The 133,869-nt window shown below is 37.1% G+C and overlaps 2 protein-coding genes and 1 pseudogene across 2 annotated transcripts; 2 read left to right on the top strand and 1 right to left on the bottom strand.

The window, feature by feature from the left end:
* The first annotated feature begins 54,236 nt into the window (after positions 1–54,236).
* On the top strand, positions 54,237–68,090 carry FGF23 (fibroblast growth factor 23). Its single transcript, XM_074194618.1, has 3 exons — positions 54,237–54,565; positions 65,263–65,366; positions 67,530–68,090. The coding sequence occupies exons 1-3, from the start codon at positions 54,364–54,366 to the stop codon at positions 67,956–67,958; spliced, it is 735 nt and encodes a 244-aa protein (XP_074050719.1). The 5' UTR covers positions 54,237–54,363; the 3' UTR covers positions 67,959–68,090.
* A 19,094-nt stretch (positions 68,091–87,184) lies between these two features.
* TIGAR (TP53 induced glycolysis regulatory phosphatase) lies at positions 87,185–112,793 on the bottom strand. Its single transcript, XM_074194619.1, has 6 exons — positions 112,720–112,793; positions 101,934–101,971; positions 100,336–100,457; positions 99,343–99,420; positions 93,155–93,265; positions 87,185–89,425 (listed from the first exon to the last, which is right to left on the bottom strand). The coding sequence occupies exons 1-6, from the start codon at positions 112,749–112,751 to the stop codon at positions 88,991–88,993; spliced, it is 816 nt and encodes a 271-aa protein (XP_074050720.1). The 5' UTR covers positions 112,752–112,793; the 3' UTR covers positions 87,185–88,990.
* On the top strand, positions 97,299–97,744 carry LOC141493376 (large ribosomal subunit protein eL27-like; annotated as a pseudogene).
* Positions 112,794–133,869: the final 21,076 nt, after the last annotated feature.

Raw genomic sequence — 133,869 nt, forward strand, 5'->3', positions numbered from 1 at the left:
ATATACTTGTGATCCAGCCCCCCAACAAGCCCATGGGCCAGATCCTTTACTGGCTTCTATGTGCAGAATAAAAGTATTCAGTAATCCACTGGGAAAAAAAAATCTGCTTTTCCCAAAGCTAGGGCATATATGAAACTGCGCCCATTTCCTTTTCTTTAACATAAACTCTAGGACTGAATGGTCATTTCACCCTGGGATTTCCATCATTTATACCCCAGTAACCAATTTCTCACTGTTAGTTGGTCCCTCCACTATGACATTTAAGTCATAATTTAAGTCAAGAAATTATGAGTTGCTGTGCTTTTGATAAACTTCTAGCAGACATTTGGATAATTGATATCCCCATCACTCCATGCCTCTGTGACAGGCTTGTTATGTTTCTCATTTCTTCTTTCTGTTTGGGTGTTCTCTAGTAACAAAGCTACTTCTGTTATTCTCTTCTTCAACTTTCACTCAAATAGCCTCCATCTTGTCTTTCTACTCTTGTTCTTGAATTTCCTCTCACAAGCACATTTTGTTTATATAAAAGCTCCTTTCTTCCCTCTTTTTAATCTATTCTGTTTATTTTAAAAACTGTATACCCATCAAGAGCCCCACTCCAGTCATAAGTTTTATCTTGCCAAGTTTCAGTGATACCTATGTGGTCAGATTTGCCTTCTTGCATTAGGACAGCTAGTTCTTGTTTATTGCCTAAACTTGGGGTGAAATGGGTATTATTATTAACTCCTTTCTTGGGTTGTCTTCTATGAATTCCTGGGTATCTCAGCTATCTATTCTTTGTAACCTCTCTATAGTATCTAGCTATTTTGTTATACATTGTCCCTAATTCCTTGTAGTTTTAAATCTTTTTCCTAGATTTGCAAGTCACCTAGCAAACACATTCTTTACAATGTCTGATCTGGAAGTATTTGATTGACATCACAAATATCATCCAGTAGAGACTTTGACATCTTCCACTTGAACTCTTCATGACAGTAGTGAAAATCTTTGGTGAGTATGTTTCCTTGTTTTCTGTTTTAATGGATATTATTAATCAATGGATCATTATATTAATTAATCAATAAGCATTTATTTAGTATCTATGTTTGAGGCATTGTCCTAGACCCTAGGTATAAAAAGACAGAAATTAAACAGATCCTGTCCTCAAGAGCCTTACATTCCATCAGTAAGGCATCACGTAGACATATCATTACATACAAAATCTAAAGTAACTAGAAGATTTTGACACTAGTAGAAACACTAATAGATGAGGAAGTCAGGAAGTATTTAAATTGAGATTGAAAGGAAATTGGGTATTCTAAGAAAGAATATTCAAGCCATGAATATAGAAGAAAATAAGATCATAGATCTAGAATTGAAAGGAAGTTTAGAAGTCATCAAATCCAAAACTCCTCATTTTAAAGACAAGGGAACAGAGGCCCAGGAAAGTTAAGTGACTTTCCCAGAGTCCCACAGCTAAGAAGAACCTAACTCAGGATTTGAACCCTAGAATTCCTGATTTCAAGACCAACACTCTATCCATTGTAGTACCTAACTGGGAGATAGTATGTTTTCTATGGGGATGGAAGGAAGTTCAATTTGACTAGATAATGAGAAAATTAACTCTAGCTTCTTTCTTTGCCATCCCATTAGATGTCCTTTAGGGGCAGCTAGGTGGTACAGGGGTGGCTAGGTGGCACAGTGGATAAAGCACTGGCCCTGGAGTCAGGAGTACCTGAGTTCAAATCTGGTCTCAGACATTTAATAATTACCTAACTGTGTGGCCTTGGGCAAGCCACTTAACCCCATTGCCTTGCAAAAACAAAACAAAAAAATAGATATCCTTTAGCTGCAATTTGCTTTACTTTTTCATTTCATTTAAGGTGAGTACCAATACTGATATTATTCAGTTGCTTTTGTAGTACATTCACTTATTGGTCATTGGATAAGGATCCCAAATAGAGAATCAATAAAAAAAGGAAATTTAGCAGAAACATACCCAGGTCCTTCATGTCATGAGACAATTTATGTTGCAAATTATATCCTACCAATGTGCTTTTCCTTAAGGAAATCCCATTAAGGAAATACCAAGGAAAAAGACAATTGCTAGAGGGATGCAAAACAGATATATTGATGTGTTAGTGAAGTTGTGAATTGGTCCAGTCATTATGGAAATCAGTTTACATCTATATATGCCCCTAAAGTTACTAAATTGTGCATAGCCTTTAACCAAGAACTACCACTATTAAGTCTAGACCCAAAGAGATAAAAGAAAGAGAGAAAGTATCCAGATGTATGAAAATATTTTTATCAGCTCTTTTTGGAGGAGTTAAAAAACTGGAAATTAAAGGGTACCCATGAGTTGGAGAACAACTTAACAAATCATACTATGTGGATGTAGTAGATTGCTATTATGACATAAGAAATCTCAAAAGGGGTCATTTGGGGAAAATGTCTGTCATGACACAGATTGAGGTGAATAAAACCAGCAAAACTTTATACAATGACAACATTTTAAAAACAACTTTAAAAGATTTAAGAATTCTGATCAATGAAGTGACCAACTGGCATAAGTTCTAATAAAGAAGTGATAGGCTCAAGACTCTGAAAGAAATATACATTTTTTGGACATACCTGGTACAGAAATTGTTTTTCTTGGTGATGCATATTTGTTATAAGACTTTTTTCCCCTTTTCTTTTTCAATGGGGTTAGAAAAGATGGAAGGGAAAGAAAAGATGCTTTTCACTGAAAAAAAAGTTTTCAATTAAAAAATATTCCTGTCTCATAAGCTAAGTGGCACAGTAGATAGAGCATTGGGTTTGGAATCAGAAAGATCCGAATTCAAATGTGTCTGGACAGTTTTTGGCAGTGTGACTGGACAAATCACTTAATCTCTGCCTCAGTTTTCCCAACTGTAATGTGAAAATAATAAAAGCACCTATATCACAAGGTTTACATGAGATAATATTTGAAAAGCTTGCTTTGTTTCTTTTCTTCTTTCCTTCTCAATGGTCTAGCCAAATCTCAATGGTCTAGCTGTTTTTCACAGATGACACTTTGCCTTTGCACTGGTCTTCCCTTTTGCCTGGAATATATTCCCTCCTTAACCCTGCCTCATTGAATCCCTCACTTCCTTCAAGTCATAGATATCATCTATATAAATTATTTCAGCTGCTAGCACCCTCTTTTTCTTGCATTTAAACTACTTTGCATTTATTCTGCTCTTATTTTATTTTTATATACTTACGAATGTATGTCATTCCCCCAATAGAAAATAAGTTCCTTGAAAGCAAGGATTATTTAATTTTTCTCTCAATAACTGAGTTATCTAGTATAGTAACTAACACATAGTAAGTATCAGAGATAGACAAGCAAATGTTTGACTCTTCTTAGGATAATTTCATTCTTCAAAAGGGTGATAACGATGATGTTTGGCCTTTGTTCTCAAAGAAGACCATGACATTAGGGAGGTGATGCCATGACAAGCAACATGAATTGAATTTGAGTGAGAAGTATTGTGCTAAGTCACCAGCCTCACTTTTTCCACTGGAGCCATCTGGGTCCAGTGGCCAAATATGAATCAGGACAACTGGAGATAGCTCTGGATGCAAAGCAGACAAGTGACTTGTCCAAGGTTGCACAGCTAGTGTCAAGTGACTGAGACAAGATTCGAACTCCCATCCTCCTGACTCCAAGTCCAGTGCTCTATCCACCAAGGGACCAAAAAGAAGCAATTCAACTTTGTATCTGATTTTTTACTAACAGGGAGGAACTGGTTTCTGGGGTAGAAATGTTAGGAACTCTGGGAGAAGTGATCACTCCATCTGAGAATATGAGGTCTTTTCCAACTCTAAACCAATTATTCTATTTTCTTCTTTCATTATAGATTGCTTCTACGAGAGCATTTGTTATTTTGTTGACAAGAGACCTAGGAAGTAGATTGGGAAAAAAATTACACAGGTAGTATTTTGAAACTGAGTTTCATGTTATGCAAATGGTGAGCTATTAAAAATATTTACTGAGTGGATAGGAAGAAAAAAATAGAATTGCCATATCAAAGTTAGAGCAGGAAAAATATCTCAGAGGAATAGGGCCCTATCATTTTTTTAGATGAGGAAACTGAAGGCCTGGGAATGAATTGACTGAAGTCTCATTGGCAGTTGAGCAGCAGAGCTAGTCCTCTAACTCCAAACAAATCTAATGTTCTTTGCCTTTCACTGTACTCACTGTCTCCCTGGGTTAGAGGTCACAGACAAAAAGGCAACAGTAGCTTCCCAGGAAGGAGGAATATCATCGTTCATTTGGTCTCTACCCTGATGCAGAGATTTGGCCAAATCCCTGGTCCATTGTGCCTTCACTTCCTTAGTGCCAATTTACAGTAGTTTTGAGAAACAGCAAAGGAAGTGGTGTAGAGAAAGCCTGGGCAGCTGATGAGGTATTGGCAAACAGACAGCTGTCTCTGGCCAAAAACATGATTCCTGTCACCTTTAGTCCCCTACATACAGCAATTTATTGTAAGCATGACTCTTCTAGCCAACAATTCTAGGAATCAAAGAAACCCTGAATCCTAAGACTGGAAGGAATCTTCAGAAGTCAACAATTCCATTCTCTGACATTGAGACAGGATGGACATAGTCCTAGACCAATTCCTTCTCTTTTTATTTAATAAAATAATACAAGTTTTATTTGTTATATATAACTTAATTTGCATTAACATTTTTTTTTTACATTTTAGCATTATTTATTAAATAAGAATATTTCTGGATGGAGTCCTAGTCAGTAACTATGTATGTAGTTAGAGAGACAGACAGACAGACAGAGAAAGAAATATATCTATATAGAAATGTACATTTATCCATATGGGTATACATATATATATATGTATATATATATACATGCATATTAAAAGCATTATCAATTGGGAAGTCATCATAACTGCCTTAATATTAAGCCAAATTAAAATTATCCAGATTCTATCATATAGAAATTATGCAGATGTATCTTTCTGTACATATTCCATTTTGGTCAAGGGACACTTCTAAAGTATGAATTTTTAGTGTACTATGTACACTAAATTGAGGTAAATTTGTAAAGTTAAGAAAGAATAGTGCCAGCTAGGTGGCACAGTAGATAGACCATGGTCTCTAGAGTCAGGAGCACCTGAATTCAAATCTGGCCTCAGACACTAGACACTTACTACTCACATGACCCTGGGCACTTAACCCCACTTGCCTCAAAGAAAGAAAAACAAATTAACAAAGAATGACCACTGTGAAAAATGAAGATGAAACAGAGATGACCCAGATGCCCAGGCAGAGTGCAAAACAGAAGGAGGTTCATCTTGGTTCTTCAACCTAATTTGACAGCTAGGATGCATTTATCCCATTTAAGATCCTTATTCTAAACATTTTATGCAGAAGTAATTTATTATATTAACACATATATTGCTGTAAAATCTCTATCACTTCGATCAACAGTTTGACAAAAAAAAATTTTCTCTCCCTCACAGGATGAATGAAAACCTCATATGGACCCACCCAATCTTCATATTTTCCCTCACTGTTTTATTACTTTCAAAGTCTGTTGTTTTGTACTTTTGTTGGATTGAACAGAATAGTGGATAACCTTTTTCACTCTTTGAGTGAGGATAACAGAAACTTTGTTTCAGGATTTACACATTTATCTGCTATAATTATTGGACTATCCAATATCTGCTCCAGCAGTGTATCATTCTTTTCCCTCAGGGGGTTGGGGTGGTGAGGCAGGACTACTACATGGACCCTTGAGTAGGGTGGTGTGGACCCTTCCTGAGAGATCTTGAAGCCAAACCTCCACTGCACCCCCAATAACTTCCAGCAGGTTGTTGCTGTCTTAGAACCTTTAGATGAATTTCTAAAAAGATTTCTGGAACATCTCTCTGTATGGTCATTGGTGTCCTCTTCCATTTTATGACAGCAGTTAAAAATGGAGCTCATCCTTACATCTAAATTGAATTCCTTCTTTTGAAACTTAATTTTCTTTTTTTAAAAAAATTTTTATTAAAGATATTATTTGAGTTTTACAATTTTCCCCCAATCTTGCTTCCCTCCCCCCACCCCCACCCCACAGATAGCACTCCATCAGTCTTTACTTTGTTTCCATGTTGTACCTTGATCCAAATTGGGTGTGATGAGAGAGAAGTCATATCCTTAAAGAGAACAGAATTCTCAGAGGTAACCAGATCAAACAATAAGACATTTGGGTTTTTTTTCCCCCCCAATTAAAGGGAATAGTCCTTGTACTTTGTTCAAACTCCACAGCTCCTTATCTGGATACAGATGGTACTCTCCTTTGCACACAGCCTAAAATTGTTCCCAATTGTTGCACTGATGGAATGAGCAAGTCCTTCAAGGTTGAACATCACTCCCATGTTGCTGTTAGCATGTACAGTGTTTTTCTGGTTCCGCTCATCGCACTCAGCATCAGTTCATGCAAATCCCTCCAGGTTTCCCTGAAATCCCGTCCCTCCTGGTTTCTAATAGAACAATAGTGTTCCATGACATACATATACCACAGTTTGCTAAACCATTCCCCAATTGAAGGACATTTACTGGATTTCCAATTCTTTGCCACCACAAACAGGGCTGCTATAAATATTTTTGTACAAGTAATGTTTTTACCCTTTTTCCTCATCTCTTCAGGGTATAGACCCAGTAGTGGTATTGCTGGGTCAAAGGGTATGCACATTTTTGTTGCCCTTTGGGCATAGTTCCAAATAGCTGTCCAGAAGGGTTGGATGAGTTCACAGCTCCACCAACAGTGTAATAGTGTCCCAGATTTCCCACATCCCTTCCAACAATGATCATTATCCTTCCTGGTCATACTGGCCAATCTGAGAGGTGTGAGGTGGTACTTCAGCATAGCTTTAATTTTCATTTCTCTAATAATTAATGATTTAGAGTATTTTTTCATATGGCTATGGATTGCTTTGATCTCCTCATCTGTAAATTGCCTTTGCATATCCTTTGACCATTTGTCAATTGGGGAATGGCTTTTTGTTTTAAAAATATGACTCAGTTCTCTGTATATTTTAGAAATGAGTCCTTTGTCAGAATCATTAGTTGTAAAGATTGTTTCCCAATTCACTACTTTTCTTTTGATCTTGATTACATTTGTTTTATCTGTGCAAAAACTTTTTAATTTAATGTAATCGAAATCATCTAATTGGTTTTTAGTGATGTTCTCCAACTCTTCCTTAGTCATAAACTGTTCCCCTTTCCATAGATCTGACAGGTAGACTAGTCCTTGATCTTCTTATTTGCTTATAGTATTGTTTTTTATGTCTAAGTCCTGTAACCATTTGGATCTTATCTTGGTAAAGGGTGTGAGGTGTTGGTCTAATCTAAGTTTCTTCCATACTAACTTCCAATTATCCCAGCAGTTTTTATCAAAGAGGGAGTTTTTATCCCAATGTTCCGACTCTTTGGGTTTATCAAACAGCAGATTACTATAATCCTCTCCTACTTTTACACCTAGTCTATTCCACTGATCCACCACTGTATTTCTTAGCTAATATCCAAACAGTTTTGATGACTGATGCTTTATAATATAATTTTAGATCGGGTAGTGCTAAGCCACCTTCATTTGCACTTTTTTTTTCATTAAACTCCTGGCAATTCTTGACTTTTTATTTCTCCATATGAATGTACTTACAATTTTTTCTAACTCATTAAAGTAATTTTTTGGAATTTTGATTGGTAGGGCACTAAACAGATAGTTTAGTTTTGGTAGAATTGTCATTTTTATTATATTAACTCTACCTATCCATGAGCAGTTGATATTTGCCCAGTTATTTAAATCTGATTTAATTTGTGTGAGAAGTGTTTTATAATTATTTTCAAAAAGATTCTGAGTCTGTCTTGGCAAATAGACTCCCAAGTATTTTACACTGTCTGAGGTTACTTTGAATGGGATTTCTCTTTCTAGCTCTTCCTGCTGTTTCTTGCTAGTCATATATAGGAAAGTTGTGGATTTATGGGGGTTTATTTTATAACCTGCAACTTTGCTAAAATTGCTAATTGTTTCCAGTAGTTTTTTAGATGATTTCTTGGGATTCTCTAGGTAGACCATCATGTCATCTGCGAATAGTGAGAGTTTTGTCTCTTCCTTCCCAATTCTAATTCCTTTAATTTCTTTTTCTTCTCTAATTGCTGATGCTAACATTTCTAATACAATATTGAATAGTAGTGGTGATAATGGGCACCCTTGTTTAACCCCTGATTTTATTGGGAATGCCTCTAGCCTCTCCCCATTGAGTATAATGCTTGTTGATGGTTTCAGATAGATACTGCTCATTATTTTAAGGAACAGTCCATTTATTCCTACACTCTCTAGTGTTTTTAATAGGAATGGATGCTGTATTTTGTCAAAAGCCTTTTCAGCATCTATTGATATGATCATATGGTTTCTGATAGGTTTGTTATTGATATAATTGAGTATGCTAACAGTTTTCCTAATATTGAACCAACCCTGCATTCCTGGAATAAATCCTACTTGATCATAATGTATTATCCTAGTGATGACTTGTAGTTGATTTGCTAAGATTTTATTTAGGATTTTTGCATCTATATTCATGAAACTTAATTTTCAATTCAATTCATTCAGTTCACTTCATAGAAGCATGGGATGTTAGCAGATGGAAGAGACCTTAGATACCATCCAGTACAACTCCCTCATCATTCTACAGAGGAGGAAACAGGTCCAGTGAAGTTTGATTCTTTAAATTCTGGGTGGTAGAGGGGAAAGACCATTAGATTTAAAAAAGAAGACCTATGTTTTAGTCTGAGTTCTACCATTGACTATGAGACCTAAGTTTAGTTAGTTTTCCTCCCTGTGTCTTAGTTTCATCTTCTATAAAATAGGAGGTTTGACATTGTGAAAAAAAACGATGTGGAATTTTGTATCAAAAATGACTCATAGTAGCAGTTTTTATGAGAGTGCAGAACTGGACATTAGATAAATACATCATACCCAGAGGATGATTTAGCAGACTCTAGCATATAAATTTAATGGAATAATATTGTGCTTTAAGAAACAAAGAATAAAAAGAATTCAGGAAAAGTATGGAATGACATTTATGAAGTAATGCATAATTAAATAAATAGAGACAGATAAACAACACACTACACATGATCAGTAGAAATATTAGGTAGAAAGAGTAATAAAACAAAACTAAACACTGATATTATAATGAGCAATCATCCCTGGAGAAATTGAGAAATACTCAATTCTCTTCTCATGGTGAGAGAAGAGGAATAACTATGAGCCTGTATTTGCTTCCAATGTAAATGATATCAGTTGATTTTGCTTATTTTATTTTAACTTTTGTACAAGGGAAGGCTTACTAGGGTGGGAAGGGAATGTAATATATTCAGGAATGAACTATGATGAAAAGGTTAAAAGAGATGAATGTGATGAAAAACCAAAAGGCATCAATAAACGGGGCCGGGGGGTGGGGGTGGGGGGGTGGGAGATTGAACTAGATTTAAAAAGAAAATGACCAGAAAGGACCTTAGAGATCTTCTACTCCAATCCACTCTTTTTTTTTAGGTTTCCTTTGCAAGGCAAATGGGGTTAAGTGGCTTGCCCAGGGCCACACAGCTAGGTAATTGTTAAGTGTCTGAGACTGGATTTGAACCCAGGTACTCCTGACTCCAGGGCTGGTGCTCTATCCACTGCGCCACCTAGCCACCCCTAATCTACTCATTTTTCAAATGAGGAAAATGAGACCAAGAGAAATGACATGGTTGTCCAAGGTCACTCCAGTCTCAAATAACCACTCTAGAACCAGGTTCTTGATTTTCTGACAAAAATCAGCGAACTGACCCTGGATTCAAGAGGACCTAAGTTCAAATTCTGCCTCAGGCATTTGCCATAACCAGCTGTGTGATCCTGGGCAAATCACTTAACCCTGATTGCCTTACATCCAGGGCCATCTCCATTCATCCTGATCTATATCTGGCCACTGGAACCAGATGACTCTGGAGGAGAAAGGGAGGCTGGTGACTTAGCACAGCAACCCCTTCCTCACTCAGATTTAATTCATGTGCTTGTCATGGAATCACCTTCCTGATGTCATGGTCTTCTTAGAGAATGAAGGACAGGGGTAGGTAGCTAGGTGGCACAGTGGATAGAGCGCCCACTCTGGAGTCAAGAAGACCCAAGTTCACTTAATAATTCCCTATCTGTGTGATCTCGGCTAAGTCACTTAACTTCACTGCCTTGCCAAAACATAAAATGAAACAAAAACAAAGAACAACATTAAGTATCTATTATGTTCCAGGCACTATACTAAGCATTAGGGATACAGAAAAAAAGAAAAAAGATAGTCCCTACCCTCAAAAAGCTCCCAATCTAATTTTTCCACTAATTCTTACAATTTGGTTCCAGATTGAATTTAAAAGTGAAAATATTCATCATTAGAAAGATTAATAACAATAAAACTTATAAAAGGTTTATAACACACTTTCTTCACAAATCCCCCCCTTCAGATAAAAAAAACCCCTCTATTTTCCTCAGTAGTGCTATAACACTGTCTTGTTATGAGCTGCCATTGCTAGATTTCTTGGTCTACCATTCAAACTGCTATATAATTGATCTACCTTCAGTTAGAATCAAATCAGTATTGCCTTCTAAAAATTACTTGGGTCATTCCAGATTAGCCTAATTTTCCCCCCTAGATTTCCTTGTTTCATAGATCAGAGGAATGTTTTATAAATATATATCTATATATATGTATGTGTGTATGTATGTAGAGTTTTATATATAGTTTATATATATATATATATATAGTTGCCTATATTTTTAACTATAGTTTCATAGATTTTTAGCAAAACATTTAACAGATTATATAATTTTCATGTTAGTTTATAATATTTTATGGATGAGGACATTTGGAGTAGGCAATAGCAGGTAGATTTAGAACCAGGTAAATCAGTGGGCCCAAAGGGTTATCAGTAAAGGTTTGTTATCAACTTAGACAAGATATTCATTGGAGTATCCCAGGGATCTGACCTTGGTCCTATATTATTAACATTTTTGTCAAAGACTTGGATAAAGACATAAATAGCAAATAATCAGCTTTGCTCATCCCACTTACTGTGGGACCTTGATGAAGTCTCTTGATCTCAGTTTCCTCAGATGTAAATTCAAGGATTGGGACCTGATGATCTCTAAGATCCTATATATCTCTAAAACTTTAGGAGAAAGTACATCATTATGCACAGAAAACCCCCAATAAATTATTTGTTAAATGAATTTTTTGGTTTCTTTTTCATCTTTCCCTTAAGGCAAAAATAAAAATAGTTAGCATTAATTCACTAATTCTTCCATAAAACTAGTATTTAATGAGTATCTTTTGTGCCCAGCCCTGGACTTAGTTCACTGGTATACCAACACTTATAAGCATGAGTACCTTCCCTCAGGAAGCTTAAACTCTAGTTTGAGAGTCATAGATGTTTACAGCATTAAATAATAATAAAAAGTTCAATAACAATCAGAAGAAATTTTATAAGGCCAAGCATTAATGTCAGATGTATGATATGGATAATAATAATTATTCAAACTCAGAAGAAAAAATAATTCATTTGGGTTGAATTGATCAGGAAAGGCTTCATGATGAAGATACAACATGAAATAGGTCTTCAAGGATGGATAGAATTTGGATACAGGGTAAGACACTCTCTTGAAGGAAACAATATTGATCAAAAGTAGGAAGATGGGAATGCACAGGTCACAGAGCTTGGGTCAACCAGATATATCATTATTGTATTTGCCCTAGGAAAGCAAGATTAATAGAGATACTCACTGTGGTCTAGTGGAAAGAGATTGATTTCAGAAAAGATGAAATTTGGAGTTATATTCTAAATCTGACAATTAAATGCTCTAAGCCTCAGTTTCCTCAAAGAGTATATGACATAAGGTCATAACAGCTGGCTCTTTACTCTGCCACTTGCTACTAAAATAAGGGCATTGTACCAGATCAAACCTTTACGATCCCTTTCAAAATCTAAAGTCATAACATGGCTAAAATGGAAATGTATTGCCTGATTTAACATGCATAATTTTTTTCACTCAACATGATAATGATTTTATAAAGAAAATTCACACCCCACAGATATTTTAAACTTTATCGCAAGGCAATGTCAAGAAACCAAATATCCTGGTACATTAATGCTAACATTGATAAAGGTCTTTTTTACATTTGTAGTTGGCTTTATTTTTAATATCACATTGTATGCTTTAAAATAAACCCATAACATGCATAATTGTAATCAAATTGCTTGCCTTCTCAGTGGGGGAGAAGCTGAATGAAGGGAAAGAATAAGAAACTCAAAATTTTTAAATGTTAAAAATAAATATGTTTTTTTAAAAAGAATTATTTTGGGGCAGCTTACGTGGCGCAGTGGATAGAGCACTGGTCCTGGAGTCAGGAGTATCTGAGTTCAAATCCAGGCTCAGACACTTAATAATTAACTAGCTGTGTGGCCTTGGGCAAGCCACTTTAACCCCATTGCCTTGAAAAAAAAAAAGAATTATTTTTAAGAATACAACTGCAAAAAAAATACAAAGGTATAATGTTTTTATAGCATGCATTTCCAGTAATGGTGGTATTCTATGTATTACTGGATTCAATAAGAAATGATACATATCTTGAACTTTGAGCAGATGCTATTAACATACCAGGAAGGAACCACAAAGTAATTAACTAGAGGAAAATCGTCAAACAAATTACAGGAAAAGACAAGCAATACAATCATTCTCTTCTCCATACAGATATGAATACATCTCCTAGAGACTCACAAAATGGCAGGTTCTTCTCTCTAAGTAACATGTAGGAAAAATCATGCTCCATTGCAAAGGATCATTTAGACCTCAGAGTCATCATGGCTCTCCTACCTGAGTTCTCATAGTTCCATCTACCTGTGATTGTCTGTGACCCTTGCTACTTCTCTAACCCAACTTTCACAATCTCTTGACATAATCCTTCTTTAAACGTCTCTGACTATTTGCACTTCATCCACATAGACTGCTGTAGAATCATGGACATGCTACATTCTAATACTTCTTCTGTCTTCATAACTGTCATCCACCAAAGGTTTACCATCCTGCTGATCCTATTGAGGCAAGAACATACTATCACTCTTTTAGAAGAAGGCTACTTGGGTCAACATGCCAATTAACATAGTTTTTTTTTTCAGCTCTTTTGTTACTCAGAATCATAGTCTACCATGGCTAGCATACAAAAGCACTTACCTAAGTAACTATAACTATAATAATTTGGGTTTTAAATATAAGATAGCTAGTCCTTAAATCTGGTTAAGTGAGGATTATTTAATTCTATTCCCTTCTTCCCAGTATCAGAGTGTAGACAACCTTTAGGAACATTTGTACCTATTTGCAATTTTTATCCTAATTTCCCATAACTGCCTTGAAATTCCAGAAAAGTTATGAAAGTATTGGAAATACTGAAGGGGTAAAAAGAGGCAATTTGTAGTATAGCTATTCTTAAATCAAAGACCAGGGCCATCTTTGACATCTTGCAACAAATAAATACCCATATATGCCTTTTTATATCATATAATACTTGCCCATCCTTAGCCTCCAGGAAATTCTCAGTAGATATTCCCAACATGCCAGAGGTCATCACTTAGGTCTTTTAATATTTCATGTTTACTAGTGTAACATTCAGATTAATTCACCTTATCCCTTATACTTGCTACATGATGGAACATATATTTTTCCATTATAAATTTTCTGGATAATACATTTCCCAAAAGACCAATATGCATAAACTGTGATGTAGCAACCCCCCCCCCAAAAAAAAGATAGTGCAATATTAGGTTACAATGAAAAAGATTCAGAAATACTGGTATGGATTTACTAGATGCCTCCCAAGTACATCCCAATGCTGAGACTACATTACTTCTCATTTGACACTGCTCATTGTCTAAATCATTGCTGGTTATAAGCTGTAGTCTCATTTTATCCTCCATGCATCTTTCCATTGCCCTTGGTTTAACCACAATTTGTGTATTTTAGATATTGTGGCATTCCATGATTAAGGATCATATAGCATTACTGAAAAAAAAATGACGTTTAGAAGGTGAATTTTTTCTCAGGAAACTCCTTTGGAATCCTTGAAGGTGCTATATAATTAGCCATATCTATTCACCTTATCTTGACCAAGTCTAGGTTAAACTCACTGTCCATCTGCAGTATCCCTTCAAGATATACATATGGATTTTGACCTTAAGTTTCCTGTCCCAAGGACTATCATTGCCTGAAAGTCTTCCTGCTTCTTCTGAGTAATATTTTCTCAGTGGCCCCATATCTCAAATAATCTGTCAACTACTGAAAGAAACTCTCAAATGAAAAATTAAAGAGAATCATAGTTAAAACCCAAAGTTTTTAAATCAACAAAAAATACTGCAAAAAGCCAGAAAAAAATTCAAGTACTAAGGAATCAGTCAGAATCAAACATGGTTTAGCAGCCACCACTATAATTGAGTAGAAAATCTGGAACAATATTCAGGAAGGCAAAGAAATGAATAACTTCCTCAGTAAAATTCAGGATTATGTTACAGGAGGAAAAGGGACTTTCAGTGAAATGGAGAACTTCCAAACATACCTGATGAAAAGATCAGAGCTGCAAAGAAAAACTGAAGTTCAACTAATAATGATAAAAAAATAAGGGTAAACTGCTTATATTCAGCTAGGAGAAGTCAACTGATGAACATTTATTAGATGATTACTTTGTTCCAATCATTGTAGTAAGTGCTTAGTATGCAAATACAAGAAAAGTAAGACAATTCTTGCCCTCAAGAGACTCATAATCTAATGGGACAAAATAGCATAGAAGCAGGGAAACTGAAAAATGATGGAGGGTGGGAGGGAGAGGCAGAGAGAGAAAGAAAGGGGAAGGAAAGATACCCACAATGGAGACATGATCATTATGGCATCTAATCTGAGGGGGAGGGAAGTGAGGTGGGGTGAAGGAGGGGAAATGAAGACATAGTTGGTCTAGGAGCTTGCTTTAAATGGAACCTTTAAGAAGAGTTCCTTGCTGTGCCCTCCAATATGCGTGTGTATGTGTGTGTGTGTGTGTGTGTGTCTGTGTCTGTGTCTGTGGGGGGGGAGGGAGCAGGGCAGAAAGTATTAATAAGGTTTACTAATAAGGTATAAGTACCAAGATAGAAAATCTTGCAACATTTCCTAATGATGACATTCCTGGGATCTAGTTCAAAGGAACATACACAGGTGAGAAATGATGAAACGTGTATCTCCCTGAGTGATTCTCATGTCTTAAAGATCTCAAGAGTGGAAAGCAAGGCAGCAAGGTGGTCCAGTTAATAGAGCACTCAGGCCCTGAGTTCAAATCCAGCTCAGACACTTAGTAATTACCTAGCTGTGTGGCCTTGGGCAAGTCACTTAACCCCATTGCCTTGCAAAAACAAAACAGAAAGAGTAGAAACAGGGGAGAAAGAGGAACATACTAGGAGGGGGGAAGGAACTTTAGAGAAAATTAACTCACATAATTAGAGTGCACAAGTAGACATCTATACAATCAAGAAGAGAGGATAAGAGAGTAGCTAAGCTGACGCATGAAACTTACTCTCATCTGAATTGACTAAAAAAAGCAAGCGTGCACATATTATGGAGTCCTGAAATAAATTTCACTCAATAGAGAAATTATAGGACAAGGGGTCAGAGAGGAGAGAAAATTGGAGGGTAGATTAAGGGAAGGGATTAGTGTTCGCAAAACAAACTCAAAAGATGTACAAATGTAACTATAGCTCTTTTTGAAGTAATAAATGAATCTAAGAAGTCCATAAGTTGTGAGAATGGTATATAAAAAGTATTAGAATACTATTATGCTGTAAGAAATGGTGAAGGAGGAACAGCTAGGTGTTGCAGTGGATAAAGCACCGGCCCTGGAGTCAGGAGTACCTCGGTTCAAATCCAGTCTCAAACATTTAATAATTACCTAGCTGTGTGGCCTTGGGAAAGCCACTTAACCCCATTTGCCTTGCAAAAACCTAAAAAAAATGGTGAGGGAGAGGGCTTCAAAGAAACCTGGGAAGACTGCTATAGTCTTCCCAGCAAATTGATGTGAGCAGAATCAACAAAAATTTTTTTAATTTATTTTTATTAAAGATATTAATTATCTGAGTTTTACAATTCCCCCACAATCTTGTTTCCCTCCCCCCACACCCCCATGGAAAGCACTCTGTCAGTCTTTACTTTGCTTCCATATTGTACATTGATCCAAATTGGGTGTGATGAGAGAGAAATCATATCCTTAAAGAAGAGAAGTCTAAGAGGTAACAAGATCAGACAATAAGATATCTGTTTTTTTCTAAATTAAAGGGAATAGTCCTTGCACTTTGTTCAAACTCCACAGCTCCTTATCTGGATACAGATGACATTCTCCTTTGCAGACAGCTCAAAATTGTTCCCAATTGTTGCACTGATGGAATGAGCAAGTTCTTCAAGGTTGAACATCACTCCCATGTTGCTGTTAGCATGTACAGTGTTTTTCTGGTTCTGCTCATCGCACTCAGCATCAGTTCATGTAAATCCCTCCAGGCTTCCCTGAAATCCCATCCCTCCTGGTTTCTAATAGAACAATAGTGTTCCACGACATACATATACCACAGTTTGCTAAGCCATTCCCCAGTTGAAGGACATTTACTTGATTTCCAATTCTTTGCCACCACAAATAGGGCTGCTATAAATATTTTTGTACAAGTAATGTTTTTACCCTTTTTTCTTCATCTCTTCAGGGTATAGACCCAGTAGCGGTATTTCTGGGTCAAAGGGTATGCACATTTTTGTTGCCCTTTGGGCATAGTTCCAAATAGCTCTCCAGAAGGGTTGGATGAGTTCACAGCTCCACCAACAGTGTAATAGTGTCCCAGATTTCCCACAACCCTTCCAACAATGATCATTATCCTTCCTGGTCATATTGGCCAATCTGAGAGGTGTGAGGTGGTACCTCAGAGAAACTTTAATTTGCATTTCTCTAATGATTAATGATTTAGAGCATTTTTTCATATGGCTATGGATTACTTTGATCTCCTCATCTGTAAATTGTCTTTGCATATCCTTTGACCATTTGTCAATTGGGGAATGGCTTTTTGTTTTAAAAATATGACTCAGTTCTTTGTATATTTTAGAAATGAGTCCTTTGTCAGAATCATTAGTTGTAAAGATTGTTTCCCAATTTACTACATTTCTTTTGATTTTGGTTACATTGGTTTTATCTGTGCAAAAGCTTTTTAATTTAACGTAATCGAAATCATCTAATTGGGTTTTGGTGATGTTCTTCAACTCTTCCTTAGTCATAAACTGCTCCCCTTTCCATATATCTGACAGGTAAACTAGTCCTTGATCTTCTAATTTGCTTATAGTATTGTTTTTTATGTCTATGTCCTGTAACCATTTGGATCTTATCTTGGTAAAGGGTGTGAGGTGTTGTTCTAATCTAAGTTTCTTCCATACTAACTTCCAATAATCCCAGCATTTTTATCAAAGCAGGAGTTTTTATCCCAATGATCGGACTCTTTGGGTTTATCAAACAGCAGATCACTATAATTATCTCCTGCTTTTACACCTAGTCTATTCCACTGGTCCACCACTCTTTTTCTTAGCCAATACCAAACAGTTTTGATGACTGATACTTTATAATATAATTTTAGATCAGGTAGGGCTAAGCCACCTTCTTTTGCACTTTTTTTCATTAAGCTCCTGACAATTCTTGACTTTTTATTTCTCCATATGAATTTACTTACAATTTTTTCTAACTCATTAAAGTAATTTTTTGGAATTTTGATTGGTAGGGCACTAAACAGATAGTTTAGTTTTGGTAGAATTGTCATTTTATTATATTAGCTCTGCCTATCCATGAGCAGTTGATATTTGCCCAGTTACTTAAATCTGATATAATTTGCGTGAGAAGTGTTTTATAATTATTTTCAAAAAGATTCTGAGTCTGTCTTGGCAAATAGACTCCCAAATAGTTTATATTGTCTGAGGTTACTTTGAATGGGATTTCTCTTTCTAGCTCTTCCTGCTGTTTCTTGCTAGATATATATAGAAAAGTTGAGGATTTATGAGGTTTTATTTTATAACCTGCAACTTTGCTAAAATTGCTAATTGTTTCCAGTAGTTTTTTGGATGATTTCTTGGGATTCTCTAGGTAGACCATCATGTCATCTGCAAAGAGTGAGAGTTTTATCTCTTCCTTCCCAATTCTAATTCCTTCAATTTCTTTTTCTTCTCTAATTGCTGATGCTAACATTTCTAATACAATATTGAATAGTAGTGGTGATAATGGGCACCCTTGTTTCACCCCTGATCTTATTGGGAATGCCTCTAGTCTCTCCACATTGCTAATTATTTTAAGGAACAGTCCATTTATTCCTACACTCTCTAGTGTTTTTAATAGGAATGGATGCTGTATTTTGTCAAAATTTTTTTAAATGAAAACAACAGTGAAGGCAAACAACTTATGAAGAATTAGGAACTCAGTGTAATAAACATGATTTCCAAGGAGTGATGATGGAAAATGCTAATCATCTCTAAATACAGAGGTAAAGGACCTAGAATGCAAAATGATGCAAATATCTTTTTTGGATATGGTCAATATGGAAATTTGTTTTGATTGACTGTTCATGTTTGTGATGGGGTTTTTCATTTGTGTGCTCAGTGGGTGGGATGGGGTGGGGTTGGAAGGTGAGAAGTGAATTTTTACTAATTGAAACAAATATAAAATATATTTTTAAAATAAAATATGTGCCCCTTCTTTATGCCTTATTGGACATTAGTAATCAGAGGACTATTGAACAAAGTTATCCCTAGAGTTGCATCTATAAAGAAATATTGCAATATCTCAACATATATGGAAAACAGCTAGTTTGAGGAGAACCTTTAAGTCTGTGGAACCCATTAGGGCTGCTGACTAGGGAGTGTTTCCATAGAGTCTGGAAAGATGGCTTAATATAATCTATTCCAAAATATACCATTCTTCTGTTTATTTATCGTCCTTCTAATCTCACTTACAAATGCTTTTGAGATGACCTTTCTATTGCAAAAATATATTAGGAACCCTCCTATCCCTTATTCTTACTTTTATTCTATCATTAATCTGGCTCCAAATTCTTCATTCTGTTCCTTACTGTAAGGGAGAAGGATAAAGAAATCAGGCCATGGGGCAACCAGGTGGTGCAGTGGATAAAGAGCACTGACTCTGGAGTCAGGAAAACCTGAGTTCAAATTCAAGTCCAGACACATAATACTTATTAGCTGTTTGACCTTGGACAAGTCACTTAAACCCATTGTCTTGCAAAAAACTAAAAACAAAACAAAAAAAAATGGAGATCAGACCACTAAATGCTTCAAGAGATAAATCAATGGATAGATAGATTTATCATTAATAAATAGCATTTTATTTGATTCAACTGTGTTTGTCTAATTTTTTTCAAATAAAAAAATGAAGCTATCCCTAGTCTTAGAGGGCTACTTTAAGACTCAGCTCAAATACGGCTTATTTTGGAAACCCTCCAAGCAGAGATCATCTCTCTGGATTTCCATATTACTTATCTTGCATCTCCTTTGCTGCCCTTTTACATTCTAGGTATTGGAAGTATCTCACCACAAGTGTTTTCACCATCTCAACTGAATCAAGTATCATTGTGATCAATCTGATCACTTAGAATCTTTTGACAGTCAGAAAGACTTAATATACTGGAAATGCCCATTGGTCAATGTAGGACCTGCAAACAGAAAGATAACACAAATCAGATGTTAGAAAATTGAGACAGCTGCCTCAGAGAGCAACTTACTGAGCCTCAGTTTCTACACTTGTAAAATGGGGTTTATAAATAATTGTCCTGCTTATTCGTGGGGTTGTTCTATAGATAAAATGAGATCACATATATGAAGGTGCTTTGTAAATCACAAAGCTATACAAATATTCTAATAATGACAATGATTTTAAATTTCTAATTTTTACTAATTCTTTAATAATTATTTCAAACTTAATCCACTGTTTTGACCTTTTGTATAAAACTTTATTCATGTAAGAAGCATTCATTGAGTACCTACTATATTCATTTCAATGCTATGTCTCCTTTTGTTATCAGTTGCTTTTTTTCTCAGAAAAACTAAATCTCAGGAGAAAACTATCATACTACATTTAGAGCCCAGGAGAAGTGATTTTATTTGCTATTCTGTATTATCCAAAGTTTATCTGCTATTCTGCTTATCCATGCCATAGCTTCTCTTTATTCTTGTGTATAGCTGAGAGTCTATGAACAGTATTAACCACTCAGTTTAGTGTGGAAAGGCTTCCATGAACTTGCCTCTCTTTTTTCAGTATGATGACACTTCCCATTATTAGACCCAGTACCATCACTCTTTGGAATTTCTCAGAATCTAAACTTTAGACAGGAGAACTGACAGAGTGAGACCTGGAGAATAAAAAAGTTGGGGAAAGTAGAGACACAAAATTTCTGAGACATTATCATCCTTAACTTTCTCTTTTCTGTATCAGTTTTTATACATTTTTAGCCAAAAAAAAAAAAGCAAGCATCTTCCATTCCATATTTAAATGGTGGCTTCATTTCTGTTTCTGGAATTCCTGGGCTTGATCAGGCTTTTCACCCTCAATTTATATCTTGAACAAATATTTCACATAATTTGTTGTTCAGTCATTGCTGTCACATCCACCTCTTTGGGATCCCATTTGGGATTTTCTTGGCAGAGATATTGGAGTGGTTTACCATTTTCTTCTCTAATTCATTTTACAAATGAGGAAAGTGAAGCAAACAAGGTCTCACAGAACTAGGAAGAATCTAAGGTTGGACTTGAACTTATAAAGATAAGTCTTCCTTATTCCAAGGCCAGTGCTCTATCCACTCTACCACCTAACTGCTGTTTCACATCACAGCTGTCATATAGAACAATTTATGATATTATAGTGTTTTTAATCTTCATTATCTCTTTTCAGTTTCACAATAGCCATCTGAGATAGGCAGGACAAGTTTTAATATCATCTGATGTCAGACAAGAAAACAGATGATCAGAATCATAATGTTTTACTTATCCAAAGTCACATTATGACCTAGGGCTAAGAGTGCTGAATTGTTTATCAACGAATTTGAGTTTGAATTTTAGTCTTCTACTTCCAAACTACATGATCTTGGACAAGATATACTTGATTTCTGTATTTCCATTTCCTCAACTTTATCCCTTCTAGTTTTGAAACTCAAAATCTAAATTATTGCTAGAAAATAGTAGAGCTGGGACCTGAACTGTCTTTCAAACTTAGTTTTCTCAAGACCAGAGAGGTGGTGCAGTGGTTGTTATACCAGACTTGGAAGTCAGGAGGACTCATCTTTCTCATTTCAAATCCAGCCTCAGACACCTATTAACCTGACCCTGACCAAATCACTTAACCTTGTCAGCTTCAGTTTCCTCATCTGTAAAGTAATCTGGAAAAGGAAATGACAAACTACTTCAGTATTTCTGCCAAGAAAAATTCCAAATGGCATCATGAAGAGTCAGACATAATTGAAAAGCAACTGAATTGCATGTATTAATTCACCAATTTTTGTAAGTATAATTTTTCCCATTTTACCGAGGGAGAAACTGAGGCCAAGAATTAAATAATTTGCTCAGACTTAAAAGGTTACTAGTTTCTGAGAACAAATTGAACCTCTCCTGACTCCAAGTCCAAAATTTTACTGCCTAAGTTTGAGCAATAATGAAACATAACAAAATTTTTTATTTCAAGTCAAAGAAGGCCTGAGAGTTAGATTGGTTATTCTTTAACATTTTTACCAGCAATAAAGGTGAACAGATCATACCACAGAAAAAAAGAAAAACCCAACAAATCAAAAATCCCCATTTAAACATAAAAATGGAGATTCTGAAAAACAAAGAAGACATTTATCAAAATTGAAAGTCAAAAAATTGAATTGATAAGACAAAAGCTAATATCTTAAAAAACTACTGGTTAGTCTGATATTTGAGAGAAAGGAAAACTAAATATCAAGAATAAAAAAATAAATCACTACATATGAAGAAGAAATAAAAGAAATTATTAGAAATCATTTTGTCTAACTATATATATAATTTTTAAAAGATTAACAATTTCAATGAAGAAGATATAAAACAATACAAAATGTCCAAATAAATAGAAAAAGAAGTAAAGAATTTAAATAGCTCAATTTCAGAAAAAAGAAACTGAACAAGACATAAGTAAACTTCTAAAGGGAAAAAGATCTCGATAATTGGGTGGAGTTTGTTACTTTAATAAAAGACAAGAAGAATTAGGTCTATATGTATTTATGGTTCATCTAGGCCTGCAGTCGATCAGAAATGAAAGGGAGCTCAATGGAACTCAACTCCCAGAGGCTTTCTGAGGAGCATAGTTAGACATCTGCACAATCAGAAGGCAAGATCTTTAGTAGGCCAAATTTTCAGTACTTGTCCATCAAAGGCATCCCATCTTCTGTTCTTTGAGGACCATAATTCAGGAAAAGTGCCATTCCTTACTCCAAGCCTTTGTGCTTTATCAGTTATACTAAAAGATCTTCACAAAGCATGGAAATCTTCTCCCTTGATTGGACTTAGGAGACAAACAGGCTTGCCTTTATTTCTTAAGTTGACATTATTACACTCAAATTTGTAACTGTTATTCTGATCTTAAAGACCAGATAAAATGAAACAAATACCACATATGTTTTAAAAGGACAAAATTTACTATTCACAAGTTAGAATTTATTTCTCTCAAAATTCAAAATAGTTGTCTGTATGGCTTATTTCTATCAAATATTCAAAGAATAATTAATCCCAATATTAGATTAAATGTTTACAGAAATTCAAAAAGAAGGCATCAGAGCAAATTCTTTTCTAGGATATGGTTACCTAAACTAGAGAAAAACAAGCCAGATAAAGAAAAGCAATAGACTCTAATGATTTTTTTGATGATGATCTATTTAATTTATTTTTTATTCTCATTTTGTACAAATGTTTTTCTTTACATTAATAAGATATACTTGTTTACAAGTAAACAAAATACCCCTCCCCCCATTGAATATAGATAGACTTGCTTGGGCAAAAAAGTAAAAGGGGGGGAGAAAAAATTAAAATTAAAAAAAATAATAGTAATAATTGTAGGTATGGCCAGGTGGTGCAATGGACAAAGCATCAGTCCTAGAGCCACGAGCACCCAAGTCCATATCCAGCCTCGTAAACCCAATAATCACCCAGCCATGTGACATGCAAGCCACCTGATCCCCACTACCCTGCAAAAACCAAAAAGAAGGAAAAAAAAGACCCAAAATAAAATAAAATAGTAATAATATTAGGGGTGGTTGGGTGGCAGACAGAGCATTGGCCCTTGAGCCAGGAGCACCTGGGTCCGAATCCAGCCCCAGACACCCAATGATCACCCTGCTATGTGGCCCCAGGCAGGCCACCCAGCCCCACTTGCCCTGCACCCTCCCCCAAATAATAATAACAAAAAATGTGTTTCAGTCTTTGTTCCAACACCATCAACTCTGTCGTGAGTGGATCACATTCTTTATGATAAGTCCATCACAAAAGTTACTTCCATATTTTTCCAATGTTGCCATTGCTGATCGCAACTCCCTCCTTTCTTATTTCTCCACTACCATGTACTCTATTTTCTCTCTCCTTTCACTCTGACTCTGCTGTAGGGTCACTGAGTAGCGCAGCAGACAGATCCCTGGCTCTGGGGCCAAGAAGTCCTGAGCCCCCATACTACCCCTTAGGCCCAGAATACACCTGGCCCTATGGTCCTGTGCAGGCCATCCAATCCCAGCCCCTTGTAAGAAGTAAAAAAAGAAAATGTGTTATATCTGACCACTGTCCCCCCATGGTCCATCCTCTCCTCCTTTATTTACATCCCCACCCCTTCCCCTGCTCCTCCCTCCTTCTTACTCCAGTTGTCTATACCCCATTGAGTATATTTGCTGTTTCCTCTCCTAGCCATCTCTGATGAGAGCAAAGGTTCCCTCATTCCCCCCTTGCCTTCCCCCTTCCATATCATTGCAATAGCTCAATGTAATAAAAAAAAATCTTATGTGAAATATCTTGGACTATTCCCCCTCTCCTTTTTCTTTCTCCCATTCCATTTCCCCTTTTTTCTTATTGACTCCATTTTTACACCATATTTTATCTTCGAATTCAGCTTTCTCCTGTGCTTCAACTATAAAAGCTCCCTCTACCTGCTCTATTAACTGAGAAGGTTCATATGAGTATTATCAGTGTCATTTTTCTATGCAGGAATACATGCAGTTCATCATCATTAAGTCCCTCATATTTCCCCTCCTCTCCTCCAATCTCCATGCTTCACCTGAGTCCTGTATCTGAAGATCAAACCTTCTGTTCAGCTCTGGCCATTCCAAAAGGAACATTTGAAATTCCCCTGGTTCATTGAAAGTCCATCTTTTTCCCTGGAAGAGGACATTCAGCCTTGCTGGGTAGTTCATTCTTGGCTGCATTCTAAGCTCTTTTGCCTTCCAGTATGTTGTATTCCAAGCCCTATGAGCTTCCAATGTAGCTGCTGCTAAGTCTTGTGTGATCCTGACTGCAGCTCCACGATATTTGAACTGTGTCCTTCTGGCTGCTTGTAATATTTTCTCTTTGACTTGGGAGTTCTGGAACTTGGCTATAATATTCCTAGGGGTTGGTTTTTTTGGGATCTCTTTCTCCGGGGGATCGGTGGATTCTCTCCATTTCTATTTTGCCCTCTGCTTCTAGAACATCAGGGCAATTTTCCTGTAGTAATTCTTTGAAAATGATGTCAAGGCTCTTTTCCTGATCATGACTTTCAGGTATTCCAATAATTTTTAAATTATCTTTCCTAAGTCTGTTTTCCATATCAGTTGTTTTTTCAATGAGATATTTCACACTTTCTTCTAATTTTTCATTTTTTTGGTTTTGAAGTATTGATTCCTGATTTCTGTTAAATTCATCAATCTCCCTGAATTCTATTCTTTGTCTGAAGGATTTATTCTCCTCAGAGAGTTTTCCTATCTCTTTTTCCATCTGGCCAATTTTGCTTTTTAAAACATTCTTCTCCTCAATAACTTTTTGAACTGTTTTATCCATTTGACCTAAGCTGGTTTTTAGCATGCTATTTTCTTCAGCATTTTTTTGGATTTCCTTGACTAAGCTGCTGACTTCATTTTCATGTTTTCCCTGCATCTCTCTCCTTTCTTTTCCCAGTTTTTCTTCTAACTCCCTCATTTGATTTTCAGAGTCTTTTTTGAGCTCTATCATAGCCTGAGCCCAATTTCTGTTTTTCTTGGAGTCTTTAGATGCAGGAGCTTGTGCTTCCTCATTTTCAGACTGAGTATTTTGATCCTTCTTGGGCTCATTTGCAAAATATTTCTCAATGGTCTTCCTCTTGTTTCTTTGTTCATTTTCCCAGCCTAAACCTATTTTTTTGGGGGTGCTTCCTGAGCTTTTGGGACACTCCCACAAGGGTCTCAGTGTGTGAGGTTCTGTCCTCCCTCCTGGTCTGTGAATGACCATAAGCACCTCCCTCTGCCACGGGGCTGAGGTGCGGGGGGCCCTGCTGTTCTATGGGGGGGCCTAGACTGGGATCAGGATCTGAATGTGGTCAGAGCTCCAGAGTCCTGTTCCAGAGGCAGAGGACAGAGCTCTGCCTCTAATGATTTTTTGATGAAAAAAAGATGTTAAATGAGATATTAGCAAAGATACAACAATTAATCAAAAGAATTATGACCAGGCAGGAGTCAAACTAGAAGTGCAAGGTTGGTTCAATATTATTACAACTATAAATACAACAGCTCATATTAAAATGAAAAAAATAACCAACTACATATAGTAAATAATAAATATCTATTTCTGTTAAAAACACTAAAAAGCATAAAGATAAATAGGTCTTTCCTTAATAGGTAAATAGAACCTAACTATCTTAATCAAGAGCCAGATTTGTATGTATATGTAATATGTATATAAATGTAATATCAGACCAAAGTTAGTATAACCATTATCAGCATAATTACTTAACATTATGCTGGTATAAGGGTGTGAATTGACTGAATCACCCCCAAAACACTTTGAGTAACTAACAAAAAGCCTCTGCTGACTGGACCAATCATTCATGAGTTTTAAACTAAATTTGAAATGCTCTTGGTCAATTTAGAAGTCCTCAAAAGCCATTGCATGAAATGGAGTGACACTGCATTGAAAAAATTGGATTGGTTAAGGAAACTTGGACTTCTAACCCTTTGGGTTTTTTTTTTTAATGAAATATTAGACTATGTCAAAACTCAAGATATTCCAGAGGTGATTAAGGAACCTGAGGACATTGCACAGCTCTAACACAGTTAAATTTAATTACAGGCAAGTCAACTCATCACTCTCATGATGTCATTGGTCCTTTTCAAGAATGACAACAAAACAACAAAGGAGAACCAAGTCTTCCAGTCAAGTCCCTGAGAGGAAATCTTGGGGCAAGGAGAAAAAGATCAAGCTTAAGCCCCCTCTCTGAGTCCCTTTATCAGAAAAAAAGATCTTGTACAGGTAAGTTTATCATCAGTAGGATGTCATTTGGTGATGAATTCTTTGGTCATAGCTAATTCATGAAACAAGGAAATATTCAATTGTCCTCAGTCTGTTGTATTTCTCTTTGATTCCTGAAGTAATTATGACAGAAATATAGTAAAAGCATTAAAAGATGATGAAAATTATCGATTCTAGAATACTTTCAAAAATTAATAGGTTGCTTGTATTGCAAGTCTGAGAACCTTGACTAGTGAGCCAAATAATAATTCAAATAATGAATCACAGTTAATAGTATCTTTATAAAGGAAATAATAAGACAAAAGAAAGTAGAGGCTAAATGGAAGGATGACTCCTTTGGAAAAGTAGATAAAGAAATTGGTAAAATTGGTTTTTAACCATACATTCAAATGTAACAAGGCATAATTTCATGAATCATTTAGTTCATTTTCCTTGCAGTGTTCATGATAAGCATCAACTAGAGGAGTACTATGAAAATGATTGTACAACAAGAGACGGATGGATAAAACAATTTTATTAAAAACTACAGGGGTGACTAGGTGGCACAATGGATAGAGCACCGGCCCTCAAGTCAGGAGTACCTGAGTTCAAATCCGGTCTCAGACACTTAATAATTACCTAGCTGTGTGGCCTTGGGCAAGCCACTTAACCCCGTTTGCCTTGTAAAAAACCTAAAAAAAAAAAAAGACTAACAGACTGCCTTCTGTGGGGGGTAGGGGGAGGGAAGGGAGATGGGGGAAAAAATTATAAAATTAAAAAATAGGTGTTTCACACCTACTACTGGCTATACAAATACAAAGGAAAAAATAATTCTATTTGCAATTAGTTTATATTTTGATGAGGGAGTCAAAAGCAAAAAGATATATAGCATAAACATTAATAAATACAAATGTATAAAGTAATTAAATAGGAAATTAGGGTCAAGAAAAACTTAACAGGGACAACAAGGAGGTATAGCGGATAGAGCACCAACCCTGGAGTCAGGAGGACCTGAGTTCAAACCCAGCCTCAGACAATTATTATTTCCCTACCTGCTGCATGACCTTGGACAAGTCACTTAACCCCTCTGCTTTGCCAAAAAAAAGAAAAACTTAACATAAAACATAGAACTGGAGCTGTATCTTAAAAGAAGAAAGTGCCTTGATAAGGCAGAAGGAAGGAGAGAGTCCAATCTGGCATGTGGGACAGCCAGTGCAAAGGTCCAGAAATGGGAGATGCAGTGTGGCTTAGGAGTTAAAAAGAGAAGGGCTCTTTTCCTCTTTTTGCCTAAGGGAAATATCCAATGAAAATGGAAAAATAGTTTGAGACCAAGCAACATAATGTGTGATAGAGTGGAAGAAGTGATGCATTTGAAATTAGATTATCTGGGTCCAAATCCATGCTGTGTGACTGTGAATCAATTACTTTGCCTCTCTTGACCTTGATTTCTTCAGCTGCAAAAGTTCAGTCTTACAAGATGGTTGGACTTCACAATCCCTAAGGCTCCTTTCTATAATCTTATGATCCTAAATATGGGAAGAAGGTGAAAAGTATATTGAAATTTAAATCACAAATATAACATCTAAAGCTTGTTTTAGATATATATATATATATGTAAATATATATGGATATGGTAGTGGCAATGTTAAAAGATAGAAGGGAGTGTATTTGAGATATGTTATGAAGGTAGAATTGACAAGATTGGCAACTGATTGGATGTAGAAAAGGAGAGAAATAAGGAATCAAGCATGACATACTTGATCAGCTGGAAGATGGTGGTGCCCAAGACAGTAATAGGAAAATTAGTAAAAGAGAAGGGCATAGAGAATGGAGAGGGAAAACAATGAATTCAATTTTGGATTTGCTAAATTTAAGAAGTCTAAAGAACATCCAATTCATTACATCTATTAGGCAATTGGAGATGCAAAACTGGAGATTAGGAAATGGTTATGGCTAGATAAGTAGATCTAAAAAGCTACATAGAGCTGATAATTGAACTCATAGGAGCCAATAAGATCTCTAATCATAATAGTATAGAGGAAAAGAGAAGAGGACCCAAATATATCTTCGAAGGGAAGGTGGAGTCACCTATGGTTAGCAAAGCAAGACCTGGATGAAAATCCAGAAAGAAGTGGTCAGACAATTGAGAGAAAACTAGGAGAGGGCAATGTCATGAGAACTAGAAATGGATATCAGGAGTATGATCTACACCACAGGTGTCATGATGCACATGTATGTGATTGCAAAACTCCCCTAAAACTGAACCAAATAGAAATGGAAAATGTTTAACAAAATAAATTAAAATACAATATAACATACCTAACACTAGTGTGATTTTCTAAGTCAATATACGGCCTGCAGGGATTGTTTCTATGTGTTTAAAACCACTGATTTGCAATGTCAAAGACTGCAGAGAGATCTAAAAGGATAAGGATTTGGGGGAAAAATTTGTTAGATTTGGCAAGTGAAAAACCATTGATAATTTTGGAGAGAGCAGTTTCATTTGAATAATGAAGTTGGAAGTCAGACGGCAAAGCATTAAGAAGAAAGTGCGAAGGAGATGGTGGCAAAGATTTTAGAAGCATCATCAGTCCTCTGAATCTTAATTGGTCATTGCACTGATAAGTATTTCAAAGCTATCTTCCTTTACAATGTCATAATCATTGTATAAATTATTTGCCTCACTTATTTAATACCAGTTGTCCTAAGTTCCTCTGAATGCATCCCTTTCTTCATTTCTTTGATGCAATAAAAATACATTATATTCATCTGTTCAAGTCATTCCCAAGTGGATGGATATCCTCCTTGCAACAAAAAGTGCTTCTGTGAATATTTTTGTACATGTTTTCTTTCATTTTTTTTGGAGTATTTGCCTGGAAGTGGTGGGGATACACTAGCTTTGTGACTTTCCAGGCATAGTTCCAAATTGCTTTCCAGAAATTCATATCTTCATTAATGATGGTATCATACTAATTCTCCCATATCCTCTCTGACAATTGTCATTTTCATTTTTTATCATTTTTGTCCATCTGATATATGTGAGTAGATCTTAGATCCTTTTTTGAATAATATTTTGGGTTTTCCCCCAATTGCTTATAAGAACAGAGTTGCTTTGATTTATATTGCTCTTAGTGATTTGGAACATATTTTTCATAATGTTACTGATAACTTGTCTTTCTTCCTTTGGGAACTTCCTGTTCATTTTTATTGGAGAATGGATCTTGTTTTACACACACACACACACACACGATTCAGTTCTACAGATCTTGAATATCAGTACCTTATCGAGGACCTGAGTTTAACTTTGAACTTCACTTACTAGCTGTGTGACTCTATGCTTAACCCAGAATGCCTGAGAGAGAGAGAGAGAGAGAACCTTATCAAAGAAACTTGTGCAAAGATTTTTTTAATTCCAAGTTGTTTTCTTCAGTGATCCTCTCTATCTGTCCATAAATGTAAAATCCTTGCTTTACCTTTGGTTGTCTTGAAAAAAACATGTCTTCATTTCAGCTAATCACTGTCTCCCAAAGTCTGTCCAAGTTCATATTCACTGCTTCTATTATACTATCTATCCATCTCATCCTCTGCTATTACCTTCTCCATTTCCCTTCAATCTTTCCCAACGTCAGGATCTTTGCCAATGATTCCTGTCTTTTCATTTAGCTCTTATGTAAATAAACACTAATTGTCTTGATACTAAAGAAAGGTCCAATCATCACTATCTTTTTCCTTTCTTTTTTTTTACTGTTTATAATAGAAATAGATGTAGTTTAACAAAAACTTTTCATGTGTCTATTACTATTATCATAGGATTTTTATTGTTTCTGTTAATATGATCTATTGTGTTTATAGTTTTCAAGATATTGAACCAACCTTGGATTCTTGACATAAATCAAGGCTGACCATAATCTTTTAAATATGTTGCTGTAGTGTCTTTCCAAATATTTTATTAAATATATTCATACCACAGAAGTAACTTGGTAGTATCTTCTTTTTCCCTATTTTTCCCTGATCATTTTAGTGCAAAATTGGTATTAATTTTTTTGAATATTTTTTAGAATTAAATTATTAATTCAGAAAAAGCTGAAGTGATTGTTTATTTTTTTATTTGAATAATCATTTCTAATTTTCTTAGGGTCTTTTCCTGGGATTGCATTTTAATTCTCTATTTCTTGCTCTGTTAACCTGAGTATTTTATTTTATTTTCAAGTAATTATATTTTTTTCATTGATTATCAATTAGGAAAATACCTTTCTAATAATTTATTTTATTTATTCTCCATTTGTTGTAAATTCTCCTTTTGTATTTCTGATATTTGAAAATTTAGTTTCTTCTGTTTTTAAAATCAGATTAGATAAAGGTTTAAATATTTCATAAGTTTGATGCTTTTGTTATTGTTTTCAAAAGCCTGAGGTCTAATTTTACTTGTAAAGCAGGGTCTTTTGAGCTTCAGTTTTATTGTTTTGATTTTCAGGATTTCCATTTACAATTTAGTTTGGTTTTTTATTTGTTGTTTTTCTAGTTCTTTTAGCCCAATTCATTGATACATTATTTTTTTCTTTGTTTTAAGAATATTGATATACCCTGAAAGACTTCATTGGTTGCATTCCAAAATATTTGGTGTGTTCTGTAATTATTATCATTTTTTGATGAAATAATCTATTTTTTCTATGCCTTCTTCAATTCACCAACTCTTTAGAATTAAATTAATTGGTTTGAATTAAGTTTGAATTCTTTCTTAAAAGGTCCTTTACTAATTTTAATTTTATTTTGTCGTGGTAAATAAAAGACACAATATTTCAGCTTTTCTGAATTTTTTGGTTGTTGTTATTGTTATTGTCATTCAGTTAAATCTGACTCTTCATGACACCAAGGACCACAGTGCATAGACCTTTCTGTCTTTCACTATCTCCCAAAGTCTGTCCAAGTTCATATTCACTGCTTCCATTATACTATCTATCCATCTCATCCTCTGCTATCACCTTCTCTGTTTCCCTTCAGTCTTTCCCAATGTCAGGATCTTTGCCAATGATTCCTGTCTTTTCATTACTGCAGCATTCAGCTTTCTTTAAAGTTCAATTCTCAGCCATATATTACTGGAAAAACCATAGCTTTGACTATACGGACCTTTGTGAGCAAAGTGATATCTTTGCTTTTTAATATGCTGTCCAGATTTGCTATACCTTTCCTTCCAGGGAGCAAGGATCTGCATTTGCTTATCAAATTTTTTTTGCTTTAATTTGTGGATAATTTTTATAAAAGTGCAATGCACAGTTAAGAAATATGGATATGGCTTTATATTGTCTTTCTGTAATTAGCAGAAAATGTAATATTTACCTTTTCTGAAGTTCTTTGCAGGTCTTTAACTTCATTCTTGTTTCTTAGATTTTTCTAGATCTCACCAGGATACATCTCCCAACTATTATAATTTTAATTTCTAAGTCTCCCTGAAAATCATTTAACTTTTCCTTTCAGTATTTAGATGCTATGTCATTCAGTGCATATCTGTTAAGTAGAGGTATTATTTCTTTGTTTACTGTGCCTAAAAGCATAATATAGTTTTCCTTTTAATTTTTTTAGATCAGGTTTATCTTTACTGTTTTCTTGTCTAAAATCATGATTAGTACCCCTGTTGGGTATTTTTTTATTTTTGGTTGAAACAAATGGATTCTAAGGCAATAATTTATTTTAGTTTTGTGAATTTTTAGTTCTGTAGAATTTTAAAATATATTTCTTACAAACAACATATCATTGAATTCTGCTTTTTAATCCATTTTGCTATCCTTCCATTTTGAGTGAGTTTATCCTTTTCATGTTTATGGTTATGATTTTTAATTGGATATTTCCCTCCATCATCCTTTATTTCCCCCCCCCTTTTTTTTCCTCATGAGTTTCCTTTACAAGAAAAAGAATGGAAGAAAAGGAACATGATCAACATCAGTTATGCAAAATTAACAAGATCTCTTCTCTTCCTCTCACCTAGATCCCAATCATTCATTTTATTTTCAGTTTTTTTCTGTTAATCCCATCTTTGTGATCCACCATTTTAGAAAGAAGTTTGCTTTCTGATTATTCCCTCCCAAAATTTGGCTTCCCTATTAACTCTTCTCCCTTTTTATTTTTGAGTTTAATATCTTATTGAATGTGTGTGTGTGTGTGTGTGTGTGTGTGTGTGTGTGTGTATGTGTGTGTGAGTATGGTGTTAAATCATCTTTTGACCTGCTCAAAATAAGATTTTGATTCCTGACATGCTTTCTACCCATTTTAGTTCCTGCCCCAACTCTTCCTTTATATTCTTCTTTTCATGTGCTCCAGTTATTAGATATAGTAAATCTCTCTTCTTTCTCTTTCATTTTCCCCCAGTATATTCCTTTTTACCTCCCCCCCCCAAGAGCGTGAGAATATAACAAATCCACCCTTAGGTCCTCTGCTTGTCTTATTAATTCCTTATTGTCTTATTAATTCCTTATTAATCCCATCCTTAAAAAGATTAAGATTTTGAAGGGACATTTGTCTTTTCTTTGACTTAGAATATAAATAAAATCATTTAGTCCCTTTCAATTCTTCAGATGTATTTACTTTTCTTGGGGTAGTTAGATAGCATTACTAGAGTACCAAGCTAGAAGTTAGGAAGATTCGTCTTCCTAAATTCAAGTCATTTAATTCTCTTTGACTCAGTTTCCTCATCTGTTCCAGAGAAAAAAATGGCAAACCATTCCAGTGCCTTTGCCAAGAAAACCCCAAATGGGGTCACAAAGAGTCAGACACAACTGAAACTGAATAACAATAAAAGCAAATTTGCCTTTCCAGGTTTCTCTTGGTTCCAATGATTGAAATCAAAGTTTTTATAATTTTTTCCTGGCTCTTTCTCTTTGGTCTGCTTTATTTTGAATGCAACTACATTGCCAACTCCCTTTCCTTCCCTAGTCCCTGGGGTTGAGGCCACCTTGTGGTCCTTTTGATACATGCTCCTTGAAAGTAAGGATAATCTTGTTTTCCTGGATTTTTCATCCTTAGAAATTAGAAAAGTTCTGAGCACACATAATATATGTGTAAAATACTTTATCTTTCTATCTATCTATATATTTAGTTTATGACTGCCTACCCAGTTTTGATATTTTCCTTATAAATATTGGAAAGTTCTCTATTCTAATTAAGATACATTTTTTTCTCCTATGATACTATATACTCATTCTTGTAGAGTAAATTATTTTTAGTTATATGTCTTTATGTTTTGCTTTCCAAAATAGGGTATTCTAAGACTTTCTTTCCTCTAAGGTGGTTGTTGCCAAATCTTGTATGATCCTGGTAGTGATTCTTTGGTACTTGATTTCTGGCTACCTCTGATATTTTTGCTTGGATTTATAAACATCAGATTTTTTCTATGACATTCCTGGAAGTTTTAATTTAGGGGGTTTCTTTCAAGCGATGAGCAGTGGATTTTTTTTAACTTTACTTTCTGGTTCTAGTAAATCTGAACAGTTTTCACTTCTGATTTCTTGAAATGCCATATCAATTTTTCCCCTTGGCCTATTTTCAAGGTAAATTTTTTTGATAATAGATACCTTACATTTTCATTTTTTCATTCCATGTTTTGATTTTATTTTAATATTTATTACTGCATCATCAAGACATTGAGTTTCTTTTTTCTATTTTAATTTTCTAGAAGTCTCCTACTTAGGTAAATTTTTCATTTTCATTTATAAGCTATTCATCCTGTGTATAATTTTTGCCCCAGAATTATTATTTCATTTTTTTTATCTCTTGCTCCATTTTTTCCAGGTACTCCTTATGGTCAAGCTATTTAATTTTTCCTAAAAACTCAGGATTTGTGGTTTTACTTTCTTTGCCCAAGTTAACTCATAGATATCTCTTGATCCATTATATTACTTCACAATGTTGGGTGATAGTTGTTTTTTTTAATTTTTTAATGTCTCCAGTCTTAGTTTCTGGATTGGGATTTTGTGCCTTGGTCAGAGGCTTCCATCCCCCTCCTTACCATTTGGGACAATCAAATCATATTTGATCCTGAACTTATTATCCCAGAGTGAATGAAGCTGCCTATATCTTCTTCTCAGAGTTCTAGGAGTTCTCTGGAGGAATTGGGTACTTTTCTTTAGTATTATTTGCTTTACACCATTCTTATCAATCACCCTGATAGATACCATTAGCAACACTCAACTTCTACAAAGGGATATTTGCATTGGAGATATGGCAAGAACAAATGTATAAATTTCCCCTTGCCAACACTTCAGGGGCATACTTTCCTTTTGTCTCTGAGGAGACAACAACAATCTCAGATTCAACAATTGTAGCATTGGTCCCAATAAGTTCATGCCCAAAGCCAGCACCATTGCTAGGCTGGTTGTTCCTCATTCCTCAAGGAACTAATAATGAGTTGTTTGGCTGGCTTGACTCTCAAACTTTAGATGGTTTACTTTCCTTACCTTTTGAGAACTCACAAAGTCACTACTTCCAAATCCTTCATAGAATGAAAATTTTTTTCAAATGGAAGACTATAATCATGGGACCACATATTAGTCTTTAGTGGGGAAGAGACCCATAGCCTAGTCCCTTACAATATTGTCTCTCACTGGATACTCTTAGTGAAAGAGTCTAATCATAATCAGAGGTCCAATTCAGAAAGAGAGAGGACCAGTTTGAATAAAACCTTTTAAAATAACCTTCCCACACACAGGTCTGGTTTTGTTACCTAAAGCTAATCAAAGAAGCTGTTGTCCACCTCTTGGTTAGCAGATCAGAAACAATTATAAGAATGTCTACATATATTTCAAAATCTCTCCAAGACACTTCCCTTAAGTATCATCACTACTACTCTCCATCTTCTTCCACAGAAGATTGCATCAGCACCAATCTATGCCTTCTAATAGGGATTAGACTCATTAGCCAGTCCCTTGTTAATAGCTTAATTTCCTGGGTTCCTACTACAGGCTTCCATCTGCTTTTGTTTTGACATTAAATTTCTGTATCTCACACAGAACCCTCTGATATTCTATCCCTGGTTGGAGAACTGTTCTGAGGTTCCATTGCTCTGTGTGGCCTCTCCAGGTTAGACAATGCTTCTGGCTTCTCTTCCCATGCAGTTAGGCATTTCCAGTCTCAATGATGCTTTGGACTTCGAACCCATATACTTTAATTCATGCTGACTTTCCTAAAGGGACACTTTCTGACTTATCTTTTTGAGCATTTCTCTTTGGATTCTTCATTCACCACGCAATCTGCTTTCTTTCTTTCTTTCTTTCTTTCTTTCTTTCTTTTCTTTTCTTTTCTTTCTTTTTGATCATTGTTGGAATGTATGGGGGAGAGTTGGGTTTCACTTCTGAGAAAGTCTAGCCCATACTGAAAAAGGTATTTAAAGAGAATGAGAAGCTTAGAAGAGCAGAGGGAAGAAAATATATAGAAAAAATAAGGAAGACCCTTGCTTTTCTTGCTCTACTTCATACATAATACTCCTTTTCCTTTCTCCCTACTTTTGCACTGACTGTCTTTATGCGAGGAGGGCCCTCGATCTTCACTTTTCCATTCCTTCAAAATTCAAATCAAATCCCATCTTCTACAGTGGAGATTGGGGAACACTGGGTAAGATCCAAAAATCATTTGGTCTAGTACTGCCATGGACATCAAAGGTGAGGCTTGAAATTCAATAAGCCTAGAGGCAGCTAGGTGGTGCAGTGTATAGAGCACTGGTCTTGGAGTCAGGAGTACCTGAGCTCAAATCTGGTCTCAGACAATAATTACCTAGCTGTGTGGCTTTGGGCAAGCCACTTAACCCCATTGCCTTGCAAAAAACTTTTTAAAAATTCAATAAACCTAATTGCTGTTTAGAGGTGAATTAATTGTTTGACCAAATATAGCAGGCTAATTTTTAGGTTGATGATTTTGTATGGTCCGTGAATGATGTTATAAATATCCAAATGACTCTTGGCAGACAAAAGGTTCCCTACATTAATCCTTTCCTGATATACCTGACAGTATCCTCCCCACAAAATTACTTTGTAATTACTTTGCATCTGTTTCTCATGTACTTATACAGGTACATAGTGTTGCCTCTGATGGACTAGAAACTTTTTGAGAGCCAGGATGGTTTCCTTTTTGTCTTGGAATAGTCACCAGTGAGCACTGGCTAGCACATAATTGGTAAATGGCTAACTTTTGGTTGAGATAGTGATTGAGAAAAGGGCAAGAGATGAAACATGAAACATGAAAGCAAAGAACAGAACTTTTGAGTTGGGCATCATGTTGTAGAGGAAAACATTTTGGCCTTGGACACCTGACTTTTGATCCCTGCACTGACATTAAGTGGCTAGCTAGATGGTACAGTGGATAGAGTGCTGCCAGCTCAGGAGTCAGGAGGACCTGAGTTCAAATACAACCTTAGACACTTACTAGGTATGTAACCTTTAGCAAGTCACTTTATCCTGATTGCCTCACTTCCAGGGCCATCTGCAGTGGTCCTAATTCATATTGGTCTACTGGACCAGGATGGCTGGAAAGTAAGGCTGAAGACTTAGCACAGTATCCCCTCACTCAAAGTCCATTTGTGCCTGTCATATTACCTCCCTGCCATCACCGTTGTCTTTGAGAATGAAGGACAAACATCATAATGAAATTCCAAGCAATCCTTGTAATCTCTTTGCTTCAACTACTTTGTAAAATAAATTAAAACATTCACACTACCTACTTCATGGGGTCATTTGAGACTCATTATGTGCTATAGAATTATAAGTTGTTATTATTATTAGTGCATTTACCTAAAGTTATCCTAAATCATATGCAGTCTTTCTACCCCTACTCTTCTTCCAGGGAAATTGGATCTGGGAATAAGTTTTCTTTTTTTTTTTTTGGCTTTTTTACAAGGCAAGAGGGTTAAATGAATTGCCCAAGGTCACACAGCTAGGTAGTTTTTATGTCTCTGAGGTCTGATTTGAATTTGGGTGCTCCTGACTCCAGGGTCAGTTCTCTATCCACTGTGCCATCTAGCTGCCCCGGGAATGAGTTTTCACATCTATAAAATGAGGTCATAGAACCAAGTGGTCTCAAAGGATCCTACTAGCTTTAAAATCATGATTTTATGATTCAAAGCCAATCCAAAGCAAAATAGAGCTGAGACTCAGTCTCCTCGCCTGCAAAATAAAAAAAAATAAAGTGAACTCTAATATCTCTTCCAAGATGCTTAGCTAAAAATGACTTGTTTAAAATTACTTTCTCTCATAGTACTTTGTAGTCCTCATGCGTTTAACCCTAGTCTGACTTATATTATATTCTGAGGTGTGCACTTTTTTTTTAGGTTTTTTGCAAGGCAAATGGGGTTACCTAGCTTGCCCAAGGCCACACAGCTAGGTAATTATTAAGTGTCTGAGACCGAATTTGAACCCAGGTACTTCTGACTCCAGGGCCCATGCTTTATCCACCGCACCACCTAGCCGCCCTGGGGTGTGCACGTCCTTACTGTACTTTATAAGCTTCCAATACATTATATGCTCTTTGAAGGCAGAGACCTGTTATTTATCTTTTTTCTCTCAGTGCCTCACTGGTTTTTAATAAATGGTTGGAGAATGAATAGAGGGACTATTAGTTTTATGACCTTAATCAAGTCTCGCCTTCTTGGGCTTCATTTTCCTCCTGTGTCAAATAATAATTTAGTTGCTGATTTCTTTATCATAAAGGCAAGTAGAGCAAGTCTCACTCTCTTCATTTTTCAAATGAGGAAAGTGAAATTCAGAGATGTGTGCTTGCTCAAGGTCCGTTCTAGGCTCTGAACTTGTACTCACGTGTTCTGATTGCAAGGCTACTACTCTGAGTTGGAGAGCCCTGGATTCAGGGTCTTCCACCGCCCTCCCTCTTTTAGGAGTCAGGGCTGGGTGAGAATAAGGGAAGATCAGTAGGTGAGGCTCTAAGATGGACGAGGTGGTCAGGGTTCATTGAAGATTGTGAAGAGATCTAGACACTTCGTTCTACTCTCGGACCGCTGCCCTGGGGTCTGGGGCGGGGGAGCATCCCCTCGCTGACTTGCCTGACCCCTCAAGTGCAGCGAGCTGGACGTCAGTGTCTTCTCCCCATCCTGACAGTAGCCCTGACCTCTGACCAAAGCCAAGGGGATGCCTGCCTCCGGAAGCCCTGACATCCTGCATTCTGCTGAACCCACAACGTGTCATGCCTCCCGTCCGAGGCAAGCACATAGGCGGGGGCTGAGTTACCGGCCCCACGGCTGAAAATAGCCCTCCCCTCCGAGAAGGCTGCATGGGCTACGTGTCCACAGGGAGGGGAGGTGGGAGGGAGAGGGAGCTAAAAAGACCCAGAAGGCCGAGATAAAGGGCTTGGGCGGCCACAGATCCGGATGTGTCGGCAGGCTCCCGGAGCCCCAAGCACGGTGGGCTGGTCTGTGTTGTTGGTTTCATGGAGGTGAGTGGGAACCAGGATGTTTTCTGTACAATGTGGGCTGCGTGACAAGCCCCGGTCATCCTAAAAGGGAGGGTCTGGGGTGCTCCAGACAATGCCTCAGTTCCAAACCAGCAGTGTGCTCCCCAAGCACTTCATTCCTGGAATCCCAGAACTCTTGGCAGCTTTGCCTTTTCATCATCCATAGGCAAGCTCCCAGCATGGTCTGGAAAGACCAAGTTCCACCCAGAAGGCTAGGGAAAATTCCCGGATCCCAGACCTCTGGTTTCCAGGGACTCCGGCTGCTGCTACTCTTTCTCCCACACCTGTAAAAAAAAAAGAAAGAAAGAAAATAACTTGGTAATATTAATCACTTACCAGGATAGCACCAAGCTGAGGAGGATGTGGTCCATTTGGACCTTACTTCTCCATCCTCTACCTATTAATCCACCAGTAAACATTTATTTTGCTGTTTAGTCATCTTCAGTTGTGTCTGATTCTTGCTGATCCCTTTCTAGGATTTTCCTAGCAAAGAAACTGTAGAATTTTTCCATTCCCTTCTCCAGCTCAATTTACAGATAAGGAAACTTGAAACAAATAGGGTTAAACGACTTGCTAAGGAACCATAGCTAGTGTCTGAGATAGGATTTGAATTCCATTCTTCCTGACCCCAGGCAGGCTCTGAGAGTTTTCCCCTCCAAAATTGATTTTTTTGGACTATGGAAAAGAGGTTCTTCTTACTTCTTTTTCTTTCTTACTACCTTAATCACTGAGGGTCTTATTTTCCCAGCTAAATTTCTTTTTGGAAACAGTCATTCTTGGTCTCTCTGCCTTGTTTTTCTTTTAGCTAACTTTAATGACTAAATGGGCACAGCCTCAATCAAACAATGACCTGGGAAAAACCATAGCTTAAAAAGGCCAGTCTTTCACTACATTCAGGGTTATCTCCAGTTGTCCTGAACCATATCTGGTGACTGGATCCAGATGACTTCAGAGGAGAAAATGAAACTGGACTTTGCATTGCATTCCCTTACCGAAATCCAATTCACTTTCATGTCATGGCATCACTTCCTTGATGTCATGGTCTTCTTGAAGGACAAATATCATTATGGGCAAGGCACTGTGCTAAGCACTGGGGATATAAATTTTTAAAAAAAGATAGATAACTTCTGCCTTTGAGGAGTTTACAATCTAATGAGAAGACAACCCATGAAAGCAATATAAAGCCCTTTGAAAAAGACAGGGTCTAATCTTTCTTTTTCACTATTACAAGACAGTTCTTGCTTTACATAAATTTGCGTTATGCAAATTCAATTCCCAGTGGACAGGCTGCCCAACAAGAACTATGGCCTTGCCTTACTTTATCTCTCTCCCTTGAAGCCTTGCTGAGAAAACCCATTTATTCCCAAGACAATCCATTATATTTTGGATGGTTCCAATTTTTAGGCATTTTTCCATTAAGACAAAATCATATTATAACTTTAATCCATAGATTCGTGTCAAGAAGCCTGTAGGGCTTCGTCTAGATGAGGCCATTCCAAACTAGTCTTATTTATTTTTCTGCTAATAAACTGATGGGTCAAATTTACCACCTGTTACTCTCCTTGTGGAAAAGATGGGAGAGAAGTGAATAAGGTGATATCATAAGACAGATTCATAACTGGTTTAATGTCCAGACTCAAGGAATTAATTAATTAATAATTAAATAAATTAAAAAAATTAAAATTAATAATTTAATATTAACTTGACAGGTCTCCAGTGGAGTGATTCCTCCCCCCACCCCACAGGGGATCTGCTCTAGGTTCTGTGCTATTTAACTTTTTCATCAATATAAGTGGGGAGGAAACTGGCCATAATGTGGAAAATCATGATGAGAAGGGGGGGGGTGCCCTTTCCCCCATTAAGCCATCCAGTAATTGAATGTCCCTCATAAGTGGGCACTCATTATCTAGTGTCCTCATTGCATCAATTATTTGAATAAAGGTTTAGATAATTACTTATTAAATTTGCAGATGACACAAAACTGGGATTGATAACTAACAGTGGGATAAGGGTCAAGAGTCAAAGATATCTTGTGAAGGTAGAGCTCTAGGCTGACTCCAATAAAATGAAACTCAGCAAGGATAAATGTAAACTCATGGGTTCAGAAAATTAACTTCACAAGTACAGGGAACTGAAGATTTTAGTGGATTGCCACCCCAACAGCGGTCATCATCATCTATTTATGTGACAGTCAAAAAAAAAGTTAATGTGATCTTGCACTGCATTTGAAGAAGAATAACTTTCAGAAATGTAACATTAATAGTCCATCATCCACCTTGGTGAGGTCTAAGCTTAGAGGATCCCAAACCCCAGATCTCCCATGAACACCTATATAAAATTCTAAAAAATGCACCAGAAGTAATAATGATAAAGGGAAGCAGAGAATCAGCTTTATACTGCCTCTATCCAATCCAGAATTAAACAAGAAGACTGACAGAAACCGCTAGACAGCAAGCCAGAGTAGAAGGAAAGCATTGCAGGAGTCAAGACCAGAAGAACACCCAAGGAACATGGTACCCAAGAGCTCAACTAATAACCACCCAGTCATTGTAGGAGACAAAGCCAGACCACTACTAGGCTGAAGATCTAGCAAGTCAGAGCAGGAATCATAGTGAGAGGGCATAGGGTACAAAAGGCACCTGAGAAGCAAACTACCTTGAAGGAGGCAGGAGCTGACAGTCCCACAAATGACATGGACTTGAAGCCTATCAGGGTCACAGCAAGGGATAAATTTAACTCTGAGTTTGATATTCTTCAAGAAATTCTTCAAGAAAAAAGGTGAGAGGGGCAGCTAGGTGGCGCAGTGGATAGAGCACTGGTCCTGAAGTCAGGAGTACCTGAGTTCAAATCCGACCTCAGACACTTAATAATAATTACCTAGCTGTGGGGCCTTGGGCAAGCCACTTAACCCCATTGCCTTGCAAAAACTAAAAAAAAAAAAAAAGATGAGACGTTGAAAATTGAAATCAAGGGGTGGGGTGGGGGAGGGAAGTAAGATAAGGGGAAACATTGTAAAACTCAAAATAAATAAAATCTTTAATGGAAAAAAGAAAAAGAAAAAAAAGAAAATCGAAATCAAACCACCAGGATAATTATTCAAAATTCAAAAATTTCACAGAAGGTGAGTCTAATGAGATGAAAACTATGAATGTGAGTTAGCCTCCCAGGTCCCCACCATGACTGTAAACAAGGAAGGCAAGGTGTAGATGTGGGGCATTTAAGGTCAACATTTTCCTCAGAGAGATTGCTCTGGCATCCTTTGGGTGAAAGGAGAATAAAATTGTTTTTTGACACTTTGGTGGGAGCTTCTGAGAGTCCAGGGAACCTCCTTGGTGACTACTCTTTAAAAACTTCCTTGACAATTTTTATTTGTTTTTATCCCCTGAGGGTATTGGCATGTTTTAGAAAAATGGCTTTTCAAATCCTCTTATAATGAGGCTACAATGGCAGTCAACTGTACTTAATACAGGATAACAACTCTCACAGTGGATATATCCTTATCTATCTTATCCAGAAGTGAGCAGGGATGGTCCACATATTCAAGCATTCAGGAGGGAATAGTCAGACCAAGCACAAAAAACTAATCCTGAAACTGAGGCTATATAGATATAGATATAGATATAGATATAGATATAGATATAGATATAGATATAGATATAGATATAGATTAGATTAGATTAGATTAGATTAGATTAGATATATAGATAGATATAGATATCGATATCAATAAAAATATATATATGCCCACAGAGGAAAATGAAATATGATGAAGAAACACTATGGACTGAGAGAAGAACAAGAGATAAACCCAGAAAAGAGTAATTACATAAATACAAATAGAACCTGAGGGCAGATATAGAGGACTATTGTGGATCTAGCACTGGACTTGGAGTCAGAAAGACTCATCTTCCTGAGTTAAAATCTAACCTCAGAAAGCTTTCTAGCTGAGTGATACTATGTGAGTTACCTAATTGTTTGCCTCGGTTTTCTAATCTGTAAAATGAACTGGAGAAGGAAATAACACACCAGTATTTATGCTAAAAACTCCAAATGGAGACATGAAGAGTCAAACATGACTGAACATTTTAGTAACTGAATGACAAAAAAGTAGAATCTCACAAAAAAGAATATCCTTAACTAACCAGGTAATGAAGAAAAAGGTACAAGGAGTGATATCTAGGAGAGCTATGGAAGAATGGATGAGGAGAACTAAGAACTTATCTGATTTAGTGGTCAATTTACCTAGGAAATAGAATGTGATAAAACTTATCTAGGAAATAGATACCTTGAAAATTAAAATGGATTCAACAGAAAGCAATGACTTAATGAAACAATAAGAAATATTAAAACAAAATCAAAAGATTAAAAAAGAAGAAAATAAAACTATATGTGAAATAAATAAATATGCAGTTAGCTAGTTTATTTTAAAAAAGAGAAAAGAAAACCAAATTGTCAAAATCAAAGATTAAAAATTTGATAAAATTGAAGATAATGTAAACTATCAGAGGCTACTTTGCCTAATTATATACCAAAATGGATTAAAAGGGTGAATAGTTACAAAAATATAAAACATCCATTAAAAGAAGAATTTGATCATTTAAATGACTCAATTTCAGAAAAAGAAATTAAATTAGGCATTAATGAATGCCAAAGAAATAATTCATAGGGCCAGATGAATTACCATGTAAATTTTATCAAATTTTCAAAGAACAATTAATTCCAATATTCATCTAAACCAGGCAGACACAAAGCAGAAATGAAAACCAATATTTCTAATGAATTCTGAAACAAAAACACTAAATAAAATATTAGCAGACTACAACAATAACAACCCAAGATAATGTGAGGCATACCAGAAATAAAAGTATTAAAAACATCATACCAATAGCTTCTACAAAAATTTTTGGCAAAATTCAGTATACATTTCTATTAAAAATATGAAAAAACAAAAGAACAAAGTAGACCTTTTCTTACTATGGCAAGTACTGTCTTTCTAAAATCAAGAGACAACATCAAAACTAACATCTTTTCTGATAAAATCAGAAGTAATGCAAAGGTAACCATTATCACCTCTATTATCTATTTCTAGAAATGTGTTAGCTATAGCATTTATAAGGTAAGAAAAATAAATTGAGGGAATAAGCAAAGACATGGCAGAAACAAAATTATTACATTTTGTTTTAGCACATGACATGATTAATTTAGAAAACTCTCTTAGCTAAAAAACTAATGGAAATAACTTTAGAAAAATAATGTCCTGTAAAATAAACCCGCATAAATGATCAGTTTTTCTATATATCACCAAGAAAATTCAACAGGAAGAGATAGAAAGAAAAATTCCCATAAAAATAACTACAGAATATAGTTTTGGAGTCAGTGAACTCCTACCAAGATTCCAACAGGAGCTAAAAAATAACTACAAATCACTAGTCAGAAATACAGTTCTAAATATTTCAGAAAATATTAATTTCTCATGGGTAGACTGAGCCAACATATAATGACAATATCATCTAAGTCAATTTATTTATTCCATGCCATATCAATAAAGAATTATTTTACAGAGCTAGAAAAAAAAATCAGTTCATCTAGAATACCAAAAGATCAAGAAGCAAATAACTGAACAAAGTTGGGGGCAGGGGGAATAGGGGGTGGGAGAGGTCTAGAAGTACCAAGTAAAAAACTATGCTACAAACCAGTGATCATCAAAACAATGATACTGGTTAAAAAATAAAGAAGTTGAACATTACTTATACAAAAATATTTATAGCAGCCCTGTTTGTGGTGGCAAAGAATTGGAAATCAAGTAAATGTCCTTCCATTGGGGAATGGCTTAGCAATCTGTGCTCTATGTATGTCATGGAACATTATTGTTCTATTAGAAACCAGGAGGGACGGGATTACAGGGAGGCCTGGAAGGATTTGCATGAACTGATGCTGAGTGAGATGAACAGAACCAGAAAAACACTGTACACCCTAACAGCAACATGGGAGTGATGGTCAACCTTGAAGGACTCACTCATTCCATCAGTGCAACAAACGGGAGCAATTTTGGGCTGTCTGCAAAGGAGAGTGCCATCTGTATCCAGTTAAGGAGCTGTGGAGTTTGAACAAAGTTCAAGGACTATTCCCTTTAATTTAGGAAAAAAACAGATATCTTATTGTCTGATCTTGTTACCTCTTAGAATTCTTGTCTCTTCTCTAAGGATATGATTTCTCTTTCATCACACCTAATTTGGATCAAGTTACAACATGGAAACAAAGTAAAGACTGACAGATTGCTTTCCATGGGGGGGGGGGGAGTAAGATTGGGGGAAAATTGTAAAACTCAAATAATATCTTTAATAAAAATTAATTAAAAAAATAAAGAAGTTGATAAGTTTAATACCTTAGCTAAATAAAAGATGGAAGGAAATGAACAAAGTAGTATACTTGTTTAATATATCCCAGACCCCAGTTACTGAAGTAAGGATTCACTCCTGGACAAAAACTTCTGGGAAAACTGGAAAGCAGTCAAAGAGACCTATATCTCACATCATATATCAAGATAAACTCCAAACAGATACCGGACTTTGATATAAAAGGCTATATCAGAAATAAATTGGATAAGTGAGGGAAAATTATCTTTCACATCTATGGAGAGAGAAAGAGTTTATGACCAAATAAAAGATAACAAAAGATAAAATAGATAATTTCGATTACATTAAATTTAAAAGGTTTTGTACAAACAAAACCAGTGCAGTTAAAATTATAAATTAAATTGGGAAAATTCCTTAAAGCAAGTTTTTCTGATAAATGATAACTAAGACATAAAGTCTGATAACTAAGGTAAGTAATTATATGTAATATAATTCAAATGTATAAAAACAATATCCATCCTTCAATAGTCAAAAAATATGAACAGGTAACTTGTAAAGGAAGAGATCTAACCTTTCAATAACCAAATAAAAAATACGTCTTTCATCTCTAAAAATTAGAGAAATACAAATTAAACTTTAAAGTTTCACCTCACAATCATTGGAATGGTGATGAACAAAAGTAGGGACTATAGGGAACATAACCTATCCAGTACTGTTGGAACTGGGAGTTGATTTAGTCATTCTAAAAAACAATATGGAACTATACCTCAAAAGTTACTAAATTGTATGCATATTCTTTGACTTAGTCCTACAACCTAAAGATATAAAGATATATAAAGATATAAAAAAGGGAAAAAGAACTCATATGTAAATATACGTGAATATATACATATATATGCATATTTGTGCATCTGCATAAACATATATATGCACACACATGAAGCTCTTTAGGTTGTGGCAAAAAGCTAGAAATCAAGGAGATGTTCATCACTTTAGGAATAGCTGAACAAGTAGTATATGAATATAATGAAATTTTATTGAAGCATAAAAATATAATGAAGAAACAAGTTCAGAGAAACATGAAAAACATATAAACTGAGAATAAAAAGAACAGAACTAAAAGAACAATTTACAATCCATTCTTGGGGACTCACAAATCACTGTTGTCTCTTTGGCACACTCAAAATATCCCTACCAGACTACGTTAGAATGTAACATGACATTAGAGCAAAAAAGATCTTTATTCAAAGCAATATAGCTAGGTTAACCAGACAAATCAACTTAAGTAGCTGCACCCTCAGCACTCAGGAAACATTTTCCTGTGAAAGAAACTTCCAAAAGCTTAGGTACTCACCTCTCTGTATGCATCTAGCATCTCCAGTATACTTTTGGCACAGTTGACTCCTTCATTAATCTAATCTAACCAGATTAGAATGGGAGTTCCTTGCTTTTTAATTCATATCCCCTTTATTTTGTACAACATATATTAAATTCTTAAATGTTTTTTCATTCATTCATTCATTCAGATCTTCAAATAAAAATGTATGCTAGAAATTGGAAATATTAGTATCTAGAATTAAAGGACCCAGGTTTAAATCTGTTTTGTGACTTATTTATCTTATGATCTTGGGTAAATCAAATCACTTTTGTGTATCTTGTTGACATGTTTGTAAAGTGATGGGGTCAGACTATAAAAACTCTTAACTTCCCTCAACTTTTAGATTCTATGATTCTCTTCTAATGACTAGAACAGGAACTATTTTTTGCCTTTCTTTATATCCCCTAACACTTGTTACATAGCATGTGGTTAATAAATGCTGTTGACTCCTCCAGACTCCTAGGATGCCAGGTCTTTGGGCAGAGTTCCTAGAACAGGTTAGTTGGTATCACTCTCTTCCTTCTCCCACTCCCACTTCCAGTCTCCCTTAGAAGCTACTGGACTTTAGTACTCTCTTAAGGAGTCACACCCTGAACCCAGGAGGTTCTGGTATCAAGTCTCCCTATGCTTGCCTCATAGCTATATTGGAAATAAATTCCAGTGTCTCCTAAAAAGGAACAAATCACATGAGATCAATCTTCACAACTTTCACAGCTTCATGCACTTCTGAGAGATCAGTAATTGATTCCTATCATCACACTGAATAGCTGATCTGAACTTTGAAAGATGAGTGCCCTCTAGATGCAAAGAGCAGGAATAGGCATTCACATTTACCCATAACATCACACAATTGGAGAATTTCAAACTATGAGGGTAGTTAGACTTTATCTCTAAACCAACTCCTTTATACAGATGGGGAAACTAAAGCCCAGCAAGAGGATGAATTGTCCATGTTCATAAAGCAAATACTAAGAAATACTCCTTTATCAATTGAACTTTCTACTATGCCAGAGGCTTTCAAATCCCTGAGATTTTTTTTCAGGGGATCTGTGAGGTGAAAAGTTATTTTCATAAAAATTTAAGATATTTTCATATTTAAGGTAAGAAACTATAGTAGTTATATCCACATAAGCACAAGCTCTTTGAGAGTGTCTTCAATAATTTTAAGAATATAAAGGGGTGCTGAAACCAAAAGGTTTGCTGACCTCTGCACTATTCTACCCTATATAACACCTTCAGGGGATTAGCCAAACAAGTTTATTAAAGGTACAGGTGTCAAATTCATCAGGAGAAGAAAACCAAAGTTTCTTCAAAGACCTATTTACATATTAATCTTTGCCATTGAATGAAAAAAAAATCCTACTAGAGAGAGAGAAAACAAAAGAAGGCATGTTGGAGAGAACATCTAATTCTATACTATACATTCTAGTGCAGTATTGGTATTCAATTTGTTATGAGACTACGCTATAACTAGCTTACTAATTAGGAGAGACTTTTTAGTATTGGGGTTATCTAATTATTATATCTAGGACCAAGAGCTTGGAGACCTGAGGCTATCTTCACACACACAGATCACTTAATTTTTATAGTTATCTGATGTATCAAACTTGGATAATATCAATATCTAATCCACCTGAGATCAAGGAGTTGTAACAGACAATAAGGATGAAGAAAAGTATAATTCCACTCAGAACACTTTAAGGCAGAGGTGTAACATGCAGTCTAAAGGCTGCCTAAACCACATTAAAATGCCTTTGGGAAATAATTAATAAAATAAATAAAAATACAATTTTGTTCTTGTTCAGCTAGTCCGACTTTTCATGATCCCTTGAACCATATTATCCATGGGATTTTCTGAGCAAAAATACTAAAGTGGCTTGCAATTTCTTTTTCCAATGGATTAAGGCAAACAGAGGTTAAGTGACTTTCCCAGGATCACACAGCCAGTGCATGTTTAAGACCAGACTGGAACTCAGGTCTTCCAGATTCCAGATTCAACACTTTTATATACTGAGCCACCTATGAATACAATAGAATTTAGATGGTGCAAATGGATAGTTTTCTAAGTCTTGCAGATATCCTTATGAAAGACCTACTGTCCTCATTTTTATTTGAATTTCTACTATTTTAAGGTATAGAAAATGTTTTTGTCATCCTTGTCTCTGCTTCTCAGGTCAATTTGAATTTACCAAGCATTCTTATAATCATTCTACAGATGTGTCCAGAGTCACACAGCTAGTAAATGGGAAAAACTCTGAAATAAATACTCCTATTTCCTAACTTGAGTCTTGAGCCCTTTCCATCTGACCATTCTACAGAGAAGTTTCCCACTGAAAACTGGTGAACCTGAGCAGCTAAGTGATACAGTGGATAGAGCACTGACCCTGGAATCAGGGGGACCTGTGCTCAAATGTGGCCTCAGAGACTTACTAGCTGGTGGACCTGGGTAAATCAATTAATCCAGATTACTTTCCCAGGTCTTCTTTCCACCCCTCCCCTCCAAAAAAAATTTCTATATTAAATTATCTGAGAATTAGGATAGTTTTTTATGAGCTACTTTCTTTCAGGATCTGATTACTCTTGGTTAATAATCTGAAGATTTTAAATGGGTAGGGCTAAGAAAATACATCTTGAACTTTAGAATGGCCACAGTAACCTTTGGATTTCTTTTATTCCTTAGGAGTCAGTAGATTACATAAGGACAAAGTTTCTACCTTATCTAAATCTCCCCTAGAACTCAGTAACTACAGTGTTATGAACACAGAAAGTGTTTAAAATATGTTGTATTGGGGCGGCTAGGTGGCGCAGTGGATAAAGCACCAGCCCTGGAGTCAGTAGTACCTGGGTTCAAATCTGGTCTCAAACACCTAAAAATTACCTAGCTGTGTGGCCTTGGGCAAGCCACTTAACTCCATTTGCCTTGCAAAAACCTATTATGTGTGTGTGTATATATATACATATATATAGTATATGTATATGTTATATTGCATTCTTCCACACTCATATCATTAATTCACTAAACATTCAGCCATCTACTTTATTTATGCACAGAAGATTCTGCCAGCAGAGATCTAAAGCTGAATAAGACAGAAGGATGTGATGGATAGAAAAGCGGTCTCTCCACTAGGAAGACTTGGGCTCTGATGCAGGCAGGTTGACTGGCCAGGGAAAGTTATTGAACCTCTCATTGCCCCAGACAATTCTCTTAAGATAAGTTGCAGAGGGGGTGGCTAGGTAGCGCAGTGGACAGAGCACCAGCCCTGGAATCAGGAGTACCTGAGTTCAAATGTGACCTCAGACACTTAATAATTACCTAGCTGTGTGGCCTTTGGCAAGCCACTTAACCCCATTGTCTTGCAAAAACCTAAAACAAAACAAAACAAAACAAAAAAAAAAAGATAAGTTGCAGAACAGAGACCAATCTGCATTGCTAAGAGAAGTCCCTCACTGGTAGATCCACACACAGATAACATTTCAGATTTGGTTTTTAAAAAAAGTATAGTTTAATCTTTACCTTGAAGGAACTTAGAGTAGGGGAAGAGAAATCAGGGATAATCAGAATACCAAAAAAACCCCCCCAAAAAAACCCAACAAAAAAAACCCAAAACAAACACAAACTTTGCTTTCAAAGATTTAATCTAATGTGGAAGAGAATATGAAACAACTGCACATCAATAAGTTTAACATAAGATAAAATGGAGAGAATTAATTCATCAGTGAAGGGAAGGTGCTATTATAAAGGGGAATAAGGAAAGTCTTCCTGGAAAAGGTGAGATTTTTAGCTATGATTTGAAGGGAACTAGGATGTAGGGATGAAGAGGAAGTGAACACCGAACCTGGGGGACAGGTCAGTGAAAATGCCCAGTCAGGAGATGATGGGGTCCCTTGGTTGAGTAACAACAAGGAGGTCACTGTTGAGTAACAGCACTGGATTGCCAACTATGTGATGTGGAGTAAGAGATAAGAAGACTGGAAAGGTAAGGAAGGAGGAAGTCAGATGATAAAAGTCTCCAGATGCTAGAGAACTTTATAGTTGATCCTGAAGGTGATAAAGAGTTTATAGAATGGTGAATGGGTTGAAATGGTCAGATCTGTGCTTTAGGAAGAGTAATTTGTTAGCTGAGTGGAGGATGGACTGGAGAAGGGTAAGATAGGAGGCAAAATCAATGCAGGGAGCTACTGCAACAGTATAGGAGTAAGGAACAAAGGGCCTGAATGAAGGGGGCAGGAGTGACAGTGGAGATATAGGAAGGAAATGTTACAAAGGTAAAATAGAACTTTGATAATAGATAGGATATGGAAGAAAGGATGGGAATGAGAATGAAGAGTCAAGGATAAGGCTGAGGTTGTGAACCCAAGAGACTAGAACAATAGAAATGGGGAAGATTAATAGAAGAATTTTGTAGGAAACATGAGTTGTTTTAGACATGCTGAATTTGAAATGTCTTCCCAATTTGAAATGTCCAATAGACAATTCATTTCAGAATTGAAACTTAGGAGAAAGACTCAGCTGGATACCTGGATCAGGGAATCATCCATATATAGATGTTAATGAAATCATGGCAGTTGATAAGGTGGCATGGCAGCTGATACAATGACTGTAGGGAGAGAAGAGACAAGTGCTCAGGTGAAAGGTATGGAGGTCATATATAGGAAACATTAGATGGATGGTGGTCCAGCAAAGGAATACTGGCATCTGACAAATCAGCAGATAGATGGGAGCGAAGAATAAGAAAAGAATTAGGAGAAAATATCCAGGAAGAGAAAACATTTAATACATCAGAGAGATCAAGAAGGAGAAAAATTCAGAAAAGACCATCAGATTGTCCATTAAGAAAACACTGAGGGGGTGGCTAGGGGGCTCAGTGGATAGAGTACCGGCCCTGGAGTCAGGAGTACCTGAGTTCAAATCTGCCCTCAGACACTTAACAATACCTAGCTGTGTGGCCTTGGCCAAGCCACTTAAACCCATTGCCTTACAAAAACTAAAAAAAAAAACAAAACAAAAAAACAGCAACAACAACCAAAAAAAAACCCCACTGAGTAACTTTGAGACCAATTTCAGTTGAGTAATGAGGTCAGAAGCCAGATTACAAAGGACTGAGGAGTGAGAGGGAGGAGAGGATGTGGAAGCAATCAATTTAGATAGATTTTGAGTTTTGTTTTTGTTTTTTTCCTATGAATTTGGCTGAGAAAAGGTGGAAAGAAAAGTAATAATAACTTGAGGGGAATAGAAAGATCTGGTGGAGATTTTTTAAGCATCTGGAAGACAAGTATAATTGAAAGAATTAGGGAAAGGAAATAGAGATTAAAGATTAGAGAAAAGGGTGATAATTAAGAGGGTAATATGCTGAAGATGAGAAGGAAAGGGATCAGGTATCTATGTAGAGTAGATTCAAACATTATATAAATGCAATAAGCATGGGGCGGCTAGGTGGCGCAGTGGATAGAGCATCGGCCCTGGAGTCAGGAGTACCTGGGTTCAAATCCGGTCTCAGACACTAAAATAATTACCTAGCTGTGTGGCAATTACCTAGCTTGGGCAAGCCACTTAACCTTGTTTGCCTTGCAAAAACCTAAAAAAAAACCAAAACAAAACATCAATAAGTGCAATAACCATGTAAAAGTAAAGCACAACATGAATCAGTGAGGGGCAGCAAAAGAAGTGAAATATTTGCTGAATTCAGAGTCAGGCCTCTATTTCTATTCTGACTCATTGACTTAAAGCTAGTGTGTCCATAAGCAAGTCACTTGACTTCCTCTGAGCCTCAGCTTCCTCATCCGTTAAATGGATCTCCATTTAATTAATTTAATTAATAAGTGTATTGTCAACCTTAAGTTTACTGGCATTTAAGCTGGACCTTGAAATTTAGTTAATATATCAATTCCTATCTCCTCCTAGCATTAGGCTCTGGACCTTCCAAAAGTGTCTCAGGAAAGGATTTTGCACATTGTGGCATCTCCCATTGTGTTGATTGTATTATACTTGTATATTCTCCATAGCATCTTGCTGGACATAAAGATGACAATAGATCCTTGCTCAATTAATTCAATCAGAGAATCATAGACTATCCAAATTGAATGGAAAATCATAAGAGATCATCTAGTTCAAATCCCATTTTATGGATGAGAAAACTGAGTCCATCTAGATGAAGTGATTTGACTAAGGATTCACACTAAGTGGAAAAGCTTAGACCAAGTCTCCTGATTCTTAATCCTAAATAATCAAATAAGATTCTGGAATACTGGCATAAAAAAAGGAAAATGAGGAACCAGATATTCTTTAAAATGATACTTCTTAAACATTTGTATGTATGTATGTACATATACATGATATGTAATAAAACCAAACCAAACCAAAAAAACCCAAGTCTCTAATTCACCACTAGTTAAAAAGTAAGCCTCTTGCTCTCCTGGGGCCTAGATTCAGGCCCTTATATCTCACATTCATTAAGGAAAAAGTTCCCTGAACTGGAAGCAGGAGATAGTGCAAAGTTTATTGACTTTGGAATCAGAAGGACTAAATTCAAATCCTATTTTTTTCCTTATTAATAATAGTTATCCTTTCTATAAATGCTTTAAGATTTGAACAGGACCTTTACAAATCCCATCTCTTTTTATCTTCATGACAACCCAGGGAGATGGGTCTATTATTTTCCCCATTTTATAGATGAGGAAACTGAAGCTGAATTACATGAATTAAATTTAAATGAATTAAATGCTCAGGGTCACATAGCAAGTTAGTTGGATTTGAACTCAGGTTTTTGTGTTCTATTCTCTCATCACCTAATTGTCTCATTATGAGTTATATGTTCTTAGATAAGCTACTTAATGTTGGGTTTCAATTTCTTCGACTTTTCCAATGTTAAATTCTCTGCTCCTATGTCCCTGATCCTATAGCAAAGGCTACAGGAGTCTGTTAGATTCATCCCCTTTTGTCCTCATTTTGTCTTGTGACCACAAAAAAAAAACCTTTTAATAAAAAGGCCAAGTCATTTTTTAAAAATTCAATTTTATTTGAGGGTACCTTGTTTTTGAACCCACAAAATTCCAGGTTTTTATTTATTTATTGCCGAATAGGATTACAATAGGATTTCAGGCGTCTGTCTTAAGCTAGGTCACTTGGGAGGCTGCTGCCTTCTCTTTTCCTGGTGGAGGTGGGTGGAGCAGGTCAACAGACATCCCAGAATTGCAGATAATTTTTGCCCACACATCCACTTTTTGGAAAGCTGTCTTGAAATTGAGGTGTGTGTTTGTGTGTGTGTGTGTGTGTGTGTGTGTGTGTGTGTGTGTGTGTGTGTGTGTGTGTGAACAACCCTGTTTCTCTCTCTAGGGAAACCAACATGCCTTCCGTGTGTCTTTGAGGTCTTTGCACTTTCTTCAAATGGACTGATTACAGCACAGAGGATGTGGACAGCAGAGTTTTTCCTGTTTGATGTCATACTGCTGCCCTTTAAAAGTCCCTCTAAGAAAAGGAGGGAGACTCAACAGAATCCCCAGCTTAAGCTTCCACAGGGAGGAAGAAGAGAGCTCTAAGCAGGCAGAAGTGGGGAACGAGTGTCTGATTTCAACCCCTCCACCCCAACCATTCAGAGAACATCAGGATGCCAGGGGTCTGCCTCAGGTTCCTATTTTGTGCTCTGTGCAGCTTGAGGGTCATCCAGGCCTTCCCCAATGCTTCTCCTCTGCTCAGCTTCGACTGGGGGGGCCTGACTCACCTATACACGGCAACAGCCAGGAACAGCTATCACCTGCAGATCCACAAAGATGGCCATGTGGATGGGTCTCCTCATCAAACCATCTATAGTAAGTAGAGGGTTAGAACTCTAGAAAGAAATGGGAAGTCATCAATTTGACCCTTGGTAAAGGGGAAAATTCAAATTATGTTGACTAGAAGGCATCTCTAACAGATCCTTTGATCATTCAGTAGAGCTATCCAATCCATTTGCCATTTCTGTCACATCTTTAGAGAGAAGGAAGCAGTGGTGATGGTAGAAAAGCCAAATAAAGGCTGGAGGAGATGGATTGTGGACTTTGGGATAATTTTGTGTTAGCAAGCAAAATTGTCGCCTGAAAATCCTGAGAGGTCAAATTATACCCATAAACTGGATTATATAGTTCCCTTAAAGTTTCTTCCTGACCCTATTCCTATCTTTTCCCTCTACCTCCTCCCTTCCCTTCCTTTACTCATTCATTCACTTAAATAGGGATGGTAGGCAATGGAGATAAGAGTATACCAGCTTTTGAATGAGAAGAACTGGGTTCAAATTCCACGTCTGCTGATTAGTTAGTTGACGTCACTATAATTTTTGCCATATTATTCCATCTCTCTGTGCCTCATTTTCCTCCTCAATAAAATAGTAGCTGGTGTTTGGAAAAGTCTAAGATGTTGGGGAGATCCTTTCTAATACTTTAGAATTCGCAAAGTATTTTTTTTCTAATTGATCTCCTAAGAGCCTTACAATAACCCTGGGAGGTAGACCCATTTTGCAGATGAGAAAATTGAGGCATGGGGAAGTTAAACAATGGGTCAGGGTTGTAAGCCAAGAAATGTCAGGGGCTAGATTCTAATGTGTGTCCTTCCTGTCTAGGAGTTCACTAAATTCGTCTATTTCTATGCAGTTTTTGGTTTTTGTCTCAAGAATCCCTTTGGCAGTCTGATAAAGCTTATGGACCTCTTTTCAGAGCAATGTAATGTAGAAAATAAAATACATAGGATAATAAAGAAAGTCAATTATATTGAAAACAATTATCAATTTTTTTTAAAAACACAAGTTCATAGATCTCAGGATAAGGGTTCCTAGAATAAATGATCTAGAAGCTTCCTTCTAGTTATGGCACTAATGGTTTCACAAAGTGCTTTCAAATTTTTTATTTTATTCTCACAATCACCCTAGGAGGTAGGTAATATTGTTATCTTCATTTTACTGATGAGGAAACTTAAATAAACATGTTGTGATTTATCCAGAGTCACACAGTTAGTTATCATCTGAGACTGGATTTGAATTCAGGGTTTTTTTTGTTTTCGTTTTAGTTTTTGCAAGGCAATGGGGTTAAATGGCTTGCCCAAGGCCACACAGCTAGGTAATTGTTAAGTGTCTGAGGCTAAATTTGAACTCAGGTACTCCTGACTCCAGGGCCAGTGCTCTATCCATTGCGCCACCTAGCTGCCCCAAATCAGGGTTTCTTGACTAGCTAGCTCTGTCCACTGTACCACCAACCTGCCCAAGAATAACTTACATTGTAAAAGGCAATGCAAAAGTTACGGATAGGAATTGAATCTATGATGTGAATGTTATCCTAAATTCTGAAATGAGGAAAGTCTTTTCATTAATGCAGATTGACACCTGCTCTGCAAATTGTAATCTCAGAAAATTGCCTAAAACACTCTTAAGTAATATTTAGCTAGCCTCACCATCAGTACGTATCAAAAGCAAAATGTGAAGCTAGATCTTCCTAGCTTCAAGATCAGGTCTCTATCCACTCTACCACACTGCTTTATTATCTCTATTTGAGTAATTGAGGAAACTTAGATTCAGGGGGACCAGGCATTTTCATCCATGGTCACATATATGTGAGACTTACATATAGAGGTCAAACTGGGTCCTTTTGCTCCCTAGTGTGCAGATAAGGGAGGCAGTTTGGTGTAATAACAGATGCACCAGTTCAAAAGAGCATTAGAAAGAAAATACGATTATTGGATTTAAAAATGGGAAAGGATCATAAAGATAATTCCTCTACTATTGACCCTACTCAGCCAAAATGAGGATGAAATGAGATGACAGGTAAATTGTCTTTATAAACCTTCAAATGTGGCATAAATGTCAACTATGATTATCTTAGTTTAATGCATACTTCTCATTCTAGTCATGAGGAAATAGAAGCAATGATATGTTGGAAAATGATTAACTACCTACTTTATTTGGGGAGGGGGAAGAGTGGGTAATGTTTGGGACAAAACTTTTAAGTTTAACCTGCCAAATTAACATTTTTCCCATCACTTTCTTAAGTCTAGACTATCAACAAAATGATAGAGCTCTGACTTGTAGCAATTTCTGAGGTGTAAATGTTCACAATGAAAATTTTAAATTAGCTCTCCAGTTAATAGGAGCTGACTAACAAAACCATCCCATCAAAGACCCAGTAGGTAACACAACAAATAACAAGTGGCAGAGGTAGGAGGGAGATGTGGGCTAATGTGGGGTAGAAAGGAGGAGGTTCCAGGACCTCCATAACTAGTGATTGCCTACCTCTATAAAGTTACCACAGATCATGAATTTTTCCTGTAATAGATTCATTTCCTCTTGTCCTATTCCAAGTAGTTGAGTAGTATACAATTGGAGAGCCCTAGGGGCAATGAAGCAGACTAAATGACATAGACAGACATATTTAGACTATGGACTTTAGGATGGCTTAGTAAAGGTGGGTGTGGAATTGTCTTCTTTGAAAATCTCTAAATGTAGTTCTAGCTCCACTACTATGTCCCACTGGACAAGCCATTTTATTTTTCAAAACCCATTTTTAGAGATGAAAGAGATATTCAGTCTTACTGCACACAAGGTGCTATTGGCAATACAGTGTCCTAAAGATTTTAGTGCAGTTGTAAGCTTTAATAGCTTAAAAAACATTAATTAGTTTTAATAGCTTAAATTCCTTAGAGCAACTGCCTTACTAATGTCTTATTGGCTACTGGGACCCACTATCTTTACTAGTTTAAAACTGCACTAAGGTATTTGGGACACTCTAAATAATACATAGACCCTGACTTCAGTAAATTGATAGTCCAGTTGTTGAGAGAAAATATGCATAAAAAGATATTAATAACATTACACAGTATGTGATAAACTAATATAGGTAAGGACCAAAGGTGGTCAGAAGAGTAAGTGAAAGTATTTCTAGATGCAAAGAAAGTTATAGAACCCAAGGAACACAATAGAAATTTGTAAATAATTTTTTTTAATTAAGGATTTAGTCTAAACGCAAATATCCAGTGTCACTGAAATCTTAACAACTGGGCCATTTGCACCCCACCCTACTCTGTACTCTTTTACATTCTAGCACAAAGGTATGTGGGCATGTGGCCTACAACATTCCCAAATATACTATACCAGATTAAAATGTTATTAAGAAATATTTATTTATATAGTTAGAACTACAACAAAACAGAGATAACATTACATTTCAAGACAAAATCAGTAATGCCAACTATAAGGATCCTTAGGTATGGATTAACAGTTCCTTTTCCTAGTTGAGTTGGTTATCACTGTCCAAAGAGACAAATTCTTTATATTCTAGGATACAATTTAAAAATATTTTCATTGACATCTATTATAGTAATGTTACTTTTTTTCAAAATATATTCCTCTCCAGAAGCAGTTCCTTATTGAAAAAAAAAGAGAAAGAAGAAAATGTAGTACAGAAAAACTATCTTAAAAATTATATATATTTTTTCTACCATTTTCTACCATTTCTGCAAAGAAACTCTGGAGTTGTATTTTAGGAGGAAAACTTTTCACAAATATGTTAATCTGAAAAAGAAAAATAAAAGTTGGAGGCCGGAATGAAAGTTGCATCTAAGAATTGCACCCAAGAGATTGTGTGGTATGTGAAAGGAAGCATACTTGACTTATGTTCCTGGAGAGCTGGTTAAAATGTCAATTCGGACATTTCCTAAAGCTGTGTGACCTTGGCAAATAAACCCCTTTCTCTGAGCCAGTTTCCTCCCTATAGAAATGGGGGGGAGGGGGTTGTTATGAGGAAAAGTGCTTTGTAGACCTTAAAATATAATGTAAATTCAAGCTATTATTTTCATTGCCTATCATTGACTGGTTAAATGATGTTAGAATACTTCATCTTGGATTATTATCAAGAACAGAGGAAGAGTTCTACTTAGATCAACAATTTAAATTAAGAGTTTCATCAAGAGGTCAACAAGTCCAGGGAACCTCAAACCCAGGGTTTTGGCTTCCTCTTCCCAGTGCAATTCTGTCATACAGTCTTTTCCTCTTTGAATATTCTATATTGGGGCCACTAGGGTGGACAGTGGACAGAGCACTGTCCCTGGAATCAGGAGGACCTGAGTTCAATTATAGCCTCAGACACTTGAAACTTACAAGCTGTGTGACCTTGGACAAGTCACTTAACCTCATCACTTCACAAAAACCAACAAAAATTAGTATTTTAGGTCATTGTAATCTCCTTGGGGAAAGGGACTGTTTAATTTGGGGTTTTTTTTTTGTATGTAGAAAGACTTTTTCTTTAGTAAATTGAATTAGTCATTAAATATTCCCTATATACTAGGACCCAGAGATCCAGAAAACAAAAATAAAGTCTCTCCTCTCAAAGAAATTATGTTCTATCCCTTTCTTTGGGGAAGATAAAATCTAATATTCTTTAAAAAAAAAAAAGGAAACCATCATTAATCCAGAAGAGCTGAAGTGGGTGGAGAGGTCAATCTGAATAAGCTGAAATGAGGGCTTCAGAGAGAAGATTATTTTTAAACAAGACATTTTTATTATGGGGAAAAAGCCAAGCCTCTCAGTGAGGAAGTCCTAAAATCAAGTTCCATGTCTGACATGTACCGACTTTGTGGTACCAGGCAATTTCCCTAACCTCTTACTACTATGAGGCAATTCTGTGTGACTATAAATAAAACATCTGCACTGGCAGAGGGAATTTCCTCACTTAGAGTTCCCTACAAAGTTCACGAAGTCCAAAAAGACAAACTAATATATCCAACTAGCTAAGTAGACCCCCAAGATGGAAACAGCACAAATGAATAAAAAATTTAATTAGCATAACAGTGGACAACAAATAGCTTTAAATTTTCTCTTTCTTTTAGGTTTTTTTGCAAGGCAAATGGGGTTAAGTGGCTTGCCCAAGGCCACACAGCTAGGTAATTACTAAGTGTCTGAGACTGGATTTGAACCCAGGTACTCCTGACTCCAGGGCTGGTGCTTTATCCACTACACCACCTAGCCGCCCCGAAAGAGTCTCTTAAGAAAACATTCCCCATGAGATCTTATTCATATGGTTAATTTGTCCATTTTATTTCAGTATTTCAAGGACCAGTGATCTCACTGGTGTAATATGCATGATCTTCATAAGTAGCCATGGCTGATCAGTTGTCCTGGCTAAGCTTTGAGATCTTTAGCATCCTAGACCTCCAGTGAGAGAAGTACAGCCTATCACTGGAATGGTTCTTAAAGTTTTTCCAGCTTGGCAGGACTAGCTAGAGGCAGAGCCATTGGAGGGCATGGTATAGTGAAACATGGAGGAAAGACTCAAGAAAAGGGATATGCTTAGTGAAGCTTCCTTCGATTTCTACCCCCATCCCTCATATATAGGATTATGTGTGTGTGTGTGTGTGTGTGTGTGTATATGTGTATGCATATAATCTGAAAAAAAATTGAAAATTCTTAAATCCTACAAACTTTCTTTGAAAGTGTGTCTCAAGGGGCGGCTAGGTGGTACAGTGGATATATCACCGGCCCTGGAGTCAGGAGTACCTGAGTTCAAATCCGGCTTCAGACACTTAATAATTACCTAGCTGTGTGGCCTTGGGCAAGTCACTTAACCCCATTGCCTTGAAAAATCTAAAAAAAAAAGTGTCTCAAAAGCACAGGGAAGTTAGCTCTTCCCCAAATCTAAATTATTTATCTATTCCTCTCATTCCCCATTTTCCCATTCTTTATGGAAAGGGATAATCAGGATAGCATTGTTTTGTGGATTCAGTCTTTTCATTATTGTCTCCTCCTTCCTATTTCTTTTCTCCCCCTCTTTTTCTCTTACACTTCTTTCCCCTTTACCCCTGTGACAATGAATTTCCCTAGTGTCTTTTATCTTTCATCATGAAGTTTTCTTTCTCTTGCAAATCCTTAACATTTATCATTCATTCATCCTCCCAGACTCCCAGGGAAGATGAAAACTAGGTATTTTTTAAATCTCTTTAACAGGTGGGCATTAGAAGTTCAGAAAAGATAAATGTTTGTCTGAGAGTTAGCAGTAAGACTTTCAGTCAATTGAACTTGCTTATGTAGACAGGACCTCTTGAGAATTTGATATTTGTTTAGTGAGATACCTTTCTCCTCAGACAGGCAACCAAACTTTCTTCCCAAAGATCCTTTACCCATTTTTCTAAGGCATAAGTATAGAGCCCCTCTTTGGAACCTTCTTAGTTTAGCATAGTGCTTTAGCACAAAGGAAGGACTTAATTGCTTGCTGAATGGCATTCTACTTGCTCTTGGGGTTTTATATTGAACAGTACTTGATGGAACTTGTTGGTGCTTTATCTTATAAGTTTATCTCACTTCTTTCTGATATATAGTATTATAGCATTTTTTTTTGTTTGTTTTTTACTGGACCCATGATTTCATTGGTATAGTGGAAATATCTACTGATGGCGACTGTTCTGCAATTCATAGTTTTAACTGGCCAGCATAACATGAGGTTAAACAACTTGCAGATAGATGTCAGAAGAGAATTTATTTGCTGTAGCCAGATGAATCTTTCTAAAATTCTGTGGACCTCCCAGAAGGCAGTATCAAGTAGATTTCTCCAGATCTGTTTACTCCAAGGTTCATTCTCTTTCCCTTGTGTCCTGCTGCCTGCCATTTTAGTGGGTTTTTATAGAGGATGAAACAAGACATGAACCAAGTTTTACCATGCCTGGGCAAACTGCCAAAAGACACCTTCTCATCCTAAAAGCATCAGTGCACATGTTTCTACTAGGGAACTAAAGTCCCAGCCCTTTGAGGCATCTTTCACTCTTCAAAGCTCATCCATATCTATTACCTCATGTGATTTTCACAGTAACAACTCTGTAAGGCAGGCATCAAGCCATCCCTGATTTACAGATGAGGAAATTAAGGATCAGAAAGAGTAAATACCTGTCAAAGGTGGCATATGAAGGGGTTTTTTTTTCCCTATTGGGTGAATTGTCATTCTTAAGGCCTTTTTTTATGCTTTAGTCCAGGAGACAGAAGGGTTTAATGAGTTTCTCCTGTAGTGTCTGGGTTCAAGTCTCCCCCCCCCACTCACGTTGAAGAGCTCAAGTTATACTTTTTTGGAATTTTTTTCTTAATGCAGAAGCCTGAGAAAATCTCTGCCTGGTAATAAAACAGTGATGGTTAATAATAATAGTTGTGAAAGCCATTATTGGACTCCCTAAGAAAAAATCTCCAGGAACAAAAGGATTCAGAAGTGAATTCCATCAAACATTTAAGGGACAAGTGGTCCCAATTCTATATAAGCTCTTTGGAAAAATAGATGAAGACAGAACTCTGCCTAACTCTTTCTATGACACCAGTATGGTGTTGATACCTTAACCAGGAAGAGTTAAAACAGAGAAAGAAAATTATAGACCTATCTCCCTGATGAATATAGAAGCAAAAATCTTAAATAATAATAGTTGTGGCAGTAGCCAGCATTTATATAGTATATCACCAAATTATCTCATCTTACCTTCAGAGTAACACTAAGAGGTAGGTGTTGTCATGAGTCTCATTTTAGAGATGAGGAGACTGAGGTAGACAGAGATTAATTGACTTAGCTAGGGTCACACAGTGTGTGAAGCAAGAGTTGAACGGGCCTTTCTAATTCCAAGTCTAGCATATCTCAAGAGCAACTCCCCACTAGCAAGGACATAGCTCACAGAATTAAAGGAAATCTTACCAAATGGTAAAAGGAAACAAAGAGCAATTGACTACAGAATTCATGGAAAATAATGGTACACTCCTCCCAAGTGACTCTCTCCCAAGGGTCTGCACAGGACTTGGGCACAAATGACTTCCTTTTTCTTTCCCTACTCCTCCCAGCTGTTGTTGCCAGGTAGATCTTCCTGCAATTCTGTAAAGCTTTCAGAAGATGTTTTCAGGTGTTGCACTAAAGGTGGTTTCTCCCATTGTTGCCATCAGTCAGCTCATAGCAGAAGGTCCTTATGAGGGCCTCTTGCACATCCCATCATTCCCAGTAGGTGGCACCAGATATTGCTCGTAGCTACTATGAGCCGTATCAAACTCCTTGCCAAAGCAAATAATTCTCTTTTGCTGGAATACACTGTCAAAAAGGGGAGTTTTTCAGATTTCTCTCTGCCTGGCAGGGATCACAGAGTTTCAGAGTTGGAAAGGACTCCACTGGGCACTGCAACTAATCCACACATGAAGAAAAATCCAACACACCAGACAAGTCAACATCTAGATTTTGCGTGGTGACCTTTAATGAACAAGATGTGAGTGGTTTGCCCAAAGTAATATGATTATTGACTTAAGTATAGTGGAGCCTTAACCTTCTTTTGTTATATCTGAGCTATAATGGATTTCAAATACTTTTCAAACTGAAAAGCATTATATATTGAATGCCAGACACTGGCTAAAACTGGAAATATAAATATAAGTGAGAATACACCATGGCAAAGAAGGTCCAAGGTAATATAAATTAAGTTTTTCACTCACTTAGTCACCAATCAAGATGGCCAGGACCCAGAATAAGAGTTTCACCGAAGAGTATATTAACTTTTTCTAGGACTGATCAGATACAGAAGGCCAGCAGCTTCAGAGAGATACAAGATAACTTCAAGATAACTTGACAGACAGAATGACTGGACTATGAAAATGAAACATGGTCTGCTCTGGGGCCAGATAGATAAAGTGAGCAACTTACAATATAAATTACTATTTAGTAAATTGTAACTGTTATTACTATAGATATGAAGAGCATAAGCAAGTGAGCAGAAAAGCAATAATATGTGTGGGAAAGTCAGGAGTTATTAAAGTTCTTTGATATTTGCAGTGTGCTCATTGCAAAGTCACTTAATGCTGCTTAGCCTCAACTTACTTATTCATAAAATGAGGACAATAAAACCCTCTCTCCTTACCCCCATCTTCAACTCACATTTGTAGCCTGAGCTTTCCTAGAGGATAAAACTACCTCAGGTTAAAAGTGCTCTATGGAGCAGCTAAGTGGCCCAGTGGATAAAGCACCAGCCCTGGAGTCAGGAATACCTGGGTTCAAATCCAGTCTCAGATGCTTAATAATTACCTAGCTGTGTGGCCTTGGGCAAGCCACTTAACCCCATTTGCCTTGCAAAAAAAAAAAACTAAAAAAAGTGCTCTGTGGGTCTCTACTTCTAAAACTAAAGATCACGAGCCCCGCTGATATATTTATTTGGCTTTGTCTCTAAACAGCCAGAGGAAATAATTAGCTCAAAACAAGAGAACAGTTAATAGCTTTCATATAAATGAAGTTGTAAAGTAAGGACAGTTAACAACAAAAACATCTTCTCCATAACAACAGGACACTATCCCACAAATATATCTAGTGTCAATGGGAAAAATGAAAAACATAAAATTCACTAGTAGAGAGGCACACATGTGGGAAAGACATGGGACCAAAGAAACATAATTCTACCGCTACCAGGTCCTTGGGGCATGGGGCTGTACTTTTGGAAAGAACTGGCACCCATGTCCTAGGATCAGCAGTAACCTACCTAGTTCTGTTCTCTCAGAGGTTTACCACCTCCTGAACAGCAGGGTCCCAGGATCCAGACTATGGTAGAAGTGATGCTCTTTAGGCTCTAACTCACACAAGACTGATTAGTTTTGAAATTCTTCTGAGTAATTAGTTTATGGAACCAAAGACCAAAGAGACTGATTAAATCAAAAATTGCAGCACAAATTGTCATCTGGCTCCTCTGTCATTATTTTGAAGGCAATTTAGAGGCAGGGAAGCTTTACTCGACTGATCAGAGCTATATTTTTGCTGAATACCCTTTTGGTTCTCTGAATATCTTTCCCCTGCCATGACTAAGCAAACTTTCTTTTGTTAAGTATCAGCTATTCTAAGATACTTTCCTTTCATTCCAATTTCTCACCTAATTATTGTACCAGGCTCTCTCTATTCTGGTAGATTCTGAAGCTGGACTCTTTTGTTCACTTGCATGTGTTCCTGTTGTAAGACAGAAAATGATGGAGGGAAAGAAAGAGAAGAAATTCCCATTTCCTTTTTCCTATATGGGGGAAAGGGAAAAGGTGGAAAGTGAACTTTCTTCAAGTTAAATGATTGCCAAGCTGGCTTTCTGGTTTTTTAAAGACCATAAAGTGTGTAGCTATTCTGTAGCTAGTTTTTTTCATTCAGTGGCTAAATCTTATAATTCCATCAGGTTGATTCTGTTTAAGGGGGAAGAGTTGTTAATGGGTTAGAATGTGTATTTTGAGGTCTGCTAAATTTAGCCTGAGGCTCTGTTTCTTTATTTCTATTAGAGGGCTAGATTAGAACACTTTTAAGGTACTTTGCAGTTCTAGGATTCTATTCCCCACAATTAGATCCACTTGTCAGATAATAAACTGTGCAGGGATGAAGCTGGAGTAGCAGTTGTATAGTATAATGTGGGAGTTAGTTATTTTCTTTATTCTAATCAACCCAGGAAAGCTTCAGAAAGGAGAAACTTATATGAATGCAAAAATAAGACAATGTGAACTTTTCATCTCAGATGTTTTTTTCAACAGGTGCCTTGATGATCAGATCAGAGGATGCTGGCCTAGTGATAATAACTGGAGTGATGAGCAGGAGATATCTTTGTATGGACCTCAGGGGCAACATCTTCGGATCGGTGAGTCTTTGGACTCTATGATCTGCAAGTCATTGTCTGGCTGTTGAGAGAATCATAGAATTTTAGAATAGAATAATTCCATCTGGTTCATATTCTGATGGCCTACTTTTTCTCATGGTCCCTTTTCCCAGACCAAGATGCTAATGCCATTAAAATGTGGTGAATCTCCCTGAATTATCTCAATATTCCACTTTTCTTTGTTGAAAACCAAGCCTTTGGGAGACTACTAGGATCTCTGGTTAGTTCAGGTTTTGTCTGCCCTCATATCTGAAGTTCAACAGATGTCAAAGTTTCAAACAATCCAAATCCATCCTTTAAGGAATCTGATCCATGGCTCCTATTCCTTTATAAAAAAGGCAAGTCATTAAGCCTATCTAAACCTCAGTTTTCTTATCTGGAGATGAGAATGATATATTAGACCACCTCAACATACTTTGAAACTCTGGTATCCAATTCTATATAATTAAGTACACATGCAGAATACTAAATTGTGGGGGAATGCAGCTTGAGTGACAGTGACGAGCAAGCTTCAAGTTCAGTATCTGGCATCCTGCAAAGCAAATGGATTGAAAACCTTAACTATACTATGCAGGAGTCATCAGTGAAAGATTCAGCTATGTATCCTTTTATTTCCAAATCAAGCTTGTTTCTTCAACCAAAGGATTTGTGCATATACAAGAAAATAACTAATCTCAGAAGTTACACCATCATGAAATTACAATAACTGTTGATTGTGAAACTAGTACTGGTGACATTTATATTTCCTGTCTCCTTGTTAGTGTAAAGTATGCTAAATTTGAATCATGTCTCTGCTACATACAACTTCTGGGTCACTTTATCTCCCTGTGCAGCAGTTAGATATTTAACTAGATGATACTTAAGTAGCAATTCCCTCTAGGAGTGTATCAGTCTACATGTTCTTGGATGAAGCAATTTAACTGTCTTGAAAGAATGGGAATTTCAACATGTAATTATTGTTGAATTGGAAAGAAGTGGGAATAAGGAGAAGAATTTTAAAAGTAGTTTGGGGGTGGTTAGTAGGCAGCAAGAAGACAATGACTCCCTGGGAGTTGAAGGGTTTGATGGGTTATTCCTGCATTTTTACTTCAATTTTCTTAACTAGAAACAATTTCCCATCTTTCCGGGGGGGGGGGGGGGGAGATGGGACCATAAGGGCATAATTCTTTTGCTCAGTCTTTGCTGCTTAATACTACTTTGTAAGCTTCCGCTCTGGGTTTCCTCATCCATCATCTGTTTTAGTGAATTGACTCTGTAATGAAGTGGTGAGGAGGAACCAGAGAGATGCCCAGCATAAGTTTTTACAATTAAGTATACAATGAACTTGGGGGAAGGACAAATTTACCCAGATTCAAATACCTTAGAAAGAAGCATCTTGGATCCAATTACTTCCTTGATCATGACAAATAACCTATTCTGAATACACACCTGCAATACTGCTGACCCAGGCACAGCTAGGTAGCTCAGTGGATAGAGCACTGGCCCTGGAGTCAGGAGGACCTGAGTTCAAATCCAGCCTGACACACTTAATAATTACCTAGCTGTGTGGCCTTGGGCAAGTCACTTAACCCCATTGCCCTGCAAAAAAAAAAACCCCAGCAGATCCTAAAGTGAAAGGATGAGGTCATCATATCCATGACAGAAAGAGAATGGTTCTTTCTGATCATTGAACTCAGTTTGCCACTATCAACACTATTTAATAATCATGAAACTCTGTAGCCTTTATCTTCCCTATGACTATGTACAACTTGAGTTTGAGTAGTTCTTTCTAATTTATAAAGTCAAATGGCTTGATGTTACAATTGGGAATATATCACAAAGTCTCAAGCCAATCTTGCAAAGAGGTAGAAGAGCTCTTTGGGAATTATTTGGAAGAGTGCACTTTGGGAATTAAGATTAATTACATTAGAATCACAGGTCCAATCCTAATTGTTTTCTAACAATCACTGACAAGTCACATAACATCTCTAAGTCTTCATTTCTTCATCTATAAAATGGGTCTAATGTTTATACTAACTGCTATACAGGATTGAAGGAAAAGAAAGTTGAGAGACTAAGTTGATACATAAATGTGACCTTCTATGTTGACCCTGGAAAATGAGTTTTTAAACCAGCCTTCACATGGTTCTTTCTTTGTCCTTTCAGCATTTTTTCAGCCCAGAAAATTGCAGGTTCAAACACCAGACATTAGAAAATGGATATGACATCTATCACTCTCCCCAGAACAACTTCCTGATCAGTCTTGGAAAGGCAAAGAGGGCCTTCTTGCCTGGCATGAATCCACCTCCTTACTCCCAGTTCCTGTCTCGGAGGAATGAAATCCCCATTATCCACTTCAACACACCTGAACCCCATAGGCACACCCGGAGCGCTGAGAACAGTCCTGACTTAGACCCAATGAATGTACTGAAACCTCGATCAAGGATGACTCCCTGCTCCCAGGAACTCCATAGCGCTGAAGAGAACAGTGTCGTAGCCGATGACCCTTTGAAAATACTCAGAAATAGCAATCAATTACCCTACCCTGGTCGGATGAGTTTGGAAAGGTGTCTCCATGTCCCCAAGGCTGCTTAATGGACTACAATAAAAATCTTTTAACCACCCCTAAATTCATCTTGTTAGCAGCTAGCCCATCTTTAAGGAATCCAGAATGCTAAACCTTAAAGAACAAGGAAGAGATCAACTTTTTCCTCCCCTTTCCTATCTTAAAACCCCATGGGAACTAAATCTGGAACACCATATCTTTAAGACCTAGGACCTTATCCCTAGATTGAGTGGTAAATTCTGCTCCCTTTCTCACCCAGATCTTAATATTTCTCATCCAGATCTTAATATGGAAGGTCACCCCTTTCATCTTCAATTAACTGTTAGAAGTTTTGCTTTCAATAGATTTTGGCTATCAACTGATAACATTATTCCTGTGACTTCTTCCAGTTTAGGGGGAGTACACTGGTTTAAAAAAAAAGACTTGATCCTAGAGTAAACAGCCAAACTTTGACCAACTTGAAGTCAATCTTTGCTCTTTGGTGTTCATAACCCATTCATCACACTTTTCTTCCTTTGCAATCAGGACAAGATATGTACCCTATAATCTTGATGCATCTTATAAATAGCTATTTTTCTACTTGCTTATGAAGTTATTATCCTGATTAGGCAAATCTTAAATTTATGTATCTTATTCCTTGAACCCCTTCTAAGAGGGCTTTGAGAGAGGTTTTTTAAAGTATTAATGGAAAGTGATTAATATTGAAAAATTATACTCATGATTAGTACCAAGAAGGTACCAGAAAATAGGCCAGAAGTAGCCACAGTTCAGTTGCCATTCACTCCCTTATTATATCATAGACTATACTAGAGGGGCACTTCTAAACTTAACAAGTCAGGCAAAGACAGAAGGCTAAAACATTTCCAGTCTTGAAAATCAAAACACTTTATGCACTTTTTGGAGGAACACTGGACCTCTGTATTTTACCAGCCCACTAATTTTTTTTTAAGCTGACCTTAGTTTGAGGCCATTCAGTTCAATCTGCAGCTTCCCTTTGCAATAGGAATAAATCTGAACTCTTCAGAAGTCTTTTAACAAACTTACTTATCCAGGGTTAGTAATACTATTCTAAATGGTCATAAAAATGCTAATGTGTGCAGAGGAAAGCTATTTGAGGTTTTCTATGACTCAGTAGATTTCTGAGGGTCTTTTTCAATAGCAAATTCTAGCCTTGAAGTTGTTCTGAGATCAGAACAGGCTGTGTATCTCTGATTCAATTTAGTTCAACAAAAATGTATTAAATGACTCCTATTTGTAAGGTATTGGACTAAGCATCAAGGATAAAAATGGCAAAAAGGAAATGCTCTCCTTTTTAAAAGTTTAAATTCTATTGATAATGGGAAATCTGGAGAAAGACAAAGACGAAAAGGGAAAATAAGATAGTGAGATCCATCGTTTTTTTTCTTCTTAATGGGCTAGTAGGTTTTTCCCCCTCTTTCAGCACAAGCAAATTTAAGCATTACTGTTAAGTTGGATTCCTTAAAATACTACTCATCAACTTCCATTAACTCCAAGTTTGCTGAGTCTTTTTACACTAAAACCATCATTTCTGTCTTCCCTATGCTTAAAATGAAGAATGGAGGATGGGAAAGGGTACACTGTGAAACAACTAAACCTCGAATCTATAGTAAAGAGACAAATTCTAGCCCACCCTGGAGCCAATCTTTGGTTTTCTGTTGGATCCATACCATTTCCGCACTCTCCTCCCTTTGCAAATGAGAATCCTATCATTTTTCAACCCCAATGGTAATGCTGAGAAACCCCTAGACAGTAAACAGTCTTGGGGTCTAATCAGTCTAAAAACAATAAATAAAGGGATCAATCTAAGGACAACCATAAGTCTTTACTTCCCCAAGGCTGTCCTGATTTCTGGACATAATGCCAAAGAAAACACAGTACAGGATCCAAAATGCGGAAATTCTATAAGTCCGGGACTTACTTTGGGGCTCAACTCTCATTTATTAGGTCTTTTTGTTCTTCCCTACCATTTATGACTTTGAATCTTCCTATCTGAGGCCCTCTCTCCTCTTCTAAATTTTTCCTTAAGGTAGTCAGTACAGACAAATGATATCAAGTAGCACAACCAATTCAGACAAGGTCTCACTCATCTGTTTACTTCCCTTCATTCCTATCATGTTCTCACTGTTGGAGTCTGAATCATTCTACTGCATTTTCTAGAGGAACAACAGTCCTCTGCTTTTTTTTTTTAAGCTGAGCTTAAATTTCATATTCTGGAATATAAACAAAACTATGTACAACACTAAACAGCAGTGCAGAGCAGATCTTTAAAAATATATTCATTCGGTTTTCGAATCACCAATATCCATTCCTACTGAGGCCCTGACACAAAGAAATGAATGGAAAACCAAAAAGCACTTCCCTAGTTGAACAGTTTGTGACCCATAGTACTAGCAGCAGCAAGGGGGAAGCCTCTTTGGCAAAGCAGAGAGATAATCCCTTGTAATTCCAGAAATGTTCCTTTGGAAGTAAAAGTATTTATTTATTTATTTAGATTTTGTCTATCACTTGCTATTTATGGATATTTATAATGATGTACTCCCATTTGTTTCTTTGCTTTTAATTTGTTGAAGAAAAATAAACATTTTTCAGCTTCAGTAATGCCTCTTTCTGTTGCTTCATAAATAAAGGGACAAGGCTAAATATAAGAGAGCCTTGGAGTCTGGTACAGATACATCAAAAATTAGAACTGGTCCAAGGAGTCTTAGTAAAAATCCTTTTTTGCAGATGAAGACTGAGACTCAGAGATGCCCCAGACCTTGTTCACATAGCACTTGTCCAAGTCTTTTATGTCCAAATACTTTGTTCCTTCCACTATAACATGTGGCCATGATGGAATTGGAAAATAATCATATTTTCAAATGCTGTTGGTGTTTCTTCCCCAAAGTTCTCAAAGAACAACAGGGAAGCTCTATAGCCCTAAGAGAGTTCCATTGGAGGAAAATGGTACCACAGAGTGAAGCGACTTAAGATTTGCCCACTATGTCAGGACTGGCAACCTCATATTTCCTTCTGCTGCCACTTAGTTTCCAACTTCTTGCCTACCATTTGGAGGACTGCAGAAATTGGTGATTTCCTTGGATGAAAAGCACTGACTATTGATTGAGTCAGTCATTCAATAAATATTTTTATTAATATCTACCATGTGTAATGCATTATGCTAAGTGCTGGAGACACAAAAAAAGGCAAAAGATAGTTCCTGTCCTCAAGGACCTCACAACCTAATAGGTGAGACAAGCAAACATATGCACACTATAATTTGGAGATAATCAGCAGAGAGAAGACACTAGTATTAAGAGGAGTTAGGAAAGGCTTCCTGTAGAAAATGGGGCTTTAGTTGGCATTTGAAGGAAATTTTTTTTTTTAAAGTGAAGAGAAAAAGATGAGGTGAGACTTTGGGCAAACAGACCAATAGGCTATTGCAATAATCCAAACATGGGTCCTGAAGTGCTCACCAGAGTGACAAGAGTATTGTAAGAAGAGAAGGTAAACGTGGCAGCTAGGTGGCACAGTGGATAGAGCACCTTCGGTGGAATCAGGAGGACCTGAATTCAAATCCGATCTCAGACAATACTTACTAGCTCTGTGTTTGTGTGTGTGTGTGTCACTTAATCCTATTGCCAGAGAGAGAGAGAAAGTAACATATTCAAGAGATGATCAATTATCAAAATATCAATTAAATCAATAGGTATAACAACAGATTGGGGATTAAAGTGAATAGAGAAAAATATGTAGGTGTCTGAGGAACTGGGAGGATGGTGTTATCCTTAATAGGGAAATTTAGAAGGGGGTTCCACTATAGACATGCTGAGTTTATTCAGTATCTGAAAGGTAGTTGGAGATATGAGACTAGAGGTCAGCAGAAGGTTTGGGGCAGAACAAGTAGATGAGAATCATCAGCACAGAAATGATAATTAAAGCCATGGGAGATAAAGAGAACACTGTGAATTCATACAGAAGAAAATCCAGATGTAGGACCCATATACAATTACAGGAAGTGAGTCAATAAGGATCCAGGAAAAGAGACTTAGGAGTGGTGAAATAGGAAAGATAACCAAGAAGGAGTAATGTCCTGAAAACCTAAAGAGAAGAGAGTATTAAGGAAGGCACTTGATAGAGGTCAAGAAAAATTAACACTGAGAAAAGGTCACTGGATTTGGAAGTTGAAAGATCGTTATAATTTTGGAGAGATCAGTTTCAGGGAAAAAGGGAATCTGGACTATAAGTGACTGAAAAGAAAGTGAGAAAAGGTGAAGGTATATTGCAGACAGCCTTCTCATGGAGTATAGTCACAGAAGCCATAAGAGAAGGCCCATGGACATGCTTGAAGGTAGTAGAGAAGCAACCAAAAGACAAGGAGAGACTGAAATTAAGCAACAGAGTGAAGATAACAAAAGGACAATCTGCTGGAAGAGATGGGAGAGAGGGACTGTTATAAGAAAAGGGTTAAAGAATAAGGTTATTTCATCAAATGGGACAGGTAAGGAAGAGGAGGTAGCTAAAGACACCTGAAAGGTAATGAGGAAGAGGGAGAAAGTTAATGGTGAATGAACACAATTTTTTTCAGTAAAAGATAATAACTAGTACAGGGAAAATAGCCTGGGAGAGAACTGAGGGGTCAAGGGATTGGCGGTCACAGTGTAGGCAAAGGATAAAGGGAAACAGGGAAAGGTATAAACATAATAAATTATGGTCAGATGAGAGGATTTGGGAATTCTTAAAAATGATGGTGGTACATTTGTGGGGGATGGCAAGGTCAAGGATAATGATCATTTTTGTGTGGCTGAGGCAGGATTCAGGAGAGGTCATAGGAAGTGAGTAGATTGAGGCTATTTGAAGGAAATTCATTATGTATAGTTAAGTCACTTAATATGAGGGCAGGAGTTAAGGAGAACTGGGAAAAATTGTGAACCCAGAAATGAACTCATTAGGAAGAAATTTACATTCAACAGCTACCAGGATTTTGATTGGGTGGTAGATTGAAATTATAAGGATTCCGATGGGGGGTGGGGTGGCGGAACCAAGATGGCAGCATGAAGGCAGAAATTCCAGGAAACTCGTGCCCCCAAAAACTCCAAAAGCCCTCAAATTATGACTCTAGTCAAAATTTAGAGGGGTACAACCCAGGAAAGACTAAGTGATACAATTTCCCAGTCCAAAACAACTTAGGTGTTCCACAGGAAAGATCTGTTCCACCAGGACTGGGAACTGGAAATAGCTGCAGCACAGCCAGGCTGTAGCAAACCAGCTCCAGCCTTCCAGGAACAGCCCATGAGGTGCCTGGGTCCATGGTAAAGGGGTTAATTTCCAGACCTCTTGGTCTATGGATCACCAGGGACAACTTGAAGGGATGGTGAGAGAACTCTGATGCACCAGAGTGAGTGAATGCAGAGCAGAACACCAGCCTTAGAGCAGCCCTGTGGTGAGAACCTGCAGTAGGGAACTGGCAGAACCACTCAGCACTTCCAGAGCTCCCAGTCCACAGATGGTAAGGGGGCTGGTGCAGAGGTCTCTCTACTCTCCCTAGGGCAGGACTCTGCTATTTTCCAACACTCAGAACTAGGTTGCAGTCTGAGCCCCCATACTACCACAATTGAGCAGGGACCGTCCACACAGCTCCAGGACAGAGGGGAGGGGCTGTGGTCATCCACAGACCAGAGCACAGACCTGGAGAGCATTCTGAACCTCTCATAAAGCATTGGAGGAATTAAGGTCCCTGTAGGACCAAAGCCTTGGGAGTGTGGTAAATCAGTCATAGTCTGAAATGAGTAAACAACAGAAAAAGAAGAATCTGACCATAAAAAATTACTTTGGTTCCATGGAGGATAAAAATACACACTCAGAAGATGACAAAATCGAAGCTTCTGCATCCAAAGCCTCCAACAGAAATGAAAAATGGGCTCAGGCAACAGAAGAGCTCAAAAAAGACTGGGAAAACAATTAAGGGAGGTAGAGGAAAAGTTTGGAGGAGAAATGAGAGCGATGCAGATAAATCATGAAAACCAAGTCAGCAGCTTGGTAAAAAAATTCAAATATACACTGAAGAAAAGAAAAATAACATATTTAAAAACCAGTTTAAGTCATATGAAAAAAAAAAGCAGCAAAAAGGACAAATGAGAAGAATGCTCTAAAAAAAAAACAGAACTGACCAGCTGGAAAAGGAGATAAAAAAGCTCTCTGAAGAAACTCCTAGAGACTTTCCGGCCAAGATGGTAGAGGGAAGACAGGCACAGTTCTAAAGTCTCCTGATCTTTCTCCATGTATCATATGAAACAAACCTCTTAACAGAAATCCGACCCACAAAACCCAGAAAGAAAAGGCAGGAGAGGGGCGGCTATGTGGCACAGTGGATAGAGCACTGGCCTTGGAGTCAGGAGTACCTGAGTTCAAATCCGGCCTCAGACACTTAATAATTACCTAGTCATGTGGCCTTGGGCAAGCCACTTAACCCCATCGCCTTGCAAAATCTTAAAAAAAAAAAGGCAGGAGAAAGAACATCTACCTCAGGATTTGTCTTCTGCAGCTTTGGGTGAGTTCAGGCAGGTGAGTCTGGGTGAGTCCGGGCACAGAGGGCGGATCAGCCAGATTAGCAGCCGAATTGGAGACGGAGAGTCTGAGGACCTGAGAGATGGACCTGTTGGATCAGTGGTGGGGCTAGACCACCGGGGCTTGAGTCAACTAGGGAGCAGAGGCACTGGTGTTGGTGCTGACCCTCTGCAGTTTGCCAACAAGACTGGGGGGGTGAGTTCTGGTGCAATAGAGCTGTGGACACCATCCCTGGGCTCCTCTGGTCTGAGGAGTCCACGCCTCTATTACAGCTGAGGCCCCTTCCCAGAACAAATAATTGCAGACTACTTCTGCCTCAGGCAGGTGTCTGAGCAGAAAAACCAGCCCAGCTGACAATAGGGAGAGGAAAGACCTCACCCCAGGGTAAAAGGCAAAGGGATTCAATATTTCCAACCCCTCCCTTCAAGCTAAGGGAGAAGGCCTCAATCAAGGTCACAGACAGGCCAGAGAAAGCAACCGGCCAGCCAGAGAAACTGCACTCAGTGAGTAAAGCCTGTAGCAATACCAACACCAAACCCCTGTGAACCAGCCCCTCCCCAAACCAAGGTCTTAGCAAAATGAAGAAGCGTCACCAGAAAAGTGGATCCATAGAAAAATCTTGGAAGTAAAAGACCCTAACTCAGAGAGACCTAGAACCTTTAAGGAGAATATGATCTGGTCTCCAGTACAGAAAGACTCCCTTGAAGAATTAAGGAAGGAGTTTAAAAATCAATTAGAAAATTGGGCAAAAGAAATCCAAGAAAAGATTAATACCTTGCAACAAGAAAGCAAATCCTTAGAAAATACAATTGGACACATACAAAATGAGAATAACTCAGATCCTCAATTAGGCAAATGGAAAAAAAAAGAAAATAATTCTCTGAAAACCTCAATTGGTCAAATGGAAAACTCTTTCAAAAGTAGAATTGATCAATTGGAAAAGGAATTGCAAAAGGTTAATGAAGAAAACTCCCTAAAAAAGAGAAGGGAGTCTGCAGAAACTAATGACTTCATGAGATGACTTCATGAGACAGCAAGAGCCTGTCAAACAAAATCAAAAAATAGAAAGAAAAAAATACAAGAAAATGTAAAATACCTCATCAGCAAAATGACTGACCTCGAGAATAGGTCAAGAAGGGGCAACCTGAAAATTATTGGACTTCTTGAAAACACTGAAGAGGAAAAAAAGCCTGGACTTAATATTACAGGATCTAGTGATGGAAAATTTCCCTGATATCATGGAGCCAGAGGGCAAAGTAGTTATTGGAAGAATACATCAATCCCCCCCCAGAAAAAGATCCTAAAATAAAAACACCAAGGAATATTGTGGTCAAATTCCAGAACTATCAGATAAAAGAGAAAATCCTGCAAACAGACAGAAACAATTTAAATATCAAGGAGTCACAGTAAGGATTACACAGGACCTGGCTACATCAACATTAAGGGATCAAAGGGCTTGGACCAAGATATTTCAAAGAGCAAGGGAGCTTGGAATGCAGCCAAGAATCCACTATCCCACAAAGCTGAGCCTTCTCTTTCAGGGAAAAAGATGGACATTTAACAAAATGGCAGAATTCCAAAAATTCCTGATGAAAAGACTAGAGCTAAATAGAAAATTTGAACATCAAACAGGAGGTTCAAGAGACACCTGAAAAGGTTAAAAAGCGGGGGGGGGGGGGGTAAAATAAAAAAAAACTGCTATCCAACAAGTTGAAATTGGCTATATCCCAGCATGGGGAAAAAGATTCTCATAAATCTTGAGAATTGTAACTCTAACAGAGAGAATATACCTAGCCAGAAGTGATGGACATTCATGACCTATCCATGAGACTGCTATCCAATGGGATGTAACTGGCTTTAACCCCACTTGGGAGAAAGACTAATAACTCTCAAGAACTTTAACTCTATTAGATATAATATACTTAGCTAGAAGTGACGGATACTCAGAATTTTCTGACTCAGAATGATTTTTAAAAACACTACCTCCTTAAAAAAGGGGACAGGAAGGAGATGGTGGGTGGATTGAATGGGGTAAATCTCATTAAACTAAGTGGTACAAAATACCTATGGTAATAGAGGTGAAGATGGGAGATGAGAAATACCTGAATCTTCTTCTCATCAGATTTGTTTTAAAGTCAACTCACACATACTTAGTTAGCTTAACAAACATCTAACCTTTCAAGTATTAAAAGGGGAAAAGGGGAGTGGGGATGGAGAAAGGGAGGGGGAAGGGGAGGAAAAAAGGGGAACTAACAAAAGGAAGGGAAGGGAAAAAGGGAAAGGGAAAATAAAGGGGAGGGAGTGATATAGGAGGGCAAATACACCGAAGGGGGTGGTATTCACAAACAAAATACTGGGGAATACAGATAAAGGGAGGGGAAAGGGGGGGAAATACAAACAGAGGGAAGATAGCATGGAGGGCAATAAAGAATAAGTTATAACTTTGAATACCAATGGGATGAACTGTCCCTTAAAATGTAAGTGAATAGCAGAGTGGATTAAAAACCAGAACCCTACAATATGATTTCTCTCTCAACACACTCAGTTTGGATCAATGTACAACACAGAAACAAAATAAAGACCAACAGATTGCTTTCTGTGGGGGGGAGGGGGATAAGACTGGGAGAAAAATTGTAAAACTCAAATAAAATATTTAATAAAAAAAGAGAATTATAACAAAAAAGAAAACTCCTTCAAATGTAGAATGGAACTAAAGGAAGCTGATGACTTCATGAGAAATCAAGAGACAACAAAACAATACCAAAAGAACTAAAAATTAGAAGAAAATGTGAAATATCTCATTGGAAAAATGACTGACCTTGAAAACAGATTCAAAAGAGATAATTTATAAATTCTTGGGCTACATGACAGTCACAATAAGAAAAAGAGCCAAGATTTCATTTTTCAAGAAATAATACAGTAAAACTGTCCTGAAATCCTAGAAGCAGAGGGTAAAATAGAAATTGAGGGAACTCATCAATCACCTCCTAAGAGATCCCAAAAGAAAAAACTTCCAGAAATATTATAGTCAAATTCCAAAACTCCCAAGTCAAAGAGAAAATACTAAAAGCTGCCAGAAACATACAACTCAGCTACTATGGCTCTATAGTCAGGATTACACAGGATCTGGTAGCATCTACATTAAGGGCTCATAGGGATTGGAATATGATATTCCAGAAAACAAAAGATCTTGGTTTACAACTGAGAATCAACTACCCAGCAAAAATCTCCTATTGAAACAACCAGAGCTGAAAAGAAAGTTTGATCTTCGAGTATAGGACTCTGGTGAACCAGAGGGGATGGTCGAGAAGGACTAACTATGAGGAATTTAATGATGTTGTACTGTTGGTATTCCTGCATGGGAAGAAGATATTGATAACTCATGAACTTTCTCATTTATAGGAGCTGTTAGAAGGAGCATATATAGACAGGGCACAGGAAGGAGCAGAATATAATGGTATAATATAGTAAAAAGAATGGAGTCAATGGGTGATAAAGGAAAGTCCTAGGAGGAAGAGAAAGGAGAGGAAGAAGGGACTAAAATATTTCACATAAGAGTCAAGAAAAAGATTTTTCAATGGAGTGAAATGGGGGAAGGTGAGGGGGAATGAGTGAGACTTCATTCTCATCAGAAATGGCTGAGAGAATAAATAACATATTTACTTGATGGGATATAGAAATCTTACCTTAGAGAAAAATAAGAAAGGGATGGGATAAGGGGCAATGGGGAGAGGGAAGGGAGGAGTAGGTGACAGAAGAGAGGGAAGATCATGGGAGAGGGTATTCAGATTCAACACACTTCTGAGCAGAGACAGGGTGAAAGGAGAAAGAAAATAGAAAAAATGAGAGTGGAGAAGAATACAGGAAAGGGAAATACAGCTGGTGATAGCAACTGTGGGAAAAGATATTGAAACAACTTCTCTGGTGGACTTATGATAAAGAAGGCAACTCATCCCAGAGACAGAGGTGATGAAATCTGAACACAAACTGAAGTACACTTTTTTCCTCTCTTACTATTCTTGAAAGTTTCTCGGGGGGGGGGGGGGTATGTTTACTCTCATATCAGGATTATTATAATATAAAATAAAGAAACCAAACAGGAAAAAAAAGAAATTATAAGGATTCCATAAAGTGACAGTATAACTGAAGCTGATGGCCATAGCTCAATATTCAAATGACCAACCAAGACTATCAGAATTTGGAGGCAATCTAAATTAATCCTGGATCCCTAGCTATTATGACCATGCTGAGGTGGAGAGCTTCTCATCAACATTCTCATTTTCTCTGGTATAGTCGTGATCTGGAACAGGGATAATGAAAATTTTCCCTAATCTAGCTCTCTACTCCAAGAATTTCCTTGAAAATGAAACTGGGGAGTTTCCTGGTTATATATGAAATACTGAGAGGCTGAGAGGGGAAAGTGTTTGTTGGCTGGAGAATACAAAGAATATGGTTCTATGTGAGAATTCCAATTTTCACTGTCCAATAAACTATCAAGCCACATTATATTTGGATATTTAGTTCTATGAAGGGGGTTGGATGGGAAAGAACTGTTGTGTGACTTGTGACTAGAAAGAAAAGCCTAAAGATAGGCTGGAGGTTCCTGAGTCATAAAGTTTGCATTTTTAACAGTATTCTGAATAATAAATATTCCAGCATATAACTCCAAACCTGCCCATCACAGCCAAAACCTAGACACTTGCAACCTGAACGCCCTCTTGTGGCCTATGGGAATATTATAGGCTTTGGGAAGGCTGTTAAAAGGCCCCACACCAGAAAGGAACTAGGGATATTAGGCCAGTTGTTCAAAGAGAATGCCACTAAGGGCACTTCAGATATTACACCTGCTTGCAATATGAGTGTGCTTTTCTGGAAGTCTAAGACAACTTATAAGCTAAATTGGGCCACTTCTACAGGAGTGAGCACAGAAATGTCACACAAGTTATTTCCTGTTTCATATAGATTTGATACAAGTTCCTTTTTTCTAAGTGAATGCTCTAAATACATCTCTAAGGTTCCAATAATATCTAACAGATTAGTAAATTTAATAAAAAAGGAAAATGACAAATTTAGGAGGAAAGGGGAAAACAATGTACCGTTGGTAGTGCTAAGGTTGACTGGGATTCATTCTAGACTACAATTTGAACTTGGTCTGAAAAGTTATTTAATTGTATATATTCTGTACCATAAATTATACTCATTAATGCCACTCTTAGGTCTATATCTTAAAAAGATAAAAAAAAAAGCAAAAAGATCCACAAGCACAAAAAACATAGCAAAGAAATAGAAACTTAAAGGGATGCCCATCAACTAAGGAATGGCTAAACAAAATATGCTATATAAATATAATGGAATACCATTATACCATACTTGGAAAAACTTAAATGAAATGAAGCAAAGTGAGTGAGCAGAATCAAGAGAACAATTTATGCAATATCACTGCAAATAATGAACAACTTTGGAAGATAAGAAATCTGATCAACACAGTGATCAACGAAAGGGCAGTGATTGAGGCATGCTACATGGATGTCCTTGCAAAGAAGTGATTGATTCAAGATACAGAATTAGAAACATGTTTTTGAACATAGGTAATGTAGAAATTTGCTTTGTTTGACTATGCATGTTTTACCTTTTTTAAAAAAAACTTAACTTTTCCAATTACATGTAAAAATAGTTTTTAACATGAATTTTTTTTTAAGATTTTGAGTTCCAAATTTTTCTGTCTCCCTTCCTTCCCTACCCCCTCCTCAAGACAGCAAGCAATATGGGATAGGCTATACAAAAGTGCAATCATATTAAAACCTATTTCCAGGGGCGGCTAGGTAGTGCAGTGGACTGAGTTCAAATAGAGTCTCAGACACTTAATAATTACCTAGCTGTGTGGCCCTTGGGCAAGCCACTTAACCCCATTTGCCTTGCAAAAACCTAAAAAAAAAATTAGATAACCTCTATGTGGGCACAAGAAAGTCAATGAAAAAATACTGCAAGCAGCCAGAAAGAAACAATTTAAATACTATAGAGTCACTGTCAGGATGATATATCTACTATGATAAAGGAGTAGAGGGCTTCTGAGGCATTTCTGTTGGAAGGACCAGGCCTAAATAGAAAATGTGACATCCAAACAAGATTCAAAAGGTAAATGTGAATGTTAAAATGTTTACATTGTCAAATGGGAAGATGATATATATAATCTCTGAAAACTTTTATCATCATTAGGGCAGTTAGGTGTCCTACTTAGAGGCATGAGGCTATTTTGTTGGGGTGATCTCAAATAATAAGAAAGAAGAAAAAGAACTGTACTGGGAGAAGAGGGAGGGATAGGAAGATTTGGGGAAGTTCACATAAAAGAGGTATGCAAGAGAAAACAGGAAAGTGATGAACAACCTTCAACTTCACTCTAATCTAAACTTAGGTACAACGAGTGAAGAATATGAACACAAACTTAGTTGAGTAAAAGAAATCCATCTTACCCAACAGAGAAGTATAAGGGGAATGGGTTAAGAAAAAGGAAAAGAGGATGGGATAAGAGGATGGATAAATTAAGGGAGGCAGTGATAAGAAGCAAAACCAACTACAGAGGAGGATAAACAGAAGAGAATGGAGGGAAATATAGTTATCAATGAGAACTATGAATGTGAACAAGATAAACTTAACCATAAAAATATTGTTTAAAAGAAACACTTGAAACAGAAAATAATTAAAATAAAGAACTAGAACTGAATCTATTATGCTTATGAATTATGATGATGAAAAATGTTAACCATATTCAGAAAATAACTAAAGAACTCTGAGTGCAATTTGAAGCATACTTTTTTTTCCTATTTCCTTTATTTTCATTGCCTTTTTCCCCAATATGCCTAGAAGGAAGAGAAGCTGGAAACCAAAAATTTTTATAATGAATGTTTAAAATAAAAGTTTTAGTGACCTCTTAAAAACACTACAGACCTGAGTTAAAAAACACAATAGGCAAAATTATCAAAACAAAAGAATGTTGTAGAAATTCAATACTGAATCACTGTAACTGATGTGGTCTCCTAAAAAGAAGTTAAAATCATTACAGTAAAAAACATTCACAAGAACCAGATGGTGTAATTTGACATAGACTTAATGGTACCCTCTAGGGTCTTACAATAGACCAACCTAATAAATATAGATATAAAGTAAAGCTGTTCCAAATTCTTCAAACCCTTAGTAGAAGTTGCTATGGGCAAAAAATACATCAGCAAGTAAAGAATCTTATGGTGTTGAAACTCTCAACTGATCCAGGTCAGTATTTGTATGGCATAATCCTAGTTATGACAAGAACTCAAGATGATTCAGTCTGTTTGCCAGGACCATACTTGAAGCCTTTTCAGCGAAATGAAATTTGCTTTTATAGCTTTCAAAAAACTCAATGACACTTTGAGATTTTCAAATAAGACTTTAAACTGAAAACAATTCTAAAAACTGTGGTATATGTATGTCATGGAACACTATTGTTCTATTAGAAACCAAGAGGGATGGGAATTCAGGAAAGCCTGGAGAGATTTGCATGAACTGATGCTGAGTAAGATGAGCAGAACCAGAAAAACACTATACACCCTCAAACAACATCATGAGGGTGATGATCTACCTTGATGAACTTGTTAGTTCCATCAGTGCAACAGTCAGGGACAATTTGGGGCTGTCTGCAATGGAGAATACCATCTGTATCCAGATAAAGAGCTGTAGAGTTTGAACAAAGTTCAAGGACTATTCTTTTTAACTTAGAAAAAAATACCAGGTATCTTATTGTGTGATCTTGTTATCTCTTATACTTTTTGTTTCTTCCTTAAGGATATGATTTCCCTTTCATTACATTCAACTTGGATCAATGTACAACATGGAAACAAAGACTGACAAATTAGGGGCTGCTAGGTGGTGCAGTGGATAAAGCACCGGCCCAGGAGTCAGAGTACCTGGGTTCAAATCTGGTCTCAGACACTTAATAATTACCTAGCTGTGTGGCCTTGTGCAAGCCACTTAACCCCATTTGCCTTGCAAAAACCAATAAGCAAACAAACAAACAAATAAACAAATAAATAAATAAAGACTGCCAAATTGCTTTCTGTGGGGGTGGGGGGAGAGAAGTAAGATTGGAGGAAAAATTGTAAAATAAAAAAAAAGGCTAAATAAATTCTAGAATGGCAGAAACTACAGAAAGACTAAGTGAAACAATTTTCCAGCCCAAGACCACTTGGAAGATGGGGCAGGAAAGGGTCTGCTCTTGGGTTGAGAAGAGCATGGAGCAGCAGTGCTGCACTCGAGCAAACCTGGAAATCCAGGAACCAACTGCTGGGGGACTGGGTCAGTGGCAATGACAGTGGTGGCTTCTAGATCTCTTAGCCTACAGACTGCCAAGGAAAACTTGGAAGGGCAACAGGAAAACACTGCCACACTGGGGTGAGAGTGGAGCACAGTCCACTACAGCCTCAGCAGTGCAGATCCACCCCAGCAGACCTGGAGCAGACCTCAAGAGCCACTGAATAAGTAGTGGCAGCTTTTATGGAGCACTCAGCTCACAGAAGGTAAGAGGGTTGGAAGGAGATTACAGGGGTCTCTTTGCTACCACTGAGACAGGTCTCTTTGCCTATAACTCAGGTCTGGTTCGCAGTCTGGGGCCCCAGTCCCAGGGAGAGGACTAGAAGCACAACAGAGCTCAATGCTTTAGAGGAGCAGAGACTCTACTCTGTCCACAGTTCCAGGACAGAAAGGAGTGCTTGTGGTCATCTACTAACCAGAGCACAGGAGAGAAAAGGGACCTAGGAAGAATGAAAATTTAAAGGTTCCTAGAAATAGCTCTGAAAACAGCTTCAAATCCCTCCCAAAGCTTGAGATGGTACATTTTCCACCTTGGAAGTAGTGCCCATCTTAAGAAAGGAAATCAAGGCTGGGGATATGAGCAAATGACAGAAGAAAAAAATCTGACCAGACAGTTCCTTTGGTCCTATGGATGATCAAAATACAAACTCAGAAAAATATATCAAAGTCAAAGCTTCTACATCCAAAGTCTCCAAGAAAAATGAATTGGTCTGAGGGGATAGAAGTACTCAATAAAGGATTTTGAAAAATCAAGCAAGGGAGATAGAAGAAAATTTAGGAAGAGAAATGACAGTGATTCGGAGAAATACATGAAAACCAAGGCAGCAAGTCCAAAAAGTCAATGAGATGAATGACTTAAAAAGAATTGGCCAAATGGAAAAGGAGATACAAAAGCTCCCTGAACAAACTAATTCCTTAAAATATAGAATGGAGCAAAGGGAAGCTGAGGACTTTGTGAGAAATCAAGAAACAATAAAATATAACCAAAAGAATGAAAAACTAGGAAAATGTGAAATATCTCATTAGAAAAACAACTGACCTGGAAAACATTCAGGAGAGATAACCCAAAAGTCAGGATCAAAAGAAGTCTAAAAGATATTTTTCAAGAAATTTACCGAGGGCGGAGCCAAGATGGCGACAAGAAGGGAAGGAGTCTTAGGAGTTCTCTGATAAAATTCATCAGCTAAGGACTCTAACTAAACTTTTGAGAGACAGAACCCACAAAGGGACCCAGTGAGGCAGTTCTCCTACTCAAGGTAACCTGGAAAAGAGCAGAAAGGCTCTGCTCCCTGGGATCGGAGAGGCGGCCTGCCAGCCAGAGCCAAAGAACTTCAGCCTCCCGGAGGCAGCCCCAGGGCGCTGGGAGTCTCAGCTCACAGCAGCGGGGGAGTCTCCTGAGCTGCACCCCGAGGAGCGCATCGGGCACAAAGTGGGGGAACAGCGGGCAACCTCTGCCAGAGCCAGCACATGGAGCCCAGCCCTCAGGGCACGCAGCTAGCAGCATGGTCTTTCCCCAGCCCTGATCCAGGAAACAGAAGCAGGCGGAGCCGGTAAGCAGGAGCCCCCAGGGCATGAGCCCAATAAGCTGAGGGAGGGGAGTGAAGAGAGACTGCAGAGCTCTGTCCTCCGGCTCTGGAACAGGACTCTGGGGCTCTGACCACATTCAGATCCTGATCGCAGTCTAGGCCCCCCCATAGAACAGCAGGGCCCCCCCACCTCAGCCCCGAGGCAGAGGGGGGTGCTTATGGTCATTCACAGACCAGGAGGGAGGACAGAGCCTCACACACTGAGACCCTTGTGGGAGTGTCCCAAAAGCTCAGGAAGCACCCCAAAACCAGGCCCAGGCTGGGAAAATGAGCAAGCAAAGAAACAAAAGGAAAACTATTGAGAAATATTTTGCAAATGAGGCCAAGAAGGATCAAAATACTCAGTCTGAAGATGAGGAAGCACAAGCTCCTGCATCTAAAGACTCCAAGAAAAACAGAAATTGGGCTCAGGCTATGATAGAGCTCAAAAAAGACTTTGAAAATCAAATGAGGGAGTTGGAAGAAAAACTGGGAAAAGAAAGGAGAGAGATGCAGGAAAAACATGAAAATGAAGTCAGCAGCTTAGTCAAGGAAATCCAAAAAAATGCTGAAGAAAATAGCATGCTAAAAAACAGCTTAGGTCAAATGGATAAAACAGTTCAAAAAAGTTAATGAGGAGAAGAATGCTTTAAAAAGCAACATTGGCCAGATGGAAAAAGAGATAAGCAAACTCTCTGAGGAGAACAAATCCTTCAGACAAAGAATAGAATTCAGGGAGATTGATGAATTTAACAGAAATCAGGAATCAATACTCCAAAACAAAAAAAAAAATGAAAAATTAGAAGAAAATGTGAAATATCTCATTGAAAAAACAACTGATATGGAAAACAGACTTAGGAAAGATAATTTGAAAATTATTGGAATACCTGAAAGTCATGATCAGGAAAAGAGCCTTGACATCATTTTCAAAGAATTACTACAGGAAAATTGCCCTGATATTCTAGAAGCAGAGGGCAAAATAGAAATGGAGAGAATCCACCGATCCTCCAGAGAAAGAGATCTCAAAAAACCAACCCCTAGGAATATTATAGCCAAGTTCCAGAACTCCCAAGTCAAAGAGAAAATATTACAAGCAGCCAGAAGGACACAGTTCAAATATCGTGGAACTGCAGTCAGGATCACACAGGACATAGCAGCAGCTACATTGGAAGCTCATAGGGCTTGGAATACAATATACCAGAAGGCAAAAGAGCCTAGAATGCAGCCAAGAATGAACTACCCAGCAAGGCTGAATGTCCTCTTCCAGGGAAAAAGATGGACTTTCAATGAACCAGGGGAATTTCAAATGTTCCTTTTAGAATGGCCAGAGCTGAACAGAAGGTTTGATCTTCAGATACAGGACTCAGGTGAAGCATGGAGATTGGAGGAGAGGGGGGAAATATGAGGGACTTAATGAGGATGAACTGCATGTATTCCTGCATAGAAAAATGACACTGATAATACTCATATGAACCTTCTCAGTTAATAGAGCAGGTAGAGGGAGCTTTTATAGTTGAAGCACAGGAGAAAGCTGAATTCGAAGATAAAATATGGTGTCAATAGAAAAAAAGAGAAATGGAATGGGAGAAAGAAAAAGGAGAGGGGGAATAGTCCAGATATTTCACATAAGATTATTTTTATTACAATGAGCTATTGCAATGTTATGGAAGTGGGGAGGCAAGGGGGAATGAGGGAAACTTTGCTCTCATCAGAGATGGCTAGGAGAGGAAACAGCAAATATACTCAATGGGGTATAGACATCTGGAGTAAGAAGGAGCGGGGAGCGGGTAAAGGGATGGGGATGTGAATAAAGGAGGAGAGGATGGACCATGGGGGGGTAGTGGCCAGATATAACACATTTTCTTTCTTACTTCTTGCAAGGGGCTGGGATTGGAAGGCCTGCCCAGGACCACAGGGCCAGGTGGATTCTGGGCCTAAGGGGTGGTGTGGGGGCTCAGAGCTTCTTGGCCCCAGGACCAGGGATCTGTCTGCTGTGCCACTCAGTGACCCTACAGCAGAGTCAGAGTGAAAGGAGAGAGAAAATAGAGTACATGGTAGTGGAGAAATAAGGAGGGAGTTGCGATCAGCAATGGCAACAGTGGAAAAATATGGAAATAACTTTTGTGATGGACTTATCATAAAGAATGAGATCCACCCATGACAGAGTTGTTAGTGTTGGAACAAAGACTCAAGCACATTTTTGTTATTATTATTTGGGGGAGGGTGCAGGGCAAGTGGGGCTGGATGGCCTGCCTGGGGCCACATAGTGGGGTGATCTTTGGGTGTCTGGGTCCGGATTTGGACCCAGGTGCTCCTGGCTCAAGAGCCAATGCTCTGTCTGCCATCCAGCCACCCCTACTATTATTACTATTTTATTTTACTTTGGGTCTTTTTTTTCCTTTCTTTTATTTGGTTTTTGCAGGGCAGTGGGGATCAGGTGGGTTGCATGTCACACGGCTGGGTGATTGTTGGGTTTATGAGGCTGGATATGGACTCGGGTGCTCCAGGGCTGGTGCTTTGTCCATTACGCCACCTGGCCATACCTACAATTATTACTATTATTTTTTTATTTTTTATTTTAATTTTTCTCTCTCCTTTACTTTTTTCACCCAAGCAAGTCTATCTATATTCATGGGGGAGGAGGGGTATTTTGTTTACTTGTAAACAAGAATATTTTATTAATGTAAAAAAAATTGTACAAAATGAGAATAAAAAATAAATTAAAAAAAAAAGAAATTTACCAAGGATAACTGCCTTGATACTCTAGAAGCAGAGGGTAAAATAAGAAATTGGAAGTTTATTCTGATCACCTCCTCAAAAGGATCCCCAAATGAAAACTTTTAGATATGTTACAGTCAAATTTCAGAACTCTCAGTCAAGTAGAAAATATTGCAAGCAGACAGAAATAATTCAAATATCATGGAGCCACAGTCAGAATTACATAAGACTTAGCAGTTTCTACATTAAGGGATCATAGGGGTTTAGAATGATATTCTGAAAGTAAAAGAGCTTGGATTACAATAAAAAAAATCTAACCAGACAGTAACTATTCAGAAAAACCAAGCATACTTTTTTTTCAGGGGAAAATATGGACTTTCAGTGAAAGGGGCTTTCAAGCTTTCCTGATAAACCAGAACTGAACAGAAAATTCAATCTTCAAATACTGAGGTGAAGCATAAAAAAAGAAAACAATGTTTATTCTCTGAGCAGTTGTACTTACTTCTCAAAGACTGCTTCACTGGCCTCATCCTTCCCTCCACTGGTTTACATTTAGCCTGTCAGCACCACTTAGGAGCTGAGTTCAATTTTATTTGTACCTACTTAGAATACTAGAATGTCAGAAATGGAGGAGACATCAGAGCTCCTCCAGCTGAACTACCCTTATATCAGAGACCGAAGCTCAGAAATGTCAGAAAGAAGGGTTCTTTCAAAGGGCACACAACAAACAGTAGCAAAGCTAGGATATGGATCAAAGTTTACTGAATTCTCAAGGGAGTACTTTTTCCCTCCTGTGGAATGACTCTTAAAAATCCTCTTCTATTCTTTACATTGAGTATTATATCAAACTTCTGTGATTAAGTTGCCAATTTTGTACCAGTAATTTGGGTTTTACTTATTCTTTCTAATGCTTCAGAAACAATCTTATTTCTAAAAGGTCAAAACAATTTATTTTCTCCACAAGAAATGTTAATGTTGCTTTATTTTTCATAATCTTTAAGTTGACAAATGTTTTATACAGAAAGTACATATCTTCAACATAGAGAGGCACTCTGAAGTAGGAGACTATTCATAATAAATAGATCCTTTTTCCAAACACCAAAAAAAAAGTCATGAAATACATAGTATGTTACTAACTAAAAGCCATATTTTTGGTTGTTAAAAAAAACCAAACATGAACCTTAGAAGAAACAAAGTAGAACAAAACAAAACAAAAAAAAAAACATGATTTGATAAATTAGTTGCAAAAATCTAGTCACAATTGGTTAAAAAGGAGAAAATGTCTTTAGACATAAGCAATTTTATAAATAGTGGTAGTGTTATAAAAAAAATAACCATCATCAGTGCTAAAAATTAGCACAATAAACGAATACATCAAGACTATGATAATAAATTATATTTCAAAATTCTAACAAAAAAATTATGACAGGGGCAGCTAGGTAGTGCAGTAGATAAAGTACCAGCCCTGGAGTCAGGAGTACCTGGGTTCAAATCCAGTCTCAGACACTTAATAATTACCTAGCTGTGTGGCCTTGGACAAGCCACTTAACCCCATTGCCTAGCAAAAAACCTAAAAAAAAAATTTGTTATAATACTTCATTTGACAACACTGGATTTCATCAACATGGGCATTTCCATTACTATTCAAAGTCAAAACTGGACAGGAAACAATGGCATTTAAAAAAAAAAATACCAGTAATTTAACATACCTTAACTCATTTCCTGGTTTTTACTTAAGCGTTTTATGTTACTGTCTCTTCATTTTTGTAACCTATTTCTGAAAGCTTTTTTAAGCATTTGGAATCATAACTATTAGAAGCAAAGTGCTCCCTCAATGACACAAAAATAAGAAAATCCTAATGACTTATTTGGGCCTAGGCACTTGCTGTCATTTTGGCCAGGTGGTCCTGCAGATTAATACAAATGCACTTTATGCTTGTTTTAATTCCTTTAGCAGCTTGTTCTATATTTATTATAAAGTGACTGATCCCTGTATTGGGGCTGACTGAACTGAGGTCAGATTTGCTTAGATTTGCTGGTAAGGTACACTCTAGATCAAACATGAAATAAGTAAACATGTTCCTCATGTAAGCCCCATGACTCACCACCAATACATTAGCATCTAATACTTGGGCAACACTATCTGAATTGAGATCAAGTCCACAGTTGCTTCCTAATGGAAATGTTTCTGTTAGAAAGATCTCCAGGCCACTGTCTATCATTCCTGACGTGGGATGTCCTTTTTGAACCGATTCATCCAGGATCAGTTGGCAAAGAAATTCAAAAAAGTCCTTTGCTCGTAACTTCACCTACAAACAAATGAACAAATAAACAAATAAATAATGAGCAAAGTGGCTTGATTTTTCTTCTGGCTTTGATAAACCCATTTTAACATTTATTAAAATCAAAGACTAGTTCATTCAAATCAGTCTGCTGCATAAACTCCTTTTCCCATGGTCCTTAATAGGTAAGTGGTCATTCAGTCCTTTTCTTCCAGAAACAAGGCATCTACTGTCACACAAGGAAACCACTAGATTTTAAGTTATGAAATTATTAGCTCTTGCTTACATAGAGAAAAGATCTCTAACATTTACCCACTGGTTCCAGTTCTCTGGCCCCTCAAGAGACCAAGAGTTTATGTCTAAATTTCTTTCTCCTTTTTAAAAATCTTCTTTTCCCAGTTAGTGTCTATTTATTTTTTTCCAATTACATGTAGATAGTTTAACAATCATTAAGATTTTGAGTTCCAAATTCTTTTTCCTCCTTTCCCTCCTCCTTCCCCATACAGTAAGTCATCTGATAGAGATTATACAATCATGTTAAACATACTTCCATATTAGTCATGTTATGAAAGAAGAGTCGGAACAAAAGGGGGAAAAACACAAGAAAAAAAAAACAAAGTAAAAATAAAATGCTCTGATCTACACTCAGACTCCATTGTTTCTGGATGTGGCTGGTCTTCAGCTTTTGGAATTATTTTTGATCACCTTTTTGCTGAGAAAAGGTAAGTCTATCATAACTGATCATCACACAATGTTACTGTTACTACGTTACTATGTTCTATTGGTTCTGCTCACTTCACTCAGCTGCAGTTCTTGAAAGTCTTTCCAGGTTTTTCTGATCCACCTGCTCATCATTTCTTTTAGAATAGTATTCCATCACATTCACAAACCACATTTTTCAGCCATTCCCCAATAGATGGGCATCACCTCAATTTCCAATTTTTTGCTACCACAAAAGCTGCATTAATTATATTTCTACATGTTAGTCCTTTCTCCTTTTTTTATGATTCCTTCAGAATATTGCTACGACAAAGGGTATGTTCAATTTAATAGCCCTTTGGCATAGTTCCAAATTGCTCTACAAAAAGGCCCGGATCAGTTCACAACTTCAAGAGTGAATTAGTGTCCCAGTTTTCTCACATTCCCTCAAACATTTAACATTTCTGATAAGTGTGAGGTAGTAGCAGCTCAGAGTTGGATTTTTTAATTTAAATATTCTTATTTGTTTTTCCAACTACATGTAACAGTAGTTTTTACCAATTGTTTTTTGCAAAATTTTGAGTTTTAAAATTTCTCTATCCTTCCCTTCCCTCCCTCCTCCCCGAAAATAAATCAATCTCATATGAGCTCTATATTTATAAATATGCTAAACATGGGTCAGTTGTTTTAATTTTCATTTTTTTAAAAACAGTGATGTAGAGCATTTTTTCATGACCATGGATCCAGTCTGAAAATTGCCTGTTAATTTCCTTTGACCATTTATCAATTGGGTTATGATGTACATTCTTATAAATATGACTTTGTTCTGTGTGTATATATATATATATATATATATATACATTCAGAAATGAGACTTATCAGAAAAACTAGTTGTAAAAATTGTTCCCCAGCTTTGTGCTTTACTTCTAATTTGGTTTTATTTGTAAAAACTTTTAACTTAATAATCAAAATTATCCATTTTGTATTTTATATTATTCTCTATTGTTTGGTTATAAATTCTTCCCCTCTCCATAGATCTGATAAAACAATTGCCTCATCTCCTAATTGGCTTTATCTGTAAATCATATCCCTCTCTAGAAAGGCATGAAACGGATTAAAGGAACTGATGCTAAGCAAAAAAATCAGAACCAATACAACACTGTACCCATTAACAACATTGTGAACTGATCAACCTTGATGGAAGCAGCCCCTCTCAGCAGTTCAGAGAGCTAGGTCAAACCTGGGACACCTGTTATAGACAATGCTTTCCACATTCAGAGGAAGAAACAAAACAAAGAAAAGCCTACAGAATCTGAACACTGCATTCACTTTTTAAAAGTTTCCCTGTAGAGGCCGCTAGGTGGCGTAGTGTATAAAACACTGGCCCTGGAGTCAGGAGTACCTGGGTTCAAATCCGGTCTCAGACACTTAATAATTACCTAGCCAGTGCTTTATCCACTGCGCCACCTAGCCACCACTATTCTAAAGGTTTTATGTCAGTCTTTCAAGCTGCACACATAATAGAAAATGACTCAACCTGCAAACATTTATTAAAAATCTATAAAGTTCCAGGGACTATGGTGTGTTTCAACAAGTAAGCTAGAAATAGCACACATTTTATCAATTCAACAAATATTCAAGTATTTATTGAGCTACTCTATCCCAGGCTCTGTACTCAGCAGTGGGGATACAAAGATAAAGCTAAGATTATTCTCATTTGTTTAAAAAACCAAGTTAAATATAGTCAAAGCAATTGGCAAGGGCTGCAGACTATCTACACTTTTGCCTCCTTGGTATTTCTTCAGTTTGACACCTTTCTATATGCCTTATTTGTCACTACTTCACTTTTTCATAAGATTTCTGTCTAAAGAAGAGATCTGAAGGTCATAGTAGTAATTCATATCCTACCTGACTAAGCAATGTTGATTTATGAATGGAAATATTAACACTTTTTTCAATTTTCTAAAATATTCCATAAAAGTAATCATGTGTTAAATAATTGAAGAAAAATATTAAGACTATTATGCATTCTATTACTCACAAATATGCGAGAATCAATGTTTTTCACTTAATGGTATTTTAAATTTAAGCTATTTCGAGCTTAGAAAGAGCATTGTTTAAACTATCAAAGTTCTCCCCAAACCAAGGGATTTTCTTCTCTACTCCAAGATGACTACTGGTTACCTTCATAGGTATTTTGAAGAAGGAATAGATCATAATGTATTAAACTACAGTTGGAACGAACATTGCCAAAAGTCACAACTCTTAAATGTTCTTCTTGAAGCAATCCAAGGAACCTCTTCCTTATCATCAGTAGCCTAGGTCTTTCTCAATGCAGAGGGCTACATCATAGCTACTGAGAATGAGGGAAAAAGTAGAATGTACCAAGATGGGTCACTGGACATTCAGGGAAGGCAATATTTTAAAACAGAAAAGAGTAACTGAGTTCTAAGTTTGTCACTCTTATTCCATTTGTTCATTTATTCTTTTAAAGGGTTGATAAGTCTGGAAAGGATTTTTATACTAGAGGAAAACTTTTTGTAATTTCTAGCTGAGCTAAAAAAGCATTTAATACTTATAGTAGGGGTGGCAGCTAGGTGGTGCAGTGGATAGAGCACCGGCCCTGGAGTCAGGAGTACCTGAGTTCAAATCTGGCCTCAGACACTTAATAATATACCTATCTGTGTGGCCTTGGGCAAACCACTTAACCCCATTGCCTTGCAAAAAAAAAACAAACCTAAAAAATACATATAGGGTATAAAAAAATCAATAAATATGCAAATAAAAAGTACAAAAATATGTTCATCCTTTATAGACAATGATGATCATAGGGATTTTTACCAACTATACTAACAAGTAAGTTTATACTCAGTTTGCCCATATCCATTCATCAAACCCTACTGGATCTGGGAGTAAAGGGGGGGGGTGAATGAGTTTTTTTATTATTATGGAGATGTTTATTTCATGAACTCAATACACTCAAATCTATTTATACTGGTCCACCTGCTAACAGTCAAATTTTAGTAAATGAAATGCAAATGAAATATGTTAACATACCTCATCTAATGTTTCTCCTTCAGGAGGTGTGAAATTAGGGCACTGTTGCCCAGCTGCTTTGGCCAAAGCCTTTAATTCACACAGAGGTTTGCCTTCTGCAATTCCATATTTCTGCAATGATAAAACAGATAAAATAATTAAAAGTATAATTTTAGTTACTTTTTGTTAGATTTTAAGGCAATGGGGTTAAGTGAGTTGCCCAAGGCCACACAGCTAGGTGATTATTACGTGTCTGAGACCACATTTGAACCCAGGTAGTACTCCTGACTCCAAGGCCGGTGCTCTATCCACTGTGCCACCTAGCCACCACCAATTTTAGTTATTTTTTCAACACAGCAATACCCATTTTTAGAACACGTCTTAATAATAATACTTTGTCCTTTATTTTCAAAGAAGACCGAACATCAAGGATGTGATGCCATGACAAGTACATGAATTGGATTAGAATGAGGGGATGCTGTGCTAAACCACCAGCTTCACTTCCCTCCAGAACTATCTGGGTCCAGTGGCCAAATATGAATCAGGACGACTGGAGATGGCCCTGGATGCAAAGCAATCAAGACATAAGTGACCTGCCCAAGGTCACACAGCTAGTAAGTGGTAAATGTCTAAGGCTAGATTTGAATGACACCCAGCTGTCCAGTACAAGTCAAAATAAACAGGGGCAGCTCAGTGGTGCAGTGGATAGAGCACTGGCCCTGGAATCAGGAGTATTTCAGTTCATATCTGACCTCAGGCACTTAATAATTTACCTAGCTGTGTGGCCTTGGGCAAGACACTTAACACCACTGCCTTGCAAAAAAACCCCAAAAACCTAAAAAGTCAAAATAAATAAAATAAAGCTTTCAAATAGCAAGCTTAATTCTCTCCCAGCTCTGATGTTTCTCCATACTAAAAATGAAAATAACTCATCCTCATGCAACTTGGAGAGGTTCATTAAATTGCCTAAGGGCATGATACTATATATCTAGTATGCAGAAGCAGAAGTAATGAGATTAAGTTATCCATCAAGTCCTAAGGTAACTATATGGAACTAAAAAGACCATATTAGTGTTGATAAAAACCTGTATTAAAGAGAAACTGAGATACAGGGTTCTGAGCATGATCAATTATTAGCATGATCAATTACTGAGGAACCTTGGATCCCATTTATTAGCAAAGCTAGCAACTGGTAATAAATGGGATCCAAGGTTCCTTACTAGTCCAGAATGCATCTACCAATGAAGGCAGCTCTTTTATAGTCATATAAAGGAACCTAAATAGACAATGACAGAAGTATCACACTTTTGATTGGTCAGTGCTAAGGTCACTAATCACAAATTCCATTGGTTTATCATCAGATGGGCAAAAATGTTCTGCAAAGTCCATGACTGGCAATTTCTGATGAGAACAGGACACTTGCGGTGTTCATGCTAGCAATTTCTGACAGATTACAGCGGTCTAGAATTTTGTATCTGGAAACTCCTGAGGAGGGGAATTTGCAGCTGCAGACTTGAGTTCAGAGGAAGTTTAAATTCACACATCAAGGGAAAGTAACTATCAAATAGCATCTTGATTATTAATACATAGTAAACAGATTAAGACAACAAAGTATCAAGTGGGATATCAATTTCCAATTCCACAGTAATTAGCTTCTTAATAAGATATTGCAACTTAGATTTTCTTTGAAAACCTCTGTATACTTATAAAGAATATATATAATTGCTTTGATTTCTGTATCTAAATTACAATTTTTAAAATGAGCATCTAAGATTTTTAAATCTCAGTAGAGAAGCAGCATGAAATAATGATAGAAAGCTGACTGAGAAACTAAGAAATTCTGGATGAAATCAATCACATCCTGCTGCTGCAACATACTATGTCATACTTCACTTTCTCAATGTTCTAGGCAGTTCTGATCTGATTTACAGAGAGAATTTCTTCTTCCAATATTAACAATAAACTTTAAATTTAGTTCTCCTTATCCTAAGTAGCTACAACTCATGACATTTCTAATGTGACATCCAGAGAAAAATCTAAAGGTAAATCTTTTGTACTTACTACTACACACACACAATGAACTGATGTCTCTTAGATAAGTCCCCCCTTGAACCCCACTATTAGAAATGGCAAAGCCCTGCCCCCCTCAGCATCACCCCACTCCCTTCCTGCCATCCTGAAATGGAAAGGCAAGAAAGTCTGACTTTCTACCTTTTTAACATGAATTGTACATATTTTACACACACACACGAATAAGATCTTTGGGACATTCTCATCATCATAATGCCAGACACTATGCTAAGTGCTTTACAAATATCATCTCACTTGATCCTCACTACAATCCTGTAAAGGAGGTGCTGATATTACTACCATCTTACAGATGAGAAAACTGAGGCAAACAGAGGGATTCAGTGACTTGGCCAGGGTGCCCCCTACCATAGGTGTATATGTATATAAATATATATGCATATATGCATGTATATGTTGCAAATGTATAAATATCACATGTGTACACATAGAATAAAAATCTTAATTTCAAAATAGTTAACTATTTTAATGATGGTGATTGTTCCCTTTCTCTCTACATAAATGCTTAAGACTCTCCACAGGGTTAAGATTCACAGATTGAAAAGAGAAGGGGGAGGTGGCCCTGGAGTCAGAAGGATGAGTTCAAATCCATTTTCAGACACTTAATAATTACCTAGCTGTGTGACCTTGGCCAAGTCACTTAATCCTATTGTCTTGCAGAAAGAAAGAAAGAAAGAAAGAAAGAAAGAAAGAAAGAAAGAAAGAAAGAAAGAAAGAAAGAAAGAAAGGAGGCATTTTTTAGAGCTCAGACTTCTAATTCCTTTGGAGAAGTTAACTGATGCCAAGGTGATTTTTCGAAAGTCATATAGCTAGTAAAAACAGAGATAGGACTAGAAACCAGGTATCCTGAATCTTAACCCACTGCTCCTTAGGCAAAGACAACTAAATATTACTACTTAATAAGATCTACTGTAGATAAGTAAAACTTAGGCAATATTAATATTAAAATTGCATAAAAAATAAAACCTCCAGCTCTTCTACCCCATTACAGGTCTGGCAGAAAAAAAAAAGCAAAGGATTACTACCTATTATACCCAATTAAGAGTTCAATTATACAATATCATAGAGCTATCCAGAAAATTGCATATAAGATCTGCAAGTTCCTTCTACCCCTCTTCTGGATAGTATAAGGGCTAGACAGTCTAATTTCAATTCTATTTCACTGAAAGAATCTAGTACAATCGGTATTTAATAACTATTTGCTGAATTAAAGCTATTTAGTCACAGGAAGTTTTCCTTTTATTGAAAAAGGGTGACTACTGGGAGAAAGACTCTGAACCTTAGTCATGCTTCAGTTCTAATAGGGCTGCTAGGTGACACAGTGTATAGAGCGTTGGCCTTGGGAGTCAGGAGGATGGGAGTTTGAATCTGGCCTCAGACACTTGACACTTTCTAGTTGCCTGACTGACCTTGGGCAAGTCACTTAACCCTGACTGCCTTGCATCCAGGGCCATCTCTTATCATCCAGATTCACATCTGGTCACTGGACCCATATGGTCCCAGAAGAGAAAGTGAGGCTTAGCACAGCACCCTCCTCTCAAATCTATTGCATGTGCTTGTCATAGCATCATCTCCCCTGATGCCACAGTTTTCTTCCAGAATGAAGGACAAATATCATCATCATCAATTTAGTAATTTACATTAGTTAAATTAAAAATGGATGCAATGTGAACTGATTTTGAGTGAGATGAGCAGAACCAGAAAAACTTTGTACACCTTAACAGCAACATGGGAGTGATGATCACCCTTGATGGACTTGCTCATTCCATCAGTGCAACAATCAGGGACAATTTTGGGGGTGGAGAATACCATCTGTATCCAGAGAAAGAATTGTGGAGTTTGAGCAAAAACCAAAAACTATTATTATCTTATTATGTAATTTTGCTATCTCTCTCATCACATTCAACTTATAACATGGAAACAACATAAAGACTAACAGACTGCCTTCTGTGGGGGTGTAGGGAGAGAAGCAAGGATAGGGGAAAAATTGTAAAACTCAAAAAATATAAAAAAATGTTTCTTAAAAAAAAAGCATGTGCTTTTTTTTGGCTCAAGGAGTGTCCCTCTTCGAGTCGAAATGGGCACGTTCATGAAACCCGGGAAGGTGGTACTGGTCCTGGCCGGACGGTATTTGGGGCGCAAAACCGTCATGAAGAACATTGATGATGGGACCTCTGACAGGCCCTACAGCCATGCCTTGGTGGCAGGTATTGACCACTATCCTTGCAAAGTGACAGCAGCGATGGGCAAAAAGAAGATTGCCAAGAGATCAAAAATCAAGTCATCTTGTGAAGGTTTATAACTACAATCATCTCATGCCCACCAGATATTCTGTGGATATCCCATTGGACAAAACAGTTGCCAACAAACGTGTTCCGTAACCCTGCACTGAAAGAGAAGGCCAGGAGGGAGGCCAAGGTCAAGTTTAAGGAAAGGTACAAGACAGGCAAAAACAAGTGGTTCTTCCAGAAGCTATGGTTTTAGAACTACTATGTTGGTCAAAAAATAAAATGTTTATTAAAAATAAAAAATTTTTTAAAAAAAGCATGTGGGGCATCTAGGTCACGCAGCAGATAGAGCACCAGCCCTGGAGTCAGGAGTATGAGTTCAAATCTGGCCTCAAACAGTTAATAACCCCATTTGCCTTGCAAAAAAAAACCCCCCCACAAATAAATAAATGGACAGATGGATGAATGCAACCAATTTATTACAAAATTCACATTGTCCACTATTGCAAATTTAGGAGTCAACTCTCAATATGCTAGCAAAACTCTGGCATTTGCTAGGTTGTCACATTCAGAGGGATTTAGGAAACCTCAATCTTTCACTGATTTCAAAAGCTAATATTTCCCTCAAATATGAGGAATATGCTGATAGAAATCAAAACGCTAAAATTCAGATGAGTGGTTTCCAAGCCAGGAAGCCTAACTTCTGAGATCCCAAAGAGTGTTTGCAAAAAGGGTGCGTGCATCCATAAATAAATATGATCTGAACCAAGTTTTTTATCTAAGGTTCAGATTTAAAATTTCATTAGAGTAGAGAACTCAATCAATGCAAAGTAATAACTACTCCACAAATTAGACTTACAAGAACATTAACTAGAGCAAAGAGAAGTTAAATGACCTGACTCAGGTCACACAGTTTATGTCAAAAGCAGGATTTAAACTCAGGCTCTTCCCATTCCAAGGCTTGCTGTCTATCTACTATGACACTGTCTCTTAGAATACATATGCTACCATTTTTCAAATGATTCTTGTCATTAATAAAATACAAAATCATTTAGAACTGTTATCACGTAATTTTCTTGATTGCAGATTTTATAAGAAAGCAATCCATTTAGAGATGAAGGGGACCTGAGAGGTTATCTAACCCAAAACTTTTCACAGATAAAGAAACTAAGGCCCATAGGGATTCGGTGACTTGCTTAAGACATCATAAAGGAAGTAAGTAGTAAGGAAGTAAGTAGTAGAGCCAGGGTTCAAATCCAGCCAGTGCTCTTTTGATTTCAGCATGTTATCTTCTCAATGACACCATGACTATCATGTGGAGCTCCCTGAATTTTTTTAAACATTAAAAAGAGGTACCCACCCATTCTTAGGCCTGGAAAACATGTGAAACATCATCTTTAAATACTGAGATGGGGGACAGTAGTTGCAAAATAAGATGTAGCACATGTCTGCCTTGTTGGCTGTTTTAATTTCTTTTTTCTCTTACAAAAGATAGAGAGGAGGGGTGGCTAGGTGGCACAGTGGATAGACCATGGGCCCTGGAGTCAGGAGTTCCTGAGTTCAAATGTGACCTCAGACACCTAATAATTACCTAGCTGTGTGGCCTTGGGCAAGCCACTTAACTCCATTTGCCTTGCAAATACCTAAAAACAAAACAAAACAAAACAAAAAAACCCAAGAGCTATCAATTCAACTTTCAAAAAAATCAAGAGCTATCATGGGGAAAGTATAAGAGAGCACCCAAAGTTTTTTCAAGTATTACTTCATCAGAAAATACCAATATAGTATAAAGTCATTATTTTTACAAATAAAGTGGTTTGATTATTTTTGGAAAAGCATATACTATAAATAAGTATCTGTTCCAACACCACAACAAGAGTCCTCAACACTTACCCTTTCTCTAAGTCTTGCATCATATTTTACTGTTGCTTCTTTACAGAATCTGCTTTGTTCCAAAATCTTGGCAGTCGTCTGAAAAATGAAAAGTGAATTAGTTCTCTTTCCATAAAAAATTTGCTTTGAGTAGCTATGAAAATGAATTATATGAAATCCCAATACAACTACTACTTTACCTATAGGTACAAAGTTCAAAATAGGAGTTCTGCATTTCCCCCATGACTAAAATTAATTTGTCATCTCATTCCCTTGTTGATATAGATCAAGCACCAGCAAACTTTGGCCCATGGGCAAAATCTGGCCCACTTCCTGTTTTTCTATGGCCCATGAGGTTAGAATAGTTTTTAAATATTTAAATAAAGCACAAAAGGCAGTAGGGACAGAGGTGGATCTCAGGTTATAGTTTTCAGATCCCTGATGTAGATTTATTTATCAGTGCATAATTTTTTTTCTTTTACTATGCTGTCTATCTAGCTAATTAACAGGTAAAGATTTTTTTTAAAAAGTATGAATACATTATTTTCCAGTACTTAGGAGCTATTACCACAATAATATACTTAAGATCTAATCCTATAGTTACACATAGCTTTTCCAGAATTTTATTTTTTAGTTTTAAAAATTCCCCCCACTACATACAAAAGCAAGTTTTAATATTTACTTTCAAAACCTTGATATATACATATATATATATATATATATATATATATATATATATATATATACACATATATATATCTATTGGGGGGGTTTTTTGTTTGTTTGTTTTGCAAGGTGATGGAGCTAAGTGGCTTGCCCAAGGCCACACAGCTAGGTAATTATTAAGTGTCTGAGGCCGGATTTCAACCTAGGTACTGCTGACTGCAAGGCCAGTGCTCTATCTACTGCACCACCTAGCCGCCCCAATATACATAGTTTAAAATATCTTATGATCCTTGAGTATAAAAAAAGTTAAAGAGAGCTACTAAGAATTAATCCCACATAAGGACTTACCTGTTTTGTACGCATGAGATCACTTGAGAAAACATGAGTAAACTTCACATTACTAAGAAATTCACCAGCAGCAGTTGCTTGTCTAAAACCAGTTTCTGAAAGAGGCTCATCTATACCCTGTCCTAGAAAAGAAAAAAGAAAACTCATTTACCAAATAAGAATTTCATTATTTCATTATTTACATTTACTTAATGAAGCAAGCTGAGTTTGTTTCCATAAATCTCAGCAGAGAAGTGAAGCTTCTATAAGGAATCAGTAGTTCAAATCAATTACATATCAAAAAAAATCATTTTACATAGGTCTTAGTGAAGAACACTCAACTACCTTTGGTCTTATTAGCCTTTTGCATTATTTTTCTCACTTTTCTTTATTGCAAGCTCCTCTTTGGTTTGCTTTTTGTAACACATGTTCATCCAAGTAAACAATGCTAAGATCTAGGGCAGCAAAGAAAACTGTCATTCATTTTTGTTCTTTTCTTAGGGCCTAACAGAATAACTTACACATACTAGCCATTCCAAAATCATCTCATTCATTCAATAAACATATCTTAAGCATCTACTATGCTGGGGGAGGTAAGAAGGGGGCTCCTCACTATATGTCCTCTAAGTTGAGCATGTTCACTACTTAAGAGTGAAATGAATGTTTAAAATGACTTTTTGACATTTCTTTGGTCCAATTAGCTACACATCTAAACTATGGCCCAAGGCAAAGTTACTGACCTTATGTAATATCAGTGGCTTTCTATAGTTTACATCTTTTGTCTACTTTCTACATATTAACCTAAATCAACTAAATCTTTCACTTTAAGACAAGTTCTCCCCATCTTACTTACTGACTTCTTTAGCTCAGGAGGTAAATTATTGAAAATGAAAAAGACATTTGGATAAAGAGGTCAAGTCTACAGACTAACTTTGGGTGGAGTACATATCAAACAGGAAGACCAAAAAAAAAAAAGCTTCATTCAGGATTGAGGAAGTGGGGCAAAAGGATCTAAGAATGAAAAATCAGATTTGTTCCAGGAACATAAATTTGAATAACCAAGAATGAAATTCAGTTTCTATAAACACCAGGAATGAACTTCCTTTTGTCACAAAATGAAATGAAATGAAATGGTTTCAGGACCAAAGTACAAAAATAGTTTGTTTAGTTAGGTATTAGGGAGTTTAAAACTCAAAAGATCTGACTGTAAGATAAGCAGACTAATCAGAAAAGTCTGTTTAGAATTGAATCATGTGCAGAAATAGGACACTTCTATTTAGTCCTCTTTGCTACTGAACTTGGAACTAAATTAAGAGCCTCAGAAGGAAATAATATCAACATCAGGCAGTGACATTTATTATACCAATGATTTTTAATTTGGTCAGTTTATTTTTAAAACAAAGTGTAATATAACTCTTTAATCAGATGATTTTGCCCTCCCTTGAAGTCTCTCGTGAGCAATCACTTTGGAAAACTTCTTTGCATTCACTTCACTTCTAAGTTTAATCAAATGTTCTGCTCATGCTTCAGCTATTCAGATACTTTTAAAAACCCTTATTAGCTAGATTATATTAACATTAAAGATTTCCAAAACAAGTTGTATGTAGGATTAGACCAACCTTGAAGTATTTTCTCTCTGTTATATCTCGTTTCTCCACTGAAATAGAGAGAAATATACTCTGATTATCATATCATGCTATTTTGAGACAAGGAAAAATACAAGTAACAAAACTCTTACAATAACGATACAGTGAAGGTAAGGAAGGTAAAAGCTATATCACAATGTAACCCACAGAAATATAAATACTTGAAATAATATTCAAAAAGTCTTTAATAAAGGCAGCACAGTACAGAGGAAAGAGCGCTGGCCTTAAAAGTTAGAAAACCTTTATTTAAATCCCAGCTTGCCCACTTTACCTGCCTGACCCTGAACCTCTCTGGGGCTGCTTTCTTGTCTATAAAATGAGGCAGATGACCTAGAACATGCTTGCAACTTGTTGCAATTCTAAATCTCTGATGGTCTTAAATTTAACTAATAGTAATAACTGTAAGCATTCATTTTAGTTGAAATACCACTTGTATTTTATTTTTATTAATATTGTTAATAGCTCATATTTCATGTAGTGTTCTACAATTTTCAAAGCACTTGCCTGATCAAAAAAAAATCAGAATTGGTAGAAGAATCATACCAATGAATGGCAGCTAAGAAAAGAAACACGATACATGTATCATGTTCTCTAATTACAAGTAATTCCTGGAATCACAGCACTTCAAAGTTGTAAAGGTATTTATTTGTAAGACCACTTAGACCAACACAGGTATTCCTTCTTAGGAACATTTTTAATGGCAAGTGGTCATCTAAGCCATTTAAGACTTCACTACCTCATGGAGTGGGCCATCCCACTTCTTGACAGTTCTGCTAAGAAGTGTTGCCTTCTATAGAGTTTCTCTGCAAGTTACCTCTACTACTGAGTTCAACACTCTCAGCTTGAGCAGAATAATCTAATCCAAGAATTATTAAACCTCTTCATGTGGATTTCTGGTAAGGCCTATGGGTCTCTTTTTAGAACAATGTTTTTAAATGCAGAAAATAAGTAGGATTACAAGGGAAACCAATTATATTAAAACAGTTATCAAAAGTTTTTAAGAAATTCATAGACAGGGGGCAGCTAGGTGGCATAGTGGATAAAGCACTGGCCCTGGAGTCAGGAGTACTTAAATAATTACCTAGCTGTGTGGCCTTGGGCAAGCCACTTAACCCGGTTTGCCTTGCAAAAACCTAAAAAAAAAAAATTCATAGACCCTAGGTTTAGGATGCCTAGTCTCTTCCAGGATAGCCCTTTAAATACTTTTTAAAACAGTATTTTACTTTTTCCAATTATATGTAAAAAGATTCATTTTAATAAATTGAGTTCCAAGAGTCCAGCTATTAGGATAAAAACTCTCTTTTGAGAAAAACTGTTGGGAAACTTAGATTAGACCAACACCTAACACCCTTTACCAAGATAAGATACAAATGGGTTACAGGATTTAGACATAAAAAAACAATACTATAAACAAATTAGAAGATCAAGGACTAGTTTACCTGTCAGATCTATGGAAAGAGAAATAGTTTATGACTAAGGAAGAGTTGGAGAACATCACCAAAAACCAATTAGATGATTTCAATTACATTAAATTAAAAAGCTTTTGCACAGATAAAACCACTGCAACCAAGATCAAAAGAAATGTAGTAAACTGGGAAATAATCTTTACAACTAGTTTCTGACAAAGGGCCCATTTCTAAAATATACAGAGAACTGAGTCATATTTAAAAAAAAGCCATTCCCCAATTGACAAATGATCAAAGGATATGCAAAGGCAATTTACAGATAAGATCAAAGCAATCCATAGTCATAGTCATGAAAAATTGCTCTAAATCAATACTTATTAGAGAAATCCAAATTAAAGCTTCTCTCACACCTCCCAGACTGGCCAATATGACCAGAAAGGACAATGATCATTGTTGGAAGGGTTGTGGGAAATCTGGGACACTATTACATTGTTTATAGTGCTTATTAACTCATCCACACTTTCTGGAGAGAAATCTGGAACTATGCCCAAAGGGCAACAAAAATGTGCATATCCTTTGATTCAGTCATACCACTACCGAGTCTATACACTGAAGAAATGATGAAAAAAGGGTAAAAACATCACTTGTACAAATATTCATAGCAGCCCAGTTTGTGGTGGCAAAGAATTGGAAATCATGTAAATGTCCTTCAATTGGGGGATGGCTTAACAAACTATGGTATATGTATGTCATGGAACACTACTGTTCTATTAGAAACCAGGAGGGATGGGAATTCAGGGAATCCTGGAGGGAAATGCATCAACTGATTACTGAGTGAGATGAGCAGAACCAGAAAAACATTGTACACCCTAACAGCAACACGGGGGGTGATGTTCAACCTTGATGGACTCACTCATTTCATCAGTGCAACAATCAGGGACAATTTTGGGCTGTCTGTAATAGAGAATACCATCTGTATCCAGATAAAGAACTGTAGAGTTGAACAAAGTCCAAGGACTATATTCCCTTTCATCTAGAAAAAAAAAAAAACCTGGGGGCAGCTAGGTGGCCCAGTGGATAAAGCACAGGCCCTGGAGTCAGGAGTACCTGGGTTCAAATCCGACCTCAAACACTTAATTACCTAGCTGTGTAGCCCTGGGCAAGCCACTTAACCCCATTTGTCTTGCAAAAAAAAAAAAAACCTGATATCTTATTGCCTGATCTTGTTATCTCTTATACTTCATGTTTCTTCCTTAAGGATATGATTTCAAAAAAATTTTTAAAAAATTAAAAAAGGACATGATTTTTCTCTCACACTCAATATGGATCAATGTACAAAATGGAAACAATGTAAAGACCGACAAATTGCTTTCTGTGGGGGTGGGGGGAAGAAAGTAAGATGGGGGGGAAATGGTAAAACTCAAAAAAGGGGGCGGCTTTGGAGTCAGGAGTACCAGGGTTCAACTGACCTCAGACACTTAATAATTACCTAGCCATGTGGCCCTGGGCAAGTCATTTAACCCATTGCCTTGAAAAAAAAAACAAAAAAACTTAAAATAAATAAAATCTTTAATAAAAAAAAGGAAGAAAATTGAGTTCCAATTTTTCTCCTACTCACTGAGAAGGTGAGAAATTTCTAAATATATAAAACATATTTCCATATTGGTCATGTTGTAAAAAAAGAAACAGACCAAAAAGTAAGAAACACCAAAAAAGATTAAGTGAAAATAGTATGCTTAGATATGCATTCAGGCACCATCAGTTCTTTCTCTAGATGTGGATAGCATTTTCCATCATGAGTCCTTTGGAATGTCACTTTATTTCTGAGAAGAGTCGAAGTTATTCATAGCTAATCAGAGTACAATACAGCTATAACAATGTACAATGTTCTCTTGATTTTGCTCCTCCTTTTGCATCAGTTTATTTATGACTGTTCATTTTTTTCTGAAATTTGCCTGTTCATCTTTCCTTATAACTCAACTTGTTCAGTCATCCCCCAACTGAAAGAGCATCCCCTCAATTTCCAATATTTTGTCACTACCAAAAAAAAGCTGCTATAATTATTATTGTACATGTTCATTCTATTTTTTATGATCTTTCTGGATACAGATCTTATAGTGGTATTGCTGGATCAAAGAATAGGCATAATTAGTCCTTCAAATTCAAAAACTTAGACTATCTTATTCACCCCCATTCAGCTAAATTTTATCTTGTTTTCTCCAGAGTAAGCAATCTTCATATGGTTTTTGAGTTCCCTCATCACTCTGACAAACTGGGAACTGGTTCAGAGGAGAGAAGTAAATATCCTTGCTAAATGTAAGGTTTATGGAGACCCTACTCCAAGGGCAGAAGCTGACTGTATCCACATACTGGACATGATGCTTTTGATAATTAAGTCTTATGATAGCCTTTTGATAATTATGTCTTTGATAATTGAGGTCTTAGGATAGCCTTGTGGATAAGATTAAGAAGATGGTAATACAATTAGCTTTAGTTTAAATTTAGCAAAGTACTTTATAATTGTTGCCTCATTTGATTCTCAAAACAATCCTGTGAAGTTTGTATTTTTGGTACCCAAAGATGAGAAAATTGAGGCTCACAATGTGTCAAGAGGCAGAACTTGTATCCTGGTCTTCACTCCAAATCCTGAATATTCTATCCACGATTACACAATGTCACCTGCTCATTAACTGTTTTTTTTATCTTTTATACATACAAACCTGTTAAATATACCAGATGACTATAGCTAAGTAACTGATGCATTCCCATGGAGAGCTCCCTTATAGGATTGCCATCAAATCAACCATTATTCAAGCAATTTCAAACACATCAGAACTACACTAGCATCTATCTTGTCCACAAGGCTTTCTTCAGACTTTTGTCAATAGCCTTATCCGAATTCCTGGTTCCACCCCAACCCAGTACATATATTTTTTTATTCAATTATATAAAAAGACATCCCTTGGGGCAAAAGGGGAAAATCTAGTGGATCTTAATCCTAGAAATGCCCAAGATAACTAACAATGGCAGAGAAGATAGATAAGGATGGAAAGCCAGAGCAAGGTATTTTTAAGGAGACAGTGGAAAAGAAACTTATTTGACTCTCTGCTATATTAACTATTGTTCAGTTTCTCTGCTGTGCCTGACACTTTAGTGTCAAAATTCTACTGAAGCTCAAATTCCACTGAAAACTCAGTAAGGAGTCAGGCAATTTATTCCCAAATATAATTTTTAAGAGATCTGCAAAAGCATTTATTAGTGCCAATTCTGTGACAAGTACCACACTAGGTAGTAGGAATAAAAATAACAGTCCCCTCCCTTGAAGGGGTGAGGGCAGGAAGAGAAAAAAGAAATACAGAGAAGTATACGAGGCTGAGAGCTGTGGGGGAGACAAAATGATCTAGAGAAATGACAGGAGGGAACAAAAGAGAGAAGGCAGCATTTGAGCTGAGACTAGAAAGAAGATAAGGATTTTTTTTTTAGGTTTTTGCAAGGCAAATGGGGTTAAGTGGCTTGCCCAAGGCCACACAACTGGGTAATTATTAAGTGTCTGAGACTGGATTTGAACTCAGGTACTCCAGACTCCAGGGGCGGTGCTCTATCCACTGCGCCACCTAGCAGCCCCTCAATAACTTTGTAATGTTTAATTTTACAGCTTCCATCCAACAGACAAGTACTTTAAACTTCTGGAGCCTAAATTTAGTTTACTTTGGGAAATGAAAAAAGAAGCTAGAAAGCTAAGTAATTTCAACATTAATCTAAAGCCTTGAAATAATTTTAGATTGATAAACATTATGCATAGAAGGATTGCATAAGAAACTAAATTTGTTCCATATTTCAAATATATTTTAAGCATATATACAGACATATATGTAAATATCTAATATATCCATATGTATATACACAAGTATTTATGTACAAATGAACACGTGTGTTCATGCACTTATACTCACACACTTAAAAGTATTATTAAAATTTTGTGACCTTTTAAAGTTAAAACTACTTTTGTGACAATGCAGTAAAGGCAGATGGAACAAGAAGACCAAGGCAGTATATTATAAGGAGTTCATGGTAACATTCAATTTCACATTCTGCAGAGTATGATCCATTTCCAAATACCAGGACTCTGCCAGAATACAAATGTTTATGCCAAGAGTCTCATGACCAGCCATTTATAGGTTCTACAAATAGACAGCAAACATTTTTGCAGGCTATTCTCCACTCTACTTTAAAAATTAAATCACCTTTTTTGAACTAATTTCCCACTCAATCCTACCAACTTAAAAACTCATAATTCAATTAATTAAATTGAATTCCCAAATTCCCAATTAAATTTGCTTCCCAAAAAGGAAGACCAAAGGGGGCGGCTAGGTGGCGCAGTGGATAGAGCACAAGCCCTGGAGTCAGGAGTACCTGAGTTCAAATGAGGCCTCAGACACTTAATAATTACCTAGCTGTGTGGCTTTGGACAAGCCACTTAACTCTATTGCCTTGCAAAAACAAAACAAAAAACAACAAAAAAAAAAAGCTAAAAAAATTTTTTTAAAAAGACCAAAGCAACGATTATGAAAAAAAGCAATCGTATTCCTCTTACAACTTTTGAATTAAAAAATCTCAGTTACTTGCATATGTCACTTGATATGTCTCATCATAAAATCCAAATATAGGACCCCTTTTCCTCAATTTTTTGCAAAAAAATCTAGGGTTTTTTTCAATTCATACATCATTTTGTTCTGCCTCCTTCAAAGAGATTCCATTTTTGAGATAAAATGAAATATTTGATTCAACATGGGTATAGTGTGTGTTATGTGAAAAGAGGATTTTAAGAAATAATTCACTAAATGCCAAGGATGTAAGCCTACAATATTTCTGTTGCTAAAATTATCAAGTTTTACACAGAATATACATGAAATTTAACTGCTAAATTCTTGGTTTCTTAATAGCTCAGCAATGAGAATTCTAATAGAAGATTTGAAAGATATCATTTACAAGAGGTAGTCCTTTAGAAACATATGCTTTCAGAAAAAAAGGTAAAATTTTTCAGTTTCCTAACATATTTAAATAGATTCAATTAATACTACCAGTCAAAAAACAAAAAGGCCTTTAACAAAAAGTCCAAATATATTATATTATTTCAAAACAGATTGCTTGGGGAGGCTAGGTGGCGCAGTGAATAGAGCACGGGCCCTGGAGTCAGGAGTACCTGAGTTCAAATGCTACCTCAGACACTTAATAATTACCTAGCTGTGTGGCCTTCGGCAAGCCACTTAACCCCACTGCCTTGCCAAAAAAAAAAAAAATACTGCTCCTCCAGCAGAAAACAGAATGCTATTATAGCTCTATTTAACATATCACAGTACAGCTTAAAAAGAGCACCCAGAATGTTAACATTCAACAAATGCTGTGTATAAAAATGACAGTATACAGTATAGCGTAGTGCTTCTTAAAAGTCTGATCTGGGGAATCCAAGATCCTTTTCAGGGGTTTGTGAGGTCAAAACTATTTTCATACTTTTCTAGTTTAATTTCTAACATGGTAAATATATTGATTGGGCAGGTAGGTGATGCAGTGGATATGGTGTTGGATCCAAGAAGACTTATCTTCCTGAGTTCAAATCCAGCCTCAGATACTCATTAGCTATGTGACCCTGGACAAGTCAGTTTTCTCAACTGCCAAATGAGCTGGAGAAGGAAATGGCAAACCACTTCCCTAGAGAATCTCAATGGGGTCACAAAGATATAACTAAAAAAACAAATTGATTGAACAAATATTGATAGGTATAATCCAGATAAACAAAAGTTCTTTGAGAGAGCATTTTAAAGAGTGTAAAGAGGTCCTGGAATTAAAAAGTTTGAAAACAGCTAGCATTAGGAATAGAGGACTGGCTTTGGAGTCAAGAATTCAAGGGGGGGAGCTAGGTGGTGCAGTGGATAAAGCACTGGCCCCAGAGTCTGGAGTACCTGGGTCTCAGATACTTACCTAGCTGTGTGGCCTTGGGCAAGTCACTTAGCCCCATTTGCCTTACCAAAAAAAAAAAAAAAAAGAATTCAAGCCCTGCCAAATCTCAGATGGCAGGTTGTATGACAGTGGGTAAGTCATTTATCCTTTCAATGTCCCATCCTACTTTCCCTAAATTAAAAAACAGCTGTAGATTTGCATTGATTGAGGCAGTTTCCCGTTTCTCAAAACCCACAGGAATACTTCTAGTATTCAGATCATAATGTTAAGGAACAGGAAAAATTCTTTCATTTGTGCAAGTCCCTTGTAATTTTAGCCTTACAAAAACTGGATTTTTTGAAACTGCAGGAAGCCATTACCTTAATGACTGGTAGATTAAGAAAAGAGTGAAAGACTGTTTTCTATAATGATTTTTTTTAAATCACTCAATGGAATGGTAGGCTTGCCAAATTCATTAATACACAAAATTTAGAAGGAACAGCTGAAACACTGAATTCAAAAAGATCTTGACAGGCTAGAACATATATACATACCTTCATATATATATATATATATTCAAATGAAGAACTTTTAATAGAAATTAAAATTTTAATCCTATCTTATGGTTTAAAAGAATCAATTCAATTCCATAGTACAAAATGGAGAAGGGTTAAGTACAAAAAAAATATCTATGGGTCTCAATTTGCCTTATTTGTGAAATAAAGGTTCTGAACTACAAGACCAAGTTTAAAGGCTGTGATCCCTAGATCTATTTCCTCATTTCTAAAAATGAAGTTTAGAATAGATACAGGCCACATGCAATGTCACTCCCCAGTAATTACTTGAACCATATTAAAAATACAATAATAGATAACACTAATTTAAAAACACTAAGTCAATATGATGCTTGCAGGGATTCAAGGTCTGTTACTTTTTGAATTTAACTCCATGGGACAGAATATCCAAGTTCTGGACCACTTAATTTTAAAAAAGGCCTCCATTAAGGAACCAATACTAATTATTGTTTAACCTAATAGTTATCCATTCAACAGTATTTAAATGCTTACTCTATGCTAGAAACACTACAAAGAAAAACAATGGTAGGCAACTTAGTTTTCTCCTATTGGTCATATCTGTCCTTCAGAAATTACTTGCTCAATGATTTATGAATCAAAGAAGTTGTCAGGAAAAGTTATTACAGAACTGGGCTCTATTTCTGATTCTGTCAGCTATGTGATCTCCAGCAAAAATTTAACAATTTTCTTGTCAACTCCCTCCATCTGTAAAGTGAAGGTCAATAATAAAAACTACTTGTTTTAATAGCACTTTGAATTTTACAGAACATTGTGAAAACCTGATGAAGAGTTATGTTTCTCATCCTAGAAACTAATGCTTAAACAAATATTAATTAAGCTCCCAACTTGGAGCCAGACTCTGTGCTAGTAGTGGGGATACAAATAGTCTGCCAACAAATATTTAATATAACAATAAAACAACAATGTACCACTCACTGTGTGCTAGCTAAAAGACTAGGATATATAAAAAAAGAGGCAAAACAGTCCCACTCTAAAAGGAACTTGGGGGGGGGCAGGTGAATAAGTATGGATAAACAAGCTAGTTAGAAGAAAGGCGGCAATCTGTCCCAACAAGGACTTATTTTCTAATAGGGGAGACAATGGGGACATATGAAGTCTTTACAGAATAAAAATGTACAAATAAATGTAAAGTATTTCAGTGTAATGCAATTTGAGAAGATGTGCACTAACAGTTAAAGGCATCAGGAAAGTCTTCTAGTAGAAGGTAGAACTTGATCTGAGTCAGGACTGAAGTGACGAGCCAGGGGTCAGAGCTCACCTAAGCTTCCTATTCTCTGCTGTTCATCAACTAGAATGCTCTTTAATAGTTCATAGCTCAATGACAGTTAGGAATTACATGGTTCAGTAAAAAAGTCCAAAAGATATGGGTTCAAATCCAGACTCCCAGAAATCCCTTACTCCTCCTGTATAGCAAATTCACTTTACATATTTTCAGAGTCACAGTATATTAGAAACTAGAAAAAGATCTAACATTCTCTAGACCAACTCCCTTCTTTTAACCTGAGGCTGAAAATTCTAGACTCAAGCAAGGCCACAAGCTTGTTAGTGGGAGGAATTGGTTCTAATTTAGGTTAGATTTTTCCAGATCCTAGTTCTAGTAGTCTTATCATGGTGCAGGGGATAGAACACCGGCCCTGGAGTCAGGAGTTCCGGAATTCAAATCAGGCCTCAGACACTTAATTACCTAGCTGCAAAAACAAGAACAAAAAAAAAAAAAAAGATGAAAATAAGATCTAAAGGAAGTTGTTTGACCAATATGAAGTTGAAACTCACCTTACAAAGCCAAAAATCCCCCAATCCTATCCATTTGTGTTACAAATGAGGAAAATAAGATCTAGAGAGGAAGTTGTTTGACCAATATTAAGTTGCAAAGGTGAAATCTAAATCCGTGAGTTTCAGACTCAAAATCCGGTGTTCTTTCGTTACAAATGAAGTTCTAGGGAACAGGAGGATGGTGGACCAGTTTGGTATGTGGACAATCCCTATTTGGGTCCAGTTTTAGGATAAGAGGTCTGAGGTCATTTCCAGGTCTGAGATGCTGTACCTATCGGGACGCTTCTAATGTCACATGATGATGGAGGTGGGAAAAGACAGATTTTACAGAGATGTCAGATTGGAATTCACTGGTTTTTCTGAACTTCACTTAATATTCATAAGACTAAGAGCAAATCATTTCACTGGCCTGAGCATCAACTTCCTTCTCTCCGAAAATGGGTTGGGGTGGAGAGGGTTGTGGAGGGCGGGGGCTTGCTTACCCTACCTTGCTGCTTCATGGGCCCCATCCTAGGGGATGAAGGCTTCAGTAAAATATACATAATTACAAGGCAATTACAATTTTACCCTTTATTGGCATAACTGCACATTCACGAAGCATTCTCTTTATAATTTACAAGCAACCTACAGCTATAAACGATGTGACTCTTTAATAGAATCAAGCCAATATCATTGTTCATATTAAATAATCCCATTGAAATTGCTATTTTTAAAAAGCCGTTTCAGAGACCCGGCCGGGTGAAGGCCCCCCCACGCTGTCTAGTGTCTCCCAGCCCCCCAAAACGCGGGGCTCCCCAGAAGGAGCGAGGTGAGGCCGAGGGGGCGGGGCGGCCGGGGTTCCCACGCCGCCCGTGCCGCCCTGGGCCTGGGCTGCCCCACGGTGACCTGAGGTCGGACCTGGCCCTCCGGCCCGGTGGGGATGGGACCTCAGCAGCGGCGGGGTGCGGACGGAAAGGGCGCGAGCCGAGCAGCGCGGCGACTCTCCTCCTCCCCCCGCTGCCGCCCGCCGCGCCGAGGGCAGCCGCCCTCTCCCACGCGCTCACTTACTGTCGGACGACTGTCAAAGCGAAGCGAGCCATGCCGCGCGGGGGCCGGGGCGGGTGGGGGGCTTCGGCCGGACCCGCGCGCTCGGCGCTGCGGACGCTCCGACTTCCGCCTGCGCAGAGCCGGAGCGGCGGGTCAGCCGGCCGGCTCCGCTCCCATAGGCGGAGGGGGGGACCGCCTTCCAGCCCGCGGCCAATGGGCGAGGAGGGGGCGGAGCGCGGCGTCGGGCGGGGCCCCCGCCCCGCCCCGCCCCGCCCCGTCCCAGATTGACTGTCACTTCAGTCTCAGTCTTTCCTTTCTCTCGGGCCTGGGCGGCCGCAGCCCGGGGAGCGGAGCACGGGGCCCGCGCGGCTCCTCCTGCCCTGGGCGCAGCTCGGGCCCCGGTGCAGGGGTCTCCAGGGGCTACCCCCCTGCCTGCCTTCTTAGTCCCTATTCAGGACATCCTGCCGAAGGGACTCTGCTAAACTGTGGACTCCAAGACTTAGCTCCCTTCAGAACCTGTCCGCTACCTCCCCAGGCTTGTGACCTATCACTTCCCTTCTCACTCTGGGCGCAACAGACTGGCCTTCCTCCTTCGCCGTGCTTTACATTCGTGCCTTTGACCTGGGGGGGTTCCTGGTACCCCTAGTACCCCTTGCGGCTCTAGCTTCTTTCAAGCCTCACCTCCTTGCGTGAGCCTTTCCTGGTCTTCCAAACTACAAGGACCTCACCCCTAAATTTCCTTGTATTTGTTGCCTGGCTCTTAACATCCTCCCCCCATTTTAAGCTTCAGAGGGCAGATACTCTCATCTCTAGCAACTCAGTACATAACCGGCCTTTGGTGAATACCTGTTCATCGAGTGTTCTTTTTATAAATGTCTATTACATGCAACACATGTCTTATTAAATGTCTTAGAACGTGTAACCGTTTTTTAAAGTTTATTTTTTTTAAGTTCGAAATTCTATCCTCTCCTTCCCCTCCCCCTCCCTGAGATGGTAAGCAATCTGATATGGTTTATACATGTGCAATCATGTAAAACATTTCCGTATTATTTTGTCCAAGAAGATGAAAAAGGGGAGGGAGGGAAGGCAGACAGGCAGGCAGGAAGGAAGAAATAGCATACTGAATTCAGTCTATATTAAAACCATGTCAGTTCTTTCTTCGAAGGTAGATAGCATTTTCAATGTAGAATTCTTTGGGATTGTCTAGGATATTGCCGTTCACAGTTCCACATTTCACAGTATTGCTGTATCTGGACCTCAGTAAAAGATCTTGTAAATCCCTGCCCCAGTCCCTAGAAAAGCTCCCAATCCACAAAATAGTGAATCCCTGCCCCACCCACCCACCCACACACAGCCCAAACTAGTCTGCACACCCCTTCCCATAGCTTGAAAAGATATTGCCTCTAAGAGACTGCCCCTCATCTACATAGCTCTGATTACCTCTTCTGGGGTTTCAGAGTTATTACTCCTCATCAACAAACCCTAATTAACTCATCTTGGCTCTATACAAAGCCAACACCCTGCTCTGTTGGGCAGCTGACTCCCTTGAGGAAAGCCTGCTTGGGAGCTTCATCCTACCTGGAAAATAAATGCCCTTTGTTTGACTTTCCTGTACCTCATCACTTTTTCTGTGTAAAATGGTCCATTTGTTTCTTTCACTCTATATCAGTTCATAAAAACCTTTACAGGTTTTTCTGCCATTTCTTGTAGCACAATAATATTTCGTCACAATCATATATTATAGCTTTGTTTAGCATCCTCTAATTTCTAATTCTTAGCCAACACACACAAAAAAGCTGGTATATTCTGTACACTAAGCCCTTCCCCATTCCTTTTTTTTTAAGGTCTTGGGGGTTATAGACCTAGTAGTGGTATTGGTGGATCAAAGGATATATGGTTGAAGAAGTTCACAACTACACCAACCTATGACCAGTTGTGGGATCCATGACTTGGAAAGGCATGAACAGTATCAGAGTAAGGATTTTCACTGTATGAACCTAATAGAAGTAACACATGACCACTCCTTTCAGTGAGGATTGCCTCACACAGTGGTTTTTAAGTGGTTAAAATCAAGATCATCAATACTTAAATATCTTAAAAACAAAATAGAGCATTGACCCTGGAATCAATAGGCCCTGAGTTAAAATTCAGCTGGGACACCTTAATAATTGCCTGTGTGACCTTGGACACTTGCACATGCTTACTGTACAAACTCAAAACATTTGTGAGGAACTGCACAGTTCTCCACTGCCTAACCTTGCTTCTTTACCCATATTTGAGGTTAAAATGCACAGTTAGCTGTTTTTGCCTGTGAAAATGACTGGAATCAAAAAGAAATTACAACTATAACACAAAACATATCATTGAATAAATATTGATAATTTGTTTCATTTTTTTTCACTTTTTATGATGTCAAAGGAGTCTTTAACAACAACAGAATCTAAAGTAACCCACTTTTCCCATACCTCTTCCTGAATTGTCCCTGCTCCATCCTGGGATGGGAGGTCATACCTTTCTTTGATTGGACAAGTCAGAGGTGATGTTTCAGATCCTACTTGACAGTCAAAACTATAAAATTTGGGGGGGAAGGTTGATTCTATAACTAAATCCCACTCCTTACGTTCAACCCCCCCCCACACACACACACACATAGACACACAAGCCTGCATAATCTTCAACCTAGAAAAATATTAATAAATGTGGATGTTAATCTAATTCTATTTTACTTTCATGGCCATAACTCTGGTAACATGTGAATCTGATTAGGACAAACTTTTGGTTTGACATTTGTGAGGAATGTAGGGTGTTGGTCTTCACGGGGTGTGGAGGGGAGCCCTTAGGGAATCCATTACAAAGGGGGAATGGTCCCGCCAATCACAAGGCTGGAAGAGTTTTCCTAATCCCTTTTCAGGGATAGCAAACCCCAAATCGGTTCTCTACCAGTCAAGAATGACCTAGAGATCTTGACCTATGCTACTCTTACCCTTTGACCATCAATTAAGGAATAATTTGTATTTTTACAAATTTGACTCAGTTGCCTATATATTTGAGAAATGAAATCTTTATCAGATAATTATTGCACACTACTATTCAATATCATATTAGAAATGTTAGCTTCAGCAATTAGAGAAGAAAAAGAAATTGAAGGAATTAAAATTGGGAAGGAAGAGACAAAATTCTCACTCTTTGCAGATGACATGATGTCTACCTAGAGAATCCCAAGAAATCATCCAAAAAAACTACTGGAAACAAATTAGCAATTTTAGCAAAGTTGCAGGTTATAAAATAAACACTCATAAATCCTCAACTTTTCTATATATGTCTAGCAAGATACAGCAGGAAGAGCTAGAAAGAGAAATCCCATTCAAAGTAACCACAGACAATATAAAATACCTGGGAGTCTATTTGCCAAGACAGACTCAGAAACTTTTTGAAAATAACTATAAAACAGTTCTCACGCGAATTAAATCAGATTTAAATAACTGGGCAAATATCAACTGCTCATGGATAGGTAGAGCTAATATAATAAAAAATGACTTATACCAAAACTAAACTATCTGTTTAGTGCCCTACCAATCAAAATTCCAAAAAATTACTTTAATGAGTTAGAAAAAATTGTAAGTAAATTCATACAGAGAAATAAAAAGTCAAGAATTGCCAGGAGCTTAATGAAAAAAAGTGCAAAAGAAGGGGGCTTAGCCCTACCTGATCTAAAATTATATTATAAAGCATCAGTCATCAAAACTGTTTGGTATTGGCTAAGAAATAGAGTGGTGGACCAGTGGAATAGACTAGGTGCAAAAACAGGAGACGATTATAATAATCTGCTGTTTGATAAACCCAGAGTCCAGCTATTGGGATAAAAACTCTCTCTTTGATAAAAACTGCTGGGAAAATTGGAAGTTAGTATGGAAGAAACTTAGATTAGACCAACACCTAACAAACACCCTTTACCAAGATAAGATCCAAATGGTTACAGAACATAGACATAAAAAACAATACTATAAGCAAATTAGAGGATCAAGGACTAGTTTACCTGTCAGATCTATGGAAAGGGAGCAGTTTATGACTAAGGAAGAATTGAAGAACATCACCAAAAACCAACTAGATGATTTCGATTACATTAAATTAAAAAGCTTTTGCACAGATAAAACCACTGTAACCAAGATCAAAAGAAATGTAGTAAATTGGGAAACAATCTTTACAACTAAGGATTCTGACAAAGGACTCATTTCTAAAATATACAGAGGACTGAGTCATAGTTTTAAAACAAAAAGCCATTCCCCAATTGACAAATGGTCAAAGGATATGCAAAAGCAATTTACAGATGAGATCAAAGCAATCCATAGCCATATGAAAAATTGCTCTAAATCATTAATTATCAGAGAAATGCAAATTAAAGCTTCTCTGAGGTACCACCTCATACCTCTCAGACTGGCCAATGTGACCAGAAAGGATAATGATCATTGTTGGAAGGGTTGTGGGAAATCTGGGACACTATTACAATGTTGGTGGAGCTGTGAACTCATCCAACCTTTCTGGAGAGAAATTTGGAACTACATCCAAAGGGCAACAAAAATGAGCATATGCTTTGACCCAGCAATACCACTACTGGGTCTATACCCTGAAGAGATGATGAAAAGGGGTAAAAACATCACTTGTACAAAAATACTCATAGCAGCCCCTGTTTGTGGTGGCAAAGAATTGGAAATCAAGTAAATGTCCTTCCACTGGGGAATGGCTTAGCAAACTATGATATATGTATGTCATGAAACACTATTTTTCTATTTGAAACCAAGAGGGACGAGATTTCAGGGAAGCCTGGAGGGATTTGCATGAACTGATGCTGAGTGAGATGAGCAGAACCAGGAAAACACTGTATACCCTAACAGCAACATGTTCAACCTTGAAGGACTCGCTCATTCCATCAGGTCCAACAATTGGGAACAATTTTGGGCTCTCTGCAAAGAAGAGCTCCATCTGTATCCAGATAAAGAGCCATGGAGTTTGAACATTCAAGGACTATTCCCTTTAATTTAGGAAAAAAACCAGATATCTTATTGTCTGATCTTGTTATCTCTTAGACTTTTTGTCTCTTCCTTAAGGATATGATTTCTCTCTCATCACACTCAATTTGGATCAATGTACAACATGGAAACAAAGTAAAGACTGACAGATTGCTTTCTGTGGGGGGTGGGGGAAGGGAAGTAAGATGGGAGGAAAATTGTAAAACTCAAATAATATCTTTAATAAAAAAAAAAAGGAAAAAAAGATAATTCTTGCAAAAATCTCACTCCAGGTTCTACTTTCCTTTAAATTTTGGTTGTTTGTGTAAAAAATTTTAAATTTTATATAATCAAAGTTAGGTATGTTTGCTAGCTATATTTTCTTTGGTCCTAAATCCTTCCCTTATCGATAGATATGGCAAATAAACTACTCCATGCTCTCCTAATTTACTTATGGTATCACCCTTTGTATAGAAATCATATACCTATTTTGACTAGCTTGGGATGGATGATTGATTCTTCTTAATACAATCTATTCCATTTAAGACTAACTCTTTTAAGTTGTCTTAACTGTCTCTTTTGTGTCAGCAGGAGGTTTTCTTTTTCTTTTTTGTCAGGCAGTGGGGTTAAGTGACTTGCCCAAGGTCACACAGCTAAGGTAATTATTAAGTGTCTGAGATCGGATTTGAACTCAGGTCCTCCTGACTCCAGGGATGGTGCTCTATCCATTGAGCCTCCTAGTTGGTTTTCAAAAGTGCAAGTGGTAAGCAGAGTCTGTTGTGTTGAATGATTAAAAAAGCATTCTGACCATCAAGTCTGAGGGGCACTGTAGTGAACTAGGTATTGTATTAGGCAACCTGATTTGGTTCTGGGTTTAGGTCAACGTGAAATGACTCAGGTCTGATTAGAAGGAAATGAAACTTTCAAAAAATTTGTCAGTTAACAAAAACTTACTTTACCATAAGGATATTCAGTACAGACATAGCACTGTGCTAGTGAAGGTTTTGTAGTTAGTCAAAAAACCTGAAGGAGAAATCAATAACAATCAATAACATCTCATATCCTAACTTTATACTTCTCCCCTTCTCTCCTTTTTCCTTCCCTCTCCACTCCTCTCAGCCCAAAGGCCTGATAAGATATCTTAGAGTTTACAGGTTCACCCCTCCACCTCTCAATCCCTTTGGTTCTCCTTGATTGGTCAATTAATGGGTCTCAAATTCTACCTTTTGGTCATTGTTTGGGTCTAGATTGGTTGGAATGTAAATAGCAAAGGTTTCTGCTTTGGCCACAAACCCTGGGTTTTACCCTCCCAGATTGATTTTTCTCCCACTTGATTGACAAAAGAGGTTAATCTTTTCATTTCTTTTTTCCCAGATTTAAACACTGAGGAACCCTGAGGGTCTTGCCCTCCCAGTTTTATTTATTTATTTTGGACTAAGTAAAAGAGATCATTCTTTGCCTCCAGGCCTCATCTCTCTCAACTAGAAACTTAATCACTGAGTGAGTGTGTCCTCAGTCAAACTGTGACCAGGAAAAGACCTAGTTTTTTAAAAGGCAAAGGTCTCCAACTGAGTCTACGGCCATCTTCATCTGTCCTGATTCAGATCTGCTCACCAGATGACTCCTAAAGAGAAAGTATGACTGAATCTTGCATAGCTCCCTCCTCAATTAAATACAATTCACTTGCATAACATCTCATCAGGATTTTTTAAGAATAGAAGATAAAAGCAAATACAGATTATTAGGAAACTAAATCTAGTTAGCCCTTAGTGTCTTGAGTCAATTTGTTTCAAGAATGCTTTGGAGTTTTAGGGGAAAAGTAGTGTAACCTGTTTGGTGTGGGAAAGTAGAGTCAAACTCAAATAGAAACATGGGTCATTAAATCTTTTATAAAGATTCACATGAACCAAATGGCACAGTAGATTCCCAACACTTGTTTTAAAATCAGAAAGACGGGTGGCTATGTGGTGTAGTGGATAAAGCACTGGCCCTCGAGTCAGGAGTACCTGGGTTCAAATCCGGTCTCAGACACTTAATAATTACCTAGCTGTGTGGCCTTGGGCAACCCCTTTTGCCTTGCAAAAACCTAAAAAAAAAATCAGAAAGACAGATTGATGAGTTTAGATGTTGCCTTAGACAGCTGTACAACCCTGGACAAATCACTTAAACCCTCTTTGCCTCCCATCTTCTTCATCTGTAAAATGATTAGGAGAAGGAAATGGCAGGGTTCTCCAGGATCTTTGTCAAGAAAGCCCAAATGGGGAGGCTAGGTGGTTCAGTGGATAGAGTACCAACCCTGGAGTCAGGAGTGCCTGAATTCAAATCTGACCTCAGACACTTAATAATTACCTAGCTGTGTGGCCTTGGGCAAGCCACTTGACCCCATTGCCTTGGGGAAAAAAAAAAGAAAGCCTAAATGGAGTCATAAAGAATTGGACAGAACTGAAACAATTCCACATCAAATTATTTATTATATTTGGTCAATAGTGAATGAGTTTTAATGTTATATTTCTATAATAAATGACTAGAAGTTCCCCTATTTCATTAAAGTCTCCTATTGATCAAATTCCTTAACAGTGAGAAGTGGACCAAATCCAGTCAACATACTGGGAACTTCTCAGTAATTAAGCCAATTAGCATTTGAAAAGGGTTCTTAGAGACCACTGGTTTAATAGTAAAACAAAAGGCTCACCTTCTATACGCATCAATATGCTTTCAAATTATGCTTTTGCTTTGAAGACCTTTTAGATTTTCATTCCTGAAATGCTTCCTTCCGGAGACTCTTCCTGTGTTCCCTCCCAACTCTTCTGAACCTAGCCCCAAACTTAACTTCTGAATTTAGCCCCTATCTTATGGTGGGATACTCTTCTACTCATACTTTTCTTTCATTGAATGGTAACATTTCAAATCTACCTCTTGATGGATAGTGGTATTTAAGTCAGGGGTAAAAACCCTTCAGAAGTGGATTTCCCCCAAAAAAGCTAGCTGAAGTTCTCAGTGTAATATCAATAAATTTTCTTTTAACCTAATTCAGTTTTTATTCTTCCTTAAAGTCAAAACATCTCTTTTTGGGGGGAGTGTAAATAGTTTTCTCAGTTTATTTTGTTTAATACTCCCCAATTACAGTTTTTAAGTTTTTTTAACTTTAAAGCAATGAGGTTAAGTGACTTGCCCAAGGTCACACAGCTAGGCAATTATTAAAGTGTCTGAGGTTGGATTTGAACTTAGGTCCTCCTGACTCCAGGGCTGGCTCTCTATCCACTGAGCCTCCTAGCTGCCCTTTCTAATTATATTTTAATATGGTTTGGGCCACACTTGAACTGCAGGCCATTTGTTTTATACCCCTGGTTTAGAGCTTCAAGATATTGCCATACCTCCCGCCCTTTGGTGACAATGTCCAAAAGTTTTCTAGATGATCTTCTACCATTTAAAAGACTAGTCATCAACTAGTCAACTCTAGTCTTGGAAAGGCATGATGCTAGCTAGTCCTAGCCCACACTGAAGAAGCAAATGTAAAACAATTAAAAGACAGCAAAAACAAAAGACAACAAGCTTCCTAACAAAGCAAACACAGAATATTTTTTAATCCTTTAAATTTTAAAATTTAAATCCTTAAAAAAATTAATTTTTTTTTAAAATCGCTTCTCTATTCTTTAAGACAAAGTCCTAGATCTTCAGGAGCTGACCCGTGTCATACCAAATCCTTACCATTTACAATTTGTCTTGTGATAAAATACAATGCTGTTGAGTAGCAGCAGAACTAGGAACATTAAGACCATAGCAGAGATTAGAACAATCTGGCCTTTGTCACAGATTCTCATCACAAGCCAGGTTCAGTAAAGTAACTGGCTGATTTGCCACCACCTCTTCTTCCCTGGAGTTAGGAAGAGGAATTTTAAATACTAATGCAGCACAGAGATGGCCATATAATAGAACTCCCCAATCCCCCCCCCCCTTTTATAAACACAGTTCTGTCACATTGGCAGTTTATTTGTTCTACCTTCCTATAGTGGGGGGTTCAGCCATGGATACAATCAAATCATTTATAACTCATACAAGGTAAATGCTATCACATCTCTGTCAGGATGTGGTTCATCATATATCCCCTGGAGCATGATTCGTTATTTCATTGATCAGATTTATTAAGTCATTTCTCCTTACCATTTAGGTATATTGTATAAATTGTTCTCTTGATTTAGCTTATTTTGATTAGTCAATTTGAACTTCTGAAATCATCACTTTTTGTCCTTTCTACCTTCCAATAATATTCCATTATATTCATATAACACATTTTCCTTAATTTCTTACAAGGCAAATATTTTGTTAAATTTTGAATTTATGCTCCCCCCCACTTTCCTTGTAATCCTCCTCTACCAGGAAATTTGCATTGCTTTCAAAATTTCCTTCCCTAGTATTTTCTTCCCTTTTTAACCCCTCTTTCCTGTCCTTGTATATTTTTCTGTTGGGTTTAATAGATTTCTACTCCAAACTCTGTGTATTAGTATGTTCAACTCTCTTTTTGTCCATTTCAAATAAGATTGAGATTCCCAGATTCCCCAAACCACTCTTCATGTTTACATATACTCTTCTTTTATATCTCAATTATGAGAAATAGCAAGATCCACTTATTTTCTTCCTCCTTTCTATACTAGTATTTTCTTTTACTCTCCCTTCTCTTTCCCCTCTTCAAATGCTCAAAACAGAACCAATTAATGCTACCCTCTACCCCCAGAACCTGTCATTCTATTAAGCTACACTATCCTTTCAAAACAATGATGTTCTGAAAGAACATTTGTTTCTTTATCTCCTATCATGTAAACACTACATCACCATACAGCTCTTTCCGATAATTCAAATTTATCTTTCTAGGTTTCTCTAGATTCTGGAGTTTGAATTTCAGTCTCTACTCAGATCTGATCTTTTCTTCAAAAATGCTTGATAATTCTCAATATCTATTTGTACCTGTACAGGAAAAGTTATTCTTGGTCACAAGTCTCTATCTTTTTTTGCAACTGAAGTGGCTACTTCTTGTGTCATCCTGCATGAGGTTCCTTGGTACTTGATGTTCAGAACTGCTTCATCCTGAAAGTTTGTGGTAATTTTTCTTTGATACAGGTAGTATAGATTTTGATGTAACATTATTGGAATTTTTTTCTTTTGGGTCTCCTTTCAGAGAGTAATCAGTGTATTTTTTATATCTTCTAGTTTTAATAGATGTAGACACTTTTGTAATTTCTTGAAATATAGGGTCTAACTTTTTAAAAAATCATATATTTATGAGATTCTAACAATTTTTTTTGGATAGTGGAGGCACTCAGGGTTGTGACTTACCCAATAGTGTCTGAGGGCAGATTTAACACTCAGGTCCTCCTGATTCCACTGTACCACATACTTACTCCCTAGTCCAGTGATTCTAAAAGATCTCACCTTGACCTGGATTCCAGGTCAGTTTTTGACAACAGATATCTTACATATCAGCTACATTTTCAATCTTTTAATTTTGTTCTAATGATTTTGGCTATCTTGTGGAGTCATTGGTTTCTTTTTAGGCCGTTCTAATTTTCAAGGATTTCATTTCTTAAGCGAGTTTTACCATTTTCTCTTGTAAAGTATTCCCCTTCCAACTTTTTCCCCCAACAGCTCCTATTTAATTTTTTTCAATTGCCTAATTTTTTCTTGGTATTCATATGGTCTTTGTAAAAATTCCATTTTTTCCTTTGAGTTTCCATAAATACTATTGCTATAGTTGCTCTTTCGAGAGATTTCTAGATTTGCAATAGTTTTTTGGTGCTGGTCTATGTTTTCTTTGATTTACTTATCTCTTTAGTTTTAGTTCCTGAATTAGGATTTTGTGTCAGAGCCAATCTCCACTCCCTGCTACGGGGTGTTGATTCTTACTTGGTTGTTGATTCTTACTTGGTCTTGGCCTAGATACAGAGGTATACTATTAAATGTTTAACAGTTGTTACTCCAAAAAGGAAAATGTATCCATGACACACTTTGGTTACAATTTGTATTATTCTTGTTTTTCCAACACTTTCTTTTTTTTGTTTTGTTCACACAAGTTAGTTAATTTATTAAGTGTCTGAGGCTGTATTTGAACTCAGGTACTCCTGACTCCAGGGCTAGTGCTCTATCCACTGTGCCACTTAGCTGCCCACCCTAGATTCTTATTGCTATTATGGATCTTTGAGGTTCAGAACATTATCTCTTCAAGGCTCTCTCTGAAATCTCAGGTCAGAATCTTAGGGACCTCAGAGCCTCTGGGTTTAGGATGCCCTGGTCTGATCACAATAGCTCCACAATGGTTGCTGATCACTGATAACTGCTTGGGGTTTCCAAGGTCACCATCCTGAAGACCAACTGGGACTTTCTGAGGGCAGCTTCTTCTGGATCACAGAGCTTTATAAATTACAGGTATCTCATCCCTGAGGAAATTGAAAATAGTTTTGCTGATGAAGCCCCCTATATTGAGAGGGTTTTGGCTGATTATTTGTGAATTTCTAGGATGGAAGAAATTACTAGCTATAGTCTCTCATTGGACTTTTAAAAAAATAATTATATAAACTGGTGAGAAATTTTTATTGAAATAGGTATATGGGAACTAAACAGTCTGTATCCATCAGGGCAGGATTCTCTGGCACCATTGACTCTACAATATGAAATATTTACTAAACAATAAGGCAAAAGCAAAAAAAAAAAAATAAGAACATACTAAATAGAAAGAAAAAGCAAAAATAATCAAAATACTGACTCAATAGAGAAAACAGGTTTAATCTTAACATTATAGAATGGGCACTCACCTTATCTTGTCTTGAGGCACATGAATTGGAAAGCCCATATACTAAGGGCAGCCCATGACTGGCTACCCACCATAGTCTCTATTGAGGAAGAATCTTGGGTCACCTAAGCCTTACCCCATGTCTCCAAGTGGAGATGGGTTTTATTTTTATTTTTTTGCTACTCTTGAGCAAAGAAGTAGTTTTAAGCCCTATCAATAATAATAATAATGATAATAATAGCTCACATTTATATATGCTTACTGTATGTCAAATACTTCAGAACTTCATTTGATCCTCATAACTCTAGGAGGTAGATACCATGCCATTTACAGATGAGAGAACTGAGGCAAAGAGAGGTTAAATGGCGTCTGAAATTGGATTTGAACTCAGGTCTTTCTGACTCCTGGCTCAGTATCCACAGTATCACCTAGTTGCCCAATAACATTCATTATGCTCTTTTAGTGACACAGCAGCCCTAAGTCTAGGGACTGTGGCTTTTCAAGTTGACTCACTGGGGTACTGGGTGCTAATACAATTTCAGTGACAAGTTTTACCTTTGAGACAGAATTGCCAAGTTCTACTCTAGTTGTGCTCTCTGAAGCTCTGAGAAATTTCTTTTTCTCAAGAGAGTCAGAAGTCAATAGAGGACAACAGTCAAGTCTCTCTCTCAGGCTAAGGTGCTAATGGGTAAGAAAGCCCAAGTTTTTCATCCAACAGAGCTCCCAACATCAGCAGAGTTGGCTTGTCAGTTCTTTCCAGTTGACTGAGACTGGAAGTAAAGACACTTTTCTTGAAAGTTTTTTCCCCACTTGAATTTCAAGTAGCTGGGTGTAGTTTCTTTCATCAACTTTTCTTTTCAAGCAGCCCAGTTTCTTCTCATTCTTCCAAACTCTGACTTTTCATCCTCTTATATCTCATGGCTTCTCATGCATAAAAACAGAGCTCCCTCATGAGTGGTAATCCATATCTTATTTGAAGTGAAAAAAAATTAAAATTCCTAGTCCAATCAGGCATAACACAAACAATATATAATTTTCCCATGGTCCCCAAACATTCTTGATTTCATAGTTTCTCAGCTATAGCCTTCAAAAGAACAACAGTGCCTTATAACCATCCTGACTTTCCATTTTATACCTTTGATCAGCTTTTAATTCAGTCCTCTCAAAATATGAGTCTGAGCAGCAGTATTCTCTCAGACTCTCACAACAATCTCAATCTCCTTTACTCACAAAAATATACTTTTTCTACCCCCTCTTAGCAAATAAAATGTCCATTTATGAAAGGCCAGTACCATTACACTAAAATGCCAACTCTTTGTCCCTTTAGATGCTTCTGTTAAAGGACTGGTAGGCAATTACACCTCATCCCTGCTGACAGAAAGCAAGCCATCTTCCTACAGCTATCCTTTTGTTCTCTAAGCCCTTCCTGAGAAGATGTTATACAATAACCACTATAATCTTACCTGAGTTGCTTCCAACTATTGTACCAGCTCCACTTGGAGAGTTACAAGGGGTAAGGCTTAGGTGGCCCAAGATTCTTCCCCAATAGAGACCATGGTGGGTAGCCAGTCATGAACTGCTCTTACTTTGTCCTCTAAGCCCTTCCTGAGAAGATGTTATCCAATAACCACTATAATCTTACTTACTTACCTCACTGAAGCAAAACAATTATTTTATACCTACATCATTGTTCCCATATCCCACTTTCCACAGTGTCTATTCCAAACATTCCTTCTCAACCCTCCCATGATCTCTACCCATCCTCTCATATGAAAAACTCACCTCATATTTTACCAAAAATACTGAGACCATTAGTCTCATTAGACCATTCTCTCTCCTCTCCTTCTCCACATGCCTTCTTCCATTACTATTTTAATCCTGTCAGGAAGACCTGGGCTTATTAGCTATGTGACCTTGGGTAATTCACTAACTCAGTTCCTCAATATAAAATGGGATATAGTGAAATAATATTTGTGAGGCATTTAGCACAATGATTGGCACATAACAGGTGTATTTACTAAATTTTATCAATATATTATATATTACATTTATATATAATGTGTTAAACTTGCTTTTATTAAACTTTATTATATTTGTTCCCTTCCCCCAACCCTTCATTGAACCTGTTGACACTGTTGATCATAACACTGCTCTACCTATATGACCATTCTTTCTTAGTCTCCTTTTCTGAATCTTCCTTCAAGTCAAGGCCACTAACTCTGGTCTCTCTCCTGAACCCTTTTCCCTTCTCTTGCTGTACTGTCACTTGGTGATCTCATCAGTTACTTTAGGTTCAAAAATCATCTTTATGCAAATGATTTTCCATTTATTGTTTCAGTCCTAACCCCTCTCCTTAGCTAGACTCATTTCACCAAGTGACTATTAGACAATTGGTTCTGAATATCCTGTAGACATTTCAAATCTTAACATATCCAAAACAGAACTCATATTTTCCCCTAAGCACTCCCCTCTTCCAAACTTTGCTATTACTAGTGAGGGTACCACCATCTTTCTCATCATTCAGGCTCACAACCTCATTGCAAATCTCAACTTTTAACTTTCACCCACATTTCCAATCTTTTGCTAAATCTTGTCATTTCTACTATAATAGCATCTCTCTCTTATGTCCCCTTATCTCCATGTATATGGCCACCACCTTTGTATGGGCCCTTTTAACTTCATGCCTGGACAGAATAGGTTTCCTGCCTCAAATCTTTCTCTTCACTAATTTGTTTTCTACTGCTAAAGTGAGTGATCTTCCTAAAATTCAGCTTTGACCATGTCACACATTTTCTACTAAATAAAGTCCAATGATTTCCTATCACTACCAAGTATCCAATATAAAACCCTCTTTTACTTTTAATGCCCTTCATATTAATTTGAAATTTAATGCCCTTTCCTATCTTTCCAGTCTTCTCACTCTTTATTCCCTTTATGTACTCAGAAATTCAACAACACTGACTTGGTTGTTTAATCTAGCACAGAGAACTCCAGTAAATGACTCTATAACTTTTCACACAACTGACTGTCCACCAAACCAGGAATATTTTCCTTCAACATCAGCCTGTTGGCTTCCTTGACTTGCTTCAAGATTCAGTTCAAATCTCCCTTTTGACAAGAGACTTTCTCAGTCTTGTCCCAGCTTTAAATTGCCTTTCTCACAGTGAATTAGTCTATAAACATTTATTAAGCACCTGTGTCAGGCACTATGCCTGGGGCATCCAGGGACCCCCCCCCAATAATTCCTGCCTTTAAGGACTATAAAATTAAAATGGATTTTAATTCTATTTTTAAGTCTTAGTCAAGCTAGATTGCTATTCTATTTCTCTTGTAAACATTACTCACCACCCACATCTTCAGAGAAACTGACCTAAACCTCTTAATACTCCCACTGTTACAACCCTACCCATTATCCACTTTTCAAAGAAAACTGACCATCTCAAAGATCAAATTTGATCAATTTAAACTATTGTAGTTGCTTCCATTGCCTGAAGACTATTCCAATCACCTGATAACCATCCTATTCCATTCACAAGATAATCTTTCTACCAGATCTGAGAGATCTTCACTGCCTAGAATTCTCTCCCTCTTAATCTCTGTCCATCTCCCTCCCTTCAAGTCTTAGCTAAAATCTCTTCTACAAGTAGCCATTCCTGATTGATTTTAATGTTCATACTTTTCCTCTGCCAAATAACTCCAATTTATCCTGTTTATATCTTGTTTGCTCCTTTAGGGACTGAAATTAAGGTAAATTGAGGCACATATTTCTGATCATTATCAGTTTATTAGTAAAGCAAGAATCTACTAATACAATAAGTCAATGACTTGTTAATAATGTCAGAGACAGAGTGAGGACTAACAGGATCTTTTATGACAAGATAACAGAGCAAAATCTCAAGACTTAATTAATGATTTCTCTTTCCAAGGAGACTGTTTTTATTCTGTCTCCTATCACACTTCTAGAATAACTATAATATATTCCCTGGCAGTTCTTACAGGAACAGTGTATTATGTTGTAATCTTGTCTAAGGGACCCAACCCTATTCTATGACTTTTTCTTTATTGCTAATGCTTTTTGAAGCTATACCACCTCCTTTTTGAACCTATTGCTATTTCTTCAACCATCACCAAAACATATTCTGCTATTTCTACCCATATCATGGGAATACAAACAAATTAATTTTCTTGTAGAGCCTGTAAACTGTCTCTAAAGGAAATTGGACTATGGTCTTCCAAGGTGACTACTTTGGAGGTCAGTACTCATTTGTATGACTAAGTTCTGTTCTCCTTGCTTAAGATAATTTATTTTGCAGTCAAAGCAAAATAGCCTAAAAGCAAATTGGATTTGAAATAGGAATGTTGTGTATACAATTAAAATGATGGTAAAAGCAAAAATAAATGGTTATTGTTACAACTTGACAAAAGACTAAGAACAGAATGAATATAAAGATTGACTTCTGGGCAGCTAGGTGACGCAGTGGATAGAGCACTGGCCTTGGAGTCAGGAGTACTTGAGTTCGAATCAGGCCTCAGACACTTAATAATTACCTAGCCATGTGGCCTTGGGCAAGCCACTTAACCCCATTGCCTAGCAAAATCTAAAAAAAAAATTGACTTCTCATTGATCTCTTCTTTTTTTCTATCTCTTATATTTTATTTTTTTTCATTGTGTCACTTAGATGTCCTGCTGCCCCCTTCTTTCCCCTCCACTCTTACTGCCTTTCTAACCAAATTTGAAACCACAATAAGTGAACAAAATATATTAATGGGCAGTAAGGGGAGGGCTTATTCTGTAGATCTTGAGAAAGTTTGTGCTAGTCTATAAATGTAGGACTTCATTCCAGAGATATCAACCCAGGCATTTTATAGTCTTAGTAAATTCACTTTGCCACCCCTACCCAAACCCGCCCCCCCCCCCCATAGATGTAGACTGCTTGGGGGAATGAATAAATCCTCCACATTTATTTCTTTGTTTACTTATTAGATCAGAAAAAACTTCCTATAGAAGGAGGTACATAAGGTGATTTTTTGAAATTTTTGTTTGTTTTTCCAACTACATGCAAAGATAGTTTTGAACAAGTAAGGTTATGAGTTTCACATTTTTCTCCTACCTTCCCTTTCCTCTCCCCTTCTGATAGAGAGCAATCTAATATAGGTCATACAGGTATAACCATGTTAAATGTATAAACATTAAATAAGTTATTCATTACAGGGTCATATACCTAGTATTTATATAGCATTTTGTTATATATTTGAACCTCACAGCAATCTCTGTGGATCTCTACAAAGGTCATTGGGTGTGCCCTCCTCCTGAAGAGGAGATTAACATTTGTAGAGGTCTTGATATAAATGATAAGGCACAAACATCCTGGATTTGAGAGTTGACATTCCTTCTAGCATGAACTCCAGGACATACCTCCCAGTAGGTGTGTCTGATATTCATTCAGCCTCTTCCTAAATTGAAAGCCTCTCCTTGGAAGAACAATCCAGGAAGCACTTTTTCATATTCCACCTTCTGATAGTGAATGTGTGGAACAAATGCCACTTAAATAAATTTCGCAGATCTCTCAAGGTATGAAGAGAAAGCTGTTTTCTCAAGGAAAGGGCCACAATCAATTAGAGAGATTGAGGCAAAAGGAAAGGTCCAAGAATCACATTTATCCTAATGTGAACCCCCTCCCCCCACTGACCCACCCTCATTAATGAGGAATGTGGTCTTACAATCTAAACAGGAAAACTACCCTAGGGAAAAGAGCATAAAATTCAAACTGAAACCAGATTATCTCTTTAGCCCTAGGAATTGAATGATTCTCTGGACAGCAACAGATGAAGTGAGGTCAGTTGACTCTTCACCAATATCCCAGAAGTTTGCTTTGTCAAGGGAGGAGGGGCACATAGTTAACCAAATTCAATCTATAATATTTTATTGAAGAAATCTCAGACTTTATCCCACTCAGTGAAACCATATTTTAAAAAACCTTCAAAATCAGACACAACCCCCCCCCCCCCCCCGCAAGGCATGCTGTGTAATCAGCAAGTGTAGAGAAATATTAGTAAGTGTATATGTCAACCTAATTCTGTTTTGCTCTTCCTCTGGAAGTTAGCATTCTTCCCTTATTAGAACAAACTAAGAAGATTAATCCATATTTGATTTAATTACTATTTTTAAGTTCAAAACTCATGTAGTGGACTTCTCATCTGTAAAGTACTATTTTCCTCTCCATTTTACTGATGAGAAAACTGAGGCACAGAGAGGTTAAAAGACTTAGCCAAGATCACATAGCTAATAAGGTCTTCTTGATTCCAGGATTATCTAGTACAATTTGCAAAGCAGAACTGTTTACTCTTTAATATGAATACAATTTGGGCTATACAAACATGGCTAATTATTGGACATCCAATAATGTTCTAAAAGTTTCTTCTGTTCCATTTGAGTCAGAATAAAACTAAACTCTTCTAAACTAACCCAAATAACAGCTATTAGTATCTTTTATCTTACAAAAGAGAGAATTAATATCAAAGGTTAGCACAAATTTATCATATTAAGATTCTGCCTTCACAGTAACAATCAATATTTTTTGAAATGGTGCAATTCAGGGTTCAGCTCTGGTCCAAGTCCTTCTGCAAATCATTTCTTTTACCTTTCCATTCTACTGAATTTCAAGTACTCTGGTTTAGGATTCTTGGTTTTGAGTTATATGTAAATTTAAAAAATTAAAGGATTTGGATTTATTGGCAGAGATTTTCTTTTGTCACTCAATGTCCTAATTGATTACATGCTGTAGGCTGATGGTTTTCAGGCCAACAGAGATGCACAAATATATGGCAAACCATCTGCTTTGTCCAGAACCCACATCATAATAACGTGACCCATGAGCCAAGAGAAATAGAGCTGCCAGCCCAAATGTGCCCAGTCCTTCCATCAGTTTGATGCCCAAAGGTGGAAAGAGATTTGTTTTGGCAGCTGTTTTGCCAGAATCTGGCAACTGGCATAGCTCCACATTACATTTTGTTCCAAAAACTTCTATGTCATTTGAACAGATTTCCCCCAATGGACAATTTAACCATGCCTCCTCAATCTGACTCACTTCTAAAGAGATACTTCTCATTTGAATATGTGATGACCCCTTTGCTGATCCCTTTTCATGCTTTGCCTTTCTTGTCACTTAGTATAACAGACCTCTCCCAAACCTGAGCTAATTACTAGATGACAAGCTGCTTGGGGGGGGGGGGGGGGGGATGGGGGGGGGTGCACAGTACTCTGAGAATTGCAAATGCTTACAGTTTTATTACCCTAGAGTCAATAGGACTTTCACATGAAAAGAAATTCACACACATTGACCTTGTGTTGATAGGAAGTCAGAGTGTTTATGATGCAATGCTCCTTGGACTTGGGTACCTTTCAAGTACATTTTATAGAATTTTCTAAAGAATCAAAGCAATTACAAAACTGCCAGTATCAGCTGGGTAACAAAAGCAAACTAGGTGACCTTTAAAAGCTCTTGATCTTAACTGGAGACTTAGGCAACAATGGTAGGGAAAGAGAAGTCCTGCTCCATCCAAGAACCCTAGTCTCCAACCTAGTATTCTGCAAAGACATAGAACCCAGAGCAAACAAACTGAACAAAAGTGATGAGTCAGAGCAAACCATTCAAATTAAGTTCATTTGGATTTTATAATGTGAATCTATTTGTGGACTGGATTGTGTTTATTTCTGGATGATAAATTTAAGTTTCACCCTCTTTCTCATCCTTTCCATCCTACTGAAGACAGAGCTGTTATTTCTCTAAAACTAGGGATCTGAAGATCACCAGCAAGGAGAGACAATCTAAGGTAGATCTAATGAGATAATCTGCTTATGAATTGTGTGTTTCTGTGAAGCAGGAATGTAGTGACTGCCAATTAAAGGCAGCTGGGCACATAGTCTAGTCTTATTAGTCCTATGACCAGAAAAGTCAGGAAATCAGCTCTAAATAAATTAAACCTTACTTAGAAGCTCCCAGCAACTGAGCCTTTAGTGAAGCAAACAATCATGGCAAATAGGCAGTTTGCCATATTACACTCAGTATGGAGGGTTGGCTGAGAGATTTAATAAAATTGGAAAAAATGTTTGAAGACTTAGTTTCAAGTAAACAGGATAAAGGAGTAGAATTTTGTAGTAATCTGAAGAGTATGCTATCAGATAGGGATGTGCTGGGGCCAGTTCATTCTGGCTCCCAAGAGCTGATTGTTAAATTTTGAGTTTGTGTTTACATAACTGGGAAATAAGCAAACTACTACAAATCAGGAGTTGATTTTGTTGATTGCCTAGATTTGAAGTGACAGAAAAAATGTTAAAAGTTCAGCTTAAACTTTAAAAGTGTATTTATCAGCACACTTCAAATGCTCTTTGCATTTCTGTCACTATCAAGTAACATTTTCGTATGCTCAAAATTCAAATCCATCCCCATCCTGAAAAAAGAGGTGAAAGCTTTAGAAGCAAGTATTTCCTACTTACCAGATCATCTGGGAGATTGAAGTGGTAAGTCTGTCAGTAAAGCACAGTCCTTGTTCAAAAAGAAGCTCAAAAACTAATGAAGGATATATATATATATACACACACACATACACACACAAGTATGTACAAATAAATTCATAAATAGGAATAGTTAACAGAGGGAAAAATACTAGAATTAAGAAGTATTTGGAAAGGTTTTCTGTAAAGGTAGAATTTTAGGTGGGTCTTGAAGTTATACTCTGTGTAAGAATGGTAGATGATCACAATAATGTGAAGGAAAACTATTGAAATAATGTAATCAGAAGTATGAAATTTGCAGTGATAAATCATAACTCTACTGTATTGTCAATAACACAGTATTCCCTACTTAGTGAAGAATATGGGGGTAGGAAACCATACCTACATTAGCCAAGATCAATGTATTTGATTTCTTTTGCTTGGTTGTGCTTTGTTGTGAGGAATGCTCTTTTTAGTAATATAATAGGATTTAATATTATAATGACCTCAATTTTTGCACATAGTATGTGATGCAGGTCCCATGTGGACTTTGAATCATGCATAGATATCTAACCATGTGCTTATTTAGCTATGGAACTGGAACTGGGGTCATTCAAAAAGCATTACTCAACTAGGTTCTATCCATAGGTTTGGTCTTGCTTCCAGTTGCTATTCAAGTAAGGGATAAGGAAGTAAAGGAAGAGGTTTCAAACCTTCAAACCTTCTCTGAGATGAACAGGTGATCCATTAAAATGGGGCCCTTTACTTTTTTGTATCTTTTTTTTCTATTTTAGGTGAAGGACATTGGAGATGAGCTTCAAAAGGTCAGGAAAGTGAGCCACAAATAGGTTCCCACATGGAGTTTATGGTGGGTTTTGGATCAGCTGGTC

Source organism: Macrotis lagotis, chromosome 7 (assembly GCF_037893015.1).
Source record: "Macrotis lagotis isolate mMagLag1 chromosome 7, bilby.v1.9.chrom.fasta, whole genome shotgun sequence".
NCBI classification, from domain to species: Eukaryota; Metazoa; Chordata; class Mammalia; order Peramelemorphia; family Peramelidae; genus Macrotis; species Macrotis lagotis.

What these genes read in the sequence shown, in the direction of transcription:
- FGF23 (XM_074194618.1), top strand. Translation starts at nt 54,364, where the DNA reads ATGCCAGGGGTCTGCCTCAGGTTCCTATTTTGTGCTCTGTGCAGCTTG. An exon ending in TCCTCATCAAACCATCTATA is followed by an intron (nt 54,566 to 65,262) that starts GTAAGTAGAGGG and finishes TTTTTTCAACAG; the next exon opens with GTGCCTTGATGATCAGATCA. An exon ending in GGGGCAACATCTTCGGATCG is followed by an intron (nt 65,367 to 67,529) that starts GTGAGTCTTTGG and finishes TTGTCCTTTCAG; the next exon opens with CATTTTTTCAGCCCAGAAAA.
- TIGAR (XM_074194619.1), bottom strand. Translation starts at nt 112,751, where the DNA reads ATGGCTCGCTTCGCTTTGACAGTCGTCCGACA. An exon ending in CAGAGAGAAAATACTTCAAG is followed by an intron (nt 100,458 to 101,933) that starts GTTGGTCTAATC and finishes TTTCTTTTCTAG; the next exon opens with GACAGGGTATAGATGAGCCT. An exon ending in ATCTCATGCGTACAAAACAG is followed by an intron (nt 99,421 to 100,335) that starts GTAAGTCCTTAT and finishes TTCATTTTTCAG; the next exon opens with ACGACTGCCAAGATTTTGGA.